At 49.8% G+C, this 140,505-nt stretch overlaps 4 protein-coding genes across 6 annotated transcripts in view; 3 read left to right on the top strand and 1 right to left on the bottom strand.

The window, feature by feature from the left end:
* The window catches only part of HTATSF1 (HIV-1 Tat specific factor 1), an 18,404-nt gene extending 5,732 nt beyond the window's left edge, over nucleotides 1-12,672 (top strand). The window contains exons 4-9 of the mRNA XM_054388511.1: nucleotides 1,008-1,162; nucleotides 2,604-2,767; nucleotides 4,279-4,378; nucleotides 5,755-5,844; nucleotides 7,114-7,251; nucleotides 8,070-12,672. Coding sequence (XP_054244486.1) covers nucleotides 1,008-1,162; nucleotides 2,604-2,767; nucleotides 4,279-4,378; nucleotides 5,755-5,844; nucleotides 7,114-7,251; nucleotides 8,070-8,351 — 929 coding nt within the window. The 3' untranslated portion in view covers nucleotides 8,352-12,672. The remainder of the gene's footprint in view (nucleotides 1-1,007; nucleotides 1,163-2,603; nucleotides 2,768-4,278; nucleotides 4,379-5,754; nucleotides 5,845-7,113; nucleotides 7,252-8,069) is intronic.
* A 9,164-nt stretch (nucleotides 12,673-21,836) lies between these two features.
* VGLL1 (vestigial like family member 1) lies at nucleotides 21,837-28,548 on the top strand. The gene is made up of 4 exons (XM_054388808.1): nucleotides 21,837-22,047; nucleotides 23,183-23,599; nucleotides 27,482-27,541; nucleotides 28,508-28,548. The coding sequence occupies exons 1-4, from the start codon at nucleotides 21,837-21,839 to the stop codon at nucleotides 28,546-28,548; spliced, it is 729 nt and encodes a 242-aa protein (XP_054244783.1).
* A 34,867-nt stretch (nucleotides 28,549-63,415) lies between these two features.
* Nucleotides 63,416-72,540, top strand: CD40LG (CD40 ligand). The gene is made up of 6 exons (XM_054388716.1): nucleotides 63,416-63,571; nucleotides 66,434-66,571; nucleotides 68,201-68,246; nucleotides 68,533-68,580; nucleotides 68,882-68,944; nucleotides 72,170-72,540. Exons 1-6 carry the CDS (start codon nucleotides 63,416-63,418, stop codon nucleotides 72,538-72,540), a joined length of 822 nt encoding a protein of 273 aa, XP_054244691.1.
* Nucleotides 72,541-82,478: 9,938 nt separating this feature from the next.
* On the bottom strand, nucleotides 82,479-137,231 carry ARHGEF6 (Rac/Cdc42 guanine nucleotide exchange factor 6). Of its 3 annotated transcripts, none has more exons than XM_054388821.1 (22): nucleotides 137,067-137,231; nucleotides 135,962-136,045; nucleotides 124,942-125,026; nucleotides 117,035-117,162; nucleotides 115,677-115,878; nucleotides 112,934-113,004; nucleotides 111,445-111,539; nucleotides 109,615-109,710; nucleotides 108,435-108,557; nucleotides 106,181-106,319; nucleotides 102,180-102,239; nucleotides 99,457-99,603; nucleotides 97,091-97,177; nucleotides 95,059-95,137; nucleotides 93,516-93,649; nucleotides 93,096-93,221; nucleotides 89,504-89,524; nucleotides 88,606-88,699; nucleotides 87,637-87,726; nucleotides 85,430-85,529; nucleotides 83,410-83,464; nucleotides 82,479-82,743 (listed from the first exon to the last, which is right to left on the bottom strand). In XM_054388821.1, the coding sequence occupies exons 1-22, from the start codon at nucleotides 137,229-137,231 to the stop codon at nucleotides 82,603-82,605; spliced, it is 2,322 nt and encodes a 773-aa protein (XP_054244796.1). In that variant the 3' UTR covers nucleotides 82,479-82,602. The 3 variants fall into 3 exon arrangements, with proteins under 3 accessions (XP_054244796.1, XP_054244797.1, XP_054244798.1); XM_054388822.1 differs by having other exon boundaries at nucleotides 117,062-117,162; XM_054388823.1 differs by lacking the exons at nucleotides 135,962-136,045; nucleotides 137,067-137,231 and adding an exon at nucleotides 128,354-128,367.
* Nucleotides 137,232-140,505: the final 3,274 nt, after the last annotated feature.

The following is a 140,505-nucleotide window of genomic DNA, read 5'->3' as shown; positions in this document are numbered from 1 at the left end:
GAAGAGACATCTTCCATGCTTTTATCTTTTAAATGTGACATTTCTCTGAGCTGTCTCTTTAGGTTTGGTTTGATTTTATGAATACATAATTAAATTATTGGGTAAGGAGGAGGAAACAGTAAGGACAAAAGAAAAAATTGAGCTGGGAATAGAATTAAGCAAGTAATTGGGAAGCTCAAATGGAACTGTGCATTTATTGTGATTTTATATTTATTTATGGTGTTTATGTTTATCAAGGCCTTGAGCAGCCTGGTCTAGTGGAAGGTGTCCTGCCCATGACAGAGGGGTTGAAACTAGATAATCTTTAAGGTCCTTTCAGCACAAACCATTCTATGATTTCTCTACCTGTTTTGGCTTTTGGGGTGCAACCTTTAGATGCAAACACAGAGGTACATTCAGTGGTTCTGAGCAGCCACAGAAATGCACACACTTGAATTCTCTCAGAGGTACCCATTCAGGCCAAACTAGCATGGAGCATCCACAGAATTGTGTTGTTTTTCTTGTCCTCAATTCACAGTTAAAACTTTAAGAACCCCATCCTTTATCAGTAGCTCTTTCTTTTGGTCAAATTTGTGGGTAGAGAAAACAGTTAATCTGTTTGCAGGTTGAGACTATTTTAGTCTTCAATCACTAGAGGTGCAGTAGAACTTAAAACTTGGGCAGGATATATACTTTCACCTTAAGCTATTGTGTCCACTACCATGTACATATCATGTGTGGCACTAAAACTCTAGGCCTGTATGTTAAGGAGCACAAAAATGTTGCTGTATGTTCCACCTTTTATAAAGTAAAAGGACTTTTAAAATACTGAGAAGTAGTAATGTTTGAAAGGTAATACTGAAAATATTGATCCCAAGGGTAGTGGTTTCTTACAATGTATGTAAAATTTCATTCTGAAGTTTGATATCTTTCATTTAAAGAAACACTGCTGGGAGTTTTGTTCTAATGAGGTTTAAAAAACATAAATCTGAACATACCCAAGCCTTCTGCTTTCATTTATTTTGCAGGTTTACCTCCAGACATTACAAAAGATGAGTTTGTACAAGTCATGTCAAAATGTGGCATCATTATGCGAGATCCTCAAACAGAAGAACACAAAATCAAACTGTATAAAGACAAGGAAGGAAATCTTAAAGGGGATGGCCTCTGTTGCTACCTGAAGGTCAGTGGTATGGCAACTATTTCAGAATGGTATTCAAAAAATACGTCAGATACTTCAATTTTAAGTTATACTTTAGGTATCTGTTGTAAAAATTTATTGCAGACAGATCTGTTTACTTGCTTGTATGCCTCATTCATTTCCTCTTACTCATCCCCACTCTCCCCCCTGAAAATGTCTCTTGCACCTACTGAACATGTCTCTACATGTTCCTGTCGTGGGTGCCAGTGATTACGGGGTGAAATGGGGATCCTCTTCACCTTTTACTTTGAAAATAATGTCATTATGTGGCAAAAAAAGTAAAGCTCATGAGACAGGAAGGAGCATACAACAGTCCTGTGGTTAAACCTTTTCATTGGGAGCTGGTTAGCTTCAGAACTGGTCTTGCATTCTGTATTGCTAGGTATTTGCACTAAAGCTGTTCCCCTTCTCATTTTGCAAAGGGGTTATATTGTTTGTCTTATTAAAAGTTTCCTTCACTTGAAGGATAAGCACCAAGTATAATGGAAATACAAAGCTTTGTGTTGCCTTGTGCTTAGTGTCAAATGCTGTCATTTCTTTGCACCTTTTAACCTAGCAGTTAATCTTGCCTTAGCATGAGAAAAGTCTTAAGGGACTTCAGGAAAGTCCTTGGACATTGGGAAGAAGTTCTTGACTATGATCACGTTGCCCAGGGAGGTGGTGAAGGCCCCATCCCTGGAGACATTCAAGGTCAGGCTTGATGGGGCTCTAAGCAACCTAATATAGTTGGCTATGTCCTTGCTGACTGCAGGGGGGTTGGACTAAGTGACCTTTAAAAGTCACTTCCAACCCAATGCATTCTATGATTCTGTTCTCTTAACCTGTACAAGTTTAGGCTGCAGTATCATTTCCTTGATGGCACTTTAGTATTTGCCAGTTAAAGCAACCTGCTTTAATTCTGCAAGAAGCACCGGGCAGTACTAAACAACTGCCTTGTGGTCTGTGCTAGTTTTGCAGTTTTGTTGGTTAGGGCTGTTTAGTGCACAAGAGTCAAGAGATTCTCCATTCTGAAGGACTTTGAGGAAAACATCACAAATTACTGAAGAGCCTCAACATCTGTTGCTCTTGGAAAAATGATACAAACTTTATGGAAAATCAGCCTCCTGACATTTCTTTATTCTCATTTTTAAGTTCATCAGCTTGCTTGACCTTTGCAGATGAGTTTCTGTGTCACATTTGAGTGAAATGTATGCAGTTGTTTTGGGGGAAGCACTGATCTGCTATGGCAGTGCTGAAGAAATACTGGATTTTGATAAAAGAGGTGTTGCCAATTGGGTGTCAAGAGACTTGAAAGAGATGCAGCATTATAGTTTTCAGTGTCAGGGAACTGATGCTTAGCACAGTATTCTTAATTAAGTGTTACTGAATTAATTTGCCTGTTGCATATGCTTTAAAGCTTGTCCTCTGTTTTGTCTTCAAATAGAGAGAATCAGTTCCACTTGCATTAAGACTTCTGGACGAGGCTGAAATTAGAGGCTATAAATTGCATGTTGAAGTTGCAAAGTTTCAGCTGAAGGGGGAGTATGATGCAAGCAAAAAGAAGAAGAAATGTAAAGACTACAAGAAGAAGTTATCTCAACAGCAGAAGTTTGTATTTTTTATTTCAGTAAACTCTTGCTTGAACTCTTAAGTGCTGTTAGTAAAGCTCTGCTTGCTTTCAGATGCCATGCTAAGAGTTAGGCAAAACTGAAGTATTAATTGATACTGAAATAGGTTGAATAATACCCATTTGGAGGGAACAGCTAGATAAAATGTTGACATAAAGAACTTCTTGCTGTGATGGGCTTATTAAGGAACTGAGATCTTTCAGATGCAGAAGAAAATGTTGCAGCTCTGGGAGAGAAAAGACTCTTTGCTCAATGTGTGAATATGCAAATCCTATCACAATATCTAGGCTTGCCTTTGTAAGGTAATAACACTGGCAGTCCCTGTGTGGTACCATGCTTGTAGGTGCCAAGGCCAAGAGGTGCTAACTTCCCCAGGTGCTAAAATACCTCTGTAGGTTCCCCCAGACATCTCTGCTGGTCTAAAACACACTGGTGTTTTAATTGTACCTAGATTTGTTGCTTTTGTCACTTCAAAAATCTGCCTTTGGGAAACAAGATGTGGGTGAAAAAAGTTTGCATATATAGGACTCAATTATAGAATCAATATTCTACTAGAAATTTTAAATAGTAATGCACAAGTATTTTGCCATAGTTAAAGGGAGGGAAGGTTATTTGGTATCAATTAAAATTAGCTTGAAGATAGATTGAGGATCTTGCTGTACAAAGTTTGCAGTGTGGAGAAAGAAGGATGGAAAGAATGAAATTGCATTTGGCAGACATTTCAGTGCATAATCTGTCTTGAGCTGATGTTCCTTTGGAGTGGAAAGATATAATTCACTTCCTTGGGAATCCAAGTTTTCTCCAGCTAAAGTAGCAGGTACAAGAAGGAATTTAAACAAGATTCTTTCCCTGCCTCAATATAAGATTTTAAGATGTAAAAGTGTAAGTGAAAGTGTCCTTTTTTTTTTTTTTTGTGGGATGCTATGAAATGGGCATTTCTCTGGAAAGTTCTGTTCAGCTGCTAAAGTCACAGAACAGATGCCCTAAGTTACATTGCTAGTGGTGGCAGTGCCTCCATACACTGTGGAACAAAATGCAATGCTTGTGTAAGGCTTAAGGTGTCCTTGCATGCTTTAAATAAAACCAGTTAAATTTTATCACAGGGAGCAGTGGATCTTCTTATTTGTTAGAAAAGAAATTAGGGGAAAACAGTTAAATGCTGGCATTTTAATTCTATTTGGCAGCAACTGCTTCCTGTATCTGAGTCGATGTTAGGTAGGAATTAAAACTTAAAGATTTTTTTTTTCAGTGTTGAAGAGAATGCTTTGATTTTGAAACCAGTTTATATTCCCTCTGAGCACTTAAAACCTCAAAACAAGTGGTAAAAATGTTGCCTCTTTTTAGAAGAGTAACTTAACGCTGTCTCAAAATGCATGTTTTGTTTGGATGCCTTGCAAGAAACACCCAATTAATGGTTTTTTTCCAAACAATGCTTGTAGAAACTGAAGAGAGGCGCAACAATATCTTCTTACTGTTGCTTCATTTCATTAGACAGCTGGATTGGAGGCCTGAGAAGAAAGATGGAGCAACTCGAATGCGGCACGAACGCATCGTTATTATCAGGAATATGTTTCACCCAAAGGACTTTGAGGTAGGAAAGCGAAGCTTCCTGCTGCAGGTTGTGCTGTCAGAGTTAGCAGAGCATCATAGAATCAGTCAGGGTTGGAAGGGACCACAAGAATCATCCAGTTCCAACCCCCCTGCCATGGGCAGGGACACCTCACGCTACGTCAGCCTGGCCAGAGCCTCATCCAGCCTGGCCTTAAACACCTCCAGGGATGGGGCCTCAACCACCTCCCTGGACAACCCATTCCAGGCTCTCACCACTCTCATGGGGAAGAACTTCTTCCTCATGTCCAGTCTGAATCTCCCCACTTCCACCTTTATTCCATTCCCCCTAGTCCTCATACAGCTGTTTTGGTTGGAAGAGACCTTTTAAGATCATCAAGTCCAACCAGTAACCCAGCACTGCCAAGTCCACCACTGAACCATGCCCCTCAGCATGGTCTGAACTTTGTGCCATAAGAATTTTAGCAAAATTCTCAGCAGATAAGAAGAAAACTGAATTTACTGTTAGGAAGGTTCTTGTGTGTGTGTTTTGTTTGTTTGGGGGCATTTTGTTGGTTTTATTGTGGTTTTGGTTGGTTGGGGATCTTTGTTTTTGGGGGGTTTTGGGGGGTGGTGGTTGGGTTTTTTTGTGGGTTGGTGGTTGTTTTTTTTTTTCTCTGCCAAGCATCTGCTTGAAATTCATTTATTTCTAAAAAGCATGAAAAAATTTTGGTAAGAATGTGTTTTTTCAAATTAGCCCTTTTCATAGAATCACAGAGTGGTTTGGGTTGGAAGGGACCTTAAAGATCATCTAGTTCCAACCCAGCTGCCATGGGCAGGTTGCTCAAGGCCCCATCCAGCCTGGCTTTGAATGCTTCCAAGGAGGGGGCATCCATGATCTCCCTGGGCAACTTGTTCCAGTGTCTCACCATCCTCACTGTGAAGAATTTCTTCCTAGTTTCCAGTCTCAATCTTTCCTCTTCCAGCCATTACCCCTTGTCCTATCACCACAAGCCCTTGTCAAAAGTCCCTTCCCAGCTCTCCTGTAGTCCCCTTCACGTACTGGAAGGCTGCTCTAAGGTCTCCCTAGAGCCTTCTCTTCTCCAGGCTGAACAGCCCCAACTCCCTCCACCTGTCCCCACAGGGGAGGTGCTGCATCCCTCTGATCGTCACTGTGTATATCCTGACAATACTGCTTGAGGGGATGGCAAGAGAATGACTGTGTTAGAATGGAGAAACTTATTAATAAGTAGCATTTATTAAAGTCATCTGTCTGCCAACTCCCAAGTGGCTTTGCAAATGCAGTGTAACAACGATTTATGAGCTTTTGATAGATGCATTCCATTGATGACTGAGCAAAAATAAAGCTAAGAGAATTAAGTGCTTCTGTTTAATTTAACCTGTGTGATTGCTTGGCAGGAGGATCCCTTAGTGCTAAATGAGATCAGAGAAGATCTGCGGACGGAGTGTGAAAAGTTTGGTCAAGTAAAGAAGGTTCTCATATTTGATGTAAGTATTTTTTTTTACGTTGTGTTAGCAGAATTGATGGGATGTATAAATGTGCAAAATGTTTAGGTTTCTTAAAACATGAGTGGAGCATTTGCTTGGATTGGTGTTTATTTCATTGGGCTGTTCAACAAGAAGAAGAGATGGTTCCAGGGAGACCTTAAAGCAACCTTCCAGCACGTGGAGGGCACCTATGGGAAAGCTGGGGAGGGACTTTTTACAAGGGCTTGTAGTGATAGGACAAGAGGGAATGGATTTAAACCTGAGGAGGGCAGATTTAGACTGGATATTAGGAAGAAATTCTTTAGAGTGAGGGTGATGAGACACTGGAACAGACTGCCCAGTGAGGTCATGAATGCCCACTCCCTGGAGGTGTTCAAGGACAAGCTGGATGAGGCCTTGAGCAGCCTGGACTAGTGGAAGGTGTCCCTGCCCTTTGGAACTGGGTGATCTTTAAGATCCCTTCCAACCCAAACCATTCTATGAAAAGTTACCTAATCTTTCAGTATCTCAAAATCCTCTGGTTTGGAAATTAATTCCTAAGCACCCAACTACTTCAGCAAACCTGACTCTTCTCAACCATTTGGATACATGTCACAAGTTTGGAAGTCTGAAAGAGAGCTAAGAGGATTCTTAGGGGACTTGAGCATCTCCCCTATGAAGAGAGACTGAGAGACCTGGGGCTACTTAGTCTGGAGAAGAAAAGACTAAGAGGGGATCTGATCAATGTCTATAAATATCTGAGGGGTGGGTGTCAAGTGGAGAGGGCCAAGCTCTTTTGGGTGGTTCACAGTGATAAGCCAAGGAACAACAGGTTCAAACTTGAACATAGAAGATTTCAGCTCAACATGAGGAGAAACTTCTTTAGAGTGAGGGTGACAGAGCCCTGGAACAGGCTCCCCAGGGAGGTTGTGGAGTCTCCTCTGGAGACTTTCCAAACCCACCTGGATGTATTCCTGTGCTGACTACCCTAAGTGATCCTGCTCTGGCAGGGGGGTTGAACCTGATGATCTCTTGAGGTCTCTTTCAACCTCTGATACACTGTGAGACTGTGATGTTACCTTGTGGCTTATCTAGCTGAAATATTGGTTTGTTTTCTATCTTCTGTCTGACAACATAACAACGTGGCTGAACTTGCAAATGGAATTTTTCAGACAGGATTATCTTTGGTCAAGATGGAGCTATATCCTGATTGATTTCTGTACCACAGTCTAAGAGATGTTGGGATAAATGCACTGTTTAGAAAACTGCTGCTACTGTCTCTCTTCACAGCGACACCCCGATGGCGTGGCTTCTGTGTCCTTTAAAGAGCCAACAGAAGCTGATGTCTGCAAGCTAACTCTAAATGGGAGGTGGTTTGGTGGCCGTCAGCTCAGTGCTGAAACATGGGATGGTGTAACAGATTATCAGGTAACCTTCCCTGGGCCTATTTTATTACTGCAGGTCTGTTTTGTGAAGTGCTTGGTGTTCCCATCCCCTTTCCCACCCCGCCTCAAAACCTGCTGGAATGTCTCCAAAAAATGATCTTTAATTACTCAGCTTAAGGAAAATTTAAAGGACCTGTTTGAGGTTGAAAATAGTTCTGTGTCCTGGTTTAGACTCGCCCAGTTCAAGGGAGACAGGGATCTGCTGGAGAGAGTCCAAAAGGGAGCCATGAGGATGCTTAGGGGACTTGAGCATCTTCCCAATGAAGAGAGACTGAGAGCCCTGGGGCTGTTTAGTCTTGAGAAGACTGAGAGGGGATCTCATCAATGTCTATAAATATCTGAGGGGTGGGTGTCAAGTGGATGGGGCCAATCTGTTTTCAGTGGTGAGCAGCAGTAGGACAAGGACCAATGGGTACAAACTTGAACATAGAAGGTTTCACCTCAGCATGAGGAGAAACTTCAGTGAGGGTGATGGAGCACTGGAATAGGCTGCCTAGGGAGGTTGTGGAGTCTTCTTCCCTGGAGACATTCAAGACCCGTCTGGATGCATTCCTGTATGGACTACCCTAGGTGATCCTGCTTTTGGCACAGGGATTGGATTCAGTCTCTGGAGGTCCCTTCCAATCTCTAACATTCTGTGATTCTTAGTGGCTTTGAGGATTAGCCACTGGCTGTAGAGATCATTGGTTCATAGTCAGCAGGGCCTGTTGAATCTTGAGCTAAGCCTGCAGTACAAATGTCTAATTTTATCCAACTAAAAGTCTGACTTTGTAATGATGTGCACAAACCTATCTTTAACAGGTGGAGGAGACTGCAAGAGAAAGGGAAGAAAGGCTGAAGGTGTGGGGGTCATTTCTAGAGGATCCTGATGCAAAGGAGCAGCAAACTGCATCTGATTCAGATTCTACAAGTAGTGTGAAGCTGCCTGAAGGTGGACAGCCCTCAAAAGGGAACAACATATCAAAGGAGGATGGAAATGATGAAGCCCATAAGAGGGAGAATAATGGTGAGGGCATTAATGAAGATGGTGCTCCATCTACAGACAGCAGCCTTGCAGGCAGTGATGGTGAAGCAGACACATAACAGCTTTAATGCTCAATGGAAGCATGGAGTTTAGGGTGATGTTTGAGTTGAGTTGAGCCCTTTCTTTAGGGTGACTGCCGACACTATTCATATGAAAATCTGCATAGTAGAGTTTCATCCACTGTGTGCTTTGAAGTCTTCATTAAAAGCAGTATTTAATGAGGTTCTAAAAGTCTGTATTAATTGGCTGTTCAGGTAAAGTAACTCAAGTTGCCAAGAATGCAGTAAAACTCATCAGGCTTCTTCTGTTCTAACGATGCTTGTCAGTGTTCCATTCTGTAAGTGTGAAATGCCTTCCAAGCCTTCAGTTTATGTAACTGTATGTAACTTAATGCAAAGCTATTAGAAAGATTTGTGAATTTTACTGTTAATTTTCCTGTACTTCTTGGAGCTCAGTATCTCATCCTTAGCAATTACTCTTGTCCTGAGTACTTTAGATTATTTTATGGAACAGATGCTGTGGTGCGTCCATGGACGAATTGGACATGTTGCTATATGTTAAGTAGCAAATGCTAAGAGTAGTACCAAGTCAAAACCTTAAGAAGTGGAAAGCAAACATTGCCATAGCCATGATAAGGCAAAGTGAGTGAAGATGGATTAGTAAGTCACAGCATTCCATAAATCACCATTTTTCTTTCCCTCTTTAGATCTGTTGAGGCTGGAATTATGTCAAGGAGAGTAGAAATGCAGGAGCACCCATGTTGTAGGCCACAATGAAATAAGGCTGGTCTCGAGCTCTCATGGTCTGTATGCTGTAGGTAGACAAAACCGACTTTTGATTGATGTGTTGGGTTTGTTTAGTTTTTGCTTCAGTTTAATGTTAGTGTAAAAGTTTTCATTCAACTTTGTTAGAACGATGAGTGAGTTCTCTGCAACGTTTTAGTTTAGCCTTACTTGCTCTTCTAAGTGGGGAGGACCTCCCTTATTTCATAAAATTTAAAGACTTTTGGCAACTTGAACGACCTTTGTTGTGCAAAAAATTAGGACACTTGAAAATATGCTCATAAGTAATCTTTGTTTTTTTCTAATAGAAAAAGTAAATATTAGGCCTCTTAGAATTGTTTCCAAAAGCAAGGATTTAGAAGACATTCTAACTTGAGATATTTGAATCTGTGACAGGCTTTCAAAAATAACTTTGAGGGACCTCTTTTCAGCATAGCCATTAATTTAGACTCTCATTATTTTGATGCCTAAGGTTAGAAGAATATGGGTTCAGGCACTGAAGAACTAAAATATTGCTGCTCAGTTCCTAGCACGCTGTTCATATGGATAATTCCTAGTGCACATTTGTAAGGAGGATCTTTGAATGTTTTTAATTCATATTGGATTGCAAGAAACCATAGATGCTGATTCTTGTCTTTCCATCCTGAAGTATTCAGAATACTCTGAAAATTGGTATTTTCAACTTTTGTGCTCTGAGATGACTTAGCTATTTTGTCCAGAGGTGTGTGTGGTACTTTGAGTTTGGTTTGTGTGTTGTTGGGGTGTGGTTTTTTGGAAATCTCTGATGTAATCTGCCTGGGTAGCTCTGCCAACCAGAACCATCTGAATTAACCCTCACCACTGTGGTCATGAGTGACATCTTTTTGTGACAGAGGTGACACTTGGATTCAGGATGTCAAAGTCTGGGAGCTCATTACAAGCTGCTGTGACGAATTGCCAGTTTGGAGTTGCATCCTACAGAAGAGCTGTAACTCCCTCCAGCTCATCTTTACAAGTGTGTGAATTGCAGGTTGCAGCTGGTGGAACAGTTCAGGGCATCTGAAGCACTACCTGGTTTGTAGCTGCACATAGTGGTGCATTCAGATTACATCTCTTGAGCTGTGTTGGTTCTGCCTTAGTTATTTTTATTGCTAATAAGCACTACAGACCTTTGAGGGTTGGAAGTGTTTGCATATGAAGAGTGTCATTTAGTATGGTGGGTGTTGCTTCCAGTGCTCTTCTTTTTTTTCCTTCCAGGTTTTAGACTTCAGACTTTAGCTCTGATAAACTGTTGTGTTTGGTTAGCTTTTTCTTTTTTTCTTTTAAGAGAGCTTAGTCATATATAACACTTCACACAGTTAAATCACCTGTTTGACAGTGGAATTGCAACTGATCTGGGGAAACCATTGACAAGTGTATAAATATTGTACAGTTCTATGAAGCCTTATCATGGTGTCAGGATAGGAAAACAATGAGGTTAGTGTTAGTATTTGGGGGGGGGAAAAGACTTTGAAAAAAAAAATAAAGAATCATATGTGCAGTAACCTTCCTCTCTCCAGCTGGTGTACAAATCTGATTGGCTTGCTTCAAAAGTCAAAGATGATGTTTAGTCTTTTCACCTCTTCCTTCTAGACTTCACACTGAAGTAGAGCACTGTCAGAGGCTGAGACCAAATGCTTTCCTGACTTTCCTATTAACTAGGATCCTTAAGCAAACAAAAGCTGGTGGGCCCTGCAAGCCTGGTGTGCTGGAGCGCGGCGTTACGCTCAAACGGATCGTTTTCCTTGTCTCTACCTCTCGTTGTTCCCCAGCAAAATGTACAAATCTATTTTTGTAAACTATTGGTTGAGTTCTGGAGGCATTGAGTAGCCTGTGGAGAAGTTAAAAGGCAGCTGTGACTTTCTTTTCAGCAGTTTGGCATTGAGACCGAAGTGGTTTATTTTCATTTGTAAGGTGATGCCAGTTTTTTATAAGATGAACCTGAACATGGAATTAATTTAGTAAAGTTAAAGTTACTATTTTGAAGTATCAGTGTGAAACTCTTGTAGTAGAGAGCAGTAATGTTCAGTACCCACTTTTAACAGGTAGGAACCTGAGCAGGCTCCCTTGCTTTTTAAACCTGCATTTTCTTCGGACTGAACAGCGTCGTAAATAAATTGGTCAAAGAAGTTAAAAGCCCACAGCAATGTTCACTATGCATGCTTCTTTAATTAAAAGTGCTTTCTAATGACTTGGCTTTGCTCATTAGAAGTGACAAAATCAAACTGTTTGCTCAGTTCGGGGTTTTTTTTGGTTTTGGTTTTTTTTTCCTTAGGCTCCATCCCTGTATACCATGTGTTCCTTCATCCCTAGGTTTTGGTGAGGGATTGATTTGAAGCAAAACCAGTCCCCTTCCCTCTGTCTAGTACAAAAAGTAACTAGCAGCAAGTTGAAACAGTTTGTGGATAATCATCATAGCTCAGTTTTGAAGTAGAGAAAGCTGTTTCTTCTAATTTACCCAGTGTGGGGAAAAAAAATGGGTGTGAAACCACTTCAACGTATCAGCAGAGGAAAAGGGTATTAAACTAACTGCTGCTTCAGCACAATTCAACATAAATAATCACTTTCTTAACCACCTAATACAGTTGCTTAACCTCAAGATACAACAGCAGTTTGCTGGTTTGTAGTGGTTTGCTGGTGAGGCAATTGTCAGAAGTTCCAAGTATTCATCAGAGAGAACATGGTGTGAGGAGCATGGCCAAGGTAGGCATCTGGAAACAAAAAGCCCCCAAAAGAAAAAAAAGCAAGAAGCAAATTTGTAGCAGATCCCTGAATGTTCACATATGGCTGTAAAGAGAGAATTAGTTTCATTTTGCATCAAAATGTTTATCTGTTTCTCCTCCTGACTTTTTAATTTTAATTCCTTTTTTTTAATTGAATTTCAGTCCCTCCTACAATTGACCATTTGTAGAAGGATTGCAATTCACTTAAAAATCATTCCTACCTTAAATGCAGTGCATTTTAGCTACAAAATGTCCTAGATACTATTCACTTAAGCTTAATCTAGTTGCAATTAACAAATTCATTCATGAAAGAAAAGTTAAAAGGTATCGGATGCTTCATGGAAACCCAAACTTGCCTTTAAAATGTTCCAGTCAAAAGGCTGTTGGTCAGCAAAACTAAATTCTTGCAGTGGTGTAACCTAATCAAATTCTTCAAAAGGGAAAAAAAATAATACCTATCTAGGGATTTTAATTGAATTTTAAATGCTTCTGTTTAATTTCTGACTTTTGAGGAGACAAACTGCAGTATGATCCCAGAATTGTGTATGTTGTGTAGTTGTTTTGATTTGACTTGTGTGTATTTTTTAGTGCTCATTAGCCAAGGCTTGAAGTCTTTACTGTCAGGATATCCTGAAAGCTCTGTAAAATAAATACATAGAGATTGGTAAAAATCTTTTGCTCATTGTGTGATACAAAAGTCTATTGTTGGATTAAACTTTGCAGTAAGTTGACTTTGAATTTTTCTGACAGGTTATTTTTTGGCTTTGGTTTGTTTTTCCCCCTTGGAGAAGTTGAATTGAGGGTTTTTCATTGCTCCTTTAGAAAACCACCCTCTAGACCTGTGACAGCAGCTGAGAACCCCATCACTTGTCTTGGATTTTGTTTCTTAAAGGGGTTGTGTTTTATACTACCTTTGTAATAAACAAACTCCTGACCAAAAGTCTTTTCTGATCAGTTTTGAGAGATTGGTTTGGGGTTGTTTTTTTTTCCGCTTGGTAAAAGATGCCATAGCATTTGGTAGTGACTTCAATAAAGCAACTGTTAAGATGCTAGAGCTTTCCAACTAGATAGACCAAGAGGAAATGGCTTGGAATTGTTCCAGGAGAGGTTTAGGTTGGATATTAGGAAACATTTTTTTACTGGAAATGTGGTCAGGGAGGCGGTAGAGTCACCATCCCTGGAGGTGTTCAAGAAACAAGTGGACATGGCACTTTGGGACATGGTTTAATGGCCATCCAGGGTGGGTTTTAGTTTGGTAGTTGGACTTGATCCTTAGAGGTCTTCTCCAACTGAAATAATTCTGTAACTCTAACTGCAGTAGAATCATGTCAGTAGAACTGTGAGTGGTCACAGCAGGACACGGTGTTTGTTCCCTCTTGGTGGGTTTTGTCTATGACCTCACTCTGCTTTGGTGTGCTCATGGATGAGCCTGCATGAAGATAAAAGGAGCCAGAGAACTACTGCAGACATCACAGTAACAACTGAGAATGTGGGAGGTTTTCTGTTTGCTAAGGGCAAGCAGAATTTCTATTTTTACTCTCTGAAACTATTTTATTTTCCTTTTCCTTTTTATTCCAATCTTGACACTTTGAATACCTAAGAAGCACTGGAAATCAGTTGTTTCAATTCCAGTGTTACAAAGGAACAGGGATGCTGTCCTGTTTCTACCCCATAGATCATAGAATGGCTTAGGTTGGAAGGGACCTAAGAGCTCATCATCTCCAACTTCCTTGCTATGGGCAGGGATGCTTCTCAGCTAGACTCTGCTCATTCAACCTGGTATTGCACATCCCCAGGGAGGAGCCATCCACAACCTCCCTGGGCAGCCTATTCCAGAGTCTTACCACCCTTGCACTGAAGAACTTCTTCCTAAGCTCCAGTCTAACCCTACTGTGCCTCAGCTTCAAACCATTCCCCCCTCTAGACACCCTCATGAACGTCCCTCTGCAGCCTTCCTGTTGGCTTCCTCCAGGTGTTTGAAGGCAGCTCTAAGGTCCCCCCAGAGCCTTCTCTTCTCCAGGCTGAACACCCCAGCTGCCTCAGCCTATCCTCATAGCAGAGGTGCTCCAGCCCTCGGATCATCTTTGGGCCCTCCTCTGAATTCCAACATCTCTGTGCCCTTCTTAAGATGGGGACATCAGAGATGTTCACCTAGTCACTTCAAACTGATGCTATCTAGCAACCTTCCAAGTGCTTTAATTCTTTGAATGAGGTCTCAAAAAGCATTAGCAGAAGAAATCTCAGCTTAGAGAAGGAGATCAAAGAGTGATATGTTGAGCGCAGCTGCTCTCCTGATAGACTGGAATCCAGTCTGTCTCCCAATAGAAATGTGTTTCTGCAAAGCCTGTGTCAACAGAAGACTGAGCAGTGGCCTGGCAAAGCTTGCAGCCTGGTAGTTAAATTGTTCTGGGAGATGGCAGAGGGCAGGTTCCTGCCTGCTTAGACAGAGGGCCCTGCATTGTGCTCTCCTGATTTCTGGGTGAGTAAACAAACTCAAGCTTGCTGCACGAAAGGTAACATCACCAGCTGGGTGACTGGTTCCTCCCCTAGCTGGCACCTGACACTGATCCAGAACTCCTGGGATGGCTGTGATTTGGTCATTTTGGCAAACCAACCAACCCTGCAGACTGCCCTTGCAGAACAGGAATGATACTTGGATTTTACCATGAAGTTCCATAAGGACAAGTGCAGAGTCCTGCATCTGGGGAGGAAGAGCACCAGGCACCAGTACAAGCTAGGGGTTGTCCTGCTGGAAAGCAGCTCCCTTTAGAAAGACCTTGGAGTTCACAGCAAATTAGCCAGGAGACAGCAATGTGCCCTTGTGGAAAACAGGGCAATTGGTATCCTAGGGTGAAAAGAAAATGTGGCCAGCAGGTCTAGGGACGTTCTCCTTCCATCTGTTCTGCCCTGGAGAGACCACAGCTGGAGTACTGTGTCCAGTTTTGGGCTCCCCAGTTCAGGAGAGACAGAGACCTGCTGGAGAGATTCCAACAGAGAGCTGCGAGGATGAATGGGAGACAAACATCTCTGCTATGAGGGAAGACTGAGAGACCTGGGGCTGTTTTGTCTGGAGGGGAGAAGGCTGAGAGGGGATTTTATGAATGTCTATAAACATCTGAGGGGTGGGTGTCAAGATGAAGGTGCCAGGCTCTTTTTGGTGGTGCCCAGTGATAGGACAAGGAGCAATGGCTGTAAGCCGGAACCAGGAGGTTCCCCCTCGATGTGAGGAGAAACTTCTTTAACTGTGAGGGTGCTGGAGCCCTGGAGCAGGCTGCCCAGAGAGGTTGTGGAGACTCCTTCTCTGGAGATTTCAAAACCCACCTGGGTGTGTTCCTGTATGAGCTGCTCTAGGTGACCCTACTTTGGCAGGGGGGTTGGACTGGATGATCTCCAGAGGTCTCTTCCAACCCCTAGCATTCTATGATTCTGTGATTTCCTGAAGATTTCTATAGCCATTTAAACAAATCCAGTGAAAAAGAGAGGGAAAATGTGTTACTCAGCTTCTCAGGGATGGAGGCAGATGTTTGTAGTTTCATACCGAATACCTGCTGTGCTAGAACCTGGCAGAGGAAAGTCCTTTCTGACCCTAGCCAAGTTTGGTTCTTGGCCATAACTTGTTTATCATCTCAACCCTAAACTCTGCTGAAGTCAGACACTGTTTTCTTTGTGGTGTACACATTGACATGAAAAAAAATAAAACCAAAACAAACAAACAAAAAAAAAAAAACAACCCTGAACAAACCCTTCTTAGGATCCTATTTTCCTCATTCCTGAAACCTCCTAACCTGGTTGACTTGTTGGAGTGCATTTCATGCATTCTTAGGAGATAGGCTGAAGGAAACGCCTAGTTCACTGGCAGCTAGAGGCTAGAAAGCATGCAGGGAAGGTCATCAGCAGTGCCTGTCTCCTGCAGTCACTCCAGACTGCACACAGCCTGCCCAGGGAAGGATCCCAAGCTGCTGGGGACAGCATGGCCAGCCTGCATCTGGAGAAGCTTCCTGGTGTGACACTGCTCGGGATGGCGAGTTAAGGTAGAGCTCAGTGCTCATCTCAGTGTCTCTTCACTGACTCTCTCAAATGTTCCTTTGTTTGAAAGATGCTTGGTGGAGGAGAGCACCTCGCTGCTTAGATTGTTGGGAAGTGGAGTTTTTATTTATTGCTTGTTTGAAGTTGTTTGTAAAATTGCTTAGGGCTGTGTGAAATGGAGAACAGAGATTTCCCTGTCTGATGCTCCAGTGCTGGGGAATTAACACCACCAGTGAGGGTGGTGAGCAGTCAGCAACTGTGTCTCCTAAGCCTGTGGTGGTGACCATGCTTCCTTGTCCACCTGAAGAACCAACAGCTTAGACTTCTCCTGGGGTTATTTTGCCTTAATTTGCCATAATTAACCCATCCCAAGAGCAGTGTGAGATGAGCTGAGTCTCTGATAAAGATGTCTCTTAACCCTGTGGTGGCCATGCATCCCTTGTCCACCTGAAGAACCAATAGCTTAGACAACTCCTGGAGTTATTTTGCATTAATTAACCCATCCCAAGAACAGTGTGAGGTGAGCTGAGTCTCTGATAAAGATGTCTCTTAACCCTGTGGTGACCATGCATCCCTTGTCCACCTGAAGAACCAACAGCTTAGACAACTCCTGGAGTTTATTTTGCTATAGTCAATCCATTCTGAGAGTAGTGTGAGGTGAGCTGAGTCTGTTTCATCACACAATATATCTGGTTGGAAGAGACCTCAAAGATCATCCAGTCCAACCCTCAACCCCATCCTGACAACAGTTCATGGCAGACACCAATTGGAAGGATTTCTGTCCTGGTTTTTTTTGCAGACTGCCTGCTGGAAGATGGAGGAATGGGAAGTTCAGGTAATGAAGGCCACACTGCTCCAAATCTGAGTCCTGATTCTTGGGACTTCAGATTCCTCACATGCATATGGCTCACAAAGAGGACTGAGATACAGCCTAGGTTACATCCAGCCTTCTTTTGGCTACCTGTTGGAAAGCACAGGAGGTTTTTGAGGGAAATGAGATAAAAATAGATCAGTGAGTGATCTTTCCTTTACAAAAGGTATTCTTTTTCTAGCAGTGGTCACAGTTCACAGAAGCCTAACAGACCAATAAACAGTGCTAAAAGAGCTTGCAATTAATGTCTGGAGTGAGTGAAGCATGTTAATGAAGTGGTACAGAGAGGTGGTGACTGGCTTGCACTGAGTGAGGAACAGGAAAAATAGACCTTTGGGGCCAGAGCTAATGCTCTGTAAATTGTGCCTTGGTGTGCAGAGGCAGAGCAGTGCAGCAAGATTTTGCTGTTGAGGTGGCCTGATGTTGTCCCTTCTCAGGCCATATGGTGGCTGAGGACTTTGCCAAGGTTTCTTCACCACTTGGGCTGGAATTTTCCATGGAAAGGGTTGGCCTCTAGCTGAGCAACCAGCAGGTTTCTTAACCTTAAAGAGTGGGTTGCTTTCTAACACAAGACTGGGGAAAACAGTGTCTCCTCTTTGTGCTTGAAGGACTTCCAGTGGTTAGGCTGGGTTCTGCTAGTTCCTACTGTCCTCATGGGCTTTGGGAAGGTGCACATAGATCAGGAGGAAGGGTTTGGGTGGGGTTTTTTTGTTGTTGTTCAAGTTTCCATGTGTTTGGGAATGTTTGGTCAGTTTTAAAGTCCTGAAAGATTGTCTTCTGTATCAGATGATTGTTCCTTGCATTTCCTAACTGGTGACCAACCTTTGTGTGTCCCATCCTTACCACTGTGTTCAAGTGGACTGGAGGTTGGAGCTGGAGAAAGGATGCATGAAGGGGAAAGTAAGAAAAATTGTAAAATGAGGATTGAGGAAATTTAGAGCTTGATCTGGATGCCAGAGGACTAGGGCTAGGGGTTCCTGAAGAAGGGGAGGCAGAGCTGGCAAGCAAATGCAGACATAGAAGCAACTTACAAACGTTGACAAGAAGTTTCTAGATGAAGGATTAAGATTAAAAGGAGGGTGGATTATGGGTGGATAACCTTAATCCTCATATTTCTTTGTGTTTGAATGTTTGGCTTTGCAGCCTGGAGAGTCTTCTCAGGTGTGAGAAACACTGAGACCATTTGGAGGCAGCCTTTGAGACACAGATGAGTGTTGATTAGGAAGCTTCTGAGGATTGAAAGGGGGGGGGGTATGACTGGAAAAGAAACCAGATAAATGTATTGGAATAGGTTAAGCAATAGTGTTTGTTGCAGGGTGAGTTGGATGGAAACGCAAATCCAATGAATCATTAGGTTTTGCGTGATACAGCTGGACATTGGCCAAAGGTTTCCCTGCCCTCTGAGAAATACCAACCTTCTGTTTGCTCCTGAGGCAAATCACTGTGGGCTGTGATGAGCTGGCAGTCAGGCTGGAGAACTGAATAGAAACAGCGGGCACAGGATCACAGGATGCTAGGGGCTGGAAGGGACCTCTGGAGGTCCTTGAGCCCAACCCCCCTGCCAGAGCAGGACCATGGAATCCAGCACAGGTCACACAGGAACACATCCAGATGGGTCTTGAAAGACTCCAGAGAAGGAGACTCCACAACCTCTCTGGGCAGCCTGTTCCAGTGTTCTGGGACCCTCCCAGTGAAGAAGTTCCTCCTCATGTTGAGGTGGAACCTCCTGTGCTGGAGTTTCCATCCATTGCCCCTTGTGCTATCCCAGGGTGCAACTGAGCAGAGTCTGTCCCCCGCCCCTTGAAACCCAACCCCTCAGATATTTGCAAACCTTTATGAAAATTTATTAAATCAGTTCTGCTGCAGGCTGTGATGAGCTGACAAGGAGGCTGGAGAACTGAACAGAGCCAGCAGGCACCTCTCACTGCATTCACAGCCTGAGCATTGCTAAAGCTGATGCTGATTACAGCACAATGCATGAGCTTGCTCTGGCTGTAGGACCACCTCCCCTGCAGCCAAATACTCCACAAATGCATTAAGATGATGCTTCTCCAGGGCAAGCACTGAGGTCCCTTGGCCTGCTCTTACTATACACCTACACCTTTAGGGTGTCAGGGAGTGATAGGACTAGGGGGAATGGAATAAAAGTAGAAGTGGATAGATTCAGATTGGATGTTAGGAAGAAGTTCTTCCCCAGGAAGGTGGTGAGACACTGGCACAGGTTGCCCAGGAAGGTGGTGGAAACCTCATCCCTGGAGGTTTTTGCAGCCAGGCTGGATGTGGCTGTGAGCAACCTGCTCTAGTGTGAGGTGTCCCGGCCCATGGCAGGGGGGTTGGAACTGGCTGATCCTTGAGGTCTCTTCCGACCCTAACTGATCCTGGAGGTCCCTTCCAACCCTAACTGATCCTGGAGGTCCCTTCCAACCCTAACTGATCCTGGAGGTCCCTTCCGGCCCTAACTGATCCTGGAGGTCCCTTCCAACCCTAACTGATCCTGGAGATCCCTTCCGACCCTAACTGTTCCTTGAGGTCCCTTCCGACCCTAACTGATCCTTGAGGTCCCTTCCGACCCTAACTGTTCCTTGAGGTCCCTTCCGACCCTAACTGATCCTGGAGGTCCCTTCCGACCCTAACTGATCCTGGAGGTCCCTTCCGACCCTAACTGTTCCTGGAGGTCCCTTCCGACCCTAACTGTTCCTTGAGGTTCCTTCCGACCCTAACTGATCCTGGAGGTCCCTTCCGACCCTAACTGTTCCTGGAGGTCCCTTCTGACCCTAACTGTTCCTGGAGGTCCCTTCCGACCCTAACTGTTCCTGGAGGTCCCTTCCGACCCTAACTGTTCCTGGAGGTCCCTTCCGACCCTAGCAATTCTGATTCTATGATATCTGGCAGCAGAGATTTCTGAGGAGAACAAAAAGAAGTCTTCCAACCTTCTCTTGACTTCTTACAAACTACTTGAGTGTAATTCCTGCCTTAAATCCGTAACTGTGTCTTTTAGCAGCCTTGCCACCAAAGTGTTACACAACTGGCAGACCCACCACGTCCCTGGGTAAGTTGGTGCAAACTAAAAAGGGGGTTGGGGTTGATTTTGGGGTTTTTTGGGTTAGTTTTGGGGTTTGTGTTTGGGTTTTTTTGTGTGTGTTTTTTTTGGTTTTTTTTCTTGTTTGTTTGGTTTGGTTTGGTTTTAGTTTTGTTGTTTTGAATTTGCCAGGATTCGAATTTCCAATCATCCCAATCATTTCCAATCATTCCAATCATTCCCAATCATCCCAATCATTTTCAATCTGAGTGTCTCTTTTTTGTTGTTTTCTAACAGGTGAGGCAACTACCTCCTCCCAGAAGCCTTTTACCTTGTGGAGATCTGTGCTAGCAGTCAGCAAGGTACTTTGAACTTCACCTCATCTGAAGTTATTGTTTTAAGTTTCCTGTGAGCATTTTTAATTCTTTCATCATTGGTCACTCTGTCAATCTGGTTCTTCAACAACGCAGAAACCAGACCTGGATGAAGCATTTTGCTCAGTTCACCCTGAACTTCACCTTTGATCTGTTTGTCCAAGTTCTCCAGTCCTTTAGCACAGTTCCATTCTCAGAGCATATTTGCTCTGGGTCCTAAGCCCAGAGTTATGAGGGTAGATGAAGTTAGAGTGAGAAATGACAGTGAGATAGATGTGGCCATTTTATTTCCCAGTAAAGCCAGTGGCAGGAGCTGTTGGAGTGAGTGCAGAGGAGGCCACAAAGATGATCCAAGGGCTGGAGCACCTCTGCTATGAGGATAGGCTGAGGGAGCTGGGGCTGTTCAGCCTGGAGAAGACTCCAGGGGGACCTCAGAGCTGCCTTCCAATACCTGAAGGGATCTTACAGGAAGGCTGCAGAGGGACTTTTCATAAAGGTGCCTAGCCATAGAGCAAGGGGGAATGGTTTGAAGCTGAGGGAGAGTTGGGTTAGTCTGGAGCTCAGGAAGAAGTCTTCAGTATGAGGGTGGTGAGACTCTGGAACAGGCTGCCCAGGGAGGCTGTGGATGGCTTCACACTGGGAGTGTTCAAGGCCAGGCTGGACGAGGGTTTGAGCAACCTGGGCTGGTGGAAGGTGTCTGTGCTCATGGCAGGGAGATTAGAACTAGATGATCTTTAAGGTCCCTTCCAACCCAAACCATTCTATAACCGAGGAACTCTCAAACTGCAGCCAAGTCTAGCTGAGAGGTGCCTCTGCCCGTGGCAGGAGGGTTGGAGTAGATGATCTCCCCTGTGAAGAGAGACTGAGAGCCCTGGGGCTGTTTAGTCTGGAGAAGAGAAGCCTGAGAGGGGATCTGATCAATGTCTATCAATATCTGAGGGGTGGGTGTCAAGGGGAGGGGGCCAGGCTCTTTTGGGTGGTTCACAGTGATAAGACAAGAAACAACAGGTTCAAACTTGAACAGAGAAGATTTCAGCTCAGCATGAGGAGAAACTTCTTTCCAGTGAGGGTGACAGAGCACTGGAACAGGCTGCCCAGGGAGGTTGTGGAGTCTCCTTCTCTGGAGACTTTCCAAACCCACCTGGATGCATTGCTGTGCAGACTACCCTAAGTGATGCTGCTCTGGCAGGGGGGTTGGACCTGATGATCTCTTGAGGTCCCTTCCAGCCTCTGATATACTGTGAGGCTGTGATCTCTGAGGTCAATTCCAACCTAATGCATTCTATGATTCTGCATCAATTTGAGCCATTCCCTGCTTTCAAGATGCAGTGTCCCACAACTTAAGAGTTCGCAAGCAAAAGGTACTGCTCTGAACACGACAAAGAGGACTCAGTTTGTCTGATTGGGAGAAGTGAGATCCCACCTTGATTCTGAAAGGAGTCTCCTTTGGTTGCATACTTAACATATTTCATGTTAGAAATACCTACTAAGGGAATCTGCAAAGAAAAGGTGCATGGAAGAAGCAGAAAACCCTCATAAAGAATCTCATCTTCTTGACTCACCACTGGAAGATGAGCTCCCCACTGACTGTGCACTTTAACTTGGATAATATCTCTTTGACTTGTCTGGGTGTTTTTGTTGTTTGGTTTGGGTTTGTGTTGGGTTTTTGTTGTTTCGTTTCTTTCTTTTTTTTTTTTTTTTTTTTTTGGCAGGGGCTGTTGCACATTGAAAATGGAAGAAACAAGGAAGCTGTCTCCAAAGCCATGTAAAAGCAAAGAGCCTGTGAAAACAGAATGGGGGGCTCAGAGTGTTGTTTTCACCTATTTCCAAGGGGATATTAACAGTGTGGTAGATGAGCACTTTTCTAGAGCTCTAAGCAATGCCAAGAACCCACAAGACCTGAGCACAAAGCACAAGGGGGAGGCTGTTGTCCTGAAGAATGGTGAGCTGCTTTCTCTGGGTGTTAAGCAGGGCTACCTTGGCTTGCACTAGGGAATTCCCCTCTCTTCTGCCCTGGTGAGGCTGCTTCTGGGGTATTGTGTTCAGTTCTGGGCCCCTCAGTTCAGGAAGGACCTCAGGGAACTGCTTGAAAGAGTCCAGCACGGGGCCACAAAGATGAAGGGAGTGGAGCATCTTCCTTATGAGGAGACACTGAGGGAGCTGGGGACCTTTGGCTTGGAGAGGGAGGAGACTTAAGGGGTGATTCATGTTGATAAAGATGTGCAGGGGGAGTGCCCACAGGCTGGAGCCAGGCTCTGCTGGGGGATGCCCAATGCCAGCACAAGGGGCAATGATGGAAGCTGAGGCATAGGAAGTTCCATGGAAACAGGAGGAGAAAATTTTTCCCTGTGAAGGTGACAGAACACTGGAACAGGCTGCCCAGGGTGGGGTTGTGGAGTCTCCCTCTCTGGAGATGTTCAAATCCCACCTGGATGTGTTCCTGTATGATCTGCTCTAGGTGCCCCTGCTCTGGCAGGGGGGTTGGACTGGATGAGCTCTCAAGGGTAACATTCTATGAATTAAAGATGCAGCATGCTTCCATTAGGAATTGTGTGCAAGCAGCAAGAAAATCATGCTTGAAAAGCCCTGGGTTATGTAGCTGGAACTTCCTGGGTCAATCTCAGTGTCTGCTGGGGTGCTTCCCAAGCTGTTCCTGGGCCTGTTGGCAGGACCTGGTCTTCATCTTCCAGCCAAAAGCTTTCATTCCTGTCAGATGCATTAAGTGTATAGTAATGGAATTTGTTACCTGGGCAAAAAAAATGCATCTGGCTGAGCTTGCGGGTGTTAAAAGCCTGCCTCTGCTGCTGGCCTGCAAGGAAACCTGTGTGCTCTTTATTTGAAAGTACCTCAAGGTACTTTTGAAAGGACCTCAAGGTGGTGGTTTAGTCTGCTTCTAATGGGAGTTTGTTGGGGTCTCTTTGAAGCTAAGCATCACTAAAGTGAAGAGGTACTTACTGAAAAATGAGTATGCAGTCTGGTGGCATTCCCTTTGGAGTTTGCCTTGGGGGGAGGGAGAGGGTGGGAAAAAAAAGTGAGAACTGATAAGACTTGAGATGTATCTTCCTGTTTTTAAGCAGACAGCATGTCTCCTCATCAGTGGCCTTTCTCTTCTCGCTGCCCCAAATCCTATCCATCACCTTCTGCGGCCAGCCTGTCGCACTCTGGGCTGGATTTCCCTGCTGCTGCTCCTGCAGGCCAGTACCAGCCAGCAGCTCTGCAGAGCCAGCCCACTCCACCTGGGCATTTGTGGCCCTTCCCTTCCCTTGGGACTCCCAACCTCAGCAGCTCCAGCTATCATCATGCCTTGCCTGACCTGCACGCGGTGGAGGAATCCATCTCCGACAGGAAATATGGTTCCCTCCTCGGGCTTCTGCAACAGGAAAGGTGCCTAACAGCCATGCAGGAATGCACCATGAAGCAACACTCCAGTTCTTCTTGTATGACTGGACCTGCCAGGTCACAAAATACAAGTCAAAGTTCAGCTCCTGGGGGAGGTAAGGAAATGCTTCCAATCGCGTTGTTCTTTGATGGCATCCTGTGGAAAGAATCGTGGAATTGTTAGGGTTGGAAGGGAGCTCCAGGATCAGTTAGGGTTGGAAGGGACCTAAAGGATCAGTTAGGGTTGGAAGGGTCCTCAAGGCTCAGCCAGTTCCAACCCCCCTGCCATGGGCAGGGACACCTCACACTACAGCAGGTTGCTCACAGCCACATCCAGCTTGGCCTGAAAAACCTCCAGGGATGAGGCTTCCACCACCTTCCTGGACAACCTGTGCCAGTGTCTCACCACCCTCATGGGGAAGAACTTCTTCCTAACATCCAATCTGAATCTACCCACTTCTAGTTTTGTTCCATTCCCCCCAGTCCTATCACTCCCTGACACCCTCAAAAGTCCCTCCCCAGCTTTCTTGGAGCCCCCTTCCCATACTGAGCAGTCACAATAAGGTCTCCCTGGAGCCTTCTCCTCTCCAGACTGAACAACTCCAACTCTCTCAGTCTGTCCACATAGCAGAGGATCTCCAGCCCTCTGCTCATCCCTATGGTCCTTCTTTGGGCACATTCCAGCATGTCCAGATTATTCTTGTAAGAATAGAGGCTGTTCCTAAGCTTCTTAGGAACATCTTGAAGTCTTTTCCAACCTTATTGATTCTGTGATTCTGTGATCTTCAGCTCAGCTCAGGGAAGTCTTTCTCAGTAGCTAAGCCACACTCTGTGCTGTGGTAGCTGTGTAGAGTGGCATCATCCAAAACATCCCCTTTCCACTTGCACACTGTTTTACCACCTGACTGGCATTAAGTGCCTATTAACATCTCAGCCACGATGCTATCAGAATCTCTAGCTTGTAGGTATCAGGGATGGTGTGTCCCAGATGCCTTCATATCATGACCAGAAAGGGGTGGCCAGGTAAGAGCCCTGAGCCCTGTTCTATTGGGTGTTAGAGATGCTCTGAACACAGAGTGTGAAAGTTCAACCCTTACCAGAAAGCCCAGGGAAGGATTTCTCTCCCTCCCCAGCCTCTGTCTGTAGCTGGAAGGACTAAAGGGGCTGGTGGGGCAGCCTGGCCTTGTCTCCCAGCAGCTGCTGCCCTGCCTGCCACTGCTCTCTGCAGTGGAGCTCTCAGAGCTAATGCAATCCACACAGAAGTGATGATTGTTGCTGATTTATTATCAGCAATTACACAGAAACACAGAATGGTAGGGGCTGGGAGTGACCTCTGGAGATCATCTAGCCCAACCCCCTGCCAGAGCAGGGTCATCTAGGTCAGGTTGCACAAGATGCTTGTCCAGGCAGGTTTGGAATGACTCCAGAGAAGATTCCACAACCTCTCTGGGCAGCCTGGACTCATGCTCCATCACCCTCAAAGTAAAGAACTTCCTCCTTATGTGTAGATGGAACTTCCTCTGTTCAAGTTTGTGCCTGTTGTCCCTTGTCATGTCCCTGGGCACTACTGAAAAAAGACTGACCCCATCCTCCTGACAGCCACCCTTGAAGTATTGATCAGCATTGATAAGTTTCCCCCTCAGTCTTCTCTTCTCCAGGCTAAAAAGCCCCAGGTCCCTCAGCCTTTTCCCATGCAAGAGATGTTCCAGTCTCTTCACCATCTTCACAGCCCTTTGCTGTACCCTCTCCAGCAGTTCCCTGTCCCTCTTGAAGCAGGGAGCCCAGAACTGGACACAATACTCCAGATGAGGCCTCCCCAGGGCAGAGTAGAGGGAGAGGGATCCAAATCCCAGGTGTACTACTAGCACACAGAATCAAGATGTCTGGTGACTGAAGTCCATTTCCTGGGGCTTAGGTCCCCACAGTCTCTACATCTGATGGATAAAATTGCTCCCTTGTGAGTAATTTCTGCCTTTGAGAAGCCCTCTGGGACAAGCTTCTTGGCCAGAGCCCTGGTGCTCTGCTGGGTTACACTGCATTGCTGCTCCTGGGTGTGACCCAGAGAGCCAGCTTGGCACTGGTCTCCAAGAAAAAGAGTTGTGAAATTGTTTAGGGAGTCTGCTGGAGAAATACACTGTGTCCTACCTGGAAATTGTTTAGGGAGTCTGCTGGAGAAATACACTGTGTCCTACCTGGAGCTTTGAGATAAAAAGGACCAGGCATGAGAATGAGTCTTAGGTTTTGAAAGACACCCAGGTGTGGAGCACCTGATGGTTACCCCATTTCTAATCTGCAGCAGCAGGAGGTTGGCAAACCATGGGCTGAAACCACCTCTTCCATCTGCAGGCAGGCTTAGCCACGCTTCTTCTGAGGCTATACCAAGGCTCTGAGCAACCTGCTCTAGTGTGAGGTGTCCCTGCCCAGGGCAGGGGGGTTGGAACTGGCTGATCCTTCAGGTCCCTTCCAACCCTAACAATTCCATGTGGATTCCAGCTGAAGGGGTGCTGCTGACTTATTCATGCTGGAGTGTCTAATGCCTGTCTGTGCACAGCAAAGGGAGAGTGGCTGTGTCTAAAGCTGGGACACCAACCCTAACCCATAGATCTAGCTGAGACTGTGTGGAAGTGCTGCACAGCCACCCACTCCAGACTTTGTGCATTTAGTAGTCTTAATTGCTTTAAAGACACTTGTCTGGATTTCTAGCACTCAATTTAAGAAGGAGGTTTTGTGCCCTTTACCCCCAAGGGGGCAATGTGAGCCTGCCAAGGCTTGGGAGCCTGAGGAACTGAATCCTCCATAAAAAGATGTTTCATGAAACTAGGCTTGGGCTAGAAGGAGGGAAGCTATCCACAGTGGAGTTTGTTGTTTTTTGTCTTTGGTGTCTTTTTCTTGGCTTGTGGGGTTTTGGTTTTTTCTTTCTTTCTTTTTGTTTCCTTTTTTTTTTTTTTTGTTTCCTTTTTTTGTTTGTTTGATTAAAATTTCATCGAGAAAACGAGTAGGGAAAAGAAATAGAAAAGGGATTTCAACATCTTGGTGTTCCCCAACCATCCCCAATTCCAGCCTTTTCTTTCAGGGTGTTTACAGGGCTTTTGTGAACCTTTTGAGAGCCCCTTCATACCACAGGTGGAACACTGCACATGTGCTTATCAAGCAACCCAAAGAGAGCAGACCCCACCCCAAGGAGGTGGTGGAGCCTCTGTCCCTGGAAGTGTTCAAGAAATGTGTGGACATGGCACAGAGAAAGGCAAGGAAGCTGGGGAAGGGTCTGGAGAAGAGGGCTGGTGAGGAGCAGCTGAGAGAACTGAGGGTGTTTAGTCAGGAGAAGAGGAGGCTGAGGGGAGACCTCATTGTTCTGTACAACCCCCTGAAAGGAGGCTGCAGTGAGGTGGGAGTTGGGCTCTTCTCCCCAGTATCATGTGATAGAAGGAGAGGAAATGGCTGAAATTGTGCCAGGGGAAGTTTAGGTTGGAGATTAGGAAAAATGTCTTTGGAGCAAGAGTGGTCAGGGATTGGAACAGGCTGCCCAGGGAGGTGGTGGAGTCCCCATCCCTGGAGGTGTTCCAGAAACCTGTGGCCATGGCACTTTGGGACATGGTTTATTGGCCATGGTGGTGTTGGGTTCAGTTGGACTCAGTGGCCTTACAGGTTTTTTTCCAAGCAAAAGAGTTCTATGATTCTATGAAATGCCTTGCCCATGTTCTCTGTGAGTCCCTGGCAAGTCCCTGGGATGTGTGCATCCAGTCTGGCTGTGGGAGTCCCTGTTTCTTGGCTCTGCCTGTTAAATCTCCTCCTCCTGGTGCTGTGTGGTGGTTAAGAACAGCTGATATTTATATTTGTGGAAGTGCATGTTGCTGTGCCAGACAGCACAGAGCTCCCCAGCACCTGTGCTATAGGCTGGGCTGCAAAAGCACAAGGTTTATTCAGGAACTGCTGCCTACTTTTAGCTCTCTGCTGAATTTCTGCTCACCTTCAGTGTTTTGATCTTTTCTTTTTTGAAGAGAGGAAAGCAAGCTCTTACCAAGGCTCAGAAAATCCCACTGTAAGCCAGACCAGTGCAGGTGAGTGATGAAGCCAGCAGGTTTGGAATGAATTGATACTCACCTATGAAGGACAGCTGCCTTGCTTCTGCACAAAGAATTAAGGATTCTTCCTTGCTTGCTTCCAGACTGTGTTTCCAAAGCTTGCTTTTCCCCCAAGAGCTACACACCACCTCCCACAGCTGTGCTAACAGAGAAGAAGGAAAACCTTCTGGTCAAATGAGAGAGTTGATTTTCTAACCCCATCCAGCAGAGCTTTTGTGGTGGTACCATCAGCCTGCCACTTCCTAACACCTATTTTACACTGCCTGTCCCAAGTGTCAGATCCTAGGAAGGCAGGACAGGTTGGTTTCTTCTCCCAGGCAGCCAGTGACAGAAGGAGAGGGCACAGTCTCAAGCTGCACCAGGGGAAGTTTGGGCTGGGTGTTAGGAAGGAATCCTTCCCAGAAAGAGAGATTGGCCATTGGGATGTGCTGCCTAGGGAGGTGGTGGAGTCACCATCCCTGGAAGTGTTTAAAAACAGACTGGATGAGGCACTCAGTGCCGTGTTAGTTGATTAGATGGTGCTGGGGGACAGGTTGGACTTGATGATCTCGAAGGTCTTTTCCAACCTGGTGAATTCTGTGATTCTCTGATTCCTTTGCATCTCAAGCACCCAGCTTCATGCTGAGTGAGGCTCCTGGTGGATCTGTGTGCTCACATTGCTGCAGTTCCACCAGCAAACTCACCTCACTGCTAAGGCTTCATTGCGAAAGCTTTCAACCTTCCACCTTCTTAGCAGTCACTGGAGCCTGTGTCCTACCCTGCTGTTGGTGCTTTGATGTGCAATGTTTTGAGGACACTTTGGATGGGTCATTCTGGTGAGCCTAGCAAGGGCCTTCTTGCATCAGCCTCCAAGGTGCAGTTTTGTTTGCACAACATCTGCAGAGACTGTGTGGATTGTGTGGACATGCTGTTTGACTGCCCTGCTCCTCCTGTGTCTTTCAGGTGTTCAGATTCACAACAGAAGACAAGATTTATACTTTTAGCAACTGGATGTTTCCCTTTGACTCTGAAGGAGAAAGATTTTGCTGTGAACTTTTATTTGCAACTGTGAAGCAGGAAGAAATGAACTGGAGTTCATTCTGTGTTTTTGTGGTTTTTTTTTTTTTCCTTGGAAGAAAATAATGTAGAATTTGGAGAATGAAAAAAAATCATCTTTTTTTCTTCCTTTTTTTTTTTTTCCTTCCCTGTTTGGTAAACAATTTCTAGTTATCTGTGGTATTAAACCTGACAGTATGTTTGTTGTGCAGAAATTCTGCCTACTTAGGGCTTCTCCTATAGCCCCCTTGAAAGGACTCATAGCACTTGCAAACCTTTTCAGCTTAGCACTTTGAATCTTAGCACTTTTAATCTCCATCTTCCATCTTTTAATCTCCATCTTCCATCTTTTAATCTCTCCTATATTCATTCACCATCTCCTGGTAAGGAGCACAACTGATAAGAAGCACAGTTGATAAGTGGTATGTAGAGGGATGCACTTAGCATGAACTCAATGCTGCAGCTTCTTAGCTTGATTGGATATCTCCATGTTAGCCACATAGAATTGTTAGGGCTGGAAGGGACCTCGAGGATCAGACAGTTCCAACCCCCCTGCCATGGACAGGGGCACCTCACACTACAGCAGGTTGCTCACAGCCACATCCAGCCTGGCCTTAAAAGCCTCCAGGGATGAGGCTTCTACCACCTCCCTGGGCAACCTGTTGCTGGGTTATTTAAAATAGCCCTGGAACATGGGCAAGAGACTTCAGGCCAAGCACAGGTCCAAAGGCTCTGGTTTGGCCTCTTGGAATGTACAATCATCCTCCAGAAAAGAGTAAATTAACAGCAGATCTGGGAGGAAATCTGGATGCTGGCTGGATGCAATTCAAATACCACTGAGCCAAAAGCTGGAGGTGATAATGATCCATTTTTTCCCCCACTTTCTCTGCAGGTGTAGAAGATCTTCCCCTCCCCCCCCCCACCCCCCCAAAAGTAAGCCCTGTGAGGTTGAATTTGAAATTATTGAGCTTGAAGGTCTGGGCCTCCTGAAGAAGTCAAAATCAATCCCTTCATGGTAGATGTATCCCCACAGACCTCAGAGTGGGTGAATAGTCTCAATGCTCCAGCCAGGAATCACAATGCATCAATGCTGCACATCCAGACTCCTTCTCTGTGCTCCACCACTTGCCTTTGGCAAAAGTGTTTGCTGGAGTTACTGTGAGTGAAACCTCATCTGAGTGGTGCTGGGGGGTGTGTGTAATCCCTGCAGGAACAGAGGCTGCTTAGCCTTTATTGTAAATCCTAAGGTGTGGGGTTATTTTCTTTCACTCTTCATTAGCTGTACATTAACTTAACAGAAAGGAGCACCATGAACTTTTTTTTCTTGCAGCTCTATGCAGTTGCTCATGGAAATTTGACCTTGGAGTTCCTAGAGCTTGTGATTGTGTGGGCCAAATCCTTAGCTAGGGTTTGTGGCTCTCTTTACCCCAGCTGTCTGTGCTGCCACTGATCTATTGCAGTTGCTCACACCTTGTGTAATGTATAAATCATTTGAGTTCAGCAATTTTTGATGTTCATGGTATTGATTTAAAAAAGAAAAACTGTAAAAAAAAATCCCAGTTGGTATCATGCAACTTTGGTCCAGCATATTCATGAGCTAGAAGAACCCTGCAGTACTGTGTCCAGCTCTGGGGTCCCCAACACAAGGACATGGACCTGATATAGAGGGTCCAGAAGAGAGCCATGAAGATGATCACCTCCTCTATGAAGACAGGTTGAGATAGTTCAGCCTGGAGAAAGGAAGGATCTGGGGAGAACTTAGAGCATCATTTGAAGGGGGCTACAGGAAGGCTTGGGGAGGGACTGTTTAGAAGGGCCTGTGGGGATAGGACATGGGGCAAGGGTTTGAAACTGGAGCAGGGGAGATGTAGGTTGGACATCAGGAGGAAGTTCTGCACCATGAGGGTGGTGAAATACTGGGACAGGTTGCCAGAGATGTGGTTGATATCCCATCCCTGGAGACATTCAGAGTTAAACTTGATGGGAGCCCTGAACAACCTGATCTAGTTGGAGATGTCCCTGCTGACTGCAGGGGGTTTGGACAAGATGACCTTCGAGGGGTCCCTTCCAACCCAATGCATTCTGTGACCTGTGAGGTGGCATGCAAGGGGAACTATTTAAATTAATAAAGTAATAAAAGGTAAAGCTCTCCTCCTCTAGATGAGCACTGAAAAACCATTCTCTTTTCATAGAATCACAGAATGGGTTGGGTTGGAAGGAACCTTCAAGATCATGGAGTTCCAACCCCCCTGCCATGGGCAAGGACCAGGTTGCTCAAGGCCTCATCCAACCCAGGCTTGAACACCTCCAGGGAAGGGGCATCCACAACCTCCCTGGGCAACCTGTGCCAGTGTCTCCCCACCCTCACTCTAAAGAATTTCTCCACTCTCAATCTCCCCTCTTCCAACTGAAAGCCATTGGCCCTCGTCCCAGCACTACAAGCCCTTGTCAAAAGTCCATTCCCCACCTTACATCTACTTATGTATTTTACTGATGTATATATTATATAGACATAAGTATAAATACCTATCTCTTCCTCCACAAGGCTGTTTCTGATCAGAGTGGAGTGTTTCTTGCTCTGCTGGTGATGCCTTCATCGCCATGCAGTGCGTTTGCTGTTCTGCTTGGCAGCACTTGGCAGGTGCTGGCTGCATTCAGCAGCTGCCTTCTGCTACTTCCCACAGTTGTGTTCAGTTCCTCCTCTGAATGCAGCCATCATGGTGGTGATGGGAGGAGGAGGGATGTGGGGTGTACCCCTTTCAACAGCTTCCAGCTCCCCTGAGAGCACACCTCTGCAGAGACCACTCCAAAGGACAGACCTAGGTTGAGTGTTAATTTTCTGTTAGAAGAAACTCCTTCACTGAAAGGGTTCTCAAAGCCTGGCACAGGCTGCCCAGGGAGCTGCTTGAATCCCCATCCCTGGAGGGGTTTCAGAGAGGCTCAGATGTGGTGCTGAGGGACCTGGTTTGGCACCAGACTTGGCAGAGTTAGAGAATGGTTTGGACTGGGTGATCTTGGAGGTCTTTTTCCAACCAAACCCATTCTATGATTTTCTGATAACGCACAGACCCTGGAGGAAAAAACTTTACCCTGGAGGCAGCCACTCTTTGCCCCCCATCTAGGTACCATTTCTAAAGCTCTAGTCCTGGAATAAATTCTTTTCACAGGTAGTTTTTCTCCTGTCTTCTTCTGATGGGCAGATGAGACATAAACTCTCTGCTCTGTGAGTCCTGCTCAGAGATGAATGCAGAGAAGAACAGCCAAGTGTTTGCCATGCCTGCCCTCTGAGGAGCCTGGGTCTGTTTTTTTTTCTTGAGCCACAGGAACTGATGGACATTTTGTCACCATGCATGTCCCAGGACACAGCCACCTCTTGTGTTTTCAGGCCCCTTGCTCTGCCTTTTTAAGCAGGATGGCTCTGGCCCAGCTCCTCCTCTGATGGTCAGATAAACCTTGTGGGTGGCTGGGAGCAGCACAGCTGCCTTAGCTACTCCACCCTGCTTTACTCACTCATTAGTCCTGTTAAAAATAGTCCCAGACTGCAATGACAAACAAGAGAGAGACTCTTTTGCTCTTAAAGAAAACAAACAAAAAAAAAAGTCTAAAGGTTAAACACCCCCCCCCCCCCCCAAAAAAAAAATCCCCTCCCAACCACCACCAAACAACAACCACAAAGGGTCAGGAATGCTACTGGGTGAGTTTTCCAGAGTTTCTCTGGCCTCTTCTGGATGTCCATTGCCTCTCTTCCCCCCCAGCCTGTTTTTTTTTTTTTTTTACTGGACGTCAGCCTAGTTCTGAACCATCCCAGAGATGTGGTGGAGACGTGGCAGTGTGTTTGCATTTATCTTACTCCTGAGTAAGAAGCCAAAAGTTCTCCTGTATGCACTCAGGCTGGAGGTGGCAGTGCTTTGGTGAGGGGCTGGGCTGTGCCAGGTGTAATTAACTTCATAAGACAGCTGTGCCCCTGGCCATGTTTGGATAAGCCCCATCCCATAGGTCCAGCTGCCAGGGTTCTGTGGTACCAAAGGGCATTAATTGTCTTGGGACAGTATTTAAACCAGCCTAGAAGTCAGGCAACTTGCCTTGTGCTCATCCAGGCAGCAACAAGAGCCAAAGGCTGCCTGAAGAGCAGCTGAAGAACCTGCTCTAGCAGACCAACAACTTCACCCAGGCCTGGCACCTGGACCAAAGGAAAAGGGGAAAAGCTACTAGTGAATCCCAGAAGAGGCTGCAGCCCAGCCAGGGAGCACACAGGAGAGAGGCTCTTAGCCCCATTTGAACCAAGGACAAGCTCCAGACTGTGACTGGGCACACAAGAGAGAGGCTCTTAGCCCCCTTTGAACCAAGGACAAGCTCCAGACTGTGACTGGGCACACAAGAGAGAGGCTCTTAGCCCCCTGTGAACCAAGGACAAGCTCCAGACTGTGACTGGGCACACAAGAGAGAGGCTCTTAGCCCTCTGTGAGCCAAGGGCAAGCTCCAGACTGTGACTGGGCACACAAGAGAGAGGCTCTTAGCCCTCTGTGAGCCAAGGACAAGCTCCAGACTGTGACTGGGCACACAAGAGAGAGGCTCTTAGCCCTCTGTGAGCCAAGGACAAGCTCCAGACTGTGACTGGGCACACAAGAGAGAGGCTCTTAGCCCTCTGTGAGCCAAGGACAAGCTCCAGACTGTGACTGGGCACACAAGAGAGAGGCTCTTAGCCCTCTGTGAGCCAAGGACAAGCTCCAGACTGTGACTGGGCACACAGAGAGAGGCTCTTAGCCCTCTGTGAGCCAAGGACAAGCTCCAGACTGTGACTGGGCACACAAGAGAGAGGCTCTTAGCCCTCTGTGAGCCAAGGACAAGCTCCAGACTGTGACTGGGCACACAAGAGAGAGGCTCTTAGCCCTCTGTGAGCCAAGGACAAGCTCCAGACTGTGACTGGGCACACAAGAGAGAGGCTCTTAGCCCTCTGTGAGCCAAGGACAAGCTCCAGACTGTGACTGGGCACACAAGAGAGAGGCTCTTAGCCCTCTGTGAGCCAAGGACAAGCTCCAGACTGTGACTGGGCACACAAGAGAGAGGCTCTTAGCCCTCTGTGAGCCAAGGACAAGCTCCAGACTGTGACTGGGCACACAAGAGAGAGGCTCTTAGCCCTCTGTGAGCCAAGGACAAGCTCCAGACTGTGACTGGGCACACAAGAGAGAGGCTCTTAGCCCTCTGTGAGCCAAGGACAAGCTCCAGACTGTGACTGGGCACACAAGAGAGAGGCTCTTAGCCCTCTGTGAGCCAAGGACAAGCTCCAGACTGTGACTGGGCACACAAGAGAGAGGCTCTTAGCCCTCTGTGAGCCAAGGACAAGCTCCAGACTGTGACTGGGCACACAAGAGAGAGGCTCTTAGCCCTCTGTGAGCCAAGGGCAAGCTCCAGACTGTGACTGGGCACACAAGAGAGAGGCTCTTAGCCCTCTGTGAGCCAAGGACAAGCTCCAGACTGTGACTGGGCACACAAGAGAGAGGCTCTTAGCCCTCTGTGAGCCAAGGACAAGCTCCAGACTGTGACTGGGCACACAAGAGAGAGGCTCTTAGCCCTCTGTGAGCCAAGGACAAGCTCCAGACTGTGACTGGGCACACAAGAGAGAGGCTCTTAGCCCTCTGTGAGCCAAGGACAAGCTCCAGACTGTGACTGGGCACACAAGAGAGAGGCTCTTAGCCCTCTGTGAGCCAAGGACAAGCTCCAGACTGTGACTGGGCACACAAGAGAGAGGCTCTTAGCCCTCTGTGAGCCAAGGACAAGCTCCAGACTGTGACTGGGCACACAAGAGAGAGGCTCTTAGCCCTCTGTGAGCCAAGGACAAGCTCCAGACTGTGACTGGGCACACAAGAGAGAGGCTCTTAGCCCTCTGTGAGCCAAGGACAAGCTCCAGACTGTGACTGGGCACACAAGAGAGAGGCTCTTAGCCCTCTGTGAGCCAAGGACAAGCTCCAGACTGTGACTGGGCACACAAGAGAGAGGCTCTTAGCCCTCTGTGAGCCAAGGACAAGCTCCAGACTGTGACTGGGCACACAAGAGAGAGGCTCTTAGCCCTCTGTGAGCCAAGGACAAGCTCCAGACTGTGACTGGGCACACAAGAGAGAGGCTCTTAGCCCTCTGTGAGCCAAGGACAAGCTCCAGACTGTGACTGGGCACACAAGAGAGAGGCTCTTAGCCCTCTGTGAGCCAAGGACAAGCTCCAGACTGTGACTGGGCACACAAGAGAGAGGCTCTTAGCCCTCTGTGAGCCAAGGACAAGCTCCAGACTGTGACTGGGCACACAAGAGAGAGGCTCTTAGCCCTCTGTGAGCCAAGGACAAGCTCCAGACTGTGACTGGGCACACAAGAGAGAGGCTCTTAGCCCTCTGTGAGCCAAGGACAAGCTCCAGACTGTGACTGGGCACACAAGAGAGAGGCTCTTAGCCCTCTGTGAGCCAAGGACAAGCTCCAGACTGTGACTGGGCACACAAGAGAGAGGCTCTTAGCCCTCTGTGAGCCAAGGACAAGCTCCAGACTGTGACTGGGCACACAAGAGAGAGGCTCTTAGCCCTCTGTGAGCCAAGGGCAAGCTCCAGACTGTGACTGGGCACACAAGAGAGAGGCTCTTAGCCCTCTGTGAGCCAAGGGCAAGCTCCAGACTGTGACTGGGCACACAAGAGAGAGGCTCTTAGCCCTCTGTGAGCCAAGGGCAAGCTCCAGACTGTGACTGGGCACACAAGAGAGAGGCTCTTAGCCCTCTGTGAGCCAAGGACAAGCTCCAGACTGTGACTGGGCACACAAGAGAGAGGCTCTTAGCCCTCTGTGAGCCAAGGACAAGCTCCAGACTGTGACTGGGCACACAAGAGAGAGGCTCTTAGCCCTCTGTGAGCCAAGGACAAGCTCCAGACTGTGACTGGGCACACAAGAGAGAGGCTCTTAGCCCTCTGTGAGCCAAGGACAAGCTCCAGACTGTGACTGGGCACACAAGAGAGAGGCTCTTAGCCCTCTGTGAGCCAAGGACAAGCTCCAGACTGTGACTGGGCACACAAGAGAGAGGCTCTTAGCCCTCTGTGAGCCAAGGACAAGCTCCAGACTGTGACTGGGCACACAAGAGAGAGGCTCTTAGCCCTCTGTGAGCCAAGGACAAGCTCCAGACTGTGACTGGGCACACAAGAGAGAGGCTCTTAGCCCTCTGTGAGCCAAGGACAAGCTCCAGACTGTGACTGGGCACACAAGAGAGAGGCTCTTAGCCCTCTGTGAGCCAAGGACAAGCTCCAGACTGTGACTGGGCACACAAGAGAGAGGCTCTTAGCCCTCTGTGAGCCAAGGACAAGCTCCAGACTGTGACTGGGCACACAAGAGAGAGGCTCTTAGCCCTCTGTGAGCCAAGGACAAGCTCCAGACTGTGACTGGGCACACAAGAGAGAGGCTCTTAGCCCTCTGTGAGCCAAGGACAAGCTCCAGACTGTGACTGGGCACACAAGAGAGAGGCTCTTAGCCCTCTGTGAGCCAAGGACAAGCTCCAGACTGTGACTGGGCACACAAGAGAGAGGCTCTTAGCCCTCTGTGAGCCAAGGGCAAGCTCCAGACTGTGACTGGGCACACAAGAGAGAGGCTCTTAGCCCTCTGTGAGCCAAGGACAAGCTCCAGACTGTGACTGGGCACACAAGAGAGAGGCTCTTAGCCCTCTGTGAGCCAAGGACAAGCTCCAGACTGTGACTGGGCACACAAGAGAGAGGCTCTTAGCCCTCTGTGAGCCAAGGACAAGCTCCAGACTGTGACTGGGCACACAAGAGAGAGGCTCTTAGCCCTCTGTGAGCCAAGGACAAGCTCCAGACTGTGACTGGGCACACAAGAGAGAGGCTCTTAGCCCTCTGTGAGCCAAGGACAAGCTCCAGACTGTGACTGGGCACACAAGAGAGAGGCTCTTAGCCCTCTGTGAGCCAAGGACAAGCTCCAGACTGTGACTGGGCACACAAGAGAGAGGCTCTTAGCCCTCTGTGAGCCAAGGACAAGCTCCAGACTGTGACTGGGCACACAAGAGAGAGGCTCTTAGCCCTCTGTGAGCCAAGGACAAGCTCCAGACTGTGACTGGGCACACAAGAGAGAGGCTCTTAGCCCTCTGTGAGCCAAGGACAAGCTCCAGACTGTGACTGGGCACACAAGAGAGAGGCTCTTAGCCCTCTGTGAGCCAAGGACAAGCTCCAGACTGTGACTGGGCACACAAGAGAGAGGCTCTTAGCCCTCTGTGAGCCAAGGACAAGCTCCAGACTGTGACTGGGCACACAAGAGAGAGGCTCTTAGCCCTCTGTGAGCCAAGGACAAGCTCCAGACTGTGACTGGGCACACAAGAGAGAGGCTCTTAGCCCTCTGTGAGCCAAGGACAAGCTCCAGACTGTGACTGGGCACACAAGAGAGAGGCTCTTAGCCCTCTGTGAGCCAAGGACAAGCTCCAGACTGTGACTGGGCACACAAGAGAGAGGCTCTTAGCCCTCTGTGAGCCAAGGACAAGCTCCAGACTGTGACTGGGCACACAAGAGAGAGGCTCTTAGCCCTCTGTGAGCCAAGGACAAGCTCCAGACTGTGACTGGGCACACAAGAGAGAGGCTCTTAGCCCTCTGTGAGCCAAGGGCAAGCTCCAGACTGTGACTGGGCACACAAGAGAGAGGCTCTTAGCCCTCTGTGAGCCAAGGACAAGCTCCAGACTGTGACTGGGCACACAAGAGAGAGGCTCTTAGCCCTCTGTGAGCCAAGGACAAGCTCCAGACTGTGACTGGGCACACAAGAGAGAGGCTCTTAGCCCTCTGTGAGCCAAGGACAAGCTCCAGACTGTGACTGGGCACACAAGAGAGAGGCTCTTAGCCCTCTGTGAGCCAAGGACAAGCTCCAGACTGTGACTGGGCACACAAGAGAGAGGCTCTTAGCCCTCTGTGAGCCAAGGACAAGCTCCAGACTGTGACTGGGCACACAAGAGAGAGGCTCTTAGCCCTCTGTGAGCCAAGGACAAGCTCCAGACTGTGACTGGGCACACAAGAGAGAGGCTCTTAGCCCTCTGTGAGCCAAGGGCAAGCTCCAGACTGTGACTGGGCACACAAGAGAGAGGCTCTTAGCCCTCTGTGAGCCAAGGACAAGCTCCAGACTGTGACTGGGCACACAAGAGAGAGGCTCTTAGCCCTCTGTGAGCCAAGGACAAGCTCCAGACTGTGACTGGGCACACAAGAGAGAGCATCTTAGCCCTCTCTGAGCCAAGGACTGCTTGAATCATAGCCACAGCCCCTGGGGAGATACCAGACAGAGGAGCAAGTGGTGAGGCCCCTACCAGTCTGCCATGGAATCCCATTTGTGGGAAACCCTCAGCTCACAGCACCTGTATGGCCAGTTTGAATTTCTGTGTTGGGAAGGTTAGACCTGTGCTTAAATCATTTAACAGTGTAAAACACACAACCAAACAGTTGAACCTTGTGAATACCTTTTTGTAAGTAAGTTAGGGTGGGGTTTGAAGATACCACCACCAGGAAATATTAATTATAAAATACATAAAATTGCATTTTTTGTTCCACCAGCTCATGGTGATACAGCCAGCAGCATCACCTGGGCAAAAGGCTATAGCTGGTGGTCCTCACCTGAGAGTTGATATCTCTCATCCCCTTCAGAGAAGGGACCCCAGTCTCCTGCTGCTTTTATTCTGCTTCAGGTGTTGAGTTGTCCCATCACAGGTGAGTAAGGGACACCTCCTGTACCCATCTGGCATGCAGCAGCCCTTAGTAAACATTTGCTCATCACTGACATTTTTGAACTCTCTTGTGGTTTTCCAGCTTCTTTTCTGACAGACTCTGCCAAGCAGGACAGTCCTGCTCCTGGTGAGGGCTGAGACCTGTCCAGAGCACATCAGCATTGGTCAGGCTGCAGCTGGCTGAACTAAAGGTGTGGCCTGTGCCCTGCACAGTGCTGCAGAGGTCAGGAGGTGTCCAAAGTCCCCCTCCTTTTTTTTTGTTTTGTTTAATGAAAAATAATGTCCAGAGTGGTTCATGAAACACTGAAGCAAGCAAGCAGTCCTGGGGGAGAGAAGAGTGAGTTCATGGCATCCTTCCCCCCAGCACAGAGAGCAGAAGCATGGGGAGGAAGGAGCTCACCGTCTGAGCAGGGAGGCTCTCACCTTCCCCTGTGAATGGGACAGCTCCTCACTCCTGGGTGGGGAAAATCCCAAATCCCCTCAGAATGGTGGCAGCCAAGCTGGGCCAAGCCCTTTCTGATCCCTGTCTGAAAGGCTGGCCCTGCCTGCTGCAAAGATGCTGAGGGAGCTGCAACATCTCTCATGAGGAAGGACTGAGAGAACTGGGTCTGGAGAAGAGCAGACTGATCAATACTGATCAATACTGCAAGGCTGAGGGTCAGGAGGGTGGGACCAGGCTTTGTGCAGTGGTGGCCAGTGACAGGACAAAGGGTAGCAGACACAGACTTAAACATAGGAAGTTCCATTTAAATATAAGAAAGATTTTTTTTTTTTTTTCCTGTGAGGGTGCTGGAGCTCTGGGTCAGGCTGCCCAGAGAAGTCTCCATCTCTGGAGACATTCAAAACCCATCTGGATGTGTTCCTGTGTGACCCTCTTTGCTTTGGCAGTGGGCTTGGACTCAATGAGCTCCAGAGGTCCCTTCCAACCCCTACCAGTCTGTGATTCATTTCAAGGCAGTCTGGAGAACCTTACAGGCTGCCACCCTGCCTGTGGCCATGAGGAGCCTGGCAGGCTGCTGCTGCTGCTGCCTCCAAACACCCCAACCAGAGCTGAAGGAAGGAGGAGAAGTGGAACCAAACCTGCCTGTCTCATCAGGACCTCTGCTCCAAGCACACAGTGCTCTGCCAGCCTTTTCCACAGCTGGGGTAGGAAATCTGCTCCTTGGTGGGTGTGCATTTGGGTATTTCTACTCCTTGAGCAGGTTCACAACCAAGTGACCCTGTGGCTAGAAGAGGAGGATGAGGTCTCCACCTTCTTGCTCTCTACAGATCGCTGAGGTTGGAGTGAGGTAGGTGCTGCTCTTTTCTTCCAAGCAATTAGTGACAGAACAAGGGGGAAGGGCCTCAAGCTGCACCAGGAGAGGTTTAGGCTGGACATTAGGAAATAAAATTTCACTCCAAGAGTGGTCAGGCATTGGAAGAGGCTGCCCAGGGAGGTGATAGAGTCACCATCCCTGGGGGGTGTTTAAAAGCTGTGTAGATGTGGTGCTTGGGGATATGGCTTAGTGGAAGAGTGGGAGTCAATGTTTGGACTCAATGATCTTGAAGGTCTTTCCCAGCCTAAAGGACTCTCTGATTCTGTGAAATTAAGTGGAAAGAGGCAATTTCTTGGGAAGAGTGAAAACGTTGTGCTGCAATCTAGGAACCAGCAGCCCTGTTCTCCTCTGCTGTCTGCTTTAAAATCCTGCATGGTTTGGACTCAGGGCTCCAACCCATTGAGCTGCTGATCCTCTGAGACCTTGCTGCTCCCCTCTGAGTTATCACATCGTGTTACCCTGGGAGGATCTCAGCAGAAAACTGGTGCAGAGCAGTGGTTTTGGTGCCTGGGTGGGTGGGAGGAGGCTGCTGTTCCCATTTCAGTGTCACACAGGGTGTCACAGAGCTGTGTGTTACCACACCAGCGATACTGCCCTGCAAAAAAAAACTGTGGCTGTGGTCTCAGCAGACAGATGACAATTTCTTTGCTGAGGAGGTGCAAAGGTGACTAAGGGGTAGGAAAGCAGCAGCTGGGCTGCAGTATGGGGCTCACCAGCTTGGCTCAGAGGATGCTTTTGGGTGGTTGGAGCCATAACAGAGCTGGCTGACCCCAAACTGGCTGTTAGCCAATTCAAATGTGGTGCTGCCCAAGACACAGTCCAACAAGAGGCCCCCGTGAAGCCAGCTGAGCTCTCAGCCCCATGCTGCTGCTTCACAGCACCACTGCTGCCTGGTTTCTCAGTGGTGGTTAACCTGAGTGCAGCACTTCCCACAAGCAAGGCTGGTCCCACAAAGCCCTCACAGCCCTGAAAAGTGCCTTCTTCCCCAGATGTCATCCTTAACTCTGGACCCCCACGTCCTCCCATTCTGCCAGCCTGGGCTGTGCAGGTTCTGGGTTTGGGTGGGAGCAGAGCAAAAAGCTTTTGTTTTCCTTGCCTTTCTTTCTCCATGCTGCTATGAAGGTAGGTACAGCACAGGGCTAGATCAATATTGCTAAGCATAGTTTCATGCTGACATCCAGCAGAATCTCATCCCCACATCCAGCAGCATTTCATCCCCACAAACAACAGCATTTCATCCCCACAAACAGCAGCATTTCATCTCCACATCCAGCAGCATCTCATCCCCACAAACAGCAGCATTTCATCCCCACAAACAACAGCATTTCATCCCCACAAACAGCAGCATTTCATCCCCACAAACAGCAGCATTTCATCTCCACATACAGCAGCATCTCATTCCCACAAACAGCAGCATTTCATCCCCACAAACAGCAGCATTTCATCCCCACAAACAGCAGCACTTCATCCCCAAAAACAGCAGCATCTCATCCCCACAAACAGCAGCATTTCATCCCCACATATAGCAGCATCTCATCTCCACAAATAGCAGCATTTCATCCCCACAAACAACAGCATTTCATCCCCACAAACAACAGCATTTCATCCCCACATCCACCAGCATCTCATCCCCACATCCACCAGCATCTCATCCCCACAAACAGCAGCATCTCATCCCCACAAATAGCAGCATTTCATCCCCACAAACAGCAGCATCTCATCCCCTGCTTGCTACCATCCCAGCTGAGACAAGGATGAAGTACCACCTACCTCCCACAGTTAGAATCATAGAAGTATAGAATGGCTTGGGTTGGAAGGGACCTCCAGAGGTCATCTGGTCCAGTCCCTCCCTGCAGTCAGCAGACACATCCCCAACTAGATCAGGTTGCTCAGAGCCCTTGAATGTCTCCAAGGATGGGGCCTTCACCATCACCTCCCTGGGCAAACTGTTCCAGTGTTCCACCACCCTCATAGTAAAGAACTTGTTCCTAATGTCCAATCTAAATCTGCTCTACCTGCCCTAGTTTCAAACCATTGCCCCTCATCCTGTCACTCCCAGCCCTTGTCAAAAGCCCCTCCACAGCTCTCCTGTAGCTCCCTTCAGGTACTGGAAGACTGCTTTATGGTCTCCCTGGAGCCTTCTCTTCTGCAGGCTGAACAGCCCCAACTCCCTCAGCCTGTCCCCACAGGGGAGGCTCTCCACACCTCTGATCATCTTCAGGGCCTCCTCTGGATGATCCTCTCCATCAGGTCCATGTCCTTTCTTTGTTGAGGGCTGCAGGCTTGGACACAGTGCCCCAGGTGAGGTCTCACCAGAGCAGAGCAGAGGGGCAGAATCACTTCCCTTGACCTGCTGGCCATGCAGATAACTAAAAAGCTTCTCTGCTCTGCTGTGACTGACCCAGGTCAGCTCCCAGCACTGTGCATTAACCAGAGAAGTGTCACTTTGGGTGGATCCCTCTGCCAAAGGAAGAAACAGAGTGGCTGGAAGGAAACTGAATGTACCCAACACCCAAAGGGCACCTCTGGGATCTGAGCACAGCTTACAATATTCCTACACTGCCTGCCTGACACACACTGCCTCCTTATGCCTGGAAGGCTGCAAGTGCCTCCACTGGCTGTGGAGAAGCAGCCCCACATCTGTTACCCTGTGTTCATAGGCTTGGAGATGAACCAAGGAGAAATCATAGATTTATAGAATGGTTTGGGTTGGAAGGGACCTTAAATATCATCTAGTTCAAACACACTCCCATGGGCAGGGACACCTCCCACCAGCCCAGGCTGCTCAAGGCTTCATCCAAACTGGCCTTGAACACCTCCAGGGTGAGAGCATCCACAGCCTCCCTGGGCAACCTGTGCCAGTGTCTCACTGTAAAGAATTTCTTCCTCATCTCCAGTCTCAATCTCCTCTCCTCCAGCTAAAAGCCATCTCCCCTTGTCCTATCACTACACACCCCTGTAAAAAGTCCCTCCCCAGCTTTCTTGTAGGCCCCCTTCAGCTACATGAAGTCAAGGGAATGCTTCCATTTGACCATGCAGAAGATTCTGCCCTTTCTTGAGCTGCAGAGGTCAGTTGCCAGGAAAGCCTTTGGATGGCTGTTTGGCTCAAAGTTTTGTGGTCCCCTTGTAGCTACTGGACCCACAGAGAAGCCCTCACACCTGACTGGGTCTGCTTGTGGCTCTGGAAGCCAGGATTTGTGGAGGTTGTAGAGCAGTGTGGTGTAATGCAGGAAAGCCAGGTCCTCAGGAGGGCAGGGAGGACTGATCCTGCTTCTTGGCACCTAACCAAACACCTAACCAAGGCTCAAGCTGTGCTCTGGATCAATGATATTTAGCAGAGGCTGCCAGGTGCAGCTCAGCAGCCTGAGGAACGTTGTGTGCATTCTGGGTACCGTACTCAAATCACTCCAGAGCTAAAACCAACCCAACACAAAGGCTGATTAGTAATGATGTGTAATTAAGAAAGTCCTCCAGCTGGACTTTCTGATGGGTAAAGGAGGGTTTGGGGTCTTTTTAAGGCAGAATAAGTAGATTTGAAGGACGATCTCCTGGCTTTCATGAAGCTGTCACACAACTACGACAACTGAGATGTGTGACACCACCACAGTGCCACCCAGCACACATTGTTGCTGCTGGACTTGTGCCATGTTTTAAGAAAGGATTAGCATCCAAACAGTCTTTCTCCCCTGCCTCAGGCTGCACCAAGGCCCATTGGTTGTCAAGTGTGCAAACAGCAGCCAGAAGCTACTTTGCTCGCGACTGAGCAAGGGACTTTGCTGGGACATCACCACCCCAGGCCTCTGCATAGTACAGAGGTGAGTGATGTACCCAGAGCAGGAGGGAGGGCTGGAGCAGGAGGGGTGAGGGGTGGTTCCACTCTGCTCCAGGCAGGATCCAAACACCCTCTCATTGAGCTCTACGTTTGCCAGCAGAGCGTGGAACAATTGCCCAACGCCTGCCTGCCCTGGGTGATTTGGATGCTTTGCCTGGTGGTGTCCAAATCTGGAGGGAGCAGCAGCACAGTGCCACTGTTGGTCCTGTTCCTTGCAAAAAAAAAAAAAAATAAAAATCACAGAAGATTCAGCTTATTTGGTGAATTTAAGGAGGAAAACCCCTAGGTGTCCTCTCTCAGGTGGCATATTGAACAGAGCTGGCCAGCAGGGCTCCTTTGCCCCTCCAGGCAGGGCTGAGCTGCTGCCAGTGCATGACTGACACCTGCACAGGCAGGGCTAGAGGATGAGCCAGCTCTGGGGAGGAGGTTTCAAGGTCTGTTGTTCAAAACAGTTACAGGCTGCTTGTCTTACAGGAGCAGCCCTTGGATGGTGTTATCATGGGGATGACCAGGAGGAAAACCTGCAGTAAATGTCACAGGTAGGGACAAGCAGTGAGTCAAGTGACCAGAGAATGGGTTTGGTTGGAACAGAGCTGTAAGATCATCCAGTCCAACCATTCTCTGACTCTACCAAGGCTTGGTGCTAAACCATGGCCCTCAGCACCACAGCTCTGCCTCTTTGAACACCTCCAGGGATGGGGATTCAACCACCTCCCTGGGCAGCCTGTGCCAGGCTTTGAGAATCCTTTCAGGGAAGAAGTTTCTTCTCATATCCAACCTAAACCTCCCCTGGTGCAGCTTCAGGCCATTTCCTCTCATCACTTATTACTAGGGAGAAGAGACCAACCCCCAATTCTCTCTAACTTCCTGTCAAGGATTTGTAGAGAGTGATAAAGTCTCCCCTCAGCCTCCTCTTCTCCACACTAACCAACCCCAGCTCCCTCAGCTGCTCCTCCCCAGCCCTGTTCTCCAGACCCTTCCTCAGCTTTGTTGCCCTTCTCTGGACATGCTCCAGCACCTCAATAACCTTCTTGCAGTGAGGGCTGCAAAACTGAACCCAGGACTCCGTATGCTGTAACCTCACCAGTGCTGAGTACAGGGACACAATCCCTTCCCTGGTGCTGCTGGTGACATTATTGGTGATCCAGGCCAGGATGCTGGTGGCCTTCTTGGCCACCTGGGCACACCCTGGCTCATGTTCAGCCAATTGTCACCCAGCACCCCCAGGTCCTTTTTTGCTAGGCAGATTTCCAGACACTCTGCCCCAAGCCTGGAGCATTCATGGGATTGTTGTGACCAAAGTGTAAGACCCAACACTTGGCCTTGGTGAATCTCATCCCATTGGCCTTGATTCAGCCTGTCCAGGTCCCTCTGCAGAGCCTTCCTACCCTCCAGCAGACCAACACTCCCTCCCAGCTCAGTGTCATCTGCAAAACTACTGAGGGTGCCTCAATGCCCTCCTCCAGATCATGGAGGAAGATGTTAAAGAGAACAGAAGTACAGAAATAAACCAAAATCCAAACCCAGTCTTGTGAGAGGGGTTCTCAGTTTCACGTCCAACCCCATCTGGTCAGAGGAGCCCTGAACACTGACAGCTCCTCTGCTGCAGGGTTTACCCAAACCTACTTCTGCATACTCACCCATCCTACCAGCAGCTGCCAGCTGAGGCAGCCTCCAGAGCACACATCAAGGGCCAGCTACCAGCTTGCAGAATCCTGCAGATGCATAGAATGACTTGACTCATTTCACTGCTTAAATGAAGCCAAAAATCCACTTTAATAACAGCCTTATATCCCAAAGAATATGTCACACACAACACACCAGCACAAACACTCTGCTTGACACAGCAAAGTGAAGCTGCTCCTCTGGCAGATGCTCCTTTGCATATGGAGTGATTTAATCACAGATTTCCCTCCCTCCTTTCAAAGAGAGCTGAAAAAGATTCAGAACACAATCCCAGAGCTGCTCCAACTGAGCCAGATTGACTTGATGCACTGATTTTACCCCTTTGGTTGTGCCTGGAGAGATGTGCAACATTTCTGCTCTTGTTGACATAAAGAGTGGGAGGCAAGGGCAGGACTGAGACAGCTTCCCCTCCTGATGCACTCCTGTGTGTGAGGAACTTTGTATCCCTCTTCATCAGCATCTCCTAAATGCAGCTTTCTGGATGCAGTCCCCTGTGTGAAGAAGCTGCAAACAAACTTTGATGGGAACAAGGTGGGTCCTGAATTTCCTTGGTGAGCAGCTGCTCTTGGAGGTAGGCATGGGAACTTTGATCCTTCCTGTGGGACCTGATCTAGACACACACATCAGGACTGGATGACCTCCAGAGGTCCCTTCCAACCCCTACCATTCTATGATTCTGGGATTCTCTGATGGGAATGTAGGGTGGGTTTTATGCCTGGTGTCTCCTGAGCTTCATCTGGGCTGGGCTGGCATCATGATCCAGCCCTCAACCTGTGTAATGATGTGTGCTGAGCATCATCCCACCCCATCCTGCATCTTCTAATGCTAGATGAGGGCACTGAAGCTGCCAGTCAGTCAGTGTGCTGCCAGTCCAGGTGAGCCTTTCTGTCCTGCCACCACCAAACCCTGCAGGGACAGAGCAATTCAGGGATCACATCTCCTGAGTGCCTCCTTGGCATTAATCATGTCCCAGAACTGCTGGGTGTTGGAGCTTGGTGCTCCAGGCTGCACACTGGGCTGGTGTATGAAGTGCTCAAGGGCTCTGCACTAACTGTGTGTGGTGACGTCCTCAGGACAGCTGCCTGATTTCAGGAGCAGTTCCTTTCCCATGCAGAGCTCTGGCCTTTTTCCTACCTGAGGCAGAATTTTATGGATGATTTGCTGGCACCTGGCCACCCAGCAGGAGCCACTACATTGCAAAGGATTGTAGTGGCAGCTATGAGGGAATAGATTTCCTCCTCTTTCAGGGAAGAAGGAGAGAGCTGACCCATCTGTAGAACATCAGTTACCTGCAGGCTGTGAGGAGGACACAGAAACAGAAGCTTTGGCTGCCCCATGGTCACAGAATCACAGAATGGTAGGGGCTGGAAGGGACTCCAGAGATCATCCAGTCCAACCTCCCTGCCAAAGCAGGGTCACCTAGGGCAGGTCACACAGGAACACATCCATGAAGGTTTTGAAAGTCTCCAGAGAAGAAGAATCCACAGCCTCTCTGGGCAGCCTGTTCCAGGGCTCCAGCACTCTCACAGTAATGAGTTTCTCCTCATATGGAGGTGGAACCAACTGTGTTCCAGCTTACATCCACTGTTCCTCGTCCTACCACTGGGCACCACCAAAAAGAGCCTGGCACCTTCTTCTAGACACCCACCCCCCAGGTAATTGTAGACATTGATCAGATCCCCTCTCAGCCTTCTCTTCTCAAGACTACACCTCCCCTGGTCTCTCAGTCTCTCTTCACAGCAGAGATGTTCAAGTCCTTCAGTCATCCTGGTAGCTCTCATTTGGACTCTCTCCAGCAGATCCCTGTATCTCTGGAATTGGGGAGCCCCACACTGGATACAACATTCCAGGTGTGGTCTCACCAGGTGTTGTGGTGGTGGTGTGGTCTGTGGTTACCCACCCTCACCTCTGCTGAGTGCTATGTGTGATAGTGCCTTTGGCAGTGACCAAAGAGAACCTGCAGAACCTTGCCTGGATTTTGGTGGGGACAGTGTTTGGCAGAGCCAGATATGGGCTATAAGGACATGGTTCTGGAGCCCCTGTTACAAGAAGGATCTGGAGGTGCTGAAAGGTGTCCAGAGAAGGGCCACAAGGATGAGCAGAGGGCTGGAGCTGCTCTGCTATGTGGACAGACTGAGAGAGTTGGGGTTGTTCAGTCTGGAGAAGAGAAGGCTCCCATAAGACCTTCTTGTGGCCTTCCAGTATCTGAAGGGGGCTACAAGAAAGCTGGGGAGGGACCTATTAGGGTATCAGGGAGTGACAGGACTGGGGGAAATGGAGCAGAACTAGAAATGGGGAGATTCAGATTGGATGTTAGGAAGAAGTTCTTCCCCATTGGAGTGGTGAGAGACTGGCACAGGTTGCCCAGGAAGGTGGTGGAAGTCTCATCCCTGGAGGTTTTTGCAGCCAGGCTGGATGTGGCTGTGAGCAACCTGCTGTGGTGTGAGGTGTCCCTGCCCATGGCAGGGGGGTTGGAACTGGCTGATCCTTGAGCTCCCTTCCAACCCTGACAATTCTGTGATTCTATGGTTGAGTCTAAGAGATGCCCATTGTCTGCTGTTAGTCAGAATCTTTCCATTTGGTTCTTTGCAGACATTGTGACCCTCAAGCACCATCCTCCTGGGAGATGTCCGTCCATCCATCCATCCATCCATCCATCCATCCATCCATCCATCCAACCATCCTTGCCATGCAGGGAAGGAAACTTGCTTTACATCTTCTGTCAGTGAGCTCAGCTGTGTGAAGGAAGGCAACACGAGAACTCTGTGTTGGTACTGACACCTCTGCAGGATTGTGTGAAGACTGAGGTTCATTCTTAGAGCCCCAAAACATGTGCTTTTACCCTCTCTCAGAAGCTCAGTGGTTTTTCTGGCAACTGCAGACCAAGAGGTCATCTCTACCACCAAACCCTTCTGAGGATGTTCGCAGGCAGCTCTCAGAAAGTGAAGCTGGTGAACATTAGAAGCAGATTGTGTCATTGCTTGGCTTTGTGGTCTGATGGAGTTTTGCATGGGTGGGCACTGTGGTGTGAACCTACTTCCAGTTCCACTGAGGTCCTTGCCTTTGAGTCCCCTTCTCAAAGCTCCTGACAGCCAGCCCCGACCTGCACGTTGCTCTGCTTTTGTTTCACAGGCTGCAGGAGGGAACTGCGGAGAGAATTCAGCTTCCTGCACCAAATCCAGGCTGTCACTTAGAAACTCTCTCTGCACCATATGGCACTGCCACAGACCTTCATAGTCCAGGGGGCCAGTGAGGAAAGATGGGAGGGGGGTGTGTGTGGCAGCACTGAGGCTCACCACTGCACTGTGGAATTGGCAGCTGCAGTAACTCAGCTCAGCTCTTGGAGAAGGAAGGGGAATTCACTGCTCAGGAAGCCAGGAAGAGTTCCTGCCCCTCAGGAAATGCGCTTCAGTGCAGGGATTGATTGGGGCTGTGGGAAGACTGGGGATTGAATGGGGCTGTGGGAAGACTGGGACTTTGTGGTGGGTTCACCTTGGCTGACTGCCAGGTGCCCACCCAGCTGCTGTCCCTTTCCCTCCTCAACATGACAGGGGAGAAGATAAGATAAAAAAGCTCAGGGGTTGAGATAAGGACAGGCAGATCACTCACCAGTTACCACCACAGGCAAGACAGACCCAGCCTGGGGAAAAGGGGGATCTGCTGATCCTGCAGCCTCACCTTGAGGTACAAACCACTCTGAGATGTTACTGCTCTGGAGATTAGAGCTGGCAGAGAGAGGGGGTTTGTTTCCTACACCCACAGGTTATATTTAGCTGTGTCCATCTCTGGATCTTTACTCTTCCCAGTGCCAGAGGTGCCTCATTTCAGCAGGCATGCAGATGAGACCTGCAGAAGGTGTCATAAGCAACTGGACATAGGCAGCAAGAGAAAGCCAGTGTCCTGCCTTCCAGATCACAGAATCACAGAATGCCTTGGGTGGGAATGGACCTTCAAGATCATCCAGTTCCAACCCCCCTGCCATGGGAAGGAACACCTCCCACTACCCCAGCTTGCTCAAGGCCTCATCCAACCTGGCCTTGGACACCTCCAGGGAGGGGAACATCCATGACCTTCCTGGGCAACCTATTCCAGTGTCTCACCAGCCTCCCTGGAAAGAACTCCTTCCTAATTTCTAGTCTCAATCTGCCCTCTTCCAGCTCACAGCCATTGCCCCTCACACTGTCACTACAAGCCCTTGGCCAAATTCTCCACCTATACACCCACCAGATCTGTACACCCAGGTGGCAAAGGCCAACAGGATCCAGATCCCTGCTGGCTGCTGGCCTGAGGTGGGCCATGGGGATGCTGATGCTGGTGGAAGCAGCTGGGATGGGTTCTGGGTTTGCTTTCCTTTCTCTCAAACCACTCTGCCCCATTGCCAGTAAGGTTTCCCCAGCTCACTGCCTGAGGGCTGGCAGCACTCCACAGGTCTGTGGGCAGATTTTCTCCTGGCTCAGCACAATGGTCATCATTTCTTGACAGCTGCACCTTCATCTTCCCCTCCCTGAGCACTGGAGGGGAACTTGTCCTTTTTTTTTTTTTTTTTTTTGTCTCTCCTTATGTTTACTGCCTTTTGGGTGTTTTCCTATTTGGGTTTTTTTTTCTTCACTGTGTTTTACAGCAGATGGCCATTCCAGGGTGCAAGGCTCCCCAGCTGCATCACCCCTGTGTAATAGTTCCCTCCAGGTGTGCAGAGAGGTTTCAGGGCAAAGATTTTTCCACTCCAAAAGGCAGGTTGCTTTTCTGCTAACAAGGGAATGACAGCCTCTGGGAGTTGGTGACTCCTTCAGGTGAGTCAGAGGAAATGTCCTCCCCAGCCTGGGCTTACAAAGAGCTGCTCTGCAAAGGAAAAGGGATAAAGCTGTACCTCAAGCTCCTCCTGAGCCACTGGGGCCACTGGTGAGGAGGAGGGATTTTGAGGCTGAGGCTGTGGTGCTCCCAGCTGTGTGAGGTTCTGCACATGTGATGCACACCAGGACTCTGCTGCACAGGAAAGCAAGAGAAAAGGAGGTGCTGGTGTGTTTTATAGACTCAATAAGCTGTGAGCTGGGACTGGGGTGCCAGAAGCCTTCTCCTTCTGGATGGGTGTTTTCCTTGGTCTCTGCAGCTGCAGTTCCTTTGCTTTGCAGTGCTGGGAAAAGGGAGCAGCCTCAGTGGCCAGGATTTAGCCCAGGAGGTAGCTTCCCATGCTGGCAGGCTGGTTTCCACAGCACCAGGAATTGAATGTCTTCTGTTTTCACTTCTGCATGGGTTGTTTCCTTTGAAGGTTACCAGCGTGGCAGTGCTGAGCAGGTCCTGCTGCTCAGGTCTCTACAAACAGTGTGTCCTCCACTCCTTCCTGGGGGCTGCCCATGCCTCTGTGGTGGTCAATGAAACCAAGCAAGTGGGGTCAGAGCTCAGACCCAGCCTTTGTAGCACCTCTAGGCTGCCAGGGCTGGCTTGGGGCTGCCACTTGCTCTCCGAGGTTACTGGCAATAGGATGAGAGGCAATGTCCTCAGGCTGCAGCAGGGGAGGGTTAGGTTGGAGATTAGGAGAAATGTCTTTGCTGCAAGAGTGGTCAGGGGCTGGAACAGGCTGCCCAGGGAGGTAGTGGAGTCCCCATCCCTGGGGGTGTTCAAAAAGCAGGCATGGCACTGTGGGCCATGGTTTAGTGGGGATGGTGGTGTTGGGTTGATGGCTGGACTTAATGGTCTGAGAGGTCTTTTCCAACCTTAATGATTCTATGACCATTATTATGTCTACAGTAGCTTCTGCAGCTTTAGTTTGCTATTCTCCCCATGAAGCCACTTGCTCTGCAGCCCAAGGACCAGCCTCAGCCATGCCCACATCCTGGGGTGCAGGGCAGCAAGGGGTGCAGGGCAGCAAAGGCTGCCTGCAAGCTTGGCTGCAGGGCTCCTCTCCTGAGCCATCACTTCCCAGCACTGAAGGAGGCCCTTCAATAGTAACAAGAACATTCCAGGGGTCTGTGTGCAGGAGGGATGGAGAGGGCAGGGAGGGGGCCCAGAGGAGTCAGTAGATGGCAGAGTTGATTTAGCATCTGCTCTCTGCCTTGTCTCTTGCAGGCTCACAGGGATTTTATGCTGGATTTGTTATCCAGATGATGACCCAAGCCTTGGACCCTTGCAGCTTGCCCTAGAAAGAAACTGTGGCCTGAGGCTTCTGGTCAAGGCAGGCAATTCCCACTGTGACCTGCAGCAGGGTGGGCTGGCACCCTGTGGGGAGCAGGCTCCTCCCTGTGCTCCAGGGCACCACAGCGCATGGTGCTGAGCTGAAAGGGATGTGGGTTCCCCTTGCAGCATCCACTGCATGGCATCGAAGGTGCCCCTGCTCTGCCTTGGCATCCCTTTGCAAGGGATGCAGGATTGGGTTTGGTGCCTCCAGCTGGGTGGCTTCCAGACCTAGCATTACCTGAGAGCATGGCTGCACGAGGATTGCCACTCAAGAACAGATCCCTAGGCACTCTCTTCTCCATGGGGATGGTTAATTCCAGGCAGTGGATGAGGATTTTCTCCCCCAGGCCCTCAGGTCAGGGCAGTGCTCCCTGTCTGCCCTTCACCCCTTTGGCTCCTCACCCTGACTTGCTGCCCTCCTGCCATCACCAGTAGCATCACTCTCTCTTGCATCAGCATCAGGGCTGTGCATGACTCAAAAGGGACCTCCAGTGATCCTGAGGGATGAACAAAGCATCCCAGGGGATGCAAAGGTCAGCAGGGAGAGAGAGGAGAAACGAGAGTTTAATGACATGGTTTAATGTCTGTGGTGGAGTTAGGTCTGCAGTTGGACTCGATGATCGTAGAATCACAGACTCCCCTGGGTTGGAAGGGACCTCTAGAGGTCATCCAGCCCAACCCAGCCCAGCAGCAGTGTCAGTTTCTCTTGCACCAACCCTGGGGCTGTGCATGAACCAAAAAGGACCCCTAGAAATCCTGGGAGATGAACATAGTATCCCAGGGGATGCAAAGGTCAGCAGAGGGAGAGAGGAGAAATGAGAGTTTAATGACATGGTTTAATGTCTGTGGTGGGGTTAGGTCAGCACTTGGACTTGATGATCATAGAATCACAGACTCCACTGGGTTGGAAGGGACCTCTAGAGGTCATCCACCCCACCTCCCTGTCTTTTCCAATCTAAGCACTTCTTTGATTCTATGAACCAGGAGTCTATCAGACTGAAAGCTGCAAGGGGATGCAGTGAAGAGCCACAGAGGTGATTCCTGCAGTGGTGAAGAAATCCTTCTGATGAGAGCATTATGGAGGCTGCTGTGCAGAGGGTTTTGAAAACAAGGAGTGATTTGCATCCCTATTGCCTTGGCAAAGGGAGTGTGGCTTACTGGAGAGGAGAAAGGCAGAAGATTAAACTAGTGGCTGCCAAGTCAGCCCTGGGATATTGCCCACCTCTTGATGTTTTCCAATCAGGATCCAGATGACTTGCTGCAAGATGAGGGTTTTTTTTAGTCTGGAGAAGAGGAGGCTAAGGGGAGACCTTCTCTCTCCCAATACAGGTTAGGAGGTGATCTGCTGGAGAGCAGCCCTGCAGAGAAGGACCTGGGAACAAGTTATCCATAGGACAGCAGTGTGCCCTAGTGTCCAAGAGGGCCAATGGGAGCCTGGGGTGCATTAAGAGGAGTGTGTCCAGCAGACCAAGGGAGGTTCTCCTCCCCCTCTACTCTGCCCTGGTGAGACCTCACCTGGAATATTGCATCCAGTTCTGGGCTCCCCAGTTCAAGAGGGACAGGGATCTGCTGGAGAGAGTCCAATGGAGAGCTACCAAGATGGGACTGGAGCACTGCCCTGTGAGGAGAGGCTGAGAGCCCTGGGGCTGGTTAGTCTGCAGAGACGAGTGAGAGGGGATTTAATAAATGTCTATAAATATTCTATAAATATCTGAGGGCTGAGTGTCGAGAGGGAGGGGACAGGCTCTGCTCACTTGCACCTTGTGATAGGACAAGAGGCAATGGATATAAAATACAGCACAGGAGGTTCCACCTCAACATGAGGAGGAACTTCTTCACTGGGAGGGTCACAGAGCACTGGAACAGGCTGCCCAGAGAGGTTGTGGAGTCTCCTTCTCTGGAGACTTTCAAACCCCATCTGGATGTGTTCCTGTGTGACCTGTGCTGGATTCTGTGGTCCTACTCTGGCAGGGGGATTGGATTCAATGATCTTCAGAGGTCCTTTCCAACCCCTAACATCCTGTGAGCCTGTGAACTCCTTGAAAGGAGGTTGTAGTGAGGCAGGGGTTGGTCTCTTCTCCCAGGAAACTAGAGAAAGGACAGGAAGAAAAAGTCTCAAGCTGCATCAGGAGAGGTTTAGGTTGGATCTTAGGAAAAATGTCTTTCCTGCAAGAGTGGTCAGGAATTGGAAGAGGCTGCCCAGGGAGGTGGTGGAGTCCCCATCCCTGGAGGTGTTCAAGAAATGTGTAGAGGTGGCACTTAGGGACATGGTATCGTGCACATGGTGGTGCTGAGTTGACAGTTGGACAGTTGGACTTGATGATCTTAGGCTCTTCTCCAACCTTCAGGACTCTAGGATTCTGTGTGCTTGTGCCACACAGCCCTGGTGGGATAACCAGGAACAGCCAGCTCAGGGCTCAGCCAGCACCAGGGCTTACTGCAGACCTCCAGCTACAGATGGAATGACTGTGCAGAATAGCAGCTGCTCTGGGTTGGATCTCACCCATGACAGAATCCACCCCAAAATCCCTGGGATCACATCCATCGAAAGCTCTGCACATGCTATCACCTCCTGAGCTCTGGCCAGGAGCTTTGAAACCCTCCTTGGGTCCAGTGAAAACCCTGACCTCTGGGCATGTCCCACCTGTGTGGCTGGGAACCCTTACAGGGCTGTGGGAGCTGAGCTTTGAGTGGCTCTGTGGTGGCAAAACTGTGTTTGGTCCCATGGAGTCCCTCAAGCACTTGGTTGTGGCATGATATGGAGGGTAGATTTAGACTGGATATTAGCAAGAAATTCTTTCCAGTGAGGGTGGGGAGACACTGGAACAGGTTGCCCAGGGAGGATGTGGATAATCCCTCCCTGGAGGTGTTCAAGGCCAGGCTGGACATGGCCCTGAGCAACCTGGTCTAATGGAAGGTGTTCCTGCCCATCAGTAGGGGTGAGCTTTGAGGTCCCTTCCAACCTATGTTTCTATGATTCCATGGTTCCATGGTTCCATAGTTCCATGGTTCCATGATTCTATGGTTCCATGCTTCCATGGTTCTATGCTTCCATGGTTCTATGCTTCCATGGTTCCACAATTCCATGGTTCTATGGTTCTATGCTTCCATGGTTCTGTGCTTCCATGGTTCCACAATTCCATGGTTCTATGGTTCTATGCTTCCATGGTTCTGTGCTTCCATGGTTCCACAGTTCCATGGTTCTATGCTTCCACGGTTCTATGCTTCCATGGTTCTATGCCTCCATGGTTCCATGCTTCCATGGTTCAATGGTTCTATGGTTCCATGGTTCTGTGGTTCTATGCTTCCATGGTTCCATGGTTCCATGGTTCTATGCTTCCATGGTTCCATGGTTCTATGGTTCCATGGTTCCATGGTTCCATCGTTCTATGGATCCATGGTTCTATGGTTCCATGATTCAATGGTTCTATGGTTCCATGGTTCTATGATTCTATGGTTCCATGGTTCTATGCTTCCATGGTTCTATGGTTCCATGCTTCCATGCTTCCATGCTTCCATGCTTCTATGTTTCTCTGGTTCCATAGTTCCATGCTTCCATGGTTCCATGCTTCCATGGTTCCATGCTTCTATGGTTCTCTGGTTCCATAGTTCCATGCTTCCATGGTTCCATGCTTCTATGGTTCTCTGGTTCCATAGTTCCATGCTTCCATGGTTCCATGCTTCCATGGTTCTATGCTTCTATGGTACTCTGGTTCCATGGTTCCATGGTTCTATGGTTCCATGGTTCTATTTTTCTATGGTTCCATGGTTCCATGGTTCCATGATTCCACAGTTCCATGATTCTCTGGTTCCATAGTTCCATGCTTCCATGGTTCTATGCTTCTATGGTACTCTGGTTCCATGGTTCCATGGTTCTATGGTTCCATGGTTCTATTTTTCTATGGTTCCATGGTTCCATGGTTCCATGATTCCACAGTTCCATGATTCTATGGTTCCATTGTTCCATGGTTCCATGGTTCTAAGTTTCCATGGCTCTATGAATGGAACCTCCTCCCCACTCTCCTCCTGAGGCTTTCATTTTCTTCGTGAGTCCCTGATGGATGCAGAAGATGCAGCCTAGCCCCAGTGGGGCAGGCTGGGGTAGAAGGGTGATGCAAAGGCCCTGTCGGGACCCTCCCCACCCACCCCATCACACCGCAGTGTGGGAAGCAGCCGCCGGCGCCGCCAGCCCCACAGCCTCCCCCAGGAGGTTTTGCTTTTCCCCACTCCTGCTCTCTCCTCCCCCAGTTCAAAAGCGCAGAACCTCACTGGGGTGTTCCACTGCAGCTTTGATGGTCACAGACCCCACATGGGAGCTCAGCTGAGAGCAGGGGGGACAGAGAGGAGCAGACCCAGCACCCTTCTGCTGTGACTCGGGCAGCAGGGTCCTGGTTGGCAGGGCCCATGGGGGTCCCTCTGCCAAGCTCTATTTTTAGGAGGCCAGGAGAAGTAGGTTCAGCCATCACAGCAAGAAGTTTCTAGTGTGATTTGTGGTTTCACAGCTTCTGCAAGGCTTAGCATCAGCAGTTTTAGAGGCTGGGTGCTTGCTGTGGCTCAGCACAGCAAGGCTGGCATCACCCAGATGTGGCACAAAGCCCTCCAGGGTCCTTCATCCTCTGGGAATGGTCACTGGGGCTTGTTTCTCCACCTTTCCCTGCTCTCCACCCACCTCCATCCCCTTGGGCAAGGCTGTCTCAGGGTATGTCCATGGGTGGCACAGCAGGACGGGGAGGTGAGGAGGGACAGAGGGAAGGTGGCACAGCAGGTGATGGTCCTCAGAGCAGGATAACCTTGGGCAGGTCACACAGGAACACATCCAGGTGGGGTTTGAAAGTCTCAAGAGAAGGAGACTCCACAACCTCTCTGAGCAGCCTGCTCCAGGGCTCCAGCACCCTCAGAGTGAAGAAGTTTTTCCTCATGTTTACATGGAACCTCTTTTGTTCTGCTTTGTGTCCTGTCACTGGACACTGCTGAGAAGAGTCTGGCTTCACCCTCCTGCCACTCAGTCTTTGGATATTGATCCCCTCTCAGTCTCCTCCAGGCTAAACCTCTCCTCAGCTTCTCCTCCCAAGGCAGATGTTCCAGATCCCTCAACATCTTAGTGGCTCTGTGCTGGGCTCTTTCCAGTAGTTCCTTGTCCTTCTTGAACTGGAAGCCCAGAACCGGACACAGTGTTCAAACATTCACCTGTGCTGGAGCTTGGCATTTTTGCTGACATCCCCATGGATATCTCCATGGCTCAGGGCCATGGCAAACAATGAGACTGCAACCCACCATTACCATCACAATGGCTACCACCTTCTGCTCTGTTCTTCCACAGAGAGATGTGACCACCATGAATATTGACACCTTTTCATCTATCCCTCAGGCTGCTTCTGGCAGCTCTGGACTCCAAGAGCTTTCTCTCCTTCATACCAAGGTAAAAAAATGAGTGGAAACTGCAACACAACCTTTCCTTCTCCAGATGCTGGTGATGTTTTCTGCGGTGTCTGCTCTCTGTTCCTCCCTGGTGACATGGTTGTCCTGGAGACACAACAGCTCAGAGGATGCAAGGAGAAGGAAAAATCTAAAGAAGTGACAAAGCAATCGGTGGAAAAGCTCAAATTTCACTTCTGCTCACGGCCTCGTGCTGAAAGGACTTCATTTATGTTTCTCTCCTAGGTTCCCTCCTGCATCCCTCCCACGGCATGGCAGGCAAAAATCCTTTTGTGACTCAGACCAAAGGTTTGGTTTCTTGCATGCATTGTTCTGAGTGCTGCAGAGCAGCCAACTTTTCTTAGTTGCAAAGAGCAATGTGGGGTGAGCAGCTCATGTGAAAGAGCTAGTCACCAAACCACAGCGGGCACCCCAAAAAAACAATCCCTCCTTCCCACCCCCCCCAAAAAAAATCACTCTCTTCTCATCAGCTTTCACCTTGCTGCCTTCAGAAAGGCTCCCGGCCTTTGACAGGTCTTGGGGGCAGGCAACCGGATATTTTTTGCAGTAAACAAAGCCTCTGAGTGCTGAGCAGAAGTGGAGACAGTTTGCAGCTCATCAGTGGAAATACCACTACGAGGGCAATAGGAATGCAAGTGATGGATCACATTTTCCCATCCTCTCACCCCGGGGCTTCTCTGCCCCGGAGGAACTGTGCCCAGCCTGCTTTCACAAATGGATGGGGATGGTTACCTTCAGCAGGTTTGGAGGGGAAAAGATAAACCTGGTGGTTTCTCAGTGCTGAGCTCATCACCAGGTGTAGCATTATCCCATGCAGGCAGACTCTCCCATCTGGCACTGAGCCCTCTCTTCATCCCTGTGGACCATGCCCCTCTTTCCTTAGGGCTGTGTCCTCCCTCTGCTGTGCTCTTCCATGTTTCTACAGCAACCATGGTGCTTCTTGGCCCTGGCATGGGATAATGTAGATTTTTGAGTATTTTGAGCTTTTCCCCCCTAACCCCTACAATTCATGTGGAGCAGTGAGGTGGCAACAGAGCATATCCCAAGGAGACAACACCACTGCACATCCTGCACCAACTCTGTCCTCCTGGGTTGCCTGGCTCTGAGCAGCAAGAGTGTAGGTGGCCTTCCCTAGAGCTCAGCCAGCACCTCTGATCTGGCACTATTGGCATCAACTGCTGGCTCAAGCCTGAATCACAGAATCACAGAATCAACCAGGTTGGAAGAGACCTCCAAGATCATCAAGTCCAACTGATCACCCAACCCTAACTAACCAACCAGACCATGGCACTAAGTGCTTCATCCACTCTTTTCTAAAACACCTCCAGGGACCTCAACCCCACCACCTCCCTGGGCAGCACATCCCAATGGCCAATCTCTCTTTCTGGGGAGAACTTCTTTCTAAGATCAAGCCTAAACCTCCCCTGGCACAGCTTGAGACTGTGTCCTCTTGTTCTGGTGCTGGTTGCCTGGGAGAAGAGACCAACCCCCACCTGGCTACAACCTCCCTTCAGGTAGTTGTAGAGAGCAATGAGGTCTCCCCTGAGCCTCCTCTTCTCCAGGCTAAAAGAAGCTGCAGGTGGTGCAGGGTGGAAGAATTGTCTCACAAGGGCTTGCTCCCCATCAGTTGGGGCAGCAAGGGGCTGGATTGATGACGTGGAGCAATGGTTTCCTGACAGGGAGCTGCCAGCCTGCCCTCCCCACTGACAAAGCTCTGCCAGGATCCTCCCTGTCACATTTTCCGCCCAGTTTCTCCCAACAGGGTGCTGGTGACTAACAACTCCGTTTCCTGGTTTGCAGCACAAGCTGTGCCAGCTCTCCAGAGATGCTCTCACAGAATCACAGAACGCTAGGGGCTGGAAGGGACCTCTGGAGATCAGCTAGTCCAACCCCCCCCCCCTGCCAAAATAGGGTCACACAGAGCAGTTTGCGTAGGAACCTGTCCAAGTGGGTTTGGAATCTCTTTAGAGAAGGAAACTCCACAACCTCTCTGGGCAGCCTGCTCCAGGGCTCCAGCACCCTCACAGCAAAGAAGTTTCTGCTGAAGTTCAAATGAAACCTCCTGTGCTGTAGTTTGTGCCCATTGTCCCTTGTCCTGTCACTGGGCACCACTGAAAAGAGCCCAGCCCCTTCCTCTTGACCTCCAGCCTTTGGCTGTTGATCAGCATTGATCAGACCCTTTCTCAGGCTGCTCTTCTCCAGGCTGTACAGCCCCAGGTCTCTCAGCCTCTCCTTGTAAGAGAGATGCTCCAGTCCCCAGTCTGCTTTGAGCTGGGTGCCCAAACCCAGAGCCATTCTCCATCCTCCTCACCAAAGCTGGCAGCGCCTCCAAGGCTGCCACTAGCTCCAGCCTCCCCAGCAAGGTGCATGCACTGGGGACGGTGATGGGCTCAGAGTTTCCAGCACTACCTCTGGCTTCTTCTCATTTCAGCAGTGACTGGTGGCTCTCCAGAAACTGCTTTGAGAAGATTTTGTCTGCCAGGGGCAGCCAGGGCTCAGGAATAGGTGAGCAAACCTTGCCTGCTGCTGTCTGCAGTGCTCCTTGCTGTGGTTTCACAGCTTGCTGGCTGCTCTCAGGATTCGGGGAAAGCTGTGAGTGATGACTTCTCAGGTCACTTTGTTTCACGTGCAGAGAATTCCCCCCCAGGAGTCAGTGCTCAATTCAGAGGAAACTCTGAAGAGCCCTGGAAAATGCTGGTGAGTGCTGTGGGGCTGAGGCATGGGGTGAGAGGTTTGGCCTCACACCTTGCAGCTGTGTGGAGGGTCCCTGGGGATGGCCACCATGAAATGGCTTTGTGGCCATGGCGGGTATGGTGTGCAGGAGCTGGGTGTCAGGCAGAGCTCTGTGAGGAGCCCAGGCCTGGCCTTTCCAAAGGTAATGCCAGTTCTAAGATAAAATAGGAAAAAAAAAATCAGTGGCTTGGCAGTGACCCAAGGTTGTGTGTGGGTTTGGTCTCTGTCCCCTCTGCTCTGCCCTGGTGAGGCCACAGCTGGAGTATTGTGTCCAGTTCTGGGCTCCCCAGCTCGAGAGAGACAGGGAACTGCTGGGGAGAGTCCAATGGAACCTATGAAGGTGCTGAGGGAACCACAACATCTCTGTGACAAGGAGAGGCTGAGAAGCCTGGGGCTTATCAATGTTATCAATTTCTGAAGGGTAGAGGTGAAGAGGATGGGGCTGGGCTCTCTGCAGTGCTGCCCAGTGATAGGGTAAGAGGCAATGGGCAATGGGCACAAAAAAAAATGAGCACAGGAGGTTTCACTTGAACTTATGGAGAAACTTCTTACTTTGAGGGTACTGGAGCCCTGGTGGAGGCTGCCCAGAGAGGCTGTGGAGTCTTCTTCTCTGGAGACTTTCTAAACCTGCCTGGACATTGTGATCCTGAGCAAACTGTTCTGGGTGACCCTGTTTAGCAGGGGGTTGGACTAGATGATCCCCAGAGGTCCCTTCCAGCCCCCCACCATTCCTTGACTGTGTGAATCTCTAAGGGACCAGGTCTGAAGACCTACAATGCCAAGGGGCTTCCCTTTTGCCACCCAACACGATGTGTCTCCAGCACAGTTTGGGTCATGTTGCTGCTGCCAGGGGGATGCTCCTGGGGCAGGGGGTCTGGGAATCGCTGGTGAGCTGGGTAGCAATGCAGCCTTTAGATGGTGAGGATATGAGGGCAGCCCTCGTGCCACAGAAGGCAAAAATGATGTGGGGGGAGCTGACTCCAGAGTCCATCCCAAAGCACTTTTTGTCTCAGAGATGTGACAGTCCTAGCACAGTGAGGGATGACATGGCTCCCAAGTACCCATCAGGGCCTCAGCCCTGGGCTCTCCCCTGCCCACAGAATCACAGAATGGTAGGGGTTGGAAGGGACCTCTGGAGACCACGCAGTCCAACCCTGCTGCTCACGCAGGCAGCCTCAGCTGCTGAATTGCTGCCCAGGAAGACCCTGGTGCCATCCCACACTTGTGATTTGGATGCTATATTTAGGAACAGAGTGACCTGCTGAGGTGAAGCTCTGACTTGGCTGCGGAGATGTTTGTGCTTTGTTACCAGCTTCTGCATTTGCAGCTTGCAGCACCCTAACCACATAGGACAGGATGCAGAGAGTGGGTAGATCGCAAAAGCGAAGGCTGGACCTCATCCTGCCATGCCCTCAGCAGCCCTGAGAAGGTGCTGTGCACCCTCCTCTACTGGAGTTGCTAGGGATCAGTGTCCTGCTCAGCACCTCACTGCATCTGGCAGGACCCAACCCTTTATTTGCTGCATACACATCTGATAAGAACATCATCTTTGGCATGCTACTTTCAAAACAACTTCACAGTCTCACAGTATATTAGAGGTTGTAAGAGACCTCAAGAGATCATCAGCTCCAACCCCCCTGCCAGAGCAGGATCACTTAGGGTAGTCTGCACAGGAATGCATCCAGGTGGGTTTGGAAAGTCTCCAGAGAAGGAGACTCCACAACCCCCCTGGGCAGCCTGTTCTGTCACCCTCACTGTAACGAAGTTTCTCCTCATGTTGAGCTGAAATCTTCTATGTTCAAGTTTGAACCTGTTGTTCCTTGGCTTATCACTGTGAACCACCCAAAAGAGCCTGGCCCCCTCCACTTGACACCCACCCCTCAGCTATTGATAGACATTGATCAGATCCCCTCTCAGCCTTCTCTTCCCCTTTCAGTCTTCTCTTCATGTGAAGACTTCACAACTGCCTTCAAAGTAGTGCCCCAGCCCTCCTCACAGCCTCTGCACCCCAACAGAACCCCAGATTTATCCTCTTTAGGTGGAGAAACAGAACTCTGTCCTCTGTTACAGGCAGTATGGACATGGCTGGGAGGAGGAGGCTGAGTGCCATGGTTTAGCACCAGCCTTGGTAGAGTTAGAGAATGGTTGGACCCAGTGATCTCAAAGGACTTTTCCTACCAAAATGATTCTGTGATTCTATGACCCCTCTGCATCCACCCTAAATTATTTTATTGGTGATGCCTGGCCACAGAGGTGGCAGATGCCTGAAGAGCTTGGGGGCAGGACCTCTTCTGCCAGCTGCCAGATTGAAGGGTGTAGGGGCATGGTGGGGACACAGAAGTTGCATAGAGGTGATGCTGGGAGGTCAGCAAATGGCAGAAGTGGCCAGCATCTCCAGTAGTCCTTTCCATGCCTGGCTGTGAGAGAGGTTGGTGGTTGGTCTGGAAGATCTCTGGAGGTCCCTGCCAACCCCTGACATCCTGTGAGCCTGTGATTCCTTCCCAGGCTCTGGCTCAGCAGATCATGTGTGGCTGGGTGAGCTGATTGTCTGTTAGCCTTTGGACTAACCTGGCTCTACTGCTGGGCACAGAGGAGTCCTGTGTAGGAGCTGTGCCTGTGAAATGACAGAGGGGAGCTGAGTTATTGCAAGTAACACTCTGGCAATTCAGTTGCAGAATGAAGGGAAGGCTGCCTCTGAGGCTATGGAGGGAGAGGATGTTGAAGAGGAGGAAGAGCTGAATTGCAGAACGAAGGGAAGGCTGCCTCTGAGGCTATGGAGGGAGAGGATATTGAAGAGGAGGGAGAGCTGAATTGCAGAACGAAGGGAAGGCTGCCTCTGAGGCTATGGAGGGAGAGGACATTGAAGAGGAGGGAGAGCTGAATGGCAGAATGAAGGGAAGGCTGCCTCTGAGGCTATGGAGGGAGAGGATATTGAAGAGGAGGGAGAGCTGAATTGCAGAACGAAGGGAAGGCTGCCTCTGAGGCTATGGAGGGAGAGGACATTGAAGAGGAGGGAGAGCTGAATGGCAGAATGAAGGGAAGGCTGCCTCTGAGGCTATGGAGGGAGAGGATGTTGAAGAGGAGGAAGAGCTGAATTGCAGAATGAAGGGAAGGCTGCCTCTGAGGCTATGGAGGGAGAGGACATTGAAGAGGAGGGAGAGCTGAATGGCAGAATGAAGGGAAGCTGCTTCTGAGGCTATGGAGGGAGAGGATATTGAAGAGGAGGAAGGGCTGACTCTTGAGAAGACTGATCAGCCAGGTAAGGAAACATCCTGTGATCCGGTGTGAAAACTACCCCAGCAGAGACTTCACCCACGGGCAGCACAAAGGAAGGCACAACCTACTTGCTTCAGCCAGGTGCCTTGGGTGCAAAATCATCCTTCTCATGAAGGAAAACAGAGAAGAAAAAAAAAAACCTACACAACAAAAAAACCCAAGAAACCAACTTACTTCCCCTTTTGAGAATAAAACAAACTTTCTGAGTACTTCCTAACCCCTGGCAGCCCGTAGTGTCCATGTATTGATGGGCTTTGGGTCTTTGAAGACAACTTGCCATTAAACTTTCATCTGCAGCAGGGAAAAAAAAGAAAGAAAGAAAGAAAGAAAAAACCCCACCATGGCATAGAATCTATGAAATAAGAACTTCTCTTACTTGTGGTAGAACAGTAGTAAAAAGTATGGAAGTGCAGCAGAGAAGAAAATCTAAGCAACCTCTTTTTTTTGTTGTTGTTGTGGGACACAGCAGTGAACAAACCTCCCCACTACGAAGAGCTGGGTGGTTTTTTTTTTTTTTTCCAGGAAGTGTAGGTTGCTGCAACCTGTCTCCCCTTCACAGGAGGAGCTGCTCAGAGAGCAGTTCTCATGCTACTTGCAAGCAGCGCATTGGAAGGAGCCTCAGCGACGCGGCGCAAAGGATGAACGAAGCCTACAGCCCCGCGAGCCCCCGGCCGGGCAGCACCACCTCACCCAGCACCATGAAGATGTTCATGGCCTTCCTTGCTGTCTTTATGGTGGCCCAGACCATTGGGACAACACTCTTCTGTTTGTATCTTCACATGAAGATGGATAAGGTAAGTGGAGGACTGAGGTAGTCTCTGCCGGATCGATACAAGCTCTCTGCCTCCAGCGGGGATGAGATGTGCTCCCCGAAAGGATGAAGCATGGAATCATAGAATTAGTTTGGTTAGGAAAGACCTCCAAAATCCTCAAGTCCAGCCAGCAGCCTAAGACCCCCATGGCCATTAAAGCAAGTCCCAAAGTGCCATGTCCACAAGTTTCTTGGACACCTCCAGGGATGGTGAGTCCCTCGCCACCCCGAGCAGCCTGTTCCGATGCCTGACCACTCTTGCAGGAAAGGTATTTTTCCTAATCTTCAACCTAAACCTGCCCTGGGAGATGGTGCTGGCCACTGGCTGGATGCAGGAGTGGCATTTATTACACTCATATTCTCATCTCTGCTTTGACTGGGCATTAAGCTGTACGGGAAGGATCTGATCCCTTCATTAACAAAATGAGAATGGATCAATCAAGAAGAGGTGTTGATAGCAAACCTGGCAGCCAGGCCATAGGATCATAGGATCACAGGATGTTAGGAGTTGGAAGGGACCTCTGGAGATCTCGATTCCAACCCCCTCTGCCAGAGCAGGACCAGAGAATCCAGCACAGGTCACACAGGAACACATCCAGATGGGGCTTGAAAGTCTCCAGAGAAGGAGACTCCACAACCTTTCTGGGCAGCCTGTTCCAGTGCTCTGTGACCCTTACAGTAAAGAAATTCATCCTCATGTTGAGGTGGAACCTCCTGTGTTGAGGTTCCTCTCTCTGCTTGGAGCTGCTCTGCTTCTTGCATGGACAAGATGAGATCCCAGGATCATTGCTGAGTCTCCAGGCAAAGGAAACTCCTTGTGTCTGCCCCAGCCTGGGCTGAGAGGTGAGGCCAGCAGCCCAGGAGGCAGTGGCAGAGAAGAGTGTGTCTTCAGCACACAAGTGGCTATTTTAGGCTTGGTGGTGGTTTTTCTGGAGCTGTAGCACTAATTGTGAGGATGTGGATTCCAGAAATGCTCTTTTATTTCGTGCTTGTATGCATGAATTTTACCAACATCTGCCTTCAGATCCCACCCTTCTGTTGAGGGAAGAAAAGAGTAGATCTTAGTACTTTGTCTTTTTTGAAGAGACCTAGCACTGGTGATCCTGTCCCATAGCTGGGACAATAGCTACCCAAAAAAAAAAAGAAACTGAAAAGCTGGGTTTGAGGTTTGCATGACTGCAGCTGCACTGCTCCATCACCCATCTAAAGCTACATTCCTCCAGACCAGACAAGATAAGCAGCTGAAGAAATGTGTCCAACCCCCCAGAATGAGTTCTCCTTAATACCAGATCCAATCATAACATCCTCCTTGCTGATTTTTAACCCTGTTAAATGCTTCAAAGCTTAATAGAACTTCAACAGAGATTTAAGTGGCTGACTTCTGATCTTCTAGTGGAGAGCAATCTTGAGGGAGCTTACCAGTTGGGAGGCTGGAAGGGGACTTCGCTGCGTGGAGGTTGCAGCCTGGGGTGAAGGGGGTGTCCAGCAGAGCAAACTATGACTGCATGGGGCTGTGACAGAGGGTCAGAGGCATCTGAAATGGAGCCATGGGTGGCAGAAGGATGTTAGTTGCCTTCAGAGTTCACAGCAGGGCTTCAAACATGACCCTCCCCATGCCAGCACTGCCTGCTCTGAGCACTCTGCCAGGCTGTGTGTCCTCCTGTCTGTCTGCTTTTCTGCTGGCTGTCCAGACAAAAGTTAGGGTTTTATCCTCCAGAAAAGGTGTAATTTTAAAAAAATATATAAATAAGGTTTTAGGTTCATTTGTTGGTTGGTTGGTGTGTGTTTGGTTGGGTTGGGTTGGAGGTTTTTTTGTTTGTTTGCTTTCTGATGTTTTTGCTTTAAATCCAAAACTCTTGGCAGAATTCAACCCTGACCCACAAGTCAGTTTGGTCTCATGGCAGCACTTTTAGGCAATAAATTAGTCCAAACAAAAACCCCAAAGCACCAAAAAGTCCTCCTGCATGGGCAGGACAGCACAGGGCTGAGCAAGCATCCCAGCTGCCTGCTGGGACCACTGGGACAGCAGCAGCAAGCCCCAGGCTGCTCCCTGGGCTGGTGTCTAAGTGCAGGAGGGTGGATGTTTGCCACCTGCCTTTTGGAAAAGACAGAAATTTCAATTCAAGGTGATAGAAAAGAGAATCATTTCAGCTGGAAAAGACCTCTAAGATCATCCAGTCCAACCATCAAGCCAGCCCCACCATGCCCACCAAACCATGGACCAAAGTGCCATGGCCACATATTTTTTGAGCACTTCCAGGGATGGTGACTCCAGCACCTCCCTGAGTAGCGTGTTGCAATGTTTGAGAACCCTTTCAGTGAAGAGATTTCTTCTGTTATCCAACCTAAACCTCCCCTGCTGCAACTTGAGGACATTTCCTCTCCTCCTATTGCTAGTAGCTTGGCAGAAGAAATCAATTCTCACCTGGCTCCAACTTCCTTTCAGGGAGTTGTAGAGAGCAATGAGGTCTCCCCTCAGCCTCCTCTTCCCCACACTAAACACCCCCAGCTCCCTCAGCTGCTCCTCACCAGCCCTGCTCTCCAGACCCTTCCCCAGCCTTGTTGCCCATCAGGGAGAGATCCTGAGCCATCCTCCTCTCACCATGCCAGGCTCAGCCCCATGGGTGCAGTTCCCTGTGGATGCAGGTGCAGATGCTGTGCTGGGCACCTGGTGGGAAGGTTTTGGTGCCCTCAGTGTGCCTGCCTGCCTCCCCCTGATGCTGAACAACCAACCCTGAGCTTGCTAGGCTGTGATTTATCCCAGGCAGAAACCCATCACAGCTCTGCTGCCGGCCGCTGCAGGTTTCCTGCTAACATCCCTTTCACCCTCTCTTCTCTCTGGCAGATGGAGGAGGTCTTGAGCTTGAATGAAGATTACATCTTCCTGAGGAGGATACAGAAATGTCAGACAGCAGAAGGGCAGAAGTCAACGTTGTTGGACTGTGAAAAGATTTTAAAGGGCTTCCAGGATGTCCAGTGCAAGGTAGGGTGCTGTTAGATGGAGGAAGACCCCACTGAAGGTGGGTGGGGGGCTCCCAGGCACTCACAGAACTTCACCCAAGCTTTTCTTTAAACTCATGGCTGCCTTTTAACCTTGGGGTTGCAGTACACTTCTTTCTTACACCACATCCTCTTTACACTCTCTTTTTACATGTGTTGATAACATTGACAAATAAGAGAATGGTTTGGCTTGGAAGGGACCTTCAAGATCATCCAGTCCCAACCCCCTGCCATGGGCAGGGACACCTCCCACCAGCCCAGCTTGCTCAAGGCCTCATCCAGCCTGGCCTTGAACACCTCCAGGGAGGGGGCAGCCACAACCTGTGTGCCAGTGCCTCACCAGCCTCGCTCTATAGAGAATTTCTTCCTAATCTCCAGTCTCAATCTCCCCTCTCCCAGCTCAGATCCATTTCCCCTTATCCTATCACCACAAGCCCATGTAGAAAGTCCCTCCCCAGCTTTCTCATCCATTTTTATTTCTCAAAACAGTTTTGGCCAGAGCATGGTGAGCTGCAGTGCACTGAGGGAAGCTCAGGCTTTGCAGTGGGAGGGATGGAGCTGCAGGCATCCTGGCTCTGCACTCTGACCCTGGTCTAAAAGGCTTTGATTTTCTGCTGTCTGGCACCTTGCTCCAAGCTCCCTTTGTGGCCACCTGCCCCTGGGAGCACCTCTACTCTCATTTTGCCCAGGTGTTGATGAGGGTGCAAGGCTTGGGCCAGATGGCCACAGCTCCTGGCAGCTAGTGAGGAGAAGCTGCTGTGCAAATGCCACTCCATGAGCTCACAAATGGCAACTCCAGTCAGTACAGCAAGTTTCCATATTTTGGTGCACTGCAGTATGTCCTCCTGGAGCAGCTGAGAGCTGCCCAGCCAGAGATGAGATGCTTTCAGCCTGCTCTACCCTTGAATTTGTTCTTTAGGAGGGCTTGTGCTGGCCAGGGCAGGCAGGAGAAGGACATTCCTTCCTCATTGCCCATGCCCAATGGATACCAAACCTTCAGGTTTTCATCAATACCCTACTAAAAATTGTGTCTGAGATGAAGCCTGCTTTGTAGTCATAGAATCATAGAACTGGTTAGGCTGGAAAGGACCTTTGAGATCATCACATTCAACCATTAATAACCCACCACTACCAAGTCTGGTGCTAAACTGTGTCCCTCAGCACCACATCTGCACATCTAGTCCTGCAACTCCTCTCTTGCAGGGGCAGGGACATGCCCAGCTTGCTGGGCAGCATCTCCAGCATGGGTTTAGATGAGAGAGAGAGGTTTGGGTTTGCCTCTTTCTTTTGGTTTTGTTTTTTTTTTTTTTTTTTCTTAATAAACTTTCCCCATATCATCATTTTCGTTGCATAAACCCTCAGATCATCAACCCTGCTGCCCTCCCTGCATACAAACAGCAGCTCAGCCCAGAGCCACACATGGTGCTGGGGAAGGCACTGAAGGCTCTCTGTGGTTTTGGGTATCATCTGCTGAGAGCTGGCAGGGCTCTTAGGGCTAGAGAACACCAAGCCAAGCTGTGACCAGAGCATCCATTGTACAGGAGGTTTCAAAACTACTGGTTGTGAAATAGCTCTTGAATAAACCCAACATCTGTCTTTGGGTTTGTTACAGGACAAGGAACCCAGCAAGGGACAGCCCAAGTTTGAAATGCAGAGAGGTGAGTTTCTTGGGGCCACCAGTGACTTGCCAGGGGAAGAGGAGAAGGTTAGCTTGGAAAGGAGTTTCCTTCACCTTCCAACAGCTCACTTCTCCCCCAGGGCATGACACAGAGGCAGGGATTGGGGTGTGTAGTATTGCCATGGGGGTAGGAGGGTGCATGGCATGGGGCTGGCAGGAAGGGGACACAGGGCATGGCTGTTTTGGGAGGGGAGGAGGCTTTGCCTGCCAAGTGGCCTGAAACTGATGACCATGAAAATTAAATCCATGGCCTTTTTGCTTTGCAGGCCATGACCATCCCCACCTGACACACAAGAACGAGACATCTGTGGCAGGTAAGCAGTGAGCACATCCATGTCCTGTTCTCAAGGTGACCAAGGTAGCACCGTCTCCTCCCTGGGTTTATCCCTCAGACTCTCCTCCTTGAAGGCAGCTGGGTGTCTTGAAGAGTAGAGGCAAATCCTGCTTCTCTTAGAGCTGGGGGGGACTTGGGAGACTGCATTTCTGGGCTAGGTTTGGCCCACAGAGGAATATCAAGGGTGGTAGGTGCTGTGGTGCCAGCAGAAGAGCTGTGGTGCCTGGGCTGGGGACAGTGGACACCAAGGCATCCATAACACTGGTCCTTCCACATTGCAGAGGAGAGGAGACAACCAGTTGCAGCCCATCTGGCAGGTGTGACGAGGAACAAGGCAGTCTCAGGTAAGCCAGACCCACGTGGCACCACCTTGGCCAGGGAGCTGCTGGGGCAGGGCAGTGTTCAGCCCCAGCTGGACCCTGGTGTTTGTCCTGTGGCTCTGTAAGGTGAGGGACAGTGACAACTCAGCTCCAGAATGTAAGCAGGTCCCCAAAGCACAACAAACCTCCTGGTGGTCACATCACTGTGTGCACCTGTGCCACACAAGGTTCATGCATCCCAAGCTGAGCCAGGGTGTGCCCAGGTGGCCAAGAGGGCCACCAGCATCCTGGCCTGGATCAGCAATGGTGTGACCAGCAGGAGAAGGGCAGTGGTTTTCCCCCTGGACTCAACACCAGTGAGGCCACACTGGTGAGGCACTGGGGTCAGTTTTGGGACCCTCACTCCAAGAAGGACATTGAGGGGCTGGAGTGTGTCCAGAGAAGGGCAATGAAGATGTTGAAGGATCTGGAGAACAGGGCTGGTGAGGGGCAGCTGGGGGTGTTTAGTCTGGAGAAGAAGAGGCTGAGGAGAGACCTTCTGGCTCTCTACAGCTCCCTGAAAGGAGGTTGGAGTGAGGTGGGGCTTGGTCTCTTCTCCTTAGTAACAAGTGACAGGATGAGAGAAAATGTCCTCAAGTTGCAGCAGAGGAGGTCCAGGCTGGATATTAAAAGAAGGTTCTTGACCAAAAGAGTTCTCAAAGCCTGGCACAGGCTGCCCAGGGAGATGGCTGAATCCCCATCCCTGGAGGTGTTTCAAAGAGGCAGAGCTGTGGTGCTGAGGGCCATAGTTTAGCACCAGCCTTGGTAGAGTCAGAGAATGCTTGGACTGGATGATCTGAAAGGACTTTTCCAACCGAAACCATTCTATGTCTGTATGATTCTGTGACTCTGTGATTCTGTGGCTCTGGGTCTCTGAGCCTGCATGCCTTCCTAGAAATGCAGCAATGGCTTCATTTTGCAGTGGATTTTATGAGCAGAGAACTATTTCCCTTCCTAATTAAGGAACTCAAGCAACAATGTTTCTGCTCTCCTGGCCGTGTCTTGCCGAGGAGGCTGCTGCAGGAGTGCTCTGCTGGCACATTGTGTCTCCTGATCTAATCATCTTCCCACCTGTGGTGGTCCTGGTGGTGATGTGGCTTGCCTGATGACTTTACAGTCACAACACAGGTGGCTCCAGACTGATTTAGGCAAGCTGCACTCGTTCCTGCCATCTCACTTTGGGTCTGAGAGACGCCCAAGTCCATCTGAAGGGTCCCTCCCTCTGCACAGGCTGTGGTTGCTCTCATGGCTCCATCCCCCGGTGTGGCCTTAGCTAAGGGATATCCTTCAAGAGCAAGAATTTTCCAAGACAAGTGAGAGCTTGCAAGGTCAGTCTCTCAATCTGGCCAGGATTTCATAACCTGAGCTCATTGGGTTTGACTCTGGAGTGACTGCCAGTAACCAGCATCTGCTCTTGCCATCTGTGACGCAGCATTTCACCCAGAGCTCAGCCTGCCTGTGGAGAGCTCAGGGTTAGATAAGATCAAAGAAGTGAGAAGCTCACTGCTGCATTTGAGACCTCCTGCTGAAGTGCTTGTTGAGCCTCCAGAGCAGGCTGCCTGCAGCTCTGCTCTGCAGAGCAGGTGAAATGCTCCTGTGGGGTGCGTGGCTGTGTACCATGAGGCTGCAGGACCACCCCAGGACTACCCCATACTGCCCTGCTGTGGGGACTGGGACTCAAGGCTGAGACAGCCAAACCCATTATTCACTGAGGAGATGAGGTCCTCACCCATGATGTTCTCACATGGGTCTCTGCATGTCGGGGAAGGTGCAGGTCCAAAATCCTTCCTGAAGGTCGTAGGTGAGCTCAGCCCTTACGCCCATGGCTTCCTGGGCTCAGTACTGACTTGTCTGCACCAGTTCCAGCAGGAGCTACTCCAATGGCACCAGCAGTGCCCCAACAGCCACACCAGTAGCAAGGCACAGCGTCACAGTATATTAGAGGTTGGAAGGGACCTCTGGAGATCATCAAGTCCAACCCCCCTGCCAAAGCAGGATCACATTGTCCATGTGGGCAGTGCTCCCAGTGCTGGGAGGTAGCACTTGTCATGCAAACCCCTTCCAGCTCTGCACCCTATCAGGGACTGAAGTGTGGGACATATATTTTTAGGCTTCCTTGCTCAAGTCTCACCATCTGCAGGGGCCATGTGGAGGAGGGACTTTGGAGGAAGGTTTGTTCCCTTGGACTGGGTGCCTCTGAAGACAGGAGCTGCAGTGTGTTTTGACAGTCTGAGAGCTTGGAGTGGAGCCTGTGTCACCGAAAGCTGTGGAGACAGCAGCCCTGCGGGGGAGGGACACAGGGATGTTTGGCTTGTGGTGAAAGCTGTGTGCACTCCTCCAGCCTAAGCATTTTCCCTTGGCTGGTACAGGAAGCAAAACTGCTCCTCTGCTTGCATAATTGATTCCAAGGTGTCAAGAGCAGTGACCAGAAACACAGCATAAGCATGTCCTGGCCTCATGGAAAGGGATCCTGCTCCCCTGGGTGTGGGAAGGTGTCCTGGGGCAGGCAGAACCCAGCCCTGCACCCCTCAGCAGATAAAGGCTGGGATGTCAAATGCCTGTGGGGTGTTCCCCCCCCCCAAATCAGCCTGCTGACCTGGATGTCTCCTTCTCCCAGCTCATAGAATTAGAATCATAGAATCATAGAATCAGTCAGGGTTGGAAGGGACCACAAGGATCATCCAATTCCAACCCCCCTGCCATGGGCAAGGTCACCTAACACTAGATCAGCCTGGCCTGAGCCTCATCCAGCCTGGCCTTAAACACCTCCAGGGATGGGGCCTCAACCACCTCCCTTGACAACCCATTCCAGGCTCTCACCACTCTCATGGGGAAGAACTTCTTCCTCACGTCCAGTCTGAATCTCCCCACTTCCAGCTTTATTCCATTCCCCCCAGTCCTAGCACTACCTGATAGCCTAAAAAAGTCCCTCCCCAGCTTTCTTGTAGACCTTGTGGAATCAGAATGCACTGGGTTGGGAGGGACCCTCAAAGGTCATCTTATCCAACCCCACTGCAGTCAGCAGGGACATCCCCAACCAGATCAGGTTGGCTCAGGTCCCCATCAAGCCTGACCTTGCACGTCTCCAGGGATGGGGCCTCCACCACAACTCTGGGCAACCTGTTGCAATGTTTCCCTACCCTCATTGTGAAGACTCTCCTCCCCCTCATGCCCAGTGGCAGCCTCCTAATGTCTTCTGTCCCCTTCCAGTGCTCCAGTGGACGACGACGATGTACGGCCCCGCGGCCAGCAACCTGATATCGCAGCGGGAGGGCAAGCTGCAGGTGAAGGAAGCAGGGCTCTACTACATCTACTCCCAAGTCACCTTCTGCACCAAAGCAGCCACCTCGGCACCCTTCACTCTCTACATTTATTTGTACCTCCCCCTGGAAGAGAGCAGGCTCCTGCTGAAAGGACAGAACACGCACAACACCTCCAACCCTCACTGCGACCTCCAGTCCATCCGGGTGGGAGGTGTCTTCAAGCTGCGGGAAGGGGACATGGTCTTTGCCAACGTGACAGACTCACTGAGGGTGGTCTACAGCCATGGCAGCACCTACTTTGGCCTCTTCAAGCTGTAGTGAGGAGTAGGGGGGGGGGGCTGCCCCAAAGTAGGGGGGTCCAGCCCGGTTTTATTGACCCAAGTGCCTTTCCCTGTTTCCCCCTATTTATGTTCCCCTGCCTTGGTGGTTTTCTTGTTTCTTAAGTTGTATATTTTGTTATTTATTAATGAGGGTTCCTGGTGAGTACCAAGGGGCCACAAGAACACAAATGGAACAAAGCATGAAGCTGTTGTTTGAGCTTTGGGTTTATTTTTTTTTCCCCCTTCCCTTGCCCAGGGTTTGGTACATGCTGGTGTGGTGTGTCTGGGTCCACTGTGCCCACAAGGGCTTTATTTAGCAGCACACCTTCCCACCAAGGTTTCTTTCCACCCAGCTCAGGGTGCTCCATGGAGCCAAGCTTGTGCCTATCTCCTGTACCCATCTGCTTACAGATCACCAACGGAAAAAACATTCAAAGGCTCAGGAGTGGCTCCTCTGGAGGCATCAGCCCTTGCTGTCCTTCCGTGCCAGCAGCTGCTGATGCATTGTTGCCACCCTAACTGTCTGCTTTTATCTTCAGAACTCTTTTTTTCCACCCATGCCCAGCTGTGAAACTTGACCAAACTCCTTGCTTAGGGTGGCACTGGCTCACATTTGGTGACAGTCACCCCCTACCAGATGGGTCGTTGGTGGCCCAGGGGGGACTGCTAGCTGCAAACCACACTGCACACAGAGTACCAGTAGAGCTCTGCCCTTGGTGACCTGAATCTGCTCACCAGACTGTCCTCCTCCCACGTCTGAAGGTAGAGCACCCTCTGCCCATGGACCATTTCGCTCCCCTGTGGCAGGGGTGTTGGTCACCACCATCAAATTTGGACCTGCCTCCTTTCCTGAGACCTCTCCTACCCCAGGAGGAGCAGGAAAGCAGGACCAGCTGCTGCTCCCCAGGCCACCCAAGGTGCATGTGCACAGCACCTTCTGGCTGTCCTCTGTGAGCATGTGCCCACAGCAGCACGTTTCCTGGAGCTGCAGGAGGGCAGGAGCCTGCAGAGGGGCAGGACCCCTTCTTGGGCAGGGGGTACCTGGATAGCACTGCACACTGGGGTCTCCCTGACCCTCTTCCTTCAGCTGACCCACAGTGAATAGGAGCTGAGCCATAGCAGAGCACAAGGATGTTGAAGCCTTTTTAAAAAGCATCTTTAGTCTGGAGAAGAGAAGGCTGAGAGAGGACCTTATTAATGTCTATTAATATCTGAGGGATGGGTGTCAGGAAGGGGCCAGGCTCTTTGCAGTGGTGCCCACTGGCAGGGCAAAGGACAGGGTTAAGCTGGAACACAGGAGGTTCCACCTCAACATGAGGAGGAACTTCTTGACTCTGAGGGTGCTGGAGCCCCGGAGGAGGCTGCCCAGAGATGTTGTGGAGTCTCCTTGTCTGGAAAGATTCCAAACCCACCTGGATGTGTTCCTGGGTGACCTGCCCTAGGTGACCCTGTTGGATTGGATGATCTCTGAAGGTCCCTTCCATCCCCTACCATTCCAAGATTCCATTATCTAGAGATGCCAAAGGTGGCAAGCCTGGAGTGTTTGGTTATAGAGGTCACTTCTGTGGGAGAGCAAAGGTTTGGAAATACTCCTGGAAGCCAACAGGTCTAAAGGTGGAGAAGCTTTCAGATTTGAGTAGTCCTCAGGGTTTGGCTGGCTGGAGGCTGCAGGCCTGGTCCTAACATGGTGCCTGGGTTCCAGCACTGCTGGGACAGCCAGGGCACTCTGCACAGCTTCTTCCAGCCCTGGCTGCATAGGCTGGCATGCTCCCAAAGCCAGCACAGGAGAGCTCAGAGCCAGCATCATTTGACCATAATGAAATCTGATTTGTTGGCTGCTCTCCAGGCCTGCCTGAGTGCCTCAGAGAAGGGCTCCCCTTTGTCTGACACCATGCACAAGCCCAAGTTACAGAACCCAAACCATCTTGTACTGGTGAGCAGAGAGGGGCTGGGTGCCAAGGGACTGTGCTGGCCCTGGCTGTGTTTTGCAGTGGACTCCAACCTTCATGGTCCCCCTCCCCAGGGTGAGGGCTCATCCAGTGCCAGTCTACAATTCATGCAACTTATTAATTAAGATCTAGGTTGTTTTGCATGCTCTCAACCCTGCTCCCACTTCTCAGCTCCAGGCTGGGATTTCCCCAAGTCCTGCCTGGGCTCTGGGGACTGAGAACACAGTGGGGTGGCACATTGGGCACAGCCAGTCCCAAAAGCCTCTGGTGGCTGCCACCCCACATCTTGGAGTGTGCTGGGGTGCCAGGGCCAGGCATTTTGGCTGGAAGAGGGAGCAGGAAAAGGCAGAAAGGTACTGGAGTGGGAGCCTCTAGAGCAGCTGTGGAGCAGGGAGGTGGGGTCTCATTCAAGGGGATTTAGGACACCTGGCTGAAGGAGGACTATTCCCACCTGCCCCTAAGGTCATGGAGCCTGCAGGGACACCTCTGCTTTGGAGAAGAAGGACAGATACTGCACAAGGTGGGGGCCTGTGGCTGCCACATGTGGAGTGGCAGAGGCTGAGAAGCCACTACCACCTGCAGTGGAATGGATCCCACCACCTCCTGCAGTGCTGTGAGTTCCACTAACTTCTGCAGGGGTGTGGATGCCACCGAATCCTGCAGGGGTGTGGGTGCCACCAAATCCTGCAGGGGTGTGGGTGCCACCAAATCCTGCAGGGGTGTGGGTGCCACCAAATCCTGCAGGGGTGTGGGTGCCACCAAATCCTGCAGGGGTGTGGATGCCACCAAATCCTGCAAGGGTGTGGGTGCCACCAAATCCTGCAAGGGTGTGGGTGCCACCAAATCCTGCAGGGGTGTGGATGCCACCGAATCCTGCAGGGGTGTGGGTGCCACCAAATCCTGCAAGGGTGTGGATGCCACCAAATCCTGCAGGGGTGTGGATGCCACCGAATCCTGCAGGGGTGTGGGTGCCACCAAATCCTGCAAGGGTGTGGATGCCACCAAATCCTGCAGGGGTGTGGGTGCCACCAAATCCTGCAGGGGTGTGGGTGCCACCGAATCCTGCAGGGGTGTGGATGCCACCAAATCCTGCAAGGGTGTGGATGCCACCAAATCCTGCAGGGGTGTGGGTGCCACCAAATCCTGCAGGGGTGTGGGTGCCACCAAATCCTGCAGGGGTGTGGGTGCCACCAAATCCTGCAGGGGTGTGGGTGCCACCAAATCCTGCAAGGGTGTGGGTGCCACCAAATCCTGCAGGGGTGTGGGTGCCACCGAATCCTGCAAGGGTGTGGATGCCACCGAATCCTGCAGGGGTGTGGGTGCCACCAAATCCTGCAAGGGTGTGGATGCCACCGAATCCTGCAGGGGTGTGGATGCCACCGAATCCTGCAAGGGTGTGGATGCCACCAAATCCTGCAGGGGTGTGGGTGCCACCAAATCCTGCAGGGGTGTGGATGCCACCGAATCCTGCAGGGGTGTGGATGCCACCGAATCCTGCAGGGGTGTGGGTGCCACCAAATCCTGCAAGGGTGTGGATGCCACCGAATCCTGCAGGGGTGTGGATGCCACCGAATCCTGCAGGGGTGTGGATGCCACCGAATCCTGCAAGGGTGTGGGTGCCACCAAATCCTGCAAGGGTGTGGGTGCCACCGAATCCTGCAGGGGTGTGGGTGCCACCAAATCCTGCAAGGGTGTGGATGCCACCGAATCCTGCAAGGGTGTGGGTGCCACCGAATCCTGCAGGGGTGTGGGTCTCACTAACACTTGCAGTGGAATGAGTTCCATCCCCTCTTGCAGTGGTGAGGGTCCCTCCACATCCCCCCTGCTGCCAAAAAGTGGGCAGCCCCCATGGGCTGGGTTTGTGGAAGCAGTGCTGGCATGGCTGGAGGGCTCCAAACCTCCTCAGGGGTATCAGAGGTGCCTGGCTTTGATATGAATTTGGGTGGGAGCCACAGGAGAAAACAAAACTCATGCAAACCAGCATGGAGGGAGCAGGCAAGGAGAGCTGGGAGCAGCATGTGTGTGGTCATTCTCAGGTGTCCAAAACCCTCAGGAGCAGGAAAGGTGTTTCTCATGGATGTGGGAATTTGTGCCCAGTGCACAGCCTTGAAACCTCTGCAGCCCCCTGAGCCTTGGTGGTCAGGAGCACCTGGCAGAGGGTTTGGGCTGGGCAGCAATCCCTGGCCCAAATCACTGAGAGGGGATTCAGGAGCTGCAATGGAGAGAGATTTGTGTGCATGGATGGGAGGGAGAAAGAGGAGAGGGGAAAAAATAGGCATGAAAAACAGTCAATGCATTCTGCAGCAAGACAGCAAGTGCCAACTGCCACCTCCCCTGTCCCCAGGCTGCCTGCCCAGCCTCAGCCCCTTGCCCATGCTGCTGCCTTTGCTGGGGTTTTGGTGCCCTGACTGTTTCTTCACTTGCCAAAAGTATCTGGTGAGGCAGTGTGTGGGAGGAGATGTGACTGCCACCATCCAGCTCTGCCTTTCTTCCAAGGGCCTTTGCTCTCCTTCCTGGCCCTGCCCCATGCAGTGGTGTGCACAGGGCTCCCTCTCTCCATGGAAAGTCTGAAGGGTGGCAAGACATTGATTATTTTTTTCCCTTGACGTGGGGCCTCTCTGTCACTCCTGGGGCTGTGGATTTTTATGGTTTCTGAACTGATTCTTGCTCTTTCTGACTCAAGCAGGCAGAAAGAGATGAGAGAGTGATGAGTACATAGGGCCCAGCAGCAGGGATGTCATGGGGAGTCATGGATGAGCAATGGGGTGGAGCCAGCAGCAGTGTGGTCATCTGCTGGGAGAGGTGTTTGCCCCAGCTTGAGACACTCAGAGCTCACTGAGAAACAGATAACTAAATAAATAATAAAGAGTTCTGTATGAAAAATGAGATTTTGGGGTGGGTTTGGGGTGGTTTTTGTTGTTTTTATTGGGGGTTTGGTGGTGGTGGTTTGTTGTGTGGTGGTTTTTTTTCCTTACAAAAGTGGTGATGCCATTATCCAAGCAGGGTCTCTCCAGCTCCTACCACTGAGCTCAGAGCAGAAGCTGGAGGATGGCTCAAGCTGTGTGAGTGTTGCATGGTGGCCACCCAAGTGACCAGCCTGTCCCAGCATCTCTGTGCACTACTTTGAGCTAGATTGGGTTTTTCCCCCTTCCCAGCCATCCCTCAGCACCCCTTGCTTGGTGTCAGCCCTTTCCCCTGGTCAGGGCAGGGTCCTCATTGGCAGAGTCTCCATCTCTTCTAGAAGGCCAAACCCACTGAGTTCTCCCCATCACTCAGGGTCACCTGTGTCCCAGAGCACTGCTGCACTGAGGGGAGGGGTGGGTGTGATGGGAGCAGCCCACCACAGTCGGGCACCCCCAGGGCATCCCCAGGTGTGGCAGTGGGGTGAGCGGTGCTGCTTAGGCTGTTGGGCTGGGGCTTGCTGGTTTTTCACACTGGTGGTCATCTGGAGCCAAACTCTGCTACCTAGGAGAGATTGTTGCTGTCTTGTGTGGGACTTGGGTCATACAACTGAGCCATTTTGGAGCTGGTGTAGTCCCAAACAGTGGAGATATTTAGGAGAGGGGGCCCACAGGAGCCTGCATCCAGCAGGAGAGAAGGGTGGAGTATCTCTGGTTAATGTCCCTCCAAAATGAGCCCAGGCCATGCCTCCTCCTTGCTCTTCTGCCCATCTCAGACTCTGGGGCACTTGTGTGTGGATGCAGCCCTGCTCTGCCTCTGCAGAACCAAAGTGCCCCTCAGGTTCAAGTGGACTCCTTTGAAGCCTTCAGTGTTTCCCTATGAGGTGCCCCAGGCCAGTGTTTTATCCTCACTTGTTCTTCTTCCCACTCCAGTGGCTGTGCTGGGGAGGGAGAGCAGGATCCAGCCCTCCTGCCCTTGGTCCTCCTGATTCACTGTGGGCTGAGAGTGCAGCACGTCTCTACCAGAAAGAGTTAAAAATACCAGCTGCAGGAGACGTCTTGTCCAAGTGGTAGACCAAAGGAAATCCTGTCACCACACCTAATCTCCAGGAAAAAAAAAAAAAAAAAACAACAAACTAAACAACAACACACAACACATGAAAAAAAAAAAAAAAGAATCTCAAAGAGGCAGGAAGTCAGCCAGCTCCACTAACCCACTGCTGCACTGAGGAGCAGCTGCTCCTCCACAAGGCTACCTTGGTAGCAGAGTGCAAAAGCAGGGCTGGAAATGCATCTCCTGCCCTTGGGAACAGGCACCCTCCCTGCTGCAGGTGTGGGAGGTAGTGCCAGCATCACCCTTCACACCAGTATGCCCCCCAGCAGCTAGTGAACAGAAGGGTGGATCACAGTATCATACAACACTAGGGGGTGGAAGGAAGGGACCTCCAGAGCATCAAGTCCAACTCCCCTGCAAAGCAGAATCACCCAGGGCAGGCCATGCAGGAACACATCCAGGTGGGTTTGCAAAGTCTTCAGCAGAGACTCCACAATCTCTCTGGACAGCCTGCTCCAGGGCTCCAGCACCCTCACAGTAAAGAAGTTTTTCCTCAGGTTGAGGTGGAACTTCCTGGGTTCCAGTTTGTGTCCATTGCCCCTTGTCCTATCACAGGACATCACTGAAAAGAGCCTGGCCCCTTCTCCCTGACACCCACCCTTCAGATATTTGTAAACACGACTAAGTTCCTCTCTCAGGCTGCTCTTCTCCAGGCTAAACAGCCCCAGGTCTCTCAGCCTTACCTCGTCAGACCCTTCATCATCCTCACAGCCTCCATTGGACACTCTATAGTACATCCCTATCCCAACTGGAGGGCCTAGAACTGGACACAATACTTCAGCTGTGGTCTCACCAGGGCAGAGTAGAAAGGGAGAAGACCCTCCCTAGACCTGCTGGCCACACTCTTGGAGACCATTGGCCTTGGCCACAAGGGCACATTGCTGTCCCATGGATAATTTATTGTCCACCAGAACTCCAAGGCCCTTCTCCATGGAGCAGCTTCCCAGCAGGTCACCCCTCACCTGTCCTGGTGCAGGAGGTTGTTCCTCCCTAGGTGCAGGACCCTACATTTGCCCTTGTTGGACTCCATGAGGTTCCCTCTGCCCCGCTCTGCAGCCTGGCCAGGTCTGGCTGAATAGCAGCACAGTCTGACAGGGTATCAGCCACTCCTCCCAGCTTGGTACCATCATCAGATGGTCATTTTGAGGAAATCAGGGATGCCCAGAGCAGGCACTGGCTTGGCTTCTGTGGTGGAAACAAAGGCAGCAGCAGCAGCGAGAGCTAAGAAGCAAAAACTTTTGTATCCTTCTTTATTTGTCGAAAATGTCAATTAAAAAACCCTTCAAAATAAAAACATGTTAGAAAAGTTGACCTTGCATAAGTAGTTACAGTAAATAAACCTACATGACAAAGAGAGAAACTGGAAGGCAGCTGACACAACCTCCTCCTAAAGACAGACTCACTGGAACCTATTTACAAAGCACTGTAAACAACAGGAACTATGGAAACGGCGCTGTCCATCCAGCATGGCTTCTTTTCCTTTTTATTATTAGTTTATTTTCTTGTCATTTTTTGGCTTCTAGCTCTTGACAAACCCTTGATCCAGACTGTCCCAGTGTGCCCTCCATCCATCACAAGACATCTCAACAAACATGCATAGGTACACAGCATGGGGTTGGCTAACCCGGGGCAGGGGGCAGCGAGGAGACCTCCCTGCCCTCTCCTCGTGGTGCAAATGGCCTTTGGCTTGCTTCCTTGCACTGGCTGCACATCAGCAGCCCCAGGCCTCAGCCCACCTTTGGGCAGGCAGCAGCACCAGGCAGTGCTGGGGTGACTGGGCACAGTGCAGCCAAAGGTTCTTAATCCTGGAAAACCAGGAACCAGCACAGCAGGGCTTGGACTGCTGAACCAAACCACTCAGCTGCGTGCCTGGGTGGGGATGTGGGGATCTGCCAGCCAGCTGGGGTGCCCTGGGGATGGCAAATGTAGCCAAAGCTACAAAAAAAAAACCAAAAAACAAAAGAACAAAAGACCCCTGGACTGTCCTAGAATTTCACAGCATTTCACAGAATGAATCAGGTTGGAAAAGACCTTCAAGATCATCAAGTCCAACCTATCACCCAACACCACCTAATCAACTAAACCATGGCACTGAGTGCCTCACCCAGTCTGGTTTTAAAGACTTCCAGCTGGCATTTAAGGAGAAGGTTTCTATTTCACACTCCTTGTGATGTTTTTGAGTCTAGCTCTCCCCAGACACCATTTGCTGTGCTTCTGGCTGAAGGCTAATGGCAAGGAGGGAGCTGTAATTATTGCCTCTTGTGTCCTTCACGACCAACACCATGGTGCTGACTGTCATGAGCTGTGGTTGTCCCTGCACACCCTGGAACCACACTGCCCTGTGATATATGTAAGACTTAGCATTAACTTTAAAAAACAGAAGGTTACTTTTATAATGCTGCTAAGGAAGGAAGGAGAACATCAGTCCTAAACTAGGGTCTACCACCAAGTAAGATGAAGACAGCTGATACCTCTGCATGTTGCCTGTGTGCTGGCTTCGAGGAGCTGTGCAGGGATCTGGAAGGGTGTTGCACATCCTTGCCCCAGGAGCATTCCAGCTTTTGTCAAAGCATTAACATAAATCCTCTTCCTACCCCAAAAGAAAGTTCCTTTTTTTCCTAGCCAAAAGCCCTTTAGGGGCAATTGGGTAGGGGGAGGGAGAAGTGGCCCTTGGCCTTTGGGAAGGAGCTTTGGAGAGCCTAAGGTGGGCAGAAGGGAGCAGGGAAGCAGCACATTTGGGGGCTTTGTTGTAGTTGTTGTTGTTGTCAAGCAGTGCTTAGATTTCATACAGAGAGAAGCACATCCTGCAAGGGGAAGCCCAGCAAAACTATCAGCTCATAGGATACCTGCACACTCCATGTGAAAACAAAGCAAGGGGCAGGAGGCTGAGGTCATGCATAAGAAAAGGGATAGAAAAGGGATGGAAAAGGGCCTGGGGTGGGGCAGAGCAGCAGCTACCTGTTGTGCTGATCAGGAGCTGTTAGGAGGCAGTACTGTGCAACATACCCTCCCCATGTGCTCTGACAGGTGCTCCAGATCTGACTTCCCCAAGGAGTTCAAATGTCTTCAGCGTTATTTTCATCAGTATCAAGGCCACACGGGAACCACAGTATTGCTGGGCTCTAGTTAGCTACAGTCAACTAACCAGGAAGGAAGGCAGGAAGGCAGGAAGGCAGGCAGGAAGGCAGGCAGGCAGGCAGGAAGGCAGGCAGGCAGGCAGGCAGGAAGGCAGGCAGGCAGGAAGGCAGGCAGGAAGGAAGGCAGGAAGGAAGGCAGGAAGGCAGGCAGGCAGGAAGGCAGGCAGGAAGGCAGGCAGGAAGGCAGGCAGGCAGGAAGGAAGGAAGGCAGAAAGGAAGGAAAGCAGGAAGGAAGGTGGGAAGGAAGGCAGGAAGGAAGGCAGGCAGGCAGGAAGGCAGGAAGGAAGGCAGGCACAAGGCAGGAAGGAAGGCAAGCAGACAGGAAGGCAGGCAGGCACAAGGCAGGAAGGCAGGCAGGAAGGCAAGCAGGCAGGAAGGAAGGCAAGCAGGCAGGAAGGAAGGCAAGCAGGCAGGCAGGCAGGCAGGAAGGCGGGTGGGTGGGGAAAAAGCTTCCCCCAGTTGTGATTATCTGAAAAAAACCAGGAGGAGCTTGGTGCTTTTTGGTGTCTGCTCACTGCCACCTCAGTGACTGTTATCATTCAATAAATAGGTACCGGTGCTTTTGAAAAGAAGGAAAGCATTCCAAAGTGCTTAAGCTTCCTCTAGGAAACTGCTGCCAAACCCTTCTGTGAGTGGCAAAGCCAGCAGCAGAGTTTGTATGTTTGCTCCCAGTAGCAGGTAGGATGAGGTATTAGTTGCTGCAGATGAATTGTGAATCATGGACCGCTTGCTTACTGCTTCAGCTCTGATCGATTGTTCCTGGTTTATTTCCTTTGTGGATGGAAGATGGAAGAAAAACTTCTCTCTCTCTTTTTTTTTTTTTTTTTTTTCTTTCCTATGACTTTTGGGGTTTTTTTGGTAATAAATTCCCCAAACCAACAAAATAAGGAGCAAGAAGAGGCTTCCCCCCAAAAAAAACACCTGAGGTCACACACCACTGCCAGCAGCTTCTTCCCGGGTTCAGGCGATGAGGGACGACTTGCGCCCTGTGTCCTCCCTGCTGCACTCATCTGTCTGCTTCAGCAGCCTTCTAACCAGCTTCTCCAAGTCCTTCCTGGATTTAAGCTCTTCCTCCAAACACTGCTTCATCCTTTTGTTCTCCTGCAAGAGTTCAAACAAAGGTGTGAAGATGCAGTTACTGTCTGTGCACCCACGGCAGTGGTGCACCTCTGCACGCCTGGCTGCCTGGGGCCTCAGGGGTGATGAAACACCAGGGACCTCTGACAGGTCACTGCTGGCTTGTGAGGATGAACACCATGGGTTACTCATGGTCTGATCCACTTAGCCAGACCCTTACTACCTTACAGACCTGCATCAAAGTCCCACTGACTCTGAGCAGACAGAACCCTGGAAACCTAATTTTAACCCAGATTGGAGAAGCCAGTTCTCCTGGGGTGGTCTCTTCCACCTCCAGGCTTGGGGCTGGAGGAAGGAGGACACATTTCCTCTGAGTCTACAAGAATTGGTATCATCAGAGCCCTAAAAGCTCTTTAAGCTCAAACTAAAAGAGCTTTTAGAGTAGGGGGCAGGTTTTATGTTACTACAAAGACCACTACTCCTCCTTTCCTGCTTCCTCTGCTGCACAAGGGACTGTGTGGTGAGCTGGTCCAGGAAGCTAAACCAGGAGAAAACTAAAGCTGATTCAGTGAGCCACAGGACAGCACAACCAAGACTTTGGCTAAGCATGATGAGTGGAAGACAATGACTCAGTGCAGCCTGGCTGGCTTTTGCTCAGCTCCCAGCACAAACAATTCCAGCTCCAGTTACCTGCTTCAGTTCTTTGACTTCATCTTTCAGTGCATAAACCGTGTCAACGAGGCTCCTGCAAAAAGAAATGCAAAGAAAATCAAACCAAAATTGCTGGAGTGCAGCAAAACAGGCACAGCATGAGAGCTCTGGTGGGCAAAGTGCTGATGGGGAAGGTGCTTCCAGCTTCTGCTTTGCAAGCATCAAGCTGCTGCTATCACTCCTGCCTGGGAGGGGACTCTGGAAACACAGCACTTGCCTCAAAATTCAAGAAGAAAGCCCTGCTCTGCTAGCTGCAAGTGATCAACAAAAGTCTGAGGCTTTGGCTTCCCTGTTTACACTGCTGCAATAAATAACAATGGTTTTAAAACTGCAAAGTCCTGAGCCAGTGTGTGCCCAGGTGGCCCAGAGGGCCAACAGCATCCTGGCCTGGATCAGCAATAGTGTGGCCAGCAGGAGCAGGGCAGGGATTGTCCCCCTGGACTTGGCACTGGTGAGGCCACACCTTGAGTCCTGGGTCCAGTTTTGGGCTCCTCACTCCATGAAGGGCATGGAGGTGCTGGAGAGGGTCCAGAAAAGGGCAGCAAAGCTGGGGAAAGGTCTGGAGAGGAGCAGCTGAGGGAACTGGGGTTCTTTAGTGTGGAGAGGAGGCTGAGGGGAGACCTTCTGGCTCTCTACAACTCCCTGAAAGGAGGTTGGAGCCAGGTGGGGGTTGGTCTCTTCTCCTTAGAAACAAGTGATAGGATGAGAGGAAATGGCCTCAAGTTGCAGCAGGGGAGGTTGAGGGTGGATATTAGAGAAAATTCTTCCCTGAAAGGGTTCTCAAACATTGGAACAGACTGCCCAGGGAGGCGGCTGAATCTCTCACCCTGGAGGGGTTTCAAAGAGGCAGAGCTGTGGTGCTGAGGGACACAGTTTAGCACCAGCCTTGGTAGAGTTAGAGAAGGGTTGGACTGGATGATCTAAAAGGTCTTTCCTAACCAAAAGCATTCTATGATTCCATGATCTTTTGTAAAATGACCTCAATTCCTTGAGGTTATGCTGCAAAAAAGTCAATCATGAAAGGAATGCAGTTGGGGGTTAGGCAGGGAGCAGACCAGTGCAGTCACCCAGCTGCTGACTAGGTAGCTAGCTGGGAGCACTCACAGACAGGGTGACAGGCAGGTTCCCAAGGGGCAGCAGTAGCTCAGTATGCCAGCAGTTAAAAAAACAACAGCCACTTGTTTGGTTCTGTCCTCCCTGATCCCATTAACTTCATCCAGATAAGCTCTGGGACTGAAGAAGCTGGCTACTGGATCCCAGCACACTGGTTCCCAGAGGGCTCCAGCCACATCAGAGCAGCTGCCAAGGCAGATTTGTTCTTAGAAAGGGACAAAATAGCAACTGAAACAGTCCAGTGGTTCTCACCAGGACTAAGGCAGCAGTTGGTGACACCAGGCCTGCTCCTCTGCAGAAGGAGAGGGCATTAGTTCTTAGTGTCCTTCCTCAAATACTGGGTTCAGTTTTGGGGCCCTCACTCCATGAAGGGCATGGAGGTGCTGGAGTATGTCCAGAGAAGGACAATGAAGCTGGGGAAGGGTCTGGAGAACAGGGCTGGTGAAGAGCAGCTGAGGGAATTGGGGGTGTTTAGTATGGAGAAGAGAAGGCTGAGGGGAGACCTCATTGCTCTCCACAACTCCCTGAAAGGAGGCTGGAGTGAGGTGGGGGTAGGTCACTTCTTCCAAGCAGCAAGTGACAGAATTAGAGGAAATGGCCTGAAATTGTGCCAGGGGAGGTTTAGGCTGGATATCAGGAAAAATCTCTTTGCTGCAAGAGTGGTCAGGCTTTGGATCAGGCTGCCCAGGAAGGTGGTGGAGTCCCCATCCCTGGAGGTGTTCAAGAAACCTGGGCCATGGCACTTTGGGACACAGTTTATGGCCATGGTGCTGCTGGGTTGATGGTTGGACTGGATGATCTTAGAGGTCTTTTCCAACCAAACCAACTCTATGATTCAGTGAAAAGGCAAGGAGGGGATGTGCAGGAGCCCAGCAGCCACACTTACTTTTCCTCTGTGACAGTCTGGCCATTGCTTCTTGTTTCCTCTACGATGATTTTCTCTTCCTCAGGAAGGAGGACTTGGGGGATGGAGTCTTTACGGGAGCCTGTGTAGAAGAGTCACTGATTAGGAAGGAACAATGGAGATTCCCTGCTGCCCAGAGACAGCATGGCAAACACAGCCCTTGCCCTCTACAACTACCTGAAGGGAGGTTGGAGAGAGGAAGGGGCAGCCTCTTCTCCTTGATGACAAGTGGCAGGACCAGATGAAATTATAGAATCATGGAATCTGTCAGGGTTGGAAGGGACCACAAGGATCATCCAGTTCCAACCCCCCTGCCATGGGCAGGGACACCTCACACTACATCAGCCTGGCCAGAGCCTCATCCAGCCTGGCCTTAAACACCTCCAGGGATGGAGCCTCAACCACCTCCCTGCACAACCCATTCCAGGCTCTCACCACTCTCATGGGGAAGAACTTCTTCCTCACGTCCAGTCTGAATCTCCCCACTTCCAGCTTTATTCCATTCCCCCCAGTCCTATCACTACCTGATAGCCTAAAAAGTCCCTCCCCAGCTTTCTTGTAGCCCCCTTCAGATACTGGAAGGCCACAAGAAGGTCTCCTTGGAGCCTTCTCTTCTCCAGCTGAACTGCCCCTACTCTTTCAGTTTGTCCTCATAGGAGAGGTGCTCCAGCCCTCTGCTCATCCTGGTGGCCCTATGGTTACAAGCTGGGCCAGGGGAGGTTCAGGCTGGATGTTAGGAAATATTTCTTGAAAGGGCTCTCAGACATTGGAACAGGCTGCCCAGGGCAGTGGTGGAGTCACCATCCCTGGGGGTGTTCAAGCAGCCTGTGGACCTGCTGCTTAGGGACATGGTTTAATGCTGACCTTTCAGTCAGGGGTTAGAATGGATGATCATAGAATCATAGAATCAACCAGGTTGGAAGAGACCTCCAAGATCTCCAGGTTGGAGGTCTCTTCCAACCTGGTTGATTCTATGATTCCAAGATCATCCAGTCCAACCTATCACCCAGCCCTATCCAATCAACCAGACCATGGCACTAAGTGCCTCACCCAGGCTTCTCTTGAACATCTCCCAGGGGCAGTGACTCCACCACCTCCCTGGGCAGCACATCCCAATGGGCAATCTTTCTCTCTGTGAATAACTTCCTCCTAACACCCAGCCTAGACCTCCCCTGGCGCAGCTTGAGACTGTGTCCTCTTGTTCTGCTGCTGGTTGCCTGGGAGCAGAGCCCAACCCCCTCCTGGCTACAACCTCCCTTCAGGTAGTTATAGACAGCAATGAGGTCATCCCTGAGCCTCCTCTTCTCCAGGCTGAACACCCCCAGCTCCCTCAGCCTCTCCTCACAGGGTTTGTGTTCCAGACCCCTCACCAGCCTCGTTGCCCTTCTCTGGACACCTTCCAGTACCTCAACATCTCTCTTGAACTGAGAACTGGACACAGATCTCTGAGGTCTATGCCAAACAGATATATTCTGTGACTGTCTTCTCCCTGCTCTTCTGCAAGCCTGGAGCAGGCTTGAGATGCAGGGATTTGAGCAGCCTCCCACAATCTACCATGCTTAAACTCAAGCTTATACCTAACACCAAGCTGGAGCTAAACAGCGAGCGGAAGATTTCCAAGGGTGCTGGCTGCAGGTCAAGCTCCATCATGACTTACAAATGAAAACATTCTATTAGGGGGTCAGAAGAAACATGCCCCTCCCTTTTTGAAATGCACCATTATTTGATAGCCCAGTGACTTCATTTGACACCTTACCAGTTTTATTTCCAGAGCTGAAGGCATTAGCTAGGTGCTTATGAAGCAGCTTGCTCTTCACCCTGCAGCTGATTGAGAGATAATATTCATGCTTCCTTTCTAAAGCTCTCTGCAACCTGAGATTACCATCAGGTTTTCAGTGCTGACAGCCACAGGCACTGACTTAGGCTTGCTTAATTCCTAACAAGTGCTGTGAAATAGCTGTTGTCTCATCTGCCCTCCCCTACCTGCCCCTCATCCTCTGTGTTTAGAAGAAAAACAATGGCAACTAAACCGCTAGGTAGATGAAGCTCCCTTATCTTGAAGATTGAATACCACACAGTTTCCTAGCATGAGTCTGGTTGCTGTATGATGCAACCAGCTGGTTTTTCCCAGAGGGGTTTATCAGTGTTGCAGGCAGAGGAAGAAATAAATAAGCAGGTTGTGTGCCCACCTGAGCTGAGAGCTTGCTGGAAGCCTGCCCCGGTACAGTACGCTTCAATCACCTTCAGGATCTGAGCATCTTCTTCCAGTGCAGCAGTACCTGCAGCAAAACATTGCAGGCCAACAGCTCTGGCTTCATCTCTCCCAACTTTTGCTCCCAAGACCCTTAGGTGAAGTGTCTTGGCTGTCATTGTCCCTGGGACTTTGCTTAATTGCTTTCTGAGGTCCTTATCATTCTCTGCCCTTTCAGCACCACGACTACCTGGTAGGAAACCACACTTCTAGCTGCTCATCTCAGCAACACTAAGGAGGTGAGGCCTGCCTTTGGGTGCAGACAGCACCAGAAGATGGGTTGGCAGAGCAGTCCTGCTAGGAGGGGTCTGGTACAGCCACATCAGAGCAGGGGCTGGAAACGAGAAGTCTTCATTTCCAGCCTTAGCTCAGTGCTGTCCTCTCAAGGGAGAGGACTGCTGGGTGACCAGGACCTTTCATGTAAAACCTCCAAGAACTGGCCAAAGTGGACTTCAGGGAACTGTCAGGACATCCCAATTTGCAGGTGAACACCCTGCAGGGTTAGGGCCTCTTTCTTTTCCCCCTGATGCCCCATGGAAAGTGTTTCAGGGCCTGCTGGCATGGCCAGGTAAGGCTTTGTCCCAGCTCTCAGACATATTTGGGTGACTGTTGATGTGCAGTTCTGCTGCAGCTTTTAACAGCTTGGAAGTAGTTCCTTGGCGATATACCCAGAAGAAGACCATGTGCACCCATGACCCCGTGCTAGCAATCACAAGGAGGGTGGCAGCAATTCTAGAAGCCATAACTGGGAAGGGATCTCTCAGAAGCTGAGGACTGGTGTGCTTCCAGAGCCTTCCCTGCTGGGAGGGTCACCACAGGAGCATCCTGTGACATCCAGAAGCAGGAGAACAGCTGTTCTCCAAGTCCTGTGGAGATGACTCCACAAGGAAGAGAAGACCACACTCACTTTTCCGAAAACCAAACTCTTCATCAGATGGTTTCCTCTCAGTTTTCCTTTTTGGAAGAAACTTCTTCATTGTTTTTGGACTTTTGCTGGAATCCTATAGAGAAACAAACTCCTGTGTTTAACCAGGACCAAAGGCAGCTCAAGCAGCAGTGCAGCACAGCTTCAATCAGCTATCCAGGTGACACACAACACATCAGAGAACTACAAAGCAGCCAGTGACACAGTTGGGGAAAAGGATGTTTTGTGCCTTTCCCATGTGCTGTAGCTGAGGCCCACTGCTCCCTGCAGCAGCAATGGGAATTGCACCTGCAGCTCCTCTAGCAAATTCAACAAATCAAAGCTCCTTCAGCCAAAGAAAGTCAAACATTCACAGCCTTTGGAGTCTGCTTTCCAGATCTGAAGATCTTTGTGAGCAAACCCTCAAAGGTTGCTTATTGCCTTGGCTTGATTTGTTTTCTAGGATGAGACAGCTGGCCTGGCTTCTGTATGCACATGACTTGTTTGGAGACTATAAATCCACACACACACACACACTGAGAACACAAACAAATACACACAAAGTTAGTGCTTGCTATGACTCCACAAGCCAGAAGCACAAGGTTTTTATCTCCTTCACTCAGCTGCAAGTCTTGCTGCTCTGGAGAGGATTTAGTGTATTAGTAGGTTACATGCAAGATGGATTTTAAGCAGGAGAAGCAGCATGCCAGGAAGGTTAAGGCCCATAAAACCAAATCCTGCTTGAGAGTTACCTCAAAATACATTTTTGCCAGTCACTTCTGACTCTCACCATACCTTACTGACACAGTCAGGCAGAATTAGGATCATGCAAGCAGGAGAAGCATCAAGAGGAACAAGCATTCTTTGCCACAATAAGCCAAAGAGATGGATCTACCCTTACCTTTAAGATATAAGACATCCTCTACAATGAATATGCAAAGAAAGAGAAGATGAGTGTGAGAGACTGATGATTTTATTGACCAAGTCCATTAAATCCACAGTTCTAAAACACATTTAATTGTTAGTCTTGTGATTAATGTGGTTGCACCCTCCCTGCTGGTTTTAGAGCACTATCGACATGCAAAGGAGCCAGGGGGTCATGCAAAACTGAAACAAATTACATGTGAAAGGCATGGTCAGTGGGCATTAATACACTCTGAACACATCCAAATAGAGAGCAGGCCTCCTTGGTTAGTGGCAGGTGTCTGGAGATGTTGGTTGTCAAAGAGAATGGCACTGAAAAATGCAGCATCCCTCTGTGCCCTGCATGCCCAACCCCATCTGAGCTCTGGGAAGCAGCTTGGGAGCTGGCCCTGTGCTCAACACCAGTCTTGTGGTCTTCAACCTGACCCAGCTGGGAGGAGGGGATGCTCTGCCCACCCTGGTGACAAGCCCCTAGGACTATGTTGTCTTAAAGGGGACCATCCTCATGGGAGACCTGACAGTGTCAGGCATCAGCACAGTGAAAGTGGAGGACTCAGAAGTGTGTCCAGTGCTGGGCCCCCCAGTTCAAGAGAGACAGGGATATACTGGAGAGGGTCCAAGGGACAGCTATGAGGATGATGAGAATAGAACATCTGTCTGATGAGGGAAGGCTGAGAGCCCTGGGGCTGTTTAGTCTGGAGAAGAGAAGGCTGAGAGGGATCTGATCAATGTCTATAAATGCCTGAAGGGTGGGTGTCAGGGAGAGGGGGCCAGGCTCTTTCACTGGTGTCCTGAGATAGGACAAGGGGCAAGGATATAAACTGGAACACAGGGAGTTCCACCTCAACATGAAGGAAAACTTCTTTATTGTAGGGGTACTGGAGCCCTGAAGCAGGCTGCTCAGAGAGGTTGTGGAGTCTCCTTCTCTGCAGACTTTCAAGACCCACCTGGATGTGTTCCTGTGTGACCTGCCCTAGGTGACCCTGCTTTGGCAGGGGGGTTGGACTCAATGATCTCTGGAGGTCCCTTCCAACCCCTAACATTCTATGGTTCTATAAGAGCCCTGCTCCTGAATGATGATGTTCTAAACCCTTCACCCACTATACCAAGCAGAACACTTACCAAAAGAATTAAAATAACAATAATGTAAGAAATCATCTGTAAACTTTTCTTTCACTTTGCTAACCTGACTCTGGCCACACCACTTTACCCACAGCACCTGCTCTGTCATTGCAAATGATTACTGGAAACAGAAAGAGGGAAAATGACCCAATTTCAATGGAAATAACAAGAGAGCTGTGTGGTATGAGGCAGGGTCTGGGGTTTCCTGAGCACAGCTAGGTCTGAGGAAATGCACAAGTCTGTGCCATCCCGTCCTACACTGCCAGAAGCCAAACAAAGTAACCCTGGATGTCTGAAAATCTCTAATCTTTTAATCAAACTCCCCCCAAACTCCTTTTCCCTGCAATCAAACCTTTGAAATTTGTGTTCCTTCGTTCTATCTTCATTCTAGGAAGGTGACTTGCACTGAGCTCTTAGCTTAGTTTACATTGTGTCCTACTTTATAATAATAATCTTAATTAAAAAAAAAGGCAGATGCAGATCTGCTTGGGCCAATAATTGAACTGAAGCCACATCCTGGTGGTCAGGTCACCACGTGCACCACGTGCCACGCAGGGTTTGTGCATCCCACACCACCAGTCCTCAGCAGCCTCACATATGAAATATGAGCCAGACTATGCCCAGGTGGCCAAGAAGGCAAGAAGGTGGCCAACAGCATCCTGCTGGGTCAGCAATGGTGTGGCCAGCATGAGCAGGACAATGATTGCCCCCCTGGACACCTCAAAGACTGGGTTCAGTTGTGGGGCCCTCACTCCAAGAAGGACATTGAGGTGCTGGAGCAAATCCTTGCCTGGAAAAGGGTCTGGAAAACAGGGTTGGTGAGGAGCAGCTGAGGGCCCTGGGGTTGTTTAGCCTGAAGAAGAGGAGGCTGAGGGGAGACCTCTTGAAAGGAGTTTGGAGTTAGGTGGGTGTTGGTCTCTTCTCTCTGGTAACAAGTGATAGGATGAGAGGAAATGGCCTCAAGGGATGCTTAGGTTGGACATTAGAAGAAACTTCTTCCCTGAAAGGGTTCTGAAAGACTGGAACAGGCTGCCCAGGGAGATAGTTGAATCCCCATCTCTGGAGGTGTTTCAGAGAGGCAGAGCTGTGGTGCTGAGGATCATGGTTTAGCACCAGCCTTGGTAGAGTCAGAGAAAGGTTGGACTCGATGATCTTAAAGGTCTCTTCCAACAGAAAGGATTCTCTGTGATTCTGATAATAGTAACTCAGTCTGGGAGTTTGTCCTGCCTTATCTATCACTCTGGCAATTTCACACAGAAAAATTTCTCCTGTATTTCAAGCCTCTTCCTATATTTCAATTCACCATGCAAGCACAAACCAGTTTAGTCTACAGCAGGGCTATCTGGACCATGCAAAGATTAAGAGTCATTTCCAGTTTGCTTGGTTGGCTTTTGGACAATTTAATTCCCAAGCTGAAATGTGTTGTTTTACAAATGTTAAAAAATAAACCTACCAAAATGTCAGGAGACTACCTGGAATTTTTAACTCTTTATGTGGAGCAGCAGAGTCAGAGCCTCCATAGCTGCTGGGGTCTCCATCCCTGAGTGCTGGCAGGGCTAGAGTGGTCCAAGTCCCCCTCCCTGTCCCCATCCCTGCTGGGAGCCTGAGTGGTGATGCTCCCAGGGCTGCTGTACCAAGAAGGGTAGCTGACTCAGAACTGGAGTGCTCATTCAGTAAGGGGAACATTACCCAGGCTGCTGGTGAGTAATCCCAGAAGTTTAACGTGAGGCAGGTAAGGAAAGAACTGCAGTTGCAGCAAGGGGGGTGACAATCAGAGCTGGGTTGTATTCTGGGTTTGTCCACACCACCTCCTACCTGCCAGGCTTGGGGTTTCTGTGGTGGAAGCCATCCCTTGGGCTGCTCCTCCCAGCAGAGCACAGGGCTGTGAAACACTTGTGTGGGTGGTAAAGGAGGGTTGAGCCCCACAGCTCCTGCAGGGTGCCCTGCTCCAACTACCCAAACACAGGGTCAACAGCTCTTCTTCCTCTTCCTCTTGGTGCAACACCCACCCTGCAGCACCAGCCTGGGCAATGCTGGGCCACTGCTATAGCTGGAGCTGGAACATATCCTGGCAAGGAGCCCAGCTCCCATTTATGGCTCAGACCAACACAGGAGGAGGCAGCTCCACCAGGGCACAGCCAAAGGAGAGTACTCAGTGGGACTCTCTGCTGTGGGCCCAGTGATAGCCAGCAGCTGAGGGGCCTGCAAACACACCTGTCCTGCTTCACTTGCAGCACAAAGCCAGCCACAGAGACCAGCATCCATCTCACATCTGCAGGACCAGAGCAAAACTTGCTCTCCCAACATCCCCACTAACTAAGGGGCAGTAAAGCTTAGTTTCTGATTAAGTAAAGCCAAGTTTCTGACTCTGGGCTGAGAACCCTGCACTCAAAGCACTGGAAATGGCCATTTCACCAGGGTCCTCTGCAGGCACAAGGGACAATTACCTCTTTGTAACTCAGTGCTGCCGAGGGTCTGAGTGGAGGAGCAGGACGGAGGCAGCTCAAGCTCCAGGGCTTAAGGATTTTGGGGGGTTCCAGAGGCCCACGGATCTGTCCAGCTGAACTGAATGTCTGGGAAAGTAGATGAGAAACAAATGAAGACTGTTAGCCACTAGGGCAGAGAAACAGAGGGAAGGGTGGACAAGAGTTCACTAAGAACTCCTTTGAGACATCTAGGTTGCAACAAAAGTAGGACAGGATACGTGTAGAAGGGTAGATGCATGGCATGGTTACAAACAGAAGGGCAGGATGTGTCTCACAGCTGCACACATCACCTCAGCAGCAAGGTGCACTGCCCAAACAGAGAGGTCAGGCAGTGCTGAGGGGCTCTGGGCAGTAGAGGGGCTGGGGAGGGGAGATGCTTACCGAGTGAACACTCCAGGACTGTGTTTTGGACACGGTGTTGCACGTCCCCTTGGTCAGCCTTTGCAAGTGGTCAAGCCACTCGTGCAAGTCCTGGCTGGTGCTGCAGGACACAGTGATCCTCTCCATCATGTTCCCTGCAGGAAAGGGTTAAACAGTGCTTAAGCAGTGGAGAGCCAGGAAGAAGCACAGAATGAGTTCAGCTCAGCACAGCAGCAAGCAGCAACTCAGTTTGCAAAGTCCAGTGGCTGCAGAAAGGTGAGGGCAAAGACGCCACTGCCCATCCTGCTCTGGGCACCCAGTGCCAGCCAGTGCTGGAGCTGCCCAGAAAAGCTAAGGGACCTGGCAAGATGAATGTGTGAGGAATTATTTAAGGTTTAAAGTAAGCAAACACAATATTTGTGTGATGAACAGGACACCAGCCTGGATCCTGTCTTGTGCAACCTGTTCTAGGTCAACCTGCTCTGGCAGGGGGATTAGACTCGATCTCCAGAGGTCCCTTCCAACCCCTAACACCCTGTGACCCTGACACCAAGTACAGCACAAACAGCTGCACTGCAGCCAAGGCACTGAGCAGGGCACAACCTTGCATAGCTACAAGTCATGAGACAAATTGAAGAGGAAAACTGGGAGGAACATGAGGAAAGCTACTGGATAACCAGAGCCATTAATTTGTCAACAAATGAGGCACTCACAGCTGCCCAGGACAAACCCTGGAAGCAGACAGGGCATGCATGGCACAGAGCAGTGCTACTGGGGCCACAACTAGCCCTGGCAGGACATTTGTCCCATATACTATGGTCTCTGAAAGCAGCCCAGCAGCAGAGCCAGAGCTCAAGGGCACTGGGAGTAGGTTGCCTTAAAACTAGGAGGGTGTGGTAGTTGTAGGCTAATGCCTTTAAAAATTTTTTTCACAGATCTTGAACAAAAAGTGGTAAAATGTAAATAAATCCCTATTGGGTGTAAAAAGGAAAATAATGACAGTTCCTAACAATCCCCCTGGAGAGTTATCTACCATAACAACTGGTTTGGTAAATAATCTCTCTCTCTTCTTGCCTCTTTGCTCTGGGAGAGGCTAACTTGCTTCTGCTTGACCTTGGCTGCACTGCTTTTGTTGTGACTGATATTAACTTCTCTGCTCTGTCTCTTGTCCCTTTTGTGTACAGGGTGGGAGGCAGAGAGGGAGAAGCTATTAGCTTCCCCTGGTCTTTGGCCAGGGGGGGTTCTTGTGCTGTTTATCAATTGTAAATCCCTGTAAAAATTGTAAATACTGAGTGTTTTGTACATATTCATTGCAGATTGTAGTTTTGCTTGTAAATACAGCTTCCATTTGCTTCCAGCTGAGCTGCTCTGGCAAACTTAATGTTGGGGGGGTGGGGGGTGGAATTTTCAACCCACCACAGAGGGAGACGCTCAGGAACTCTGACAACACGCAGCAAAGGAGCAAAAAAGAGGCACAGTGGTTGAGGGGTGGAAGAGGACAGCACCTCCAGTGGCAGCTGCTGCCAGGACTGGAAGGATGGCAGCAGGCAGGGGCCCCACTGACCTGCAATTTCAAACATGTGCTCGCTCCCTTCAGCATCCTCCAGCTTTGTCAGCGTCATCCCTGTCAGAGGCAGCTTTCCCTAGGAGAACAGAGGAGCAGTCAGTGCCTGCATCTGCTTCCCAGCAGGTGCTGCCCTGCTTGCTTCTGCTGATGCCTTTCTCTTTAGGAATCACCATTAAAACCCGGTTTGTGCAGGCTTCAGACTGCAGGAAGCATCTCCTTTAATGTATGGATCCAGCTCTCCCTGCACAACTAGGTCAAACCCTGCAGATGAGGCTCCCATGACAACTGAGTCATTCCCAGCTCCTCTGACACCCTTTCCCTTCACTCACTGCAAACCTTTCTCACAGCCAAGTCAGAAGGATCAACTTCCCCTGGTTTTTCTGAAAGCCTCCCCCCTGTGCCTCTGCTTTGCATGCTGAGCTGCCTGCCCACCTTACCCCCACAATTTTTTCGTCTGCATCCTGCTAGTTCTCTTCCAGTCATTTCAGAGCACCTCAAAAGAACAAGGACCTTATGTCCCCCAGCATCTCACATCCCAAGCAACACTCTGCAAGGCTTTGCTCTTCAGCTCTTCCCTTCCCAGGAGATATTTGCCACAGCAATTCCACAGCAGCAGGCACTTTCCCACACCAAACATGCAGCATGCATGGCTTTAACACCACTGGTGAAGGCCTGTGGCAAGCACTGGTGTGATCCTTCAGGACCAGCAGCACAGGATCCTCTTCCCCTGGTGTTTCTGAAAGACTCCTCCCTGTACCTCTGCTTTGCAATGCTGAGCTGCCTGCTCACCTTATCCCCACTGGAGGGTGAAATGGAACACCCCAGCCAAATTCTTCCCAAATCTTTCCCATCTCCCTTGCTCTGACAAATATCACAGCAACATGCTTTTCCTGGAGGCTACTGATGGTTCCAAGCAACTGAAGGAAAGCCAAGCTCCCAACAGCCTGACTACAGCCATTCAAATGGTAAAGCTGAAGACATGCAGGTTTTGGGCTGTCTCACGGAGTGGAAATTTTGGGCTTTTTACAGTGGACTTTATCAAAAGCAGTGTGACCAGCAGGATAAGGGAGGTGATTCTCCCCCTCCACTCTGCTCTTGTGAGACCCCACCTAGAGATCTGCATCCAGTTCTGGTGCCCCCAACACAAGAAGATCAAACTGTAGGAGTGGGTCCAGAGGAGGCCACAAAGACAATCATAGGGCTGGAGAACCTCCCCTTTTGAAACAGGCTGAGAGAGTTGGGGCTGTTCAGTCTGGTCTGGAGAAGGGAAGACCTGCTGGAGAGTCTCTGGGGAGACCTTAGAGCAGCCTTCCAGTACCAGAAGGGAGCTACAGGAGAGCTGGGGAGAGACTTTTGATGAGGGCTTGTAATGACAGGATGAGGACAATGGCTTTGAGCTGGAAGAGGGAAGACTGAGACTGGAGATTAGGAAGAAATTCTTTAGAGTGAGGTTGGGGAGACAGTGGAACAGGTTGCCCAGGGAGATTGTGGATGCCTCCTCCCTGGAGGTGTTCAAGGCCAGGATGGATGAGTCCTTGAGCAACCTGGGCTGGTGGGAGGTGTCCCTGCCCATGGCAGGGGGCTTGAAACCAGATGATCTTGAAGATCCCTTCCAACTCAAACCATTCTGTGAATCTACGATTTTCCAGAGCTGGCTGAACAGTGAGAAGCAGCTGGCTGTTTGTGTGGAGCAAAACCCTCCAGCTGGGTCTGGACACCTCACCCCCCCCACACCCCACTGCTGACAACCAGGACAGGCTTTTGGGTGGTGGTTTCTAATTTCACAGCATTCACACTTACCAAATGCTGTTTAGCCAGTTGGCAGGACAGAGGCACTAAGAGCCCTGGCACCCATGCTAAACCCAAGCCCTAGTCCCCAGCCTGGGGCATTTGCATCACAACAGAGAGGTTTAAGGAAGGAGAGGATTTGAATTTGATAAGAGCTATCTGATTTCCTTTTTGTTTTTTTTTTTTTTTTTTTTCCCTACACTTTCAAGTTGCCTTGCAACTTCAAATTCAGCATGCCTACCTGATAGATGAAGCCACTCATCCGTGGGCTTGCAGACAGCATCAGCAAAACGTTTGAAAACAACAAGAAATATCGCTCCTCTTTCTCCTGCAGGGGGAAGAATTTAGGTTAGTCCACTTTGCAATGCACCACAAGCAAACTGAACCTGTTGCAGCTGGAATCACAGCCTGCAAGAGATCAGCCCCAAACCAATCCTTCTGGCTTCTCTTCCTTGCAGCATCTCATTTCTGTGCTAGTTTTTCCTGCAGGCGTTTTTGTCTGCATCCTGCTAATACTCTTCCATTCGTTTCAGAGCACCTCAAAAGAACAAGGACCTTATGGCCTCAAGTATCTCACATCCCAAACAACACACCTTATGTCCCCCAGCATCTCACATCCCAAACAACACACCTTATGTCCCCCAGCATCTCACATCCCAAACAACACACCTTATGTCCCCCAGCATCTCACATCCCAAACAACACACCTTATGTCCCCCAGCATCTCACATCCCAAACAACACTCTGCAAGGCTTTGCTCTTCAGCACTTCCCTTCCCAGGAGATATTTGCCACAGCAATTCCACAGCAGCAGGCACTTTCCCACACCAAACATGCAGCATGCATGGCTTTAACACCACTGGTGAAGGCCTGTGGCAAGCACTGGTGTGATGCTTTTGGACCAGCAGCAGAGAAATCCCTCCAGCACGCTCAGCTCTGTAGTGGGCAGCATCCCTCCCTGTGGGATGGATCTGGCCTGCATATGTGACCCTCAGTTCCCTTGAGAAGGGAATCCCCTACTACTATCACCTTTCTTTCTCTCTTGCTAGCACTAGTCCTAAGCCATGGGACTGGCTAATATGCTCTAGGCAATTATGTGGGTGGACTTCCATCCCCATCCTTGTTCACCCAGCTCTCTGTTTCTAGAGCCCCATAGCTGCTGTGTATGGGCAACCAGGAAGATGGGGGAGATCAGGAGGGGGCTCACCTGCCTCCATTTCCCCACCCCCATCTCTTAGGTCTTGTTCTTTTTCTGGGTGACAAGAGGACATGGGATGCAGTCTGCACCTGCTGATCCTTCCCCAGGGATGGCAGAGCCTGGCTCCATTCTCCCCTTCACATTCCCTTATAGTCCTTACTTTTGTGACTTCCTCCTCCAACTCAGCAGATTCTGTCTCCATTCTCCCCTTCACATTCCCTTATAGTCCTTACTTTTGTGTGTAGGAGCCTACAAGAAAGCTGGGGAGGGACTTTTCAGGGTGTAAGGTAGTGATAGGACTAGGGGGAATGGAACAAAAATAGAAATGGGTAGATTCAGATTGGATGTTAAGAAGAAGTTTTTCACCATGAGGGTGGTGAGACACTGGCACAGGTTGCCCAGGGAGGTGGTTGAGGCCCCATCCCTGGAGGTTTTTAAGGCCAGGCTGGATGTGGCTCTGGGCAACCTGCTCTAGTGTAAGGTGTCCCTGCCCATGGCAGGGGGGTTGGAACTGGATGACTCTTGAGGTCCCTTCCAACCCTGACAATTCTGTGATTCTGATTCCTCCTCCAGCTCAGCAGATCCTGGCTCCATTTTCCCCTTACAGTCAGTAGTTACTCTTGTGACTTCCTCCCTCATTCCCCTGTTCACACCTGACACAGGGGTTGTCTCTGCCACCCCCCACTGCAAGTGCCAGGCTCCAGCACTCTCTGCAGCCAGGGTCCTGGATGCCTCCACGTTTGTGTGAGGCCTCTGTCTGGGTGCCCACAGTTTTCCTAACAACAGCCTTTGGCCAGGTTGCCACCATGGCTGGATCCCTATGGGAAACTGACCTCACAGGCTGCTGGTACATGCCCAGGGTGATTCACCCTTGGTTGGCCTTGCTTGGTGTGCAGGGACTACACATCCCTGCAGTGGCTGGGGCTTGGCCCACGCCTGTCCCTGCCTCCCTTGCAAAAGAAACTGGAGCTCAGGCAAGGGTAGCTTCTCTGAGGGGTTTCTCTGAGCTTCCTGGTTACAGGAAGCCCAAGGTGACACTGAAACAACCACTGGTCCGCTGCTGGGACTGACTGGCTGTGACAGCAGCCACTCGGCTGTTCTGAGCTCTCATTTCTCAGAGTAAGTCACAGGGGAAAAAAGAGGGAAATTAATGTGCTATACAACACTGAGAGGCTTCTTTTTCTTGAAAAATGTGTCACCAAAGGCCTGAAGCCAAATCCCCAGGGACTGCAAAGTCATGCACAGTCCCATTCCTCAGCTCCTCTCCAGGCAGAACTATTTATCAGCAGGATTTGTCAGTGCTTTGCTGGCCTGGTGTCAGAGCAGCTGCTGCCTGGCATCGCTGATCCCATGAGCAAGGGGCTGTTTGGACACGTTGTCTTGAGCCAGGAGAAGGACCATGGCACTCACCTCACTCCCCCCACACTGTACCATAACCTGGGACATGTAGATGACATTTCCCAAGGTTTTTATGTCCTCTCCTTCCCAGCGCTGGATGGATTCGGAAAGGATCTGCAGTTCCAGTTGCTTCCTCTTCCTCAGCTCCTGGCATTGTGTCTGGGAATTACAGCAGGGCACTTTGTTAGCCAAAGGGCAGGAACAAACCCAAACCATCCCAGTGAAGAGGATTTCACCCTCCCACAGCCACGTGGGCTCAGGGCTGGTTCCATCAAGGGGTGAGGAAAGCCTGCTTGGGTTTTATTACACAGTCAGCTTAAAACAATAAATAATTAAATCACACTCCAGTGATTTATGAAGCAATGAACACATTAAAATGTCAAAGAAACTGCAAACTGAGCAAACTTTTCTTTCCAGATTAGTCCTGCCTCTGAGAGTACAGGGTCACATCTTCCAAACCAAGACAGCCACAGAGTTAAACATCTCTTAAGTTTGCTGCTGCTTAGAGAGACTTTGTAGTTGCAGCAGTGCCAAGCCCCCAAGAATCAGATGGGTGGGGATTTTCTAACCAAAAGTTTGCAACCCCAAAATATTGCACAGGACTCAGTGCAATATTTCAGCAGTGCAGCAGAGCTTTCAAATGTGCCATAACTGAAAAGACTGCACCAGTGCTCAGCAGCTGGGGACTGGTGGAGCTCCTTGGAGCAGCCAGTCCTCCAGCAGCTCTCAGCAGGCAGAGGACAATGCTGACTGGAGGCAGACAGCCCTCCAAATCCAAGCAAAACTTGGCTTCATCTGACCCCTCTGCCAACAGGGAAAAGTGCTGCACAGCCAAACCCAAGCTCAGTCTTCATTCCAAACCCCTGCTTCTGACAGAGATTTCCCTCCTTTCCAGCTCATTTTTATCCAAACTCCTTGACTTTCCAGATCTTCAAAGAGAGCAGCTGCTTTGGGTCTAGTCTGAAAACACATCATTTTGTGAGAGCTTCCTTTGGTTTTGCAGCTGTCGTGTGCTTCCACGTCTCCCTGGGTGTTCAAACACAAACTTGCTGGGATGCAAATCCACAGCAATCCATCACAGCCTGTGCAGGGGCACCACTGCAAATCAGGATGGCTCCATGGTGCCTCCCTGCCCCTGCTCAGCAACCTCCCTGGTCCTACCACAGAGCACCTCTGCCCACCTAACCTCAAACCGGCACTGAGCCTCATCAGTCGAATCATAATTACTTTAAATTACTCAGCAGCCCAGCACAGATTTCAAGTAAAAGTGTCCCTCACTTAGGAGTGTTCCTAAAGATTACTGACACCTGGCAATTTCACTGAATTATTCCCCCATCACCTACCAGAAGAAATGGGAAGGGAGCTGAGTTTCTAAGTAAATGTAGCACGATCACCCTTTCCTGTTTTCTGTGAACTTTCTCCTCCTCATCTTTTATCTGCACTGCAAAGCATCAGAAACTTGCATCTGTTTATGCTAAGGAAGGAAGTTGGACCACATCTGGAGTGGTTATAGTGAAAGGTTTTCAGTGGCTACAAAGCAAGAAGAGACTACAGCTTGGTTAATAACTGAACAAAGCTTTGCTGGGTAAAAACCTTGGTGCATGTGGATGGCTTTTCCCACTTTTGTTCATTTTGGTGCAGCAGGACTCTGAGGGGTGTAGGTAACACAGCTCACAGAAACTGGCTTATTATCTCTGACTCATCCTTTCACTGGAGGGAGCACCCACAGCTACAAATTCTCCCCAGTTCAAGAGGGACAGAGACCTGCTGGAGAGAGTCCAACAGAGAGCCATGAGGATGCTTAAGGGACTTGAGCATCTCCCCTGTGAAGAGAGACTGAGAGCCCTAGGGCTGGAGAAGAGAAGGCTGAGCGGGGATCTGATCAATGTCTATCAATATCTGAGGGGTGGGGGGCAGGAGGAGGGGGCCAGGCTCTTTTGGGTGGCTCACAGTGATAAGCCAAGGAACAACGGGTTCAAACTTGAACATAGAAGATTTCAGCTCAACATGAGGAGAAACTTCTTTCCAGTGAGGGTGACAGAGCACTGGAACAGGCTGCCCAGGGGAGGTGTGGAGACTCCTTCTCTGGAGGCTTTCCAACCCCACCTGGATGCATTCCTGTGCAGACTACCCTAAGTGATCCTGCTCTGGCAGGGGGGTTGGACTGATGATCTCTTGAGGTCCCTTCCAACCTCTAATGTACTGTGCTACTGTGAAATTACCTGAAATACGGTCAAAGCCTCCTGATGCAGGTGGAGTAAACCTCAGCTAACCCAAGAGTTACTCAATGGGCTGGGAAGGGACCTTCCTGCTGCCACCAGCAGCTCAGCTGAGTCAGACACTCAGGTTACCCTTCTGCATCTCATCTCAGTGAGCAAGAGGTGCCAGGTGGCAAATGATCAAGGTATGGAGGCAAAAGGAGATGAAAGGGATACCACCACCACAACTACCTAGGCATGGCTTTCTGCAGTGGAGGAGAAAGTTGGAGACTCTCCATCTCTGCTGCTGGGACCATAGAGCCAGCAAGCAGTTGCTGAACCATGCAGGGAAAGGGGCAGCCTGAGGCTTGAAACTTGAAATTAAGATTTTTTTTTTTATAGCCTATCTTTTCCATTCCAAAAGACTTTTCTTTTCTTTTTTTTTTTTTCTATGAGGAAACAAATGTCAGGCTTGACTCATTCTTGGTGAAATGCAGCCCTGAAATGGAGTGCTCTATTTTAAGAACTGCCACCTACCACGAGGGCCTTGAAGGATGTGATGGCTTTCAGAACCTCTTCGTGATCTGCATGCGCCTCCTGGTGAAGAAAGAGACAAATCCTTCAGCCACCAGCAGCCACCCAGGGCAGCAGCCACTGCCCCAGCACACCCAGGGCTGCCAGGGTGCTGGGGGATGCAGGGCTGAGGGTGCAGGAGAGGGGCAAAATCCCCCCAGGTACCTTCCTCACCCCCCGTGGGTTAGAGCAGCTCTGCAATTCATTGGTAACAATTTAAGGGGTGTGACAGGGCCAGAGCAAAAGCAGATTTGATTTTACTTAGAACAAACTCAGCCTGCAAATAAAATCAATCACAACAGGCAGAGAGGTGCAGGGTAGATTCCCTGGTTTCACCTTCAGAAGTGAAAACTTCCACTGGCATGGAAAAGATCCCAACCGTTGCCCCAGCAAGGGAGCCAATTCTTGTGAGCAGCAAGAGGAGCTTCGCCTCTGGATTTAAGGGAAGGCCATGGCTAGGCAGAGAGCTCTTGGGCCAGGGAGGGAAAAGCAGGCTGCTGCCCCTCGTCTTAAGGTGGCTAGGTTGTGATGGAGCTGTGCCTCAGCCTGTCAGAAGCTGCTTGGAATCATTCACCTCTGAATTCAGGATGAAGGCTGCCCTGAACACACCCTGCTGGGCAGTAGTGCAGGGTACACCACAGTGCACACTTACCCTGCACACAGCTGTACCGCACACATCTGTATTGCACACACCCACCCTGCACACAGCTGTATTGCACACATCTGTATTGCACACGCCCACCCTGCACACAGCTGTATTGCACACACACCCTGCACACAGCTGTATTGCACACATCTGTATTGCACACACCCACCCTGCACACAGCTGTATTGCACACACCCACCCTGCACACAGCTGTACCGCACACATCTGTATTGCACACACCCACCCTGCACACAGCTGTATTGCACACACTCACCCTGCACACAGCTGTATTGCACACATCTGTATTGCACACACCTACCCTGTACATAGCTGCATTGCACACATCTGTATTGCACACAGCTGTATTGCACACACCCACCCTGCACACAGCTGTACCGCACACATCTGTATTGCACACACCCACCCTGCACACAGCTGCATTGCACACATCTGTATTGCACACACGCACCCTGCACACATCTGTATTGCACACACACACCCTGCACACAGCTGTATTGCACACATCTGTATTGCACACACCCACCCTGCACACAGCTGTATTGCACACATCTGTATTGCACACACCCACCCTGCACACAGCTGTATTGCACACACCCACCCTGCACACAGCTGCATTGCACACATCTGTATTGCACGCACACACCCTGCACACAGCTGTATTGCACACATCTTTATTGCACACAGCTGTATTGCACACACCCACCCTGCACACAGCTGTATTGCACACAGCTGTATTGCACACACCCACCCTGCACACAGCTGTATTGCACACACCCACCCTGCACACAGCTGTATTGCACACATCTGTATTGCACACACCCACCCTGCACACAGCTGAATTGCACACACCCACCCTGCACACAGCTGCATTGCACACATCTGTATTGCACACACCCACCCTGCACACATCTGTATTGCACACACCCACCCTGCACACAGCTGTATTGCACACATCTGTATTGCACACACTCACCCTGCACACAGCTGCATTGCACACATCTGTATTGCACACACGCACCCTGCACACATCTGTATTGCACACACACACCCTGCACACAGCTGTATTGCACACATCTGTATTGCACACACCCACCCTGTACATAGCTGCATTGCACACATCTGTATTGCACACACCCACCCTGCACACAGCTGTATTGCACACAACTGTATTGCACACACTCACCCTGCACACAGCTGCATTGCACACATCTGTATTGCACGCACGCACCCTGCACACAGCTGTATTGCACACACACCCTGCACACAGCTGTATTGCACACATCTGTATTGCACACACCCACCCTGCACACAGCTGTATTGCACACATCTGTATTGCACACAGCTGTATTGCACACATCTGTATTGCACGCACGCACCCTGCACACAGCTGTATTGCACACACACCCTGCACACAGCTGTATTGCACACAGCTGTATTGCACACACACACCCTGCACACAGCTGTATTGCTCTCTACAGCTACCTGAAAGGAGGGTATAGTGAGGTGGCTGTTGGCCTTTTCTCTCAAGTAACTAACAACAGGACAAGAAGAAGTGGCCTCAAGCTGCACCAGGACAGGTTTAGGTTGGATCTTAGGAAGAATTTCTTTGCTGCAAGAGTGGTCAGGCACTGGAACAGGTTGCCCAGGGAGGTGGTAGAGTCACCATCCCTGGAGGTGTTAAAAAAATGAGTAGATGTGGCACTTTGGGACAAGGTCTAGTGGTCATGAAGGTGTTGGGTAGAAGATTGAACTTGATGATCTCAGAGGTCTTTTCCAACCTTAATGATTCTATGACTCTGTTCTATGATCCTGCAGTGCATACATCCATGCTCTTCCCACAGCATCACAGCTGAAACCTCAGCCCTGCTGATTCATGCAACAAACCCCGCACGCTCAGCTGAGAAGCCAAGAGAAAGGGGTGATGTGTGTGTCCCCAGATTCACTGCTGACACACCACCCCCACCCCCACCACCAGCATCCTGCAAGGAGCACACTGTCTCTGCACAGGTACAGGGGCTACAGCCCAGCTCAGCTCACCCCTGCAGCTCAGCTAAGCCTGCTCAGAGCAGGACAGGTCAGGTCTGCAGTGTGCCTACAGTGCAGGCTCTGAAGCCCTCTCCTATGCAGAAACACCTCTGGCTCAAGCACAGAGATTGTAATCCTCTGGCTGGGATGTGGATTTGACTGCTGGTGGCTGTGTGCTTAACTGGTACTTAATACTGGAAGAGAGAAAAAGCAAACTCAGTTAAAAATAGGTTGTTCTGTTTTCTTCACCCACCCTCTACCACTCCTGAGGTCTGCACCCCTGCAGCTGGAGCGCAGCTGAGTAGCAGAGCTCCAGAGACAGACATCTCTATAGCTCCTGAGGCCAAAAAACATCTCAAAGCAGATCTGCCACTCATTGAGGAAGCCTCAGCCCACCCCCTTCACTGCTTTCCCTGCTTCCAGGCATTTGCTCCTCCAGCCCTCTGTCTGTGCCTGTGCCAGATCCGTGCCTGTCCGTACCAGATCAGTGCCTGTTCATACCAGATCCATGTCTGTCTATGCCAGATCTGTGCCTGTCTGTGCCAGATCCTTGTCTGTCTGTGCCAGATCCATGTCTGTCTGTACCAGATCTGTGCATGTTCATACCAGATCCATGTCTGTCTATGTCAGATCTGTGCCTGTCTGTGCCAGATCCGTGCCTGTCTGTGCCAGATTTGTGCCTGTTCATACCAGATCCATGTCTGTCTGTGCCAGATCCGTGCCTGTTCATACCAGATCCATGTCTGTCTATGCCGGATCTGTGCCTGTTCATACCAGACCCACATCTGTCTGTGCCAGATCTGTGCCTGTCTGCACCAGATCCATGCCTGCCTGCGTGGTTCTGCCTCCACCCAGAAGCACACAGCCCTGGGCAAAGGGTGGGGACGTCCCTGCAAGCTGCAGGAGCCAGCAGCAAGGGATAGGAATCTCATGAAAGAAAACCACTGATTTATTAGCTGCTGTGCAAATAAATACCAGCTGTGGCTTGACCCCGAGCTCTGCTTTCCCTTGTGCTGGAAATGGGCCCCTTTTGAGGAAGGGCTGGAGCAAAGAGTAGGCAATGCCTTCCCACAACCTCCCCCAGACTCCTCCACTGCTTCCCCTCTTTTAATCCACAAGGTGAACAGTGTCCCATAGAGGTGGCACACCTCGCTGGGGGGGAGGTTAAGCACTTTTAGTGACGTGGTGCCCAAATGTCAAGGGGCAGAGGGTGCCTCATGCAGCTCAGGGTGGGCAAAGCAAGGGGTGCACAGCCTGCTCACCCCCCACCTACCTCCATGTGTCGCTCCAGCTCCTGCAGCAGTGTCACGTATTTGTCCAGCCTCAGGAAGGGTTTGCTGAGGCTCGTGGTTAAGATGAGGATGCCTGGGTTGGCTGCACCCTGGCTCTCCATGAACTTCTCCAGCTCATCACTACAAACAGACCAGAAGAAAGAGGAGAGGTCACCACTGCTGAGAGCTGTGGGTTTGTTGCCTCCCATGTTTCTCCTGATGGACAAGGCTCAAGGTGTCCCCTCCCAGAACCCCCACAACGCAAACCCAGCAGGGGGCTGTAAACTTCCAGCCAAGCAAGACTCTGCTCTCTAGGGACACAGGGGAGGAAGCTGAGTGAGGGTTGATGGTGGTGTGCACAGCCTCTAGAGTACATCAGTGCTGGCAGCTGGTCTCCTGGCACAGCAAGGTGGCACGGGGCCAGGCATCTGGTGGACAGCATGGGCTGCAGAGGCAGGTGCTGTGCCAGAGGATGCTGCAGCAAGGCACTGGGACCCTGCTGGGAGCTGTGATGCAGGTGTGGGCACGTACCCTGCCTGGGTGAACATGGCTTGTGTGTGTCAGCACTTCTGCCAGAGCTGCCTCCTGGACTGATTGAAGAAAAGGGGTCAGACTGAGAAACCACATGAATGAGTCATTTACTGGAGCCAGGCCTGTCCTCAGGCTGAATTAAAGCTGGATTTCAGCAGGTACGGAAATACACTGGGAGTGCCCATGACAAAAGGGGAAGGCTTGACAGCATGGGCAGGGTCCTGCCTTTCCCATCACTGCAGGAAGGACAGCTCAGCTGCTTCAGGGGTGGCTAAACAGTTGTGTTTGGTTTGCCATGCTCTTTAGCATGACTTTGTGCAAATTCAAATGCCTAGGCAAGTGCAACATCTTGAAGAAAGATGTTATTGCTGCAATCTACCATCAGCCCTGCAGATCAACCACTTGGTTGAACAGCAGCTCGGTTAATCACAGAATCACAGAATGGTTTGGGTTGGAAGGGACCATTAAAGGTCATTTAGTCCAACCCCCTCTGCAATAAATAGGGACCCTCTTCAACTAGACCCATCCAACCTCACTAGCAATGTTCCAAGGCATGGGGCTTCTGCTACCTCTCTGGGCAAGCTGGGCCAGGGTGTCAGCACCCTCAGTGTAAAACATTTCTTCCTTCTATCTATTCCAAATCTCTTTTAGCTTAAAACCACCTTTCCCTCATCTTTTCCCAACAGACCATGCTAAAAAGATTGTTCCCATCTTTCTTGCAGACTTAACACCAGCAGATTCCAAATGCTGCCTGTTATAGGAGATCTGATGTGACCAGTCCACTCTGCACCACAAACCTGCAAAACTCCACATCAGAGGTCCCACAGGAGCCCCCAAGGGACCACACCATAATAAACTGGGTAACTCCAGTGACTTGATAGGCACCGTCCTTTTGCAGTACTGTGCCCCACACCATTGCACCATCACACAGCTGCAAGCGTGTGAGCAGTTAAGCAGTGGGTCTGAAACAGCATCTGGTCACAGATCACAGAATGGTAGGGGTTGGAAGGGACCTATAGAGATCACTCAGTCCAACCCCCTTGCCAAGGCAGGATCACCTAGAGAATGTAACACAGGAACATATCCAGATGGGTTTTGAAGGTCACCAGAGATGGAAACTCCACCACCTCTCTGGGCAGCCTGGTCCAGTGCTCCACAACCCTCAAAGTAAAGAAGTTCCTCTTCATGTTTAGATGGAACTTCTTATGTTCAAGTTTGTGCCTGTTACCCCTTGTCCTGTCACTGGGCACCACCTGGTCTCATCCTCCTGACACTGAACTTTTAAGTATGGCTCAGCATTGATGAGATCCCCCTCAGTCTGCTCTCTTCCAGACTAGAAAGCCCCAATTCTCTCAGTCTTTCCTCAAGAGAGAGACATTCCAGTCCCCTCAGCATCATTCCAGCCCTACACCTGGGTCCTTTAGCAAGTATCAGTCACAGGAAATGCTTCTGGAAGGGCTGAGATTGCCCAAAGTAGAAGCCCTGTACATGCAGACAGGACCTGTGAGACCAGCTCTGAATGCCAGGAGCTGTCTCCACGCTGGAGCCAAGAGGCGATGCTGAAGAGCCCAAAACCCCAGCACTTTTCCCAGCAGCAGGATCCCACATCCTCCTCTTGCCCTACTGCCAACCTACTGGTCAAAAGCCATTCTGGACCAAATACTAATAATGTGAGCAGCTTCTCCAAGGAAAGGGTGTCAGCCTGGAATCCCCCCCACCACTCACCTGTGCTGTGTGAGGACGCTGACGGCCGAGGGGTGGTTGGCACAGTAGGTCAGGTACAGGGAGCGGAACTGGGGCATCAGGTTCATGAAACAGCCTCCCACACGCTGCTGGTTCTCAGGCAGCCTACAGACACCAACACACCAGCCACAAGGTTAAGCCTCCTGATCTGCACCCTGCTGCTAGGGCACTCTCAGGTCTCTACCCAGCAGCCACCAGCTGCACCAGGACATGCCCAGGTCACTGCCTCACTGCAGCTCTGAGCAAAATACCCACACGGGCCTCTTGGGGAGGAGGAACGAGGAGGGGGCTGATGGGTCTGGGTTTCTATGGTACAGACAGTGTCACAGCCCCTTATCAGCCTGGGACAAGGTGTGACCCAGTCTATCCTGTGCCACCAGAAGAGCTGCAGCTGGGACGCTGTAGCTTCACTGCAGCTGATGAGGATGGGCTGGAAAGAACAAGGGCAATGCAAGGTGCAAAGAACTGGGTGCAGTGCAGGAGTGCTCCCACTGTCTGGGCTGTCAATGACCATGACATGGAAGATGGAATCACAGAATGGTAGGGGTTGGAAGGGACCTCTGGAGATCATCCAGTCCAACCCCCCTCCAGATCAGGTTCACCTAGGGCAGGTCACACAGGAACACATCCAGGCAGGTTTTCAAAGTCCCTAAGAAGGAGACTCTACAACCCCTCTGGGCAGCCTGCTCCACTGCTGCCATAAGAAGTTTCTCCTTGTGCTGAGGTGGAAGGCAGAGCCTGAATAGACTGCCAATATCGAGTCTCTTCCCCATCTCTTTGCAGCACTTCCAAAGAAGAGGCTGGGCTAGTGCTGCCAGCCTCCCTGTGGGAAATCATCACCTCTAATAACTTCCCCACCTTCATGCCTTCCAGATTTCCAACCCTGCCTGTGTCTGCAGCTTTGGGCTAGGTACATTTTCATGTCAGGTCTAGTGACACTCTCATTCAGCAGACACCTTAACAGTAGAAATGTGAGAATTTCTTCTACCTTCCCCTCCAGCCAAAGCACTACCTGCTGCCTTTCTTCAACCCTGTTATTTTTCTTCTATGTTTAACAAGCCTAAGACAGCATCCAGGAGGAACATTAATGAACATGCATTTCTATTCTTTTTAGCTGTAGTCTAATAACTTAACAGCCTCAGCTGCTACAGTATGAGCTTACTTTGCAACTTCTTCCAAGGCTTGGTTGAGGGTTTGCTGGAATGCAGAGATCTCTTCCACGTTTCCCAGCAGTGATGCGATGTCCACAGCGCTGAGCCTAAAGAGAGTCAAACCACCAATTAGCACCAAAGAGATGTTGCCCTCAGGAGCATCCCTGTGGTACTTGTAAGTGGGCCTTCCACAAAGACCCAGGAGCTTCTCTTTCCCCAGATACACTATCAGCCATGGGAAAACATAAAGCTCGTGATCTGTGAGCTACAGACCACAGCCCTCAGAGAAGATGTCTGCTGCCAAGGATTACCTTAATTGGATTTTAATCACACTGATCTTCTCAAGATGTTTAGCTGTCTAACAGACACAGACAGATGGGATTTCATCCAGGGGTGGGGAGGGAGGTGTGTGCACAGACTGAGACAGCTTTGTCTTTGGGGATTCATGCTGTGTGTAGGTTTCCTTCTGGGAGGAGGGTCATACAGAGTGGCCTCTTGGCTAAGGGTTGCTTTGTTTCTTGGCTGAGGTTGGATTTTTCCTAGGCAAAGCTACAATGTCTGCTTCTGTCACCTTCAGAGCTTCACTCTTGTACCACCCCAATTTTAAGCCATTTGCCACCTACAAGGCTCATGAGAGCATGAGATATTGTCATATATCCCACACAAAGATTTGGGGAAGGGAGGAGAGATTTTTAGATGGGATATTAGGAAAAATGTCTTTCCTGCAAGAGTGGTCAGGTACTGGAACAGGCTGCCCAGGGAGGTGGTGGAGTCACCATCCCTGGAGCTGTCCAGGAAAGGCGTGGACATGGCACTTTGGGACGTGCTTTAGTGGTCATGGTGCTGTTGGGCTGATGGTTAAGCTTGATGATCTTAGAAGTCTTTTCCAACCTTTATGATTCTATGATTTAAGTACAAAGGCCTCATGACACCACTTTCCCATGTCTCTGGACTGGACAATGTCTAAACATCTGCCCTCTGCCTGTGACCCCTCGGGGCTGCCCAGTCCCAGACCCTGGCCCCAGAAGCAGTTGCATGCACATGGGCTCCGAGATAGCACTGTTTGGAAGGGATGACTGTAAAGCTGAAGCAAGAAGCAGAAGGTGAAGTTGACTGCACTGAGGCTTTAATGCAGGGTGAAAACTCTTGATAAGAATCTGCTGATGGGCACCAGTGTGCTGCCTGTCATTGCCTGGGTAAGGACAGGATGGTGTCAGCACCACGCTGGCCAGCGCGGGTGGAAACCACGTCAGCTTATTTCCACAGGTTAAGCTCTGACGGTGTCTCCCAGTGGCCTTGGTGTTGCTCAGGTTGCAAGGGCTGGCAGCATGCTCCTCCTGAGCACCTTAATGCTGATGGCTGCACAGGTAGAGAAAACAGAGGAGTCACTTCTGGCTCAGCTGTAGCTTGGCCTTAGCGAGAGGCAATGCAGAACTGGTTGTTGCCACGCAGGAAATGAAGAGATGACTGCAAGATGCCACTCGGGGCTGAGAAGTCACAACAAGGCAAATGACAAGGGGAGAAGCCATGCAAGGCATACTGCTGGGAGATAACACATGCTGGGACAGCCACACAGGAGCTTGCAGATGGGTTGTAGCAGCCAGCCCTCCAGCAGATGGAAACACCCAGCTCTGATGCAGCCCAGCACCAGCACCACCGCCAAGGAAGAGGACAGAGCAGAAACCTACTGTCCAGTGTGGGCTGCTTCTCTGCTGCACAGAGAAGCTGTCAGGCTTTACAAGAAGAGCAGTAACAGTCCCTAAACATTCAAAAGCAGGAAAACAATGAACTGTGGTCAGTTTTACAGGGTTCTCTCCACCTCAGATGCCCTTAAATCTTACTTATCATAAGACTGGAGGGGTCTTAAGTAAGTTCCCAGAAGTGACTGTAGTTCCTTCGCATAATCTCGTTCTGTTTCCAGAATATTTTGCAACACCTAGGGTGAGAGACAGAGCACTGAGTAGATCTTTGTACTAGTGACTAGTCAAAGGAACACGACATCAGCTTCCAAGGGTGGAAAAGCATGGAAGTCTATTTTAACTCCCTAAATTACATATGGAAATGCAGAACCCACAATGCTCAGGAAAGCCCTGGGAAGGGCCAATTTGAGGACTTGGCTTTACAAGCTGGGGGAGGCCTGGCAAGCTGGTGTTAAGGGCTGCTCCTTCTTCTCTGGCAAAGCATGAAGACAATGTGAGTTTGGACTTGAGTTTAGTATTTGAGCCCTGAGAGGCTGATGCCTAACCCTGCATGCACAACTGGCTGCTGAGGGATGCAAACAAACGATTCGTGCATGTGCCCTGGCAGCACCACTTGCACGAAGGCAGGCAGCAAGTTAAATGCAACAGTGGCCTGCCCAAGGATAGCTCCTCCTGCAGCAACTCAAGCCAGGGCACAGCTCACTTGCCACTTCCAGGACGTGCTGAGCTGTGTTTGGTCCTGCTAATCTATCTCAGCACCTCCAGAAGCAGGGTGGGCAAACTCACCGCCTGCACGCTCCCGCTTAGCACTCAGGTTTCTCAGTGTGGATGAGGTTTGGAGACAGTGGAGGTGGTTCCCAGCTCTCTGGACAAACTATTTCTGCTTTGCTTTGCTTGAAATATATTTAGACATGCTGACAAGCACGTTTCACCTCCAGCACTGAGAGCCAGAGACGTTCACACACAGGCATTTTAACTCTCTTACACTGCAGGCTTCACTCTAGCCTGGTAGAAGGTATCTGCCCTGCTTTGCCAGACCTCACTGCTCTGGCAGCAAGATGGTAGAGGAGATGATGTTTCTCCACCCTTTCTGCAGCTGCAGTTCATAACCTTGCAGCCTGAGCTGCTCCAAAGCCTAGCCCAGTTAACAAGTCAGACTGTGAGCTGCCCTTTCTCCAAGGGCTGCAGCTGCTGGCAGAGGCACAGGGCAAGCAGCTTGGAGTGTGACAGCTCCAGCCAAACCCAAGAAAGGGATCATGGATCAGTCCTAATTTGGCTGCCTTCACACTGTGACACTATCTCCCCACCTTTATCAACAGGCTCACCAGTCAATGGCAAGGCCTGGACCAGAGACGTTCTGCTTTACTCCCTAGCACTGATCCCTAAGCTGCCACCTCTGCTCTATTATCTCACTTGTCTACCTTGAGTCTCTCTTTTTGACATCTTGCAGCAACTTCCACTTGTGGTTTTATTGTCTTGAATCAAGGAAACTGCAACAACTGCATTTAAACAGGGAGTCACATCCCCAATTGTTACAAATTGCTTCAATGATTTCTAGGGGAAGGAGCCAGTCTAGAAGATTAATAACATGCTACTTATTAAAATGTATAATCAGCACTTTCAGACTTACCACAGGGTAATAATTCTTTGTCAGCTGAGTGCTTTCAAGTCCTTTTAATGCTTTGGGGGAGAGTGGTTTATCTGTACAAGAAAATACATCCATAAATTACAGTGCACAGCTCTCTCATTACTCCAAAGCAGGGAAAGTCACCAGCACATCACAGCCACCAAACATAAAATTCACCCCTGTGAACACCAAACTTCAGCTGCAGGGTTTGTTTGCCTGCCTCAGAAAACCCAGGAGCAAACCCAAGGTGTGCATGACAAAGAAGGCAGCTGAGCAAGTCACACCAGAAGCACCACACAACCTCTGCCAACAAACTTACAGGTTTGCTCTGAAGTCCTGGCAGCAGCCCTGTGTCTGGCACTCTTTGGAGCTACAGCTTGGCTTCACCTGGCCCACAAAATGTGGGGTTTAACATGGAGTGTCTATCAGAAATGCTGGGTATCATGTTTCACTCCAGTGGATTCACAAGGCACACTTGAAGCCAATACCAGTATGCTGAACCTTGACCCCCCCAGTCATTTGTGATAACTTTTCTGTGTGCCTGCTCTTCCAGCACCATTACCCCTCCAGACTGGGACTTTGCTAGCTCTTCCAGCACCATTACCCCTCCAGACTGGGACCACTACCCCTCCAGAGCACAACTATTACCCCTCCAAACTGGGACAGGTTGGCTGCACATGGCTGTACCACTGGCCCTGGCCATGCTGCACACCTGGTGCCAAAGCACCTCTGTGCCATGTGGAGCAGCTCATCCCAGCTCTCTTTTCTGCCTGCAGTTGTTCACAGAAGGCAATTACTTTCACACCAACAGCAGGGGAGAAGCTTGAAATTGATAAATGTAGCCCCTGGAAAGCACAACTTGATGTATTGTCTAATTATTGGCCTTGTAGAGTTTCCTGTCACTTCCAGCCAGGAGCTCTGTGCCTCATTTAGAGACTTGAAGGAGCTCTGTTCTGTGCATCAAGTTATTTCCACCCAAAGGGCATGTTTAGGACACAGTGGTGGCACAAACAGTGCAGAAAAACAACTCCATTTCGAGTGACAGGTCTGGGAAAGCAGCTCCTGCTGGCTTGCAGCAAAAGCTCCCCCCAGACTACAACCCCCAGCCATCCTGGGGCAGGAGAGGGTTTGCTGATGGGCCCTGTAAATCCATCACTTGCAATACAACCACATGTCCTGAGAGAGCAGGGAGCAGGGGAATGAACCCTGCTCCAGCCAGATGAAATAGGTGCTGGAGGGAGGATCTGGAAGGAAAAGCAGGCACACAAAAAGTCTGGTGGGCTCCTAAATCAGGACCTTCACTTCACTGAGGTGCTGCCACCTCAGGCAGCTCCTGTCTGATTTCCCCCACAGGACAGAAGTTTGCTCTCTCTTTCTTAAAGGATTTTTCTTCTCCACTCACTGACTTAATTAATGATTGCTGGGTTGTGCCAGACAAGCCTTCAATCTCTGCTGCAACATCCTGCTGCAGCTCAGACATCAATTCCTCGAGGGAAACAGTGGGAGATGAGCTATCCTACCAGTGACTGTTTCAGTCAGAATTAAATACAAACTGGCCCCATTCTCAGTACTCATTATTGTTATCCTTCCTTTGCATGCTTTGCTTGCAAGGGTTGGAGCAAGGATGTCTAGCAGGGCTTGTACACTTTGCAGAGCACTGCTGTTGTCTCACAGTGTTGGAGGCCACAGCTGATCCTGAGCCATAAAACCAGCACCAAGCACACAACAGGTCTGTGTCTAGGGCAAGCCCTCGAGGCACATTAAAGAATTAAAAGTTGGATTTTGCACCCAAAAAAAAAAAAAAAACCCAAACAATCAAGTTTGCTGTCACACAATGGCCTCAGAAGCATGCTGGGGTGAGCTGCTTGGATGGGTATGTATCACCACAAGGCAGATAGCCAGGGGCATGCTCCATGTCATCACCACCCCACATCTGGTGAGAATCACATGGCAGAAAATGTTAAGGATACTCAAGATGAAGCTCAACAAAGGCAGATGCCTTCAGATGGGTCATCCCCTCCCTCTTCCTTTCCCAGTATCACAGCAGAAGATGCATCTTTGGGGGAGAATGTACTGTGTGAAGTCAGCCATCACTGTGGACAAAGCCAGGGCAGCCTTCCTCATGGCCACAGAATGAGCCATAGAACGGTCCAGGCCAGAAGGGACCTCCAAAGCCAATCCAGTCCGACCTCCCCGCAGTCAGCAGGGACATCCCCAACTAGCTCAGGTTGCCCAGAGCCTTGTTGAGCCTCACCTTGACTATCTCCAGGGAAGGGGCCTCAACCACCTTCCTGGGCAACCAGGTTTTGTCAGTTCCTCACCAGGAGCATGCTTCCCAGCACTGCCAGAAAGGGCAGCACCAGATGGAAGTGCACTGCCTGACCGAGGTCTCTAACAAAAAGCCAATTCTGTGCTCAGACACTGGAAAGACCTGGCAGCTCCCCAGGTCAAAGGGGACCCACGCAGCCATCTCTGGCCTCATCCTCCAGTGATGTCCCCACTCCTGTGCTCTTGTGGGAGCAACAGATAGGCACAAATGTGCTGGGGCAGAAGGAGAAGCAGCTCTCTGTCACCTCATGCAAGAGACTTGGGCTTGCCCTGCTGGCCTCCTGCCTCCTTCCATTAGCCCTGCTGCTTTAAGGACACAAACAGTCCCTAACAAATAGCAGCAATTCCCCAAAGGCGTTGGGGGAGGCCCCACACAGCACTCTGCCATCCCCTCAGCCCTCACAAGCCGTCTGCTTACCAGTGGATTTGATTTCTCTGACGTAGTTGCTTGGGAACCAGCCTGTTTTTCCATTCAAGGTCCCTTCCCACCAGCCCCCTTCTTCAACTCTGGTGACATAAATAATGTCTCCTTTGTTAACAGAGAGCTCATCCTCGTTGGTCTGTTTAAAATTGAACCTGGCCTTTACCACCAGCTGATGATTGCCATTCTCGGTCATCTCCTAAGAAAAAAAAAAAAAACAAACATAAAACAAAACAAAAAGAAAAGAAAAACATCAGTAAATAGTCCAAAGAAGCAGAAGTCACTGGGACAAGGCATTGTTCTTTGTTGTGACAGCTGGTTTTTCAGCATTGCTCTTTATAACAAGCACTAATGTCTTGTTTTTGTGCAAGCACTCCTGCCCAGGGACTACAAGGTCCCTCCCAAGCATTAATTTAGCCTCACAGTAGGATGGATGGGCAGATAAGAGCTGCTCTCCTCATGTCACACAGAGGAGCACTGCTCTTTGGGAGAAACCACTAGACCTTCTCCAGCTAGGGCAGCAAAGCTGTGATGGGAGATCAGGGAAGAGCAGGTCACAGAATCACAGTCTCACAGTATATCAGAGGTTGAAAGGGACCTCAAGAGATCATCAGGTCCAACCCCCCCTGCCAGAGCAGGGTCACTTAGGGTAGTCTGCACAGGAATGCATCCAGGTGGGGTTGGAAAGCCTCCAGAGAAGGAGACTCCACAACCCCCCTGGGCAGCCTGTTCCAGGGCTCTGTCACCCTCACTGTAGAGAAGTTTCTCCTCATGTTGAGCTGAAATTGTCTATGTTCTAGTTTGAACCTGTTGTTCCTCATCCTACTGTAAACCACCCAAAAGAGCCTGGCCCCCTCCCCTTGACACCCACCCCTCAGATATTGATAGACATTGATCAGATCCCCTCTCAGCCTTCTCTTCTCCAGACTAAACAGCCCCAGGGCTCTCAGTCTCTCTTCACAGGGGAGATGCTCAAGTCCCCTAAGCATCCTCCTGGCTCTCCCTTGGACTCTCTCCAGCAGGTCTCTGTCTCTCTTGAACTGAGGAGCCCAGAACTGGACACAGGATTCCAGGTGTGATCTCACCAGGGCAGAGTAGAGAGTTAGAAGAACTTCCCTAGACTTGCTGGACACACCTTTCTTAATACATCCCAGGATCCCATTGGCTCTCTTGGCCACAAGAGCACATTGTTGTTCCATGGAGAACTTGCTGCCCACCAGCACTCCAAGGTCTTTCTCTGTGGAGCTGCTTTCTAGGTCCCCGTGGTATGCTCAACCCATGGGTAGCACCCATACCACTGTGCCCCCTCCCCACCCCAGGCATCAAACCCTTGGTGAGATGTGAACTCAAGATACCACAGGCTTGGACTGCCTCCTCAGCACCCTCGTGGACTGTGAAGCTGTGCTGTTGGAGTCGGTGTGGGGACCTCCAGCTGCAGAGCTAAGAGACGAGAGACGTGAACATGGCCCTTGTGCTGGCTGATCTGGGGAAGCAAAAACAGCTGAGTTTTAGCCAGCTGCCCACCATCCCTCTGCATCACAGCCAAGCAAAGAGCTTGGTAAAGAAAACAAGAACAGGATCCAACATTTGAAAGGGCAGCTGTCAGAGCAGGACAGCAAGTGCACTGCATCTCCAGTGTGGGTACTCTGAGAATCAGAGAATCATTAAGGCTGGAAAAGATCTCTAACATCAAGTCCAACCATCAACCCAACACCACCATGACCACTAAACCATGTCCCAAAGTGCCATGTGCACATGTTTTCTGAATTCCTCCAGGGATGGTGACTCCACCACTTCTCTGAGCAGCCTGTTCCAATGCCTGGCTGCTCTTTCAGGAAAGACATTTTTCCTGATATCCAACCTAAACCACCCCTGGTGCAACTTGAGGCCATTTCCTCTTGTTCTGTCACTTGACACTATGGAGAAGAGACCAACCCCTACCTCACTCCAACCTCCTTCCAGGGAGTTGTAGAGAGCAGCCTCCTCTTCTCCAGACTAAACACCCCCAGTTCCCTCAGCTGCTCCTCACCAGCCCTGTTCTCCAGACCCTTCCCTAGTTTTCTTGCCCTTCTCTGGACACACTCCAGTACCTCAATGTCCTTGGAGTGAGGCCCCTGAAACTGAAGCCAGTAGTCAAGATGTGGCCTCTCCAGTGCTGAGTACAGAGGACAATCACTGCCCTGCTCCTGCTGGCCACACTATCCCTGATACAGACCAGGATGCTGACCTCAACACTGAGGATGATTTTGCTGGTTTGGGTTAACCCTTCCATGATGGAAGAAGGTGAGTTGCATCCTGAGGCACCCCTAGCTTATGCCAGCTCTGCAGCCACACATCCAATTGCAGTAATTTTTTTTTTAAATCCTCCTTAAAACTGGTAGGAAACCAGAATCACACTCAGGCCAGTGCTGCCCAACTGGGAATCTTTCTGGGATCCAAGTTAAGCTCTGTTGAAGGTATGTCAAAGCTGAGCTGGCAAGTGAGGGCTCTTAGGTCACCTCTGCAGCTGCAGCGTGGGCTTCCTGGCTGAGTGGGGAAGAATGCTGACCAGCTGGTCAACACAATCACTGCTCTGTTTAGAGAAGTCCTCCTGGGTTCATCATCCAGCTGAAAGAGGCTAGGCACAATCCTGATTGCTGTTTGTGGACCACTGCCATCGCCATGTGAGAGAGGGATTCGGATGCTGCTGAGGAAGCACAGGAGTGTCACTCCCAAGAGACAGACAGCCCACAGAAAGACTCAGACCCTCCCAGCAGCTCTTGGAGCTGCCTCCTTCACAGGCTTGAAGACCTCCACTTTGCAAACTAGTCTCTGGCCTTGCTCCTGCCAGCACCTCCCTGATGCTGGAAATACTGCTCTGACTCCTCATTGCTCTCTACAACTACCTGAAAGGACATTGTAGAGAGACTGCTGCTGGTCTCTTCTCACAGGTAATTAGTGATAGAACAAGAGGGAATGGCCTCAACTGGGTAGGCTTAGACTGGACAGTAGGAAGAAGCTTTTCCCATCAAGAGTGGTCAGGCATTGGAATGTGCTGCCCAGGGAGGTGGTGGAGTCCCCAACCCTGGAGGTGTTTAAAGGTGGTTTGGATGTGGTGCTTGGGGATATGGTTTAGGCGTGAACCTTGTAGAGTCAGGTTCTGGGTTGGACTTGGTGATCCTGAGGGTCTTTTCCAACCTGAATGTTTCTGTGATTCTGTGACACACCTGGTCTGCACAATTAGTGATTTGTTCTGTATCGACACCAAAAAAACTTGCCAGAGGGTAAAAAGTTTCCTGATCACAACTGCCCTGAGTCAGTGCCCTCATCACCACCAGCAGTCCTGGCAGTGCTCCGCACCAGAATCCTGCTTGGATGGTGCAGAGTGGTAAGAACATGGGATGCAAGCCACCCAGTAATTCCCAGCATTTCTCTTCTCTGTGGTACCTCATCCCACACTGTGGGACAACACCCAGGTCACCTCCTTTCTATGTGCCCTGGTGCTCCAATGAAGCAATGACAGTTCAGGAAAGTGGGAAGGGCTTCTGAGATGTCTTGTAGCTTCTTTTCAGATATAGCTTCACCTCTGTACCCCACAGCCTGCAGTGTGGACGTCACACAGAATCACAGAATGTTAGAGGCTGGAAAGGAGCTCGAGAGATCATCAAGCTCAACTCCCCCTGCCAAAGCAGAAGCACCTAGGGCAGGTCACACAGGAACACATCCAGATGGGTCTTGAAAGTCTCCAGAGAACAAGACTCCACAAACTCTCTGGCAGCCTGCTCCAGGGCTCCAGCACTCTTACAGCAAAGAAGTTTCTCCTCATGTCGAGGTGGAACTTCCTGTGTTCTAGTTTGTGCCCACTGCCCCTTGTCCTATCACAGGACACCAGGAAAGAGCCTGGCCCTCTCTCCCTGACACCCACCCTTCACATATTTATAGACATTAATCAGATCCCCTCTCAGTCTTCTCTTCTCCAGACTAAGCAGCCCCAGCATGCCTGCAGACCTCCAAAGGAGGACAGAGAAGAGCAGCCTGTGGTCTGCAGGCATCGCTTTGCTGGGTGTGCAGGTGCCCTGGATAAAGTTTGGAGTTGTTCTTTGAAAACCCTGCAAGAGGCCAGGGAGCTTGAGCCACCCAGCATGCACAAGAACCTGAAAACACCAACTCTAAGGCTGCTGTTCTCCCATTCTCCTCCAGTCTGAATATCAACATGGAAAAATCATTCCAAAGGGGAAGTTTGGTGGGAGTTACAGGAACTCAGCTGGGCTTTGATTCTCCCCAGAGGATTTTTGTTTCAATAGGAAAACATTTCATCCTTCAGCTGAACCTCAAGCAACACCAACTCACCGACAAAACAAGTCAGCTCTCTTTCCCCAGTGCCTTGCACCATGGAGACCAGGTCTGTGACTACAACTTCCAGGCACCTCTGCCTTACAGGACCCCAACCACACCATACCCACCCCTGGCCCATGCTCCAGTGAAGGACAACACTCCTGGCCAGTCTCATGTGTCACCAGTGGGTCAGATTTCTCTCTTGCCCTGCTTGTTACACAACTGCCTGATGACCACGCACTGCATTCCCAGCTCCCTGCACTGCAAAAACCTCTCTCTCTCTGCATGGCAAACCCACTCTGCAACCACAGAGTGTTGGGTTTGCTTTTTTTCTGACTCTGAAGCATCCTGATATTTGAGCTGGAGCAGTTTGGGCTGCTCCCAACAGAATCACAGGCCAGCAGAGGTGGCCAGCTGCCATGTGAGATCATAGAATCACAGAATTTTTAGGGTTGGAAGGGACCTTAAGGATCATCTAGTTCCAACCCCCCTACTATGGGCAGGGACACCTCACACCAGAGCAGGTTGCCCAAAGCCACATCCAGCCTGGCCTGAAAAACCTCCAAGGATGAGGCTTCGACCACCTCCCTGGGCAACCTGTGCCAGTGTCTCACCATCCTCATAGGGAAAAACTTCTTTCTAACATCCAATCTGAATCTACCCATTTCTATTTTCTTTTCATTCCTCTTAGTCCTATCACTCCCTGACACCCTAAAAAGTCCCTCCCCAGCTTTCTTGCAGCCCCCTTCAGATACTGGAAGGCCACAAGTAGGTCTCCTCAAAACCTTCTCTTCTCCAGACCGAACAGCCCCAACTCTCTCAGTCTGTCCTCATAGGAGAGCAGCTCCAACCCTCTAATCATCCTCGTGGCCCTTCTCTGGCCACACTCCAGCATCTCCAGATCCTTCCAGTAATAGAGGCTCCAGAACTGGACACAGTACTCCAGGTGGGGTCTCACCAGAGCGGAGCAGAGGAGGAGAATCAGCTCCCTTGACCTGCTGGCTATGCTTCTCTTGATGAAGCCCAGGATGTGACTGGCTTTCTGGGCTGCAAGTGCTCAGTGCTGGCTCATGTGGAGCTTCTCATCCACCAGCACCCCCAAGTCCTTTTCTCCAGGGCTGCTACATAGGGAGGATGCAAACCGCAAGCCCAGACTTCTCTGCTGAGTCCAGCCACCAGCAGCAGCCCCACGGAAATGACTCGGGGACTGGAGATTTTATGCCTCTCTCTGCCCCTCCCAATCTCCCCAAGCCTTTTATAAATATCTGCAGCAACCTAGAAACAAATGTAAAACTGACTTTGACAGTTTGGCAGGGAAGCATATCATTTAGATTGCATCATGGCAGCGTCCTATTTTATGCCTGGTCCAGCATGGAACACTGCTGCCATATGTTGCTTAAACTCTGGTTAAAATAGCTGGGGTTTCTGCTCACATTCCTCCACTATTTTTGGCAGATGAGCCTTGCCTGATCCAGCACAGCTGGTTTTCCTCCCCTGCCCTCTCCTCCAGACAAAAGCACCAAGCTCTCTATTGCTGTTCTCTGACGGACAGCTGCTGCACTCTGAGTCGATCCACTACAAACAAAGCCTCCAAGTTATTTGCCCAGCTCCATCCACAAAGACACAAGGATTTGGACCTCAAATGGATGCTCCCAAACACATTCCCACGGTGTTTCCTTAGCTGTCACCTACTTCCCCTGCCCCCAAGAAGGGTGTTGGGATGCAGCAGCATTGAGGGCGTCAGGATGTGCAGGCATGCCAGAGCCCTGGCACTGCAGTAGCTGGTACCAGGCTTGTCCTGATGCTCCACCCAGCCCTTAGCCTCTGGCAAAATGGACAAACCAGACCATCTGCAGTGACAGTTTGTAGGATACAGGCTCTTGCTTCACAGGAACTTGGCCAAGCCACCCAAAAGCAAACATTTTAGCCATGTATTTATTTTACCCTGCACTTTTCCCAGGGGTGCTCTCTGCCTGAGCAGCTAATTATATCACAGGCACTGTGCTTTTGAACATTGAACCAGAGGCAGCATATGTTCAGACAGCTGTTTGCCATGAAACCAAGAGCATCCCAGCTTCCATACAGCCCCACTGGTAACGTGTGACAGTCAAGTTGGAGGCCTGTGGCTTGTGATGTTGGCCAGGGGTCAGGACTGCTTGTTCAGCACCTTCATCAAGGACCTGGATGAAGGGACAGAGTGCACTCAGCCAATGTGCTGGGGACACAAAACTGGGAGGAGTGGCTGACACCCTGTCAGGCTGTGCTGCCGTTCAGTGAGACCTGGCCAGGCTGCAGAGCTGGGCAGAGGGAACCTCATGGAGTTCAACAAGGGCAAGTGTAGGGTCCTGCACCTAGGGAGAAACAATCTCCTGCAGCAGTACAGGTGAGGGGTGACCTGCTGGGAAGCAGCTCTGTGGAGAAGGAGCTAGGAGTGCTGGTGGACAAGCTGCCCATAAGCAGCCTTGTGGCCAAAAATGCCAACAGTATTCTGGGGTGCAGGAGGTTCTCCTCCTCCTCCTCCTCCTCTACTCTGCTCTGGTGAGGCCACAGCTGGTGTACTGTGTCCAGTTATGGGCTCTCCAGTTCAAGAGTGAGACAGGGAACAACTGGGGAGAGTCCAAGAGAGGCCACAAAGATGCTGAGGAGACTGAAGCATCTCTGTGAGGAGGAAGAGCTGAGAAACCTGGGGCTCTTCAGCCTAGAGAAGAGCAGACACAGAGGGAATCTCTGAGTAGAGGTCAAGAGGTGTCCACCCCTATTGGGTGAGCACCCAGGACACCAGAGGTGTATCTCATGTAGCAGTGGCAGGGGGCACCCAGCCTAAACTGCCACAAGAAGATAGGGCTGGGCTCTTTTCAGTGCTGCCCAGGGACAGGACAAAGGGCAATGGGCACAAACTGGAACACAAGAGGTTTTGCTTGAGCATTAGAAAAAACTTTTTAACTTTGAGGGTGCTGGAGCCCTGGAGCAGGCTGCCCAGAGGTTGTGGAGTCTCCCTCTCTGCAGACTTTCAAAACCTGACCTGGACATGATCCTGTGCAACCTGATCTAGGTGACCTGGCTTTAGCAGCAGGGGTTAGACTAGATGATCTCCAGAGGTCTTCCAACCCCCACCATTCTTTGATTCTACAGGAGGTCACTGGGTGCTGTCATTTAATGGAGCTGCAAGGAGATGTGCTGAGGCTGAATTACCTCTCTCTGGTTTCTAGGGAGGGAGCTGGTGGCAGAGCTGAGTGCTGGCTGCAGAAAGGCCGTCTCAGAACCTGAATTTCTTCAGAATTTCTTTACACACACATGTGCACATGTACACAGATGTACTGTTAATATACATTATAGATAAATTATTATACATCACACAGCAGTACATTATCACTCATAGAGAATCAGAGAATCATCCAGGTTGGAAGGAACCTCTAAAGGTCATCTAGCCCAACATCCCTGCAGTGAGCAGGGACATCCCCAGCTAGATCAGGTCACCCGGAGCCTCATCGAGCCTCACATTGAATATCTCCAGGGATGGGACCTCAGCCATTTCCCTGGGCAACCTGTTCCAGTGCTCCACCACCCTCACGGTAAAGAACTTGTTCCTAGCATCCAATCCAAATCTCCTCTTCTCTAATTTCAAACCACTGCCCTTCGTCTTAGCACCGCAGGCCTTCATAAACAGTCCCTCTGCAGCATTCTTGCAGAGATGTTGCTGTTTATGTAAGGTATGGATGATCATTTATACAACAGTTTATACAATGTACAAACACAGCATATATGTATTTTAACTACATGATTTGATAAAAGCTTGCATGGGAATAGAGAAGCAGAGGGTCCAGTCCTGGCAATGAGGTTGCTTCACTGAACACCTGAGCTGCTTCTGTTCTAGCAGAAGAGAACTCAAAAGCAAAATCTCAGCTGAAAGAGAAGTAATACTGAGAAAAACCACAGCAAACCAAATCTAGGGAAAACACAGTAAGCCAACAGAAAAACCTTCCCAGGAAAGGAAAACCATGAGTCTGGGGTTCATGTTTTTCTTCTTTGTCCAGGATCCTTTCTCCGGGTCCAGGATCCTTTTAATTGCCTAAAATGCAGTCTACAACAGGGAAACTGAACTCTTCTCCTGCTCCTGGTCTTTGGGGGGTGTGCAGGACTCTTCTGTGCAAATACACTTGTATGATAGAGGACCATGAACACCTTCCATCCCACAAACTCTTTCTAGCTCTACAGGGACCTGCTCCTCACCCGCTCAGAAAAAAGACCCTGGCTCCTCTCACCCATCTGTCCTTGTCCATTGAACTTCTCCTTTCACAGCCTATGTGACTGAAGATCAGTTTAAAGCCTGAGATGGAAACAAGAGGATCTGATGAGCTTTGCTTCAGCAGCCTGCTCCCACACCCAGGGAAGGAGGACAAGCCAGCAGCTTGATTCCCAAGTCTGGGAGCCTATTCCACAGCCCCAGGGAGAGGACAGAGTGAAACATCAATAGAATTGACTTGAGCATCTGGCAGGAACGTTTGTTCTGACGTGCAGTAAAGATATTAAACAGATGGATCTGGTTTTCTCTTCAGCTTTAAAACACACTCTTCAAAAATCTGCTATTTGCATGTTGGGAGGTACATGCTCATTTACACTGAGGCTCCTTCACCATGACCTCATTTCAGATCCCTTAATACTGTCAAAACTGAGAAGAGGTCCCTTAGTGGAAAGTGATAACCCAGCTCTGCAAAAGTGCCTACAGCACCTCTGAAATGCTGCATTCAAACCTGGAGTTGGCAGAAGCATGAAATGTTGATCCCACCGTCCCAGCATCAGCCAGTGGTGCTGGCAGCACAGCTTGCCAAGCCTCCAGAAACCACCATAAACTAGGAACCCCCCCAAAAAAAAATCCCAAGAGAGAACGAATTGGAAAAAACAAGAGAGAACTGGAAAAGACAACAGAAAAAGAATCCTTTTTTCTTACCTTCAGTAGCTTTATTTACAGCTGTTAATGTACTCAGGACCTTGGAGAAGTGTTCTCCGCTGTACAAATCCTGCGGATCAAACACCTGCAAACGAAGAACTTGGGTCAGTTGAGCCTGAAACACCTTGGTCCAGCCATCTGAGCAGTCCATGTAGAGAGTGATAGGAAGGATTAAGCAGGCTGTGTGTCTCTGCAGGGGAAGGGTGTTTATTCAGGGCTGACAAATCCCATTTCCTTTACAGTGAGCGAATTCCCGGGGCGACAGTCGCAGGCGGCGTGGGAAGGGCAGGAGGACCCGGCAGCGTTTGGAGCATAAGGCTGGGGACAGGGAAGGAAGCAAGCAGTGCTGTCTGCAGAGCAGGGACTCCTGAAAACCACAGCGAAGGTTATTGCTTGCCTTGAGGGAAGGAAGGATTTTGCTGCTATTTTTGTTCTTGAAAGCTGAAGAGATCGAGGCTGTGCATATCCACATACATATACACACACGGATTTGTCACAGCAGAAGAAACAAACAGGCAGGACTTTCTGCTCTTGCAATATGGCATCTATAATACCTTTAGATTTTCCTTGAGGAAGAAGCCAAAAATCAGTTAATTTATGTGCAAAAATTCCACTCTACAGAATTTTGTGTCGCCAAGCCTCGACAACAAAACAGATACACACAGCTAGCAAGGGCTTGTTTTTTTCCGACTGGTAGGCTGCATTTTCTACACCCAGCCCTTCAGAAATCACCAGCAGCAGAATGAGGGCCAGAGTTTCCAAAACACTGCAATCCCTGAGACTGGAGATCTCTAAGGAATCTAACCTCATCACTGAGAAATGCCCTTAAGTCCACACACACTGTTAAATACTCAGAGGAACGAAGCAAAGATAAGCAATAGAAAAGGATCTTCTTGTCACTGGCACCACCAAGGCACCACCAGCCAATCCCCAAGCACACCAATGGAGACCATTGATCTGCAAATCCAGTGAATAGGCAAGATGATTTTCAAGCTCCCCTGGCAGGAACCATCTACTTACAAACACCTCCAATGTACTAATTTGGTGCATCAGAGGTGTTTGTAAGTAGATGGAGACTGCCATCGACTTAGTGTATCCTGCTAAATAAGTACACGAGCCCTAACTACCTTTAGGGTAGCACTGCCCTTAAAACCAGCCCTTCCTTACTTTCCACATTGAGAACATTTGGCATATTTCAAATAGGAAGGGGACTGACCTCTGCTGCAGCCCTGGCTGCTCACGGCATCTCTTCCTCCCGACAGAGACATCAGTGCAGCAACGAAGTCCACCACAGGCAGCACAAAGCCTGCCCTTTGTTAAGAATGTGTTTACAAATGGACTCAGCAACTCAATACTGGGAGAAAGGTTTCACCCTAAAGCAACAGAACCCCAAGGGGAAGCAGCCTGCTGTCATTATGAATATCAGAATCAGTCACAGCAATTGTGGGGACATGCCCCCCTACCTCGGGCTGCTTCTGAGCTGGTTTATTGCTCTCAGCGGTTCGGGTTTGCTCCTTTGGACCACACAGACCCCATCCCCTCTGCCAGCTGGTGCCTGAACTACTTTTCCTGCCTTGCACTTGCTTTCCAGTGCTACCTGAGCACAGCCTCTAGCTCCGAGCAGCGGCGTTAGCATCTCTGTTGAAAGGGAGATGGTAACGGAGAGCCTGGGTGTGCGCTGACCCTGTTGGCAGCTGCTGGAGGATGCAAGGTTACAGCAACGTATCTTCACCCTCCTCCTCCTCCTTCCACCAAGCAGGAGTGGAAAGTAAACAGGGAGGCTGGGGTGTTTGAGTGCATCTCTCTGGTGTGTCACTTTTCAGTCATACCCTTTCTCTTCCACTTTAGTAAGTCCAGAAAAACAAGTCCTGCCTTCAACAAATGGCAGCTTGCTGGTTTGCCTTTTTTTTTTTTTTTTTTTTAAAGGACCCAAGTAGTCAAATCCATCCCTGATCCTTCAGGCACAGAACAATGCTGTAAGCTCAGAGCCATCAGACTGACAAAGCCCAGAGGAAAATGGTGGTGGAAAGGATGTGCCAAAAATTCTTGCACAAAAGCAAGCAATAACTTCTAGGACTTTTTCTTCATGAAGAAATTGTCTGGAGTAGCTACTGTGGCATGATGACTATGTGGGAAACTCTTCTGGATCAGCTACTTTAATGTAAATCTACTCTGCAGCCGGTTCCAGGATAAATTCATCATAAGGAAAAAGTCCTCATTTACAAGCTACAAATTACTTTTTCCAGCAGGATCTATCCATAATTCCACTCCTAACTAAAAAGGCAAGCTTTAAGGCTAGAAGGCAAATAGAGGAGGAAAGGCTTTTTTAGCTTTTAGTTCATGGTAGACCTGGTGGACACCTGTAAAACCTCACCAAAATCTATGGCTGTCATCTGAGGATCTCTATTCACAAGCTTTTCTGACTTCCACAATTGCAGACTGCAGCTCCCTTTGGTGAAACTCTGTCTGCCCCCTCGGGCATCACACCAGGAGAGAAAAAACCTGCACTGCCACCCCACCAGCCTTCAGACAGACAAACAGGATGAAGAGGGCCTGGGGCTTGGAGAAGACCAGAAGAGCACCCAGCTTCACAGGAAGGAGGAAAAGCCAAGCCCAGGTGCCTGTAGCAAGTTATCAGCACCCAAAATCCCAGGACCAGGATGGGAGGTGGTGAAAGATTAGGAGAAGCTGGGTTGTGTTGTGAGCCTAACCTGTGCTATCCCCAAAAGCTGTTCCCACAGGCAGGCAAAATCCTGGCACACCTCAAGCTGAGGGCAAAGCCCAGAGCTCGGTGCGACCATGACCCTCCATCCCAACCCTAGGACAAGGACTGGAGCGAGACGATCCCACGACCGCCCCAACTGCCCGCAACGCTGGCGTTCCGGCCGCTCGCCAACCCCGGCTGCTCCCGGCCAGGCTGCCCTCTGCCTCCCGGAGTTGCAGAGAGCCTCTGGCGGCGATGCCAAAACCGGGGAGATGGAGACCAGAAGCTGGTGGCTGGGGAGCGGTTTTCCAGCCACGGAGCCAGCCCCAGACTCTCATCTTCGATCCCACTGCCAACCTTCAAACCGGGCTGGCTCGTCGGCAGCTATAAGCCGTGATTCACCTCTGCCAACACCAGCGGGACACCCACGGGAGATGCCCGGTGGGGGTGACACCTGGGAGAGCCGCCACGGTGGAGGTGACAGCCGGTGGGGGTGACATTAGGAAGAGCCGCCCGGTGGGGGTGACACTAGGGAGAGCAGCCCGGTGGGGGTGACATCCGGAAAGAGCTGCCCGTGGGGGCTTGCCGGGCGACACCCCAGAAGAGCGGTCAGGGACAGCCGGTGGCACCGGCGAGGCTGGCGGAGGATGGGGTCGGCGTCCAGGCCGGGCTTGGGGACACGGCGGTGCCGGTGCGGTCGGTACTCACAGCGGCGGGCGGGCGGTCCTGCAGCCCCGGGGCATGGCGGCAGCGACAGCCGGTGGTGCTGCGGTCCGCGGGGCGGCCGCTGCGGCTCTGACCCGGAGCCGGATCGCGGCGCGGGGAAGGGAAGGGGAAGGGAAGGGGAAGGAAGTGACAGGCGGTGCCGCCGCCCCGCTCCGCCCCGCCGCCGCTCGCTGCGGGACGCGGAGGGGCCCTGAGGACGCTGCTCCCTCCGCCGGCCGCGGCCGGGAGACGCCGAGCGGCTCCCGGGGTGGAGAGGAGGGGGAAAGGAGGAAGGGAAAACAAAGGGGAAAAGGAAGAAAGGCCAAGGATGGGAAGGGAGGGAAAAGTGGGGAGGGAAAAGTGAGGGGAAAAAAAAAAAAAAAGGGGGGGGGGGGGGGAAGGGAGGGGAAAAGGGGGGAGGGAAAAGGGCAAAAGTAAATCAGAGAAGGAAAGGGGAAAAGGAACAGTGGGGAAGGAAAGGGAAAAGTAAACTAGGAAGGAGAGGTAAAAGGAAAGGAGAAAAGGGAACAAGAAGAAAAAATAAAAAATAAGGAAAGAAGGAAAAAGAACAGGAAAAATTAGGAGGAAAGTGTAGGAAAAGAAAGAAAAATCCAGACTAATGAAATGGCAATATCAGCACCTCTGCCCCGTGAAGAAGAGCCACAGAAGGGCCTGTAGATGAGGCAGAGAGGTCTCAGAGACAGCACAGCCTCACCACTGCGAGCAGAGCTGCTGCCGCCTCTGCCCATCTGCATGGAGAACGCTGCTGCAGAACGTGACAATCCCCAAACACCCTGTGATGGCAGTGGGCTGCAGCGTGGAGAGAATCACAGAACAGAGTAGAATGTAGAACAGAATTGAATCATTAGGGCTGAAAAGACCTAATCTCTAAGACTGTCAAATCCAACCATCAACCCAACACCATCATGGCCATTAAAACGTGTGCCAGAGTGCCGTGTCCACGTTTTTTGAACAGCTCCAGAGATGACGACTCCACCACTTCCCTGGGCAGCCTGTCCCAGTGCATGACCACTCTTGCAAGAAAGACATTTTTCCTAAGATCCAACCTAAACCTCCCCTGGTGCCACCTGAGACCATTTCCTCTTGTTCTAGCTCTTGTCACTCATTTGAAGAGACCAACTCCCACCTCACTCCAGCCTCCATTCAGGGAGTTGTAGACAGCAATGAGGTCTCCTCTCAGCCTCTTCTCCAGACTAAACAGCACCAGTTTCCTAGGCTGCTCCTCACCAGACCTGTTCTCCAGACCCTTCACCAGCTTCATTATCTTTCTCTGGACCTGCCCTAACAATTCAATGTCCTTGTAGTGAGGGGTAAGGGAGGGAAGCACTGTACCAGCACCCAGGGTGAAGCACAGCTGTAGGTCCCAACCTCATGCAGGGACCCAGGGGTGTCAGAGAGACCCCTCACACCTGTGAACCAGAGGTCACTGGGACAGTAGGTCACTCTGAATTCAGTTATGCCCATTCCCCAGTGCTTGTGCTGGTTGGTCCTGGGCAGGAGTTCTCATTTTTGACATTACACAGCTAGGAAAGGTAGCAATGCTTTGGAGCAAAGCCAAAGCAGTGAAGGCTTTGGGAGCATGTGGATGGGGAGCAATGGGAGTGATGATTTTTCATCTGCTAATCCCAGAATGGTGGGGGTTGGAAGGGACCTATTGAGATCATCTAGTCCAACCCCCCTGCTAAAAGTTGCACAGGAATGTGTCCAGGTGGCTTTTGAAAGTGCCCAGAGATGAATGCTCCACAGCCTGGAGGGAGAACTTCTTCACTGTGAGGGTCACAGAGCACTAGAACAGGCTGCCCAGGGAGGTTGTGGAGTCTCCTTCTCTGGAGACTTTCAAGACCTATCTGGATGTGACCTGCGCTGGATTCTATGGTCCTGCTCTGGCAGGGGGGTTGGACTTGATGACCTTCAGAAGTCCCTTCCAACCCCTAACATCCTGTGAGACTCTCTGGGCATCCTGGTCCAGTGCTCCAGCACCTTCAAAGTGAAGAATCTTTTCCTTGTGTTTGAGTGAAACACACCCTCAGCCCAGGCACAGTGAAGGCTGCAAGCCCCTCCAGCTGCAGCAGCAGTGTCAGTTCAGCCCACGATGGCAATGACACACCACATGCTCTACAATCCTTCTGGACAGTCAGGCTTAATCCAGCTATTGATTTGTCTTTCAGATACTGTTCCTCATTCACAAAATCCGGCCCCTGGCCAGAAGTTTTATGGTCATATTAGTAATAAAACACTGCTGCTGAATGAAGGTCTTGTGCTTCTTCAGCAGTGAATGATGCTTGACAGCAGTGTCAAGAGCAAAACCACAAACAGATTCCATTTGTGCCCTCCAGAGCAAGCTCAGCCAGCAGCTTTCTGCCTGACTTCTCTGTTTTTTCATGTTTTTTTTCCCCTGTATCTTCTGCACTAAACTCCACCTGGCCATCAGGACTGAACCTCTTGCCTTCTCTCCATCCAGCTGTTGCTACCTTAGCAGTACTCACCTGGCCAGATTTTGGGTCTTATACAGAGCTCAGAGGTTGAAGCCACAGAAGTGAAGCACAATCAGGTTATCTGCCCTGTTCATCAGTCCAAACCATCAAAGAATCCTCCAAGAATACTTAAAGTACAAAAAGGTGCCCATGTCTTCTGCCTAGCAGTCTGTCTCAGCAGAGCTGGTCTGGCAGACATGACTTGGACCAAGTTCTAGCAGAGAAAAGCAGTTGGAAATTTTAGGTCACATCTCATTGTTTCACCTTACCACAGCTATTTGTCTAGTTAGAAGACATTGATTCCCATGCAAGCCTTCTTTTAAGGACTGAAATATTTGAAGGAACAAATTATTGCAGCTAAGGAAGAGTCTGATTATCTATATCCTTCAATGAGACACACTCTTCCAGCTCACACCACCAGCCTGTAAAGCTGTTGCCAACCCAATGAAGCCACCTTGAAGCAAGAAGGTCACAGTATCCTTCTCCCTCCCTTCCACTATGTCCAAATGCTTCAGTGTTCCTGTAAAACAGAAAGTGCCTCACTGTGTGTGTCTTCCACTTCCTGAGTTACCAGGACAACAAAGAAGGGTAGGAGGGAAGGACGTGTGTGTAACTCTGCAGGAGTCACCACTTTCCATGCCCTCCCACTGGAAGAGATTGGCAAGCAGGATCCATTCAGTGGAAGATGGGACTTGGGTTTCAACCAGAAGCTGTTGGAAACCCAGCCTTCCACACTGATCCCCTTCCCAGCACACTAGCAATGCCCAGTGATGGATTCAGCACCAAAGGGCACCTGTACAAACGTCTTAAGACAACCAACTGAAGGTATAGTATGAAGGTAACCACTGCTCTGATAGTGTACAAGGAAGCCATGGAATGCTCATGTCATGGCTAAAGTATTCATGCTCAAGATTCATAGAATCATAGAATCATTTTAGTTGGAAAAGATCCTCAAGATCATCAAGTCCAACAGGTCTCTAACTCTGCCAAGCCTGGTGATAAACCACATCCCTCAACACCACATCTCTACCTCTTTTCAACATAGAATCATAGAATCAAGAAGGCTGGAAGAGACCTCAAAGATCATCGAGTCCAACCTGTCACCCTACACCTCATGACTATCTAAACCATGGCACCAAGTGCCACGTCCAATCCCCTCTTGAACACCTCCAGGGATGGTGACTCCACCACCTCCCTGAGCAGCCCATTCCAATGGCCAACCACTCTCTCTGTGAAGAACTTTCTCCTCACCTCCAGCCTAAACCTCCCCTGGCGCAGCTTGAGACTGTGTCCTCTTGTTCTGGTGCTGGTTGCCTGGGAGAAGAGACCAACCCCCACCTGGCTACAACCTCCCTTCAGGTAGTTGTAGACAGCAATGAGGTCTCCCCTGAGCCTTCTCTTCTCCAGGCTAAACAGTCCCAGCTCCCTCAGCCTCTCCTCATAGGGCTTGTGCTCAAGGCCTCTCCCCAGCCTCGTTGTCCTTCTCTGGACATGCTCCAGCAATTCAACATCTTTCCTAAACTAAGGGGCCCAGAACTGGACACAGTACTCAAGGTGTGGCCTAACCAGTGCTGTGTACAGGGGTACAATGACCTCCCTGCTCCTGCTGGCCAAACTATTCCTGATGCAGGCCAGGATGCCATTGGCTCTCTTGGCCACCTGGGCACACTGCTGGCTCATGTTCAGCTGCTGTCAACCAGTACCCCCAGGTCCCTTTCTGCCTGGCTGCTCTCCAGCCACTCTGACCCCAGCATGTAGGTCTGCATGGGGTTGTTGTGGCCAAAGTGCAGCACGTGGCACTTGGATTTGTTGAATGCCATCCTGTTGGACTCTGCCCATCTGTCCAGCCTGTCAAGGTCCCTCTGCAGAGCCCTTCTACCTTCTAACAGATCAACACCTGCTCCCAGCTTGATGTCATCTGCAAATTTACTGATGATGTCCAGGGATGGGGATTTAACCACTTCCCTGGAGAGCCCATTCCAGTCTTTCAGCACCCTTTCAGTCAGAAAGTTTCTTCTAATGTCCAACTCACACCTGCCCTGGTGCAATTTGATGTTTACTCTCACCTATCACTTGTTACTAGGGAGAAGAGACCACCCCCCATCTGGCTCCAACCTCTTTTCAGGGAGTTGTAGAGAACCACAAGGTCTCCCCCCTTAGCCTCTTCTTCAGACTAAACACCCCCAGTTCCCTCAGCTGCTCCTCACCAGACCTATTCTCTAGACCCTTCACCAGCTCTGTTACCCTCCTCTGGACCCTATGATGCCCTTTTCTACAAGTCAGTATCCAGACTAGAAGTTGTGAGCTCTGAATTTCTTCAGAACATCCTCTTTTACTCACATCTGCAATAGGAACAGAATCTTTGCCCTTATCAGTCTCAAGAAGGAGAACTGGCCTCAGATCGAGTCTCAGGGTTATTTCTTCATACCTAAACAACAAGAGTTCTCTGTGGCATTTGGAGCAGGGCAGAATTTGAGAGAACCATTAGGGATTTTTTTATCAAATCCAAGGTCTGGATAAGCAGCAAGGTGACAACCAGGGAATTAGAAGTCATTAAAAGCCAAGAGCTTTCCTGAAATTTCTTCTTTCTCCAGCTAGGTTACTGCAGCAGAACAGATTTTCTATCCTGTGCTCATCGTCCTTAGACATAATACCGGATCACTGCAACTTCCTTGCCAACAGATCTTGGAACCAGAAGGTTCCCTGCCTGTTCTGATGCTCTAAGCCTGCTTTCAGAATAAACATGCTGCAGAGGAACCCCCTCTGAGAGGCAGTGGTCCTTCCCAAGGCAAACAGCATCAGACATGAGGGAAGACCACCTAGAGGTAATGCTGCTTAGAAAGTCCAAACAGGGCAGCATTTAGAAGGAACAGATGGCAGAAGGTTTTCATGTGTCCTCTGGCTTTGCCTTCAGAGCACTCAGAAAAGCTGGCACTACAGAAAGAGAAGAGCCAGAGGGCAGCATGAGCTTACTTGTGCCATGTCTGACCCACCATCTCAGCTGTCCTACCTTGAACATTCCTCTGTCTGAGGCTACAGAGGGGAGCTAGAAAGAAGCAAAGTTCCTGACTTCAGTTGGTGTTGTAATATGACTTCATATTTTGGAAAACAGAAAAAAAATAATTTTCATTTTGCTTCAAAATGTAAACTTGAGAGATTTCAGCTGTTATGCAGCTTCTGAGGTCTCCTTTCACAGCAACCAAGACCAGGGCAACCACATGAGCACTGGAGAAATTACTGAAGGGTCAGAATATTTCAGGGTTATAAAGCAGAATGAAAAAGAAGTCCAAAATATTTTTCTTTTTTCTTTTTATTTTTTCTTTTATTAAAACCAAGGAAGAAAAGGCACATGGAGGCCCAGAGCAACATCCTGAGCTGGACACAACTTTGCTAGGTCCCAGTATCTGAAAATGGTGGAGTATGACTAAAATATTACAGAACCAGCTTTCTAAACTATGAGATGTTAAAGCACAACTGTTGAGGACTGTTCCTTTGTCTTATCTTCCAGCTGTCTGAGATTTCTATTTGTTAGTATTTCCCACCACAGCCATTATGACTAGTTTTCAAGCAGAAAAATAAACTCCCTCAAGCAGAGAGAAAACTCAGAGACAACCACAAGGTCAGTCCCAGAAGACTAGCAACAACTGACTTCTGCTGTGACAGGCCTTCAGTGATTCCACTGATCTCTGCTCTTCAAACTGGGCTGCTGCAGCAGGCTCTGAGAAATGCATTACTTGGAAACCACAGGATGCTGAAACAGCTCTGGAATGAGCAAATTTTCACTCCACTTAGCTAAAAAACTCTGAAGAGAAAGGCTCTTTGCTTGTTTAGACCTTCAAAAGCAAAGCACAGGAACTGAGCTACCACAGGTTGGACTTTTCTCACTGTGCTGCATGAATATTCTGTGTGATGCCCAAGGATGATGTCCCTGCTTCTGGCAGGATTTGTCTTCAGAATGTTTTTGGGTTTTTTTTCCTGTAGCATTCAGCATATTTCAAACGAGACAGTGACAGCTCTTAGCTACAGGTTTCTCTTTTTACTGTAGGAATTGGTGTGAAGCAAAAGTCTTTACATTTTAAATCCTTATGCACTTAGTAAAAAGCATGATGGCAAAATCAGCTGAACTCTGAGGTGATCAGATCATCATCTGCAGAATCAGTGACTCCAATCCTGCAAATCTGAGCTATGCTTAAGCATAAGAATCAGTATGTAGGTAGGATCAGGAATAGGCACTGAAAAGGTACTTTTTGTCTTTATTAGGACTGTTTTTATGTGCAAGGATTAATATAATGCAATGTGTTTGGCACAATCTCACACAACAGTTGGAAGGGGATGAAAAATTCTGCATTATTAATATTTCACCCTCATGTCAAAGCAAGGCTAAAATCTGCAATCCCTTCTCTCTAATAATGAAAAACAGGTCCAGGCTGCTTGAACTTTGTTTAGACAGACCTCCTCTTGTTGCTGCAGCTGACCATTTAGGTTCCTCTCAGAACCATTCCTACCTGACCATTTAGGTTCCTCTCAGAACCATTCCTACCTGACCATTTAGGTTCCTCTCAGAACCATTCCTACCTGACCATTTAGGTTCCTCTCAGAACCATTCCTACCTGACCATTTAGGTTCCTCTCAGAACCATTCCTACCTGACCATTTAGGTTCCTCTCAGAACCATTCCTACCTGACCATTTAGGTTCCTCTCAGAACCATTCCTACCTGACCATTTAGGTTCCTCTCAGAACCATTCCTACCTGACCATTTAGGTTCCTCTCAGAACCATTCCTACCTGACCATTTAGGTTTGTCTCAGAACCATTCCTACCTGACCATTTAGGTTTGTCTCAGAACCATTTCTACCTGACCATTTAGGTTTGTCTCAGAACCATTTCTACCTGACATTTAGGTTGGCTTGTTTGGACAAGAAGCTCACAATCAATACATTCTGCTCCCAAATTCTCCAGACAGAATATTAAATTCCCCAAGCTCTAATTTCTGTCATGAATACCAAAGATGAGGAATGAGTACCCATTTCATGCCTCTGGAATCTGGCTTCCTTTCAGAAGCCTGATTAAACAAGCATGTTATGACAATATAAAGGAAGGATCCAAGTTGACTTACCTCCACTTTAAGGGCTGCACAGCCTTTCAAGAACTCTTGGATGTTACTGATGCAATCAGCTTCATTTTTAGGCTCCAGGCAATACTAAAGAAAGAAAAAGCACTGAGATCATTGCCTTCCCTCCTGTGTAGCCTCTGCTCAGAAGGCCTGCCTGAATATTGACATGTGCGTTTTATACTGAATTAGGGAAGCTTCTGAAGGGGGCGGATGGGGGTGGCAAGCAAGCTGTTGAAGCAGGAAGAAAGAGCCACTGGAGGAAGTGATGCACACATCGAGATGGTCGGCATCTTGTTTTGAATGTCAGCATATGACAGTGCCCCAAGTGACAGAGGGAAAGTGATGGCCTTTAAGAACACAGTGCCCCCAGTTATCACGTGGAAGCAAAAGAGAAGGAGCTAGCAAAACTGATTTTTTGCTCCTGTTTTACAGGCTGGAGAACCTCGCTTTAGGTTGGTTTGTTTTTTTTTTTTTTAATTAAACAGCTTCTCTTCTCTGGTGCCATTTCCTATCTCTCATTGCACTCCTTCCCTTTTTTTTTTCCTCCTGCAGTTACTTACCACAATCTGAAAATTGTAACAGGGAGGTGCTTGCATGGCTTAAATGGCTTCAGTACCAACAGACTTGCTGGCCTTGGGACAGCTCTAAGTGGCACAGACACAAGGTTTATTATTTATGCCTAATCTAATCTGCTTCTCTAGTGCATTTCCTGACTAACAAAGTATTTTCCAGTAACAGCCCTGGAATGAATGTTTTTACAGTAGTAATTGATGATATTTTTTAGGTAAATACAGCCAAACTGCACATCCTTCTATTCAAACCCAAGATACTGTGATCTCTGCTAGGCCCAGTGTTTCCTGTTGCTGACTGATGTGTAGCTTGGCCACCTGGGACCTTTCAGGGTTTTGCTCTGGATACAGAGACAAACTCAAATGTAAAGCTACAGCTTTGCTGTTAGGTAGCAGCAACTGAAAGGCACAATATTTCTCTCTCTGATACCCCTTAGCTCATCTTACCAAAGCAAACCATACCCTGAAATAACCAGAGCAGCATCTCACTGAGCAGCGCTCCTCCTCAGGCTAGCAAAATACATCTTAAAGATTGTTACCTTCTCTGCAGATCCCGGAAGAAGTCGATTAATGAGTTTACAAAGCACAGTTCCATCTCTCAGAGAAGTTTTCAGGAACTCTCCTGGATCCTCTACTATTTTCTTAGGAGAATTTAAAACTCCTAATGAAATAAGCCAGGTTACAGTTTGTTCCTCTGGATTCATCTTGGGAGAGCGGTGCCCACCAGCGCGGTTCTCCTGTGCAGCAGCTTGCTGGAACCCACATCCGTGATTACATCTTCCTGCTTCTACTGCTGCTTGCACAGCTCAAGTGTGAAACTTTTTTTTTTTTTTGGCTCAACAGAAAAACTCACCAGACCTTGAGAGCCAGAAGTACTGTTCCTCTACGGTAAGAAACTTTTATTTGTGATAAAAAGAGTTTCTAGCGCTCCATAAAAGAGAGACAGCAAACGCAGCTCTTGAACTACACATTTGAGTTGCTGGAGCAGGTCCAGAGAAGAGCAACAAAGCTGGGGAAGGGTCTGGACAACAGGGCTGCTGAGGAACAGCTGAGGAAACTGGGGTTGTTTAGGCTGAGGAGGCAACCTCATTTCTCTCTACAGCTACCTGAAAGGAGATTGGAGTGAGGGTGGGAGTTGGTCTCTTCTCCCTAGTACCAGGTGATAGAATGAGAGGAAGTGGCCTGAAATTTTATTGTGGCAGGGGAGGCTTAGGTTGAATCTCAGGAAGAATGTCTTTGCTGCAGCAATGGTCAGGGATTGGAACAGGCTGCCCAGGGAGGTGGTATTGTGACCATCCATGGAGGTGCTCAAGAAATGTATGGCCATGGCACTTTGAGACATGGTTTAATGGCCATGGTGGTGTTGGACTCTTATGATCTCAGAGATCTTCTCCAACCAAAACAATTCTATGATTTTCGGTATTATTGAAAATATTTCATGTGGATACTTTTCCCACCAATAACATCTCATGTAGTGCCTTCCTCCTTGTGGCAGTCTGCATCCCATCACCTGGTAAACTTGGCCTTAATTTGTGGCTGTTGCCCCAAGGAAATGCAAATTCCTCCTTAGAACTGTAAATGAGGTATGATGCAGCATGAAATTTGAACTTCATACTAAAGGTGACTGGAGGGAAATATCACACTACCTTTAAACCAACATATTTTAATGTGGGAAACCAGTTAGTAAGATTGCCTTTTAGAAATCGAGGTTTAAAAAATCTAATTTTAGAAAACAACTTCTGATCTGTGCATTCTTGTGAAATTTTGTTTCAACAATTTCTGGAAGTGCACACAGAAGCCAAAATGGGTTTTTGAAAGATGATCATCTCTGGAAACAAACACCTGCATGACTTTGAAAAGTTCCTAAATTTAAGGCCTCTAAAGCTAAGAAACTTCCCCACTATTTCACCTCTCCTGTTAAAACCATAGAATGGTTTGGGTTGGAAGGGACCTGAGAGATCATCTACTCCAACCTCTCTGCCATGGGCAGGGACATCTCTCAACTAGACTTGGCTACTCAAGACTTCATCCAACCTGGCCTTGAACAGTCTCACCACCCTCGTGCTGATGAACTTCTTCCCAAAATTCAGTCTAAACCTGCTTTCCCTCACCTTAAACTCATTCCCCCTAGTCCTATTGCTAGACACCCTTAATGAAAAGTCCCTCTCCAGCCTTCCTGCAGGATCCCTTCAGGTATTAGAAGGCAGCTCTAAGGTCACCCTGGAACCTTCTCTTCTCCAGGCTGAACAACCCCAGTTCTCTCAGCCTGTCCTCACAACAGAGGTGCTCCAGCCCTTGGATCATCTTTGTGGCCCTCCTCTGGACTTGCTCTGACAGCTGTGTTCTCCTTATAATGAGGACACCAGAACTGTCAGGATCCAATCCATGGAGTATCAGGATCCAGTGCATGGATTTTTCATGTTTCATCTTGCTCTGGGGTGACAGATTAACCACCACTGTTAATCACATCCATTTAGAAATATCCAACCATCTTCCCATTTTCTTCTTTTTTAGCCCTTCACCAGAACAGATGGAAATGAAGCAATTCTGTTCACGATGCCAAAGAATTTGGCATCAGGACACCAGGAACAAATTATCCTGAAGAGCAGAATTTCCTGGTGACAATATTCTGAGCCAACTCCTAACCCTATTACTTGAAACAACTGTTCTCAGGACATCAGCACTCTCAAAAGCTGCTTAGGCTAATCATTTAAAGAGTAGGGAGATCCAGGACAGCAAGAGGACAAATGCCATACAAACGCATCCATGGTTTTACATCTCCACTTTCCAAGGTCTTGGAACTGGGACCTACCTAAGGTTTTAAGAGCCACCAGTAAGAAGTCATGAGCTGCCATTTTAGGGTTAGAGACTTTGGATCTTTACAGTGATGTAGGGATGAGTTGTGTGCAAATACAAGCAACACATAGCTGCAGCCAGCATGAGCAGCAGAGCTGGCTAAAGCTGCATCACAAAACTCACTGCCAGCTGCTGAAGCAAATCTGTAACCATCTGTGCGCAAAATGTTTCAAATTTATGACCAGTTATAAAGAATTTTAGGGAGGTTGTTTTTGACTTCTCAAGAGCACTAGTATTTTGTAGGAGTATTTGCAGTCCATAGCATGTTGACTGTAGTAGGCAGGAAAACTGCTAACGCTTGAGAGGTGGTGCTGAGGGACGTGGTTTAGTGGTGACCTGGCAGCATTGGGTTAACAAATGGCCTTGATGACCTCAAAGATCTCTTCCAAACAAAACTGTCCATGGCTCTATTTACTGGGGACAAACATTTGCACATGGAAAACATCCACCTCAGCCATCTCATCACAACATAGTGGTTTGTGATGGCAAGAGCAAGATTACAACTGGGAAAACTGCACCCGTGCTCCATTACACTCAGCATTACGACCCTGAACACAGCAGGGTACTTCACCTTCTCCTTTAAAGCAAATCATTTTTTGTGGCTAGGCAGAGTTAGTTTCAAGACTACATCATATGCAGCTCTTTGCAGCCAAGCAGATGTTCATGGTTTCAACTACAACTGAAGGAAAACACTTCCCACTTTCTTGAAAGACATTGAGACATGCATATTCAGCAAGCCCCCAAATGTAAAGCATCTCTTGACTTGTTACCTCAAGGCCAACCTTACATCCTTCAGAAGGAGCCCATCTAAAAATGTCTCAACTTGTTCACTCACCCCTACACTAAAATTAATCCTGTGTTACAGCCAGGGAATGATAGTATAGCTACCAAGCAAGGGTTAGTTTCGGGTCTGGTGTTTGGCCAACACTTCTAACTTTATTTGCTGACAGGGACAAACGAAAACTGTCACTCATCTCTTGCAGAGCCAACCTTCACCCTCAAGTCACAAATACCCTCTTCCTCACAGCCTGATTTACACCACTGAGGACTGCAGAGCATGGGATTGTCTGAAAAACAGAAAAGGTGAGGGGTGGTCCACACCCAATGCCTCTGCTGGCACAT

Source organism: Indicator indicator, chromosome 17 (assembly GCF_027791375.1).
Source record: "Indicator indicator isolate 239-I01 chromosome 17, UM_Iind_1.1, whole genome shotgun sequence".
NCBI lineage: Eukaryota > Metazoa > Chordata > Aves > Piciformes > Indicatoridae > Indicator > Indicator indicator.
This window is presented reverse-complemented; position numbering and strand designations above follow the sequence as displayed.

Bases quoted from the DNA above. Each gene is read 5' to 3' on its own strand.
- VGLL1 (XM_054388808.1), top strand. From the start codon at position 21,837: ATGGAAGAAACAAGGAAGCTGTCTCCAAAGCCATGTAAAAGCAAAGAG. The intron at 22,048-23,182 runs GTGAGCTGCTTT...GTTTTTAAGCAG, and splicing joins GGCTGTTGTCCTGAAGAATG to ACAGCATGTCTCCTCATCAG. The intron at 23,600-27,481 runs GTAAGGAAATGC...TCTTTTTTGAAG, and splicing joins AAGTTCAGCTCCTGGGGGAG to AGAGGAAAGCAAGCTCTTAC.
- CD40LG (XM_054388716.1), top strand. From the start codon at position 63,416: ATGAACGAAGCCTACAGCCCCGCGAGCCCCCGGCCGGGCAGCACCACC. The intron at 63,572-66,433 runs GTAAGTGGAGGA...TCTCTCTGGCAG, and splicing joins TTCACATGAAGATGGATAAG to ATGGAGGAGGTCTTGAGCTT. The intron at 68,945-72,169 runs GTAAGCCAGACC...GTCCCCTTCCAG, and splicing joins GAGGAACAAGGCAGTCTCAG to TGCTCCAGTGGACGACGACG.
- ARHGEF6 (XM_054388821.1), bottom strand. From the start codon at position 137,231: ATGAATCCAGAGGAACAAACTGTAACCTGGCTTATTTCATTAGGAGTT. The intron at 93,222-93,515 runs GTAAGCATCTCC...CTACTTTCCCAG, and splicing joins AGTCCTGGAGTGTTCACTCG to ACATTCAGTTCAGCTGGACA. The intron at 85,530-87,636 runs GTGGGCACACAA...TCTTCTACACAG, and splicing joins CCAGCAAGCTCTCAGCTCAG to GCTCCCGTAAAGACTCCATC.